At 42.9% G+C, this 144179-nt stretch overlaps 7 protein-coding genes across 9 annotated transcripts; 1 reads left to right on the plus strand and 6 right to left on the minus strand.

The window, feature by feature from the left end:
- Nucleotides 1-8535: 8535 nt before the first annotated feature.
- Nucleotides 8536-12762, minus strand: LOC133393956 (uncharacterized). The gene is made up of 2 exons (XM_061661400.1): nucleotides 8734-12762; nucleotides 8536-8669 (listed from the first exon to the last, which is right to left on the minus strand). Exon 1 carries the CDS (start codon nucleotides 12632-12634, stop codon nucleotides 11060-11062), a length of 1575 nt encoding a protein of 524 aa, XP_061517384.1. The 5' UTR covers nucleotides 12635-12762; the 3' UTR covers nucleotides 8536-8669; nucleotides 8734-11059.
- Nucleotides 12763-19696: 6934 nt separating this feature from the next.
- On the minus strand, nucleotides 19697-24061 carry LOC4577558 (oxidative stress-induced growth inhibitor 1). Its single transcript, XM_061656642.1, is given in 3 exon segments — nucleotides 19697-23365; nucleotides 23446-23848; nucleotides 23851-24061. Coding segments are annotated over 3 exon segments (1701 nt in total). The 3' UTR covers nucleotides 19697-22278.
- A 4307-nt stretch (nucleotides 24062-28368) lies between these two features.
- Nucleotides 28369-38695, minus strand: LOC133393955 (uncharacterized). Of its 2 annotated transcripts, none has more exons than XM_061661397.1 (3): nucleotides 37168-38695; nucleotides 35437-35598; nucleotides 28369-35340 (listed from the first exon to the last, which is right to left on the minus strand). In XM_061661397.1, the coding sequence occupies exon 3, from the start codon at nucleotides 35329-35331 to the stop codon at nucleotides 28819-28821; it is 6513 nt and encodes a 2170-aa protein (XP_061517381.1). In that variant the 5' UTR covers nucleotides 35332-35340; nucleotides 35437-35598; nucleotides 37168-38695; the 3' UTR covers nucleotides 28369-28818. The 2 variants fall into 2 exon arrangements, with proteins under 2 accessions (XP_061517381.1, XP_061517380.1); XM_061661396.1 differs by having other exon boundaries at nucleotides 37089-38695.
- A 127-nt stretch (nucleotides 38696-38822) lies between these two features.
- Nucleotides 38823-88957, minus strand: LOC1278306 (oxidative stress-induced growth inhibitor 2). 2 transcript variants are annotated; one of them, XM_061661398.1, is made up of 6 exons: nucleotides 88405-88957; nucleotides 51078-53304; nucleotides 46963-47168; nucleotides 46773-46856; nucleotides 42513-43165; nucleotides 38823-42432 (listed from the first exon to the last, which is right to left on the minus strand). In XM_061661398.1, exons 2-6 carry the CDS (start codon nucleotides 51148-51150, stop codon nucleotides 41340-41342), a joined length of 2109 nt encoding a protein of 702 aa, XP_061517382.1. In that variant the 5' UTR covers nucleotides 51151-53304; nucleotides 88405-88957; the 3' UTR covers nucleotides 38823-41339. The 2 variants fall into 2 exon arrangements, with proteins under 2 accessions (XP_061517382.1, XP_061517383.1); XM_061661399.1 differs by lacking the exon at nucleotides 88405-88957 and adding an exon at nucleotides 64323-64647.
- Nucleotides 88958-90096: 1139 nt separating this feature from the next.
- LOC1278304 (integrator complex subunit 7) lies at nucleotides 90097-93235 on the minus strand. The gene has a single exon (XM_317927.5). The coding sequence runs from the start codon at nucleotides 93146-93148 to the stop codon at nucleotides 90182-90184; it is 2967 nt and encodes a 988-aa protein (XP_317927.5). The 5' UTR covers nucleotides 93149-93235; the 3' UTR covers nucleotides 90097-90181.
- Nucleotides 93236-94605: 1370 nt separating this feature from the next.
- Nucleotides 94606-98413, plus strand: LOC1278303 (nischarin). Its single transcript, XM_317926.5, has 4 exons — nucleotides 94606-95690; nucleotides 95840-95964; nucleotides 96048-96450; nucleotides 97815-98413. The coding sequence occupies exons 1-4, from the start codon at nucleotides 94940-94942 to the stop codon at nucleotides 98063-98065; spliced, it is 1530 nt and encodes a 509-aa protein (XP_317926.5). The 5' UTR covers nucleotides 94606-94939; the 3' UTR covers nucleotides 98066-98413.
- Nucleotides 98414-98497: 84 nt separating this feature from the next.
- LOC133393230 (uncharacterized) lies at nucleotides 98498-100715 on the minus strand. Its single transcript, XM_061657071.1, has 3 exons — nucleotides 100450-100715; nucleotides 99383-100381; nucleotides 98498-99313 (listed from the first exon to the last, which is right to left on the minus strand). Exons 1-3 carry the CDS (start codon nucleotides 100567-100569, stop codon nucleotides 98588-98590), a joined length of 1845 nt encoding a protein of 614 aa, XP_061513055.1. The 5' UTR covers nucleotides 100570-100715; the 3' UTR covers nucleotides 98498-98587.
- Between the last annotated feature and the right edge of the window lie 43464 nt (nucleotides 100716-144179).

The following is a 144179-nucleotide window of genomic DNA, read 5'->3' on the forward strand; positions in this document are numbered from 1 at the left end:
CCAGCATGCTTGCCATGGCGTTCATTTGGGCTGTGAACTGTTCCATGTTGTTAGTTTCTTGTTCTTGCAAGACAAGACCTTCTAATGTTACACACTGGTTGGTTGGAATGTGGGACAAATCTGCACTTTCTTCACTAGATAGCTCGCATTCAGAACTGCTATCTGTGTGAGTATTGAATTTGTTCCTACTTAAGAAGTGTCTAGTTTTTTTAAGAATGTCAGACTGCTTAGAGTTTTTAGACATTTAAAAAAATCATGCCAATTTTAAACGCATTGGCTATAAGTTTATGCGATTACTGGAACGCAAAAACCGGAAAAGAAAAAAAAATCCACTGTTTCACTTTTCTACCTACCCACCAAATGGTGTTGATTCGTTGGAAAAAAAAGAATGGTGTTGCTTCACTTCCCTATTGAAGCGTTTAGGGACGTAAATAATTTCACTTTCACTGTTATTACCCGGTTTCCAATGCGTCTATCTGGTAGTGCGCTATTGGTACGCGTTGTTTCGTAAAAAAAAAATGGGAAAAATTAAAATTACTTACGATTTTTCTTGCTGTCGTATTAGGGCAAAGGCTACGAAAACGATGACGGTACTCCGTGTGCGCGGTAACGGGGGAATCCTCTACTCCTCAGCGACGGTTTCGTCTGTGGTGCTTGAAGATGCTCGATGTATTTTGGTACACTTTGCGGGATCACTTTCGTACTGATTTATTATTTCAGCACTTCCACTATTTGTCGTTACTTTGTCACTTTTCGTAACGCCTACCCGGCTGCGCCAATAATGAGTCTAAGTAGAGAGAACCTGTTTATTCTAACTCCAAATTACAACTAACTGGTAAACACGCTTCAAGCCCAGGTGGCCTGCGGGAGCCGCGTTGCGCTGACTTGCAACTGGAGACCGCTGTCGTCTGGTCCCACGGTCGATTGTCACTGGAGATCGCTGTCGTCTGGTCCCACGGTCGCTTGTCACTGGAGACCGCTGTCGTCTGGTGCATTAAGCGATGGACTGTGTGACTATAGATTTGACCGAACTAAACCTTCAAAGCATAAAACATCCTAAACAACTAGACCATATGATCAAAAATATTAATAACTATATAACTGAAGCTCATAATATTGCAGTACCAAGGATTAAGCCAAGCCTTCACAATATTCAAATCCCACAGTTTATAAAAGATTTAATTACAAGAAGAAACCTTATACGACGCAAATGGCAAAGACATAGAAAATGTAATAGTCTAAAACAAACATACACTAGCCTAAATGTAAGAATTCAATATGAACTAGATTTACTTCGTAATGATTCGTGGTCTCAGAATCTCATTAAGATTAACCAACAAACAAATAACAACGACAAAATGTGGAAATTCGTTAAAATAGTTAAAAACAAACAAAGTTCTATGCCACCATTGAAAGTAGATAACAAAATTCACATATCACCTGAAGAAAAATGTGAATTAATTAAAAAGCAATTTGAATCTGCCCACAAAATTACTAACGATTTGATCAGTCCCATGGAAAATAAAGTAAATTCAACGGTTAGAAGATTCTTAAAAACTAATCGTTCGCTCAGCCTTGACAACACCTTCCCAACCAGCAAAACCGAAGCTATTGGAAAACTTTCCTGTGTGCCAAAGCGAGAGAGCATGTCTTCTTTCTCTAGATTTTGGACGGCACAACGCCGATCGTGTGGCCTATGAACGAAAAACGGGAGAAGGGGAAACCGATATCCTTCGAGTGACACACACGCATGCATCTGCATGCGTATTCCGCTGAACCGAGACTACACATCTCTCTCGATCTCCCATGATTTTTCTGCTATCGCGCTCATCCGGGTGTTAGGCATCCTCAGTCTGTCCAGAACTTTCACTGTGGAAGGATGTGTTGGAGTGATGTGTGATTTCTTGTGCCCCGTACTTTGCTCGTTTACGTTTTGTGCCGTGTTCCTTCTTCTTCAAATATGGAATGATTTATCCTTGTAAATTTCTAAGGTAAGTTTCTTATCCTCGTGTGTGCTTCAATGGATACATTCAACTAACGCTTGTCGTCTAAAAAGTTACAGTGCACGCGCATGTTAATCGACGGTTGCCAACATCCCGCAAAACGATCGACAGAAGGAAAACGGTGTCCGGTTTTAAAATATAAAGGTAAGCGTTTCTATAATCCTATGTGCAAAATATTGTTTAGTTTGTTATAAAAAACATGGATTAATTATTGGTTAATTTTCATCAACAGATTTCATTACAGCTCTTTCGTAGAAGAGCGCACTTCAAGGACGCCTAGGATACGGCTAAACATGCGCAGCACCAGTCCGTGACGTCATTTCCAGACAGGCGCCGGCTGAACACGCGCAGCACCAGTCGAGGATATCCTAGCGCAGAGGGTAGAAGGAAGAACGAGAGGAAGGGTAATAGAAAGCAACCGCAGCATTTGGAAGGGGTGAAGCATCCTGCCGTATACAGAGTGTGAGTGTGCCAAAACGCATGTGGAAAGAGTAACACCAATAAATAGCATGCGAAAGTGTGCATAAAGCAAAAAGAAAAAGCGTCACTACTACAACCAGCAATCCGAAAATATAAGGGGAGGGATAAATACAAATGTATGCGTAAGCAGGACCAGCAATCCAAGCATTTGAATGTGTGCGTCGGTTTGTGCCGTGCTGAAAGTTTTTACTTTAGCTGCTGCTAGTGTAAAAACTTAAGGAAAGCTTAAAGTAAAAATTTTTTACTCGGGGCGCCTTCGGAAATTGTTGGCTGGGTTATTGCCTGCGCCTAAACGTATGGTCCAAAACAGCCGAAGTCATACAAAATCATGAAATTGTCTGCGCCCTTGTGTTCCGGCGTCCTCGTGAAGTTTACCGAGCCGTACCGAACAGTTGTGTTCGATAAATATGTGTGCGTATCAGGTAGCAGCATTTGTACTGCTTACCTGCCGTATGCCGCTGTGATACCGAGCGAGACGCATAGACAACGCATCAAAAGGACATGTGTAGCCGTGAGGAAATTTTTCTGTGTCTCTTTTGCCTTGTCCTTGCCTTTAGATCCTGATGAGTGAAGCATGCATACCTTTCGGGTACGTTCGGGGTATTAGCTCTGTCCCTCTCATGTTAATGGGTAAGATAGAATCGTATGCCATCGGCTCTGCATTCGGGCGTGGGCAGGCCCGTGGACGCTGTCTGTTCGCACACATTGAGTTCTCCAGCAGAGCTAATGAAAATAACAAAAAATCTTCACAACAAGAAAGCCACTGGCACTGATATGATTAATAACAAATGTCTCAAAAAGCTTCCCATAAAGGCAATTATTTATTTGAATTTTATATTTAATGGTTGTTTCAAAATTGGATATTTCCCTACCCACTGGAAACAAGCCAAAATAATAGCTATCCCTAAAGCTGGTAAAGATAAATCCCTACCGGAAAGTTACCGTCCTATTAGTTTGCTTAGTAGTATAGGTAAAATATTTGAAAAGTTAATCGCGAACAGAATTCGAGTTCACACGGAAGCTCACAACATTATCCCTGCATCTCAATTTGGTTTTCAACCGTCCCTTTCAACAACACATCAGTTAGACAGACTCACCAAATCAATAAAGTACAATAGAACTACAAAAAAAATTAACCGGAATGGTTCTTCTGGATAGTGAAAAAGCTTTTGATACCATATGGCATAAAGGTTTATTATTTAAGCTTATTTCCTATGGTTATCCAATTACACACATTAAACTTATTGAATCATTCCTATCCAACAGGAAAAACAAGGTTCACATTTCCAATACAACATCAAATAGCTTCACTCCTGTGGCAGGGGTGCCAGAAGGTAGTATTCTTTCCCCCTTACTTTTCAACATATTTATTGCAGACATTCCTAAAATGAAAAATTGCACTCAATACTTATACGCAGATGACTTTGCTGTGACGAGTACTGCCAAACATCCAAAAACTATTATAAAATCACTCAACAAATCACTAGCTTTGTATAGCAAGTACTGTCGAGATTGGAAGTTAAAAATTAATGGATCTAAAACAGAGGCCATATTCTTCACACGATATGTAAGTCATCGAAAAACTCCAAACAGCAATTTGATGATAGATGGTGTATTAGTGCCTTGGAGTAATAAAGTGAAATATTTAGGGGTAATCCTAGACAAACGTTTAACATTCAAGTACCATATCGAAAATGTAATAACGAAAGCTGAAAAAAACAATTAAAATATTATACACATTCTTTCACAGGAAATCCAAGTTAAATCTAAAAAACAAGCTATTAATTTACTATTGTTTTATTAGACCATTGTTAATCTACGCTTGTCCAGTTTGGAATAAGATTGCCAAAACACATTTAAAAAGCCTTCAAGTACTCCAAAATAAAGTACTTAAATTGATTGTTAACGTTCCACCTTGGTTTAGAACTTCAACTCTACATTCCTACACAAACACTGAATTACTAACTAGCATTATAGTAAAACATAATTCAAAATATAGAGTTAAATGCAACAACAGCACTCGCCAGGTAATACGTGAATTAAACAGAATCTAGGAAGATTTTAGGTTAGTTATATTTAGTTAGATTGTAAGATAGGATAGAATTAGATTAGAAACAAATTATTTTTGCAGGGGGTTTTTTATAAATTTTTCCCTCTAGAAAATTTAAAGGCATATAATTATCTAAAATACAAATCGGCAAAGCCAATAGAAAAATTAGTAAAACCAATGAGGAGAGTAGCATACGGACCCATTGTAAAAATGCACAATGTAATAACATTTTCATGTATAAACCAAACAATAAAGCTACTACTACTACTACTACTACTACAGTTAATACACAAAATAACTTTTTTATGATATTAAACAATGCGATTGGTTATATTGTTGTTTTTCTTAAATTATTATATCATCCAAGCAAGTTTCAAATTCGTTTTATTGACTAACAATTACTAAAATTGATTGTAAAGATTCTTCAATTAAGAGTCAGCAGCATAGTGTGCAAAAGTCATAAAAAGTTCCAAACAATTAAGCAAAATCGCAATATCTCTTCTCAATGTACCCTTCCTTCCATGTTGCAAATTTGTTTCAGGATATATCTGAAGATGGTACAAAAACCTTAACAGCTGAAAAATTATCGAGACAATCGTACAATCGTTCAGTACTATTATGAGGCCACGGACAAGTAAGGCCAGGTCAGACAAATTGATAGCGCATTTCCTTAAAAAAAAACTCCTAATCCTGAAAAAGCAATAGTGTGTAACCATTGTTCTCGTAAAATCAACAGTCAGGTTTTTATGGAATTATTCGTTTCTATTTTCTAATTTCTCCTCAAATTTGGCCATATTGATTGGTCCGACAATCCATGTTATGGTGATCAAATTTGGAAGAGTTCAACGATATGAATTGTCATATTAAAATATGTTCAGTTAATTTTTAATGAATAGGATCTTCCTATCTTTCAAAATCGGTTAAATATTTTCTCGGGCCGGACTTAGCACGATTTTCAAATTTTACGCGATCATTCATATCGATATTTCCTTTCCGTCGACCCTTCCAATTTTGACCCAAACCCTTCAACAGCTTGCCTTTCCACCAGCACTTCGTCCAGTCCACAATTTTGACTGGGGCCCCAAAGAATAGCCGCGACACGAGTTCTTAGTTTTTGCGAGATAACATAGACACAAGCCAAATTAAAAAGCGCACACATCGACATCGGAATCGATTCTTGAATGAAACCTCAACAGATAAAAAGAGCGTGCTTGGTGTCAGCCAATTTTTCTTGCTAATTTCTCCGGCTATGAACCGTTGTGTTAAGATCGGTTTCGGAGCCTTTTAATGTCGTATGTGCATGTAGTTTGCGTGAGGCATCTCTTGTAACCGATTTTCGCTTTACCCAATTCGTGCGTAGCGTTCAATGCATTTGATCCAACGCTTTGGGCCAACGATGATGAAATGATATTGTTTTGAGCTGTGGGCATGTATCGCAGCGTTCTGCGCATCCAACTAAGGTAAAAATATTGCACATGTTAAAAAGGCAAATGTTTTCTGCTTCTGATAGCAAAATGCTTCTGATAAATAAAATAAATATGCTTCTGATAGGTCTGGTAGTAATAGTAAATCTGATTGTAAACATAACCCCCGGAGGGAAAATGGGGGTATATTGGGTTGACAACACCAAATGGAAGGGGCCCCTCAATCGACGGGATCATCAACGGGGCCCCCAAATGGCTGAGGCAATGGAGATTGTTCTTCGTATTATGGCTGTATATGGCTGTATGTAGATGCAGCTGTAACGGTTTTTGGTCTTATTGTATTCGCAAAAATTCAAATAGTCGATAAAAACCATATATAAATGAACATGGTCCATAGGTTCCTTGAGTATTTTTATACCCTTCCCCCCTTCATTTTAACTGAAACCTTTCCCATTTCCCCTTCTCTTCGGTCCATAAACTTGATGTGTTCGATTAGGATCAAGAATGAAAATTTTAGGTTTTGCATTAAAATACACACACAATCCACTATACCAGGCCAGGAATGTGAATACCATTTTTCGTGTGAAACAGCTGTCTGCTTTCGGCACACAATCGCAAAGCGGTAGCAGGGGCCCCGTATACAAAAACAGGACGGTTCATCTCAGCCAAGAGCGCACACAATGACATCGATTTAACCATTTCTCGAATGAAACCTCAACCCACTGAAGCACCGTTGACCAAACGACCTTCCTAAGCTTTTAAAAGCGACGCGAGCTTGGTGTCAGTTTTTCCTGCTAATTTCTCCGGCTACGAGCCGGTGTATTGAAATTTTGTTTAGGGGGCTTTACAGGGTTTCGAATCATATAAGGGAATAGTTCAATCACTTAGGGGAATGTTGCAAATCGGTAGGGGAATATTGCATGCAAGCTGTGGATGTTTGCAATCACTTAGGGGAGTTGTGCAATCGATTAGGGGAATGTTGCAAGCGTACTGTGGAGCTGTCATCAGACTGTGGGTGCCGCTGTAAATACCTTAAAATATTTTCGTCAATCTTACTAATTTGTCATGTTTAATTATGGCTCCGCAGCAGGATTTATTTAGTTTATCATGTGTACAGCAGAATCCCACACGAAAACAACTCCAAACGATGTTTTTAAAAAAACATCATCGGTATCAATTCGTAGCTTTTTACACCGGCACCCACAGTCTGATGACAGCTCCACAGTACGCTTGCAACATTCCCCTAATCGATTGCACAACTCCCCTAAGTGATTGCAAACATTCACAGCTTGCTTGCAACATTCCCCTACCGATTTGCAACATTCCCCTAAGTGGTTGAACTATTCCCTTATATGATTCGAAACCCTGTAAATTTTTGTCTGTGTATGATGTGTGCTTGTGGCTGTTGAAACGGGTTTTCTTTGTGGTTAAACGCAGCGTTCTGTTCTGTGTTCCGTGCATTGAGATTTTAGCAGCAAGTGTCTCCGCGTTTTTTTTTTTTTTTTTGGTGAGCTCGTCCGACCATCTACACCAAGACACCAAATGCACGGGGCCCCTTATTGACGGGGGCCCTTACCGACGGGGGCCCCTTCATCGAAGAGTCCACATAATCGTTGGGGCCCCGTAAATCACCTTTGAGTTTTGGCTTCAATATAGCTGTAACGGTTTTTTGTCTTGTCTTCACGTAAAAAGTTGTATGTAAATAGTGATAAAACATCATTTTAATATTAACATGGCCCAGATCCTTTTTGGACATATGAATACCAACCCTTCCCGATTTCCCCTATTTGTCAGTTGACCACAAAAGTTAAGTAGGGCCCCGAGTGAAAATTTAAGGTTTTGGGTTAAAAGCAGGCACGCTCCACGATCTCAGGCTTGAGATGTGAATACCATTTTTCGCGTGAAAACAGCGGTCTGTTTTCGGCACACATCTGCAAAGGGGCAAAGTGGCCCCCAGACAAGCAAAGTCACGTTTCATCCAAGCCAAATTGAAAAGCGCACACATCGATATCGATGGAATCGTTTCTCGAATGAAACCTCTACCCACTGGAGCACCGTTGTTTGCTTGATGTTAGTCAATTTTTCCTGCTAATTTTACCGGCTATGAGCCGGTGTATTGATATTATGTTTCGGGGCCTTTAAATTTTTGTTTGGGTGTGTTGTATGCTTGTGTTGTGTAACGGGTTTTCGGTGGTAGTTAAGCGCAGCGTTCTGTACATTCCATTTTAGCAGCTAGTTGCTCTGCAAGGTTTTGGGTTTGGGTGTCTCGTGCACAGGCAACCCACACCAGTAAAAATTGACGGTTTCTCGCTTTGCCCAATACTTTGCGCCAACGATGATGAGGTATTGATTTGAGCTGTGCGCGCGTGTCGCAGCGTTCTTCGCTTGCGACTTTGGTGCAAGTATCGGCAGATTTCTTAGAACATTTAATGTGCTGCTTTGAGTAGTATGGGGCCCCGGTTTTCTGCAGTTCGGGGCCCTCGACAAAATATAGTGAGTGAAGCGATGGGAAAAATGAATTAATTAAAAATAAGTCTTTTTGAAATAGATGGTAAAAGTCCCATCCAGGGGGGGGGGGGGGGGGGGTAGAATCGATACGAAGTCGAACATCCACAATGACAGGCCCCCTAGATCGTCGGGGCCCCTGGCGGCCGCCCAGTCCGCCCACCTTTTAACGCGCCACTGCCTGAAGCTATGACTGTAATATCAAACCTGGAAAACAAATGGAACTGGGTAAGCAATGCGATGAAATTCTTGGCAATTTAGCAGAACTTACTCAGCATTAAACAGGCCAACAATGAAGTCGTATTCTACTAACGATGGAACGTGGTAGGATGAAAGCGCTAGTTTCGTCTTCTGCAATCTTATTTATGTTGTTTATTCCAAGCATCAGCTGACCAGCGTCGATTTTGACAGACAAATTGTAAACAAGGTTCACAAAATGGTGACCCCCTCAATCGCTCGGTCGTAACCTGTATAGAGCCTAATAACCTTGGAATCTAGAATCAAAGTGTATGTAGTTCAGGTGGTCTCATAGCATGTTTTTATAACCAAATTTGAATATCACTTTTAATATCATAATTTGAATATCATAACAGAACGAGTGAAAACTTTTGCTCCAACGAGCTTTCTGGAGGCTTGACGAATACTCAAAACACTCTCAACATCTTCATTCAGAAGCAGAAGCGATAAAAATCAGCCTTCTAAATTCATACACCTTGGGATAAGCCCACCTGTATATTATACTCACTTAGATAGCTGCTCGAAAACTGCTATACAATGCAAACAGCTGACAGGCTGAAATTTCAGTCTACGAACTTCAAACGGAAAGGGCCCCAATGATAGACAAATTCACTCGTTTGACCGAAGCAATCCCACTTCCTAACATGACTGCAGAAACTGTAACAAAAGCGTTTGTAAATCATTGGGTATCGAAATTCGGAGTGCCAGCGAAAGTTACAACAGATCAAAGCAGACAATTCGAGTCGGAGCTCTTTAAACAAATATTTGTAACACTGGGCATAGATCACTTACGAACAACACCTTATCACCCGCAAGCTAATGGTCAGATCGAACGAGTTCACCGACACTTAAAATCCGCAATAATGTGCCACAACCGAACACGATGGACTGAGGTATTACCAATCGTATTATTGGGTCTACGGTCAACAATAAAAAAATAATTGGTACAACTGTAGCAGAGCTTATGTACGGAACAACGCTTCGTTTACCCGGAGAGTTTTTTGATACTAGTAAATCTCACGTAAACGCGACTCCGGAATATGTTGACAAGATAAAAAAATAATGAGCCATGTAATAGCAACACAAACTCAGCACCACAACTAATCCCAACCATACGTTCAAACAGAGTTGCAATCGTGCACGTATGTGTGGCTTCGTATTGATGCCGTTACCCGGCGCTCTAGCAGCAATCGAACACGACATCGAACATGAAAAATGTATGGGATTTGACATGTTCGATTTGTTGGTTATCATATCGAACATGTCAAATCCCATATATTTTTCATGTTCGATGTCGTGTTCGATTGCTGCTAGAGCGCTGCCTTAGACCGACACTAACACCTCCGTACGACGGACCCTTTAGGATCATTAGTAAAAAAGAGAAAACATTCGTCATATGCGTTAGAGGTCGAAACGTCGAAGTATCGATAGATCGTGTAAAGGCAGCACACATAGACAGATATGAACAACCAATTGCGCAAGTAAATCCTCTCTCGGAAACAAACACGACAGGGCATGATAAAAAACGTACACTACACGATTCGGCCGTTCGATCACAATACCGCAGCGCTATTAATTTTAAAGGGGGAAGTGATGTAGGGAACTATGTTAGGAAACTGCTCGACAGCAAGATTAGGAAACTGCTCGATAGCAGCATTAGGAAACTGCTCGATAGCAGCATTAGAATATAATCACCCAACTCGTGGGCGTAAACAAGGCGCATAAGATACTTGTCCTTATGCACCTCGATGTGACAATAGCGAATAAACGCTCTCTTGTATCATGAACCTCAACCGAGTAAGACGCCTTCCTAAAGCTCATCCGAAGGCCCCGTGCTAGTGTTAGGGAACCGTATAATTTCTCTAAACGTTTGATAACAATAAACGTCAATACAATTGCATTTGATTCATGTTTAAATATATGGATATGATACAAGCGGATCACTAACACAAAAACGTCGATAAAGAGAATCAGCTGATGAAAACGATCGAGAACTCAATGCTCTACGACATCAAAAGAAGAGCAAGCAGCTTGACACGTTCTTATGACGCAAGCTGTTTCCATAACACGCAAGTTATAAAACCAAAAACTTGCAATATACTTATTCACGTAAATTTAGAACACTTTACCTAACTTTGTACTTTAAATTTTCATACGTGTGGATTACATTGAAAAATGTTTTTGGGCGCTGGTTCAATGTTTGTTACAAGCCGCTGGTTAAAACCCTTTGAGTTATTGTGTACCGCGCTTGCAATATCAGGTGCAAAGGCTGTCTTAAGCGTGATGCCATTCTAAAAGCTCTTGATGCGTTTGTCCTGTCAATTGCTGCAGTTAAGTTCAACGTTTCTACGCTTGCCAAATCATGTAAAAAACCCTGTATCTTTAACGGCAGCCATTCCGATGGTCATAGAACCAATATCAAATCCTCTAGTAATCAAACAATGCCGCATGAAGAAACAACCACTTTGAGCAGTCATGTGGAGCAGATTTCGACCCCCATCATCCACACCGTCCAGATCTGTTGTCTGATCGAGAAGATACATGAATGCAGGCATCGATTTCTTGTGACAAACGTTTTTACCTTTCGGAAGTAATCTCATGATCATTGCGATGAGTCTGTTGGTGATGGTCATATTGGTCTTGAGGTGAATGTATCTGAGCATGAAGACGTTTCCTTCGTGAACTGAATAAGCCAGAAGAGCTTCGAGAACGTATCCATCATGCAGGATATCTTTTGCATCATATTCAGGCAACGATAATCCAACGTTGCTAGAGGAGAGTACACAGCATACCTCAGGAGAAATATTGTCGTTCAGTGGTGGAATGATTGGATCACAACAGTCGTCAGGAATATCAGTTTCCTCGTTCATAGGAATGTTTTGTTGGATACAGAGTTGTTGAAAGATAGCTTTGAATGAGGTAAGCTTGTTGTTTTGTATGGTATATTTGAGAGCAGAAATAAGACTGGTAATGTTTTCTATAGGAGGTAGAGGAATGTCACGATCTTCGATAAAATGAACTATTATATCATGAGCTTTGTTCTGGAATGCAAGCTTGAAGCAATGATTAAAGAAGTGATCAGTGGCATGCAAAGCAAATAGATTGAATACTTCTAGCGAATTAGCAGTTATACAAAACTCAAGAACAGTTCTCGAATTCAATTCCTCGTGACGAGAAAAGATGTCAACATGCTGTTCGTTGAGTAAATAATCGACCACTCGAATGTAAAGAGGATTTGCCATTGGTTTGGAGCTTTCGTTTGACTGAAGCCATTCTCCATAACATTTTATGCTAGTCAATATTTGACGCATGTTGTTAGAAAGTATCTGTTGAAAAAGTATCTGTTTGTTGACTGTCGCTCCCGCTGATAGTAAAGTTAAGGTTTTTTTTTTGTAGCGAATGGCAAATGCGTAATCCAAGGCACTCCATCCAAACAGATCATCTGTTGTGTTAATGCACTGAATAGACATCTTATCGAGTAACAAGTTTACTATTTCCAATAATGGGTACGTAACTGCCAGGTGAAGAGGCAATCGACCAACAGCGTCTTTCACCAATGCAGCTGATGGATTATTTGTCAGTATCTTGCCAACTAGATCATCTGATTGATTTACAACAGCCATGTGAAGATCATGTTCTTTGCTTTCTCTTAGAATGATTCGATTGAACAAGTCACGCATTTGATGCAGTTGAGGATTCCAATATGACCACGAATGGAAGAAACTCTCGTTTCTCATGCGATTCTTGTTATCGTTCATCCAGCAAGCCGCAAAGTACTCAGCAAATATTCGATGAGTAAACTGAGGAATCCCATCATGAATTCGTGTAATGATTCCTGTTTTTTCAATCCCATCACGCACTTCTTTCATGGAGCTATGTAATGTTATGATTTGATTTGTTGTCAGAAGTACTTCTCTTTGCTTTTGGTCAAACATTACCAAAATAGCTAATAAAATGTGTCGTTTTTTAATTTTATCCCAAAACTTGTCGTTTGTTGCCTTCGGAAGAGGGAATTCTAATATGAATTCCGAAACTCCACTTTTATGACTGCATAAAATTTTAAGTTTTCTTGCCTTGAGATAATGCATTCTGCAGTTAGAAAATGTACTTTTTAGCTGTTCCATGTAATCGTAAGGTCTAGTTGAGATGAACAGAGCTCGAATACCATCCAAACATGCAAGTCTTCCAAAGAAATGCACTACGAACTCTTTATAGTAAGGAGCAGTCTCGTCAAGCCCATCGAATAAGATAATCAGTTGTTTTTGGTTGAACTTCTGCTGGAAAACCTTCAGCTCGATCAACTGTGCGAATGTTAATTCTAACGTTTTTGTTTTACATGTATTGACATAAAGTGTTCTGTTGACTAACGTCAATAGCTCTGCAGCATGATCAGCTTGGTTTCGGAACACATCCGTTGATTCAATCGAAAAGCTATAAACGTTAGGAACAAAATGGGTAAGATGGATCAAACGGTAAATAAATCGAACGATGGCGATATCATCAAGCAGCTTAATGTCAGATTTTTGCCATCGTTTGTAATCGGTGCAATACTGTGAAGCATTCATTTGAATAACATACAGTGAAGGGTCATCGATCGATAAAGCATGTGTAAGCCATGTGAAATATGTTGACTTTCCTGCTCCAGCTTCATCAAGTAAAAGATGTACTTTAGTGTCATCGTGCTGCTTGAAAACATCAGGAATGGTATATTGTACATCATCATTTGCGGATGAAACCGATGCGACCATTTGAGAAAACTCATCACTATTGAACCGAATATCGTCAAGATATATTGTTTGATATTCAACCTCATATTGGAAACCAAAGCTTTCCTCCTCTTCTTCTGAATCTTTTGCTTTCTCTCCATCATATGGCACAACGGTGCGCGAAATATACCTTGGCTTGATTGCTTCAAAGTTCTGTTCCTTCGATTCAATATATTTAATACGATCTAGTTCATAATAATTGCACAAGAACTTACACACGAAGCTTAAGCCATCATCATCATTTACAATTCCACTCAGCGATATCGTGGTTCCGAAAAGATCCAATGTTGTTGTGCAATATTTTGCGTACAGCTTTTGTCTTGCCTTTTCGGTTAGATCACGTACGTAAAAACATTCTTCATCCGGGCGTGCTTTAAGTACTTCTTCGATTACTATAAACTTTATCTTATATTCTTCGGCATATCTTTGAATTTCTGGCAATATCGATTTCTTCGACTGATCAATGGTCATTATAATGGTGTAAGAGATTGGATCTACTTCTGCAATGAACTCAAATAAACCACGGAGTACATCACAAATATCTTCCTCAAAATCACTCGCTGCATAGTGTATGAATAATGCTTTGCATTGAAGCAATGCAACGGTCTGGGATGCAACAAGGGAAAACACTATGATATCCAATGTGGTATAATATTGGTAACGTTCATAAGTGGACTCATCACTGAGAAACTCGTACAGTTCAGTGTGTTGAAGTCGATCTGATCGAACCACAATGTATCGATATATATATTGCCATCGACTAAGGTCACACTGTGATTCAATTTGGAATCTAGAAAAGTTATAATTCACTTTCATACTGATAAACTGTTGTTTCAAATAGTTTAAATCCATAGAAATAGGCTGGGACAAGCTCATCGAATCAAACAGTCGCATGAACATAATGTTATGCGCTGTCTTTCTATCGTCGACCCAGTGTGGCATTATTTCTAGAACACTGTTGTGTAGCTGGTCCCCGTTCAAAGATCCACAAACAAGCATAAACTCTTTGTAAAATTTCTGTATAACCCGATTCACCTGATCGTAGAAAAATGATTCGTCGTGCGTGGAAGTCGGAGGACCCTTGGTTTGAAAGAAGGACTTATCGATCATGAATTGCATCTCTTCCCAGCTAACGCAACTATTGTCACACTGCTTCGCTTTTATAAGCCTATCATATTCACTCTTAAGAACAGCTCGCAACTTCCCCAAGATTGATGATTCACATGCAGTTAGTAATCGTTGGCTTAGTTTAAACTTCCCTGTGCCTCCTTCTAGTTCCTCGACACACACAGAAATCAGATCGACGAATACGTTTAACGAAGAATAATTCGATTTAATTTCTGTGTTGTAACGAACATGTAGTACGAGCATCTGTCCTAGCTTTTCTAGACTTGCTTGCCGTAATGCATCACTCAGAGCATGAAATTGTTCCTCAGGGCTGAAGCTGTAACACGTTGCTCCTATGGCGTCGCAAAAGGAAAGTATCTCGCTGCTGTCCTGTGGCCGTAATGTTAATTTTTGTTTCAATTTGTTGTCAATCGTTGCATTAGTGCACAGCAAGTATGTATGCGAACCTGTGGTCGATCTTTCATATCCTTCCAGGTACGAAATGAAGTACTTTGAAATTGAAAATGGCCCATTGGAGTTCCATTTCGTGAGCAGCGTTCCTTCCGTAATGGCTGGTCGCTCTTTTCGCGTTGGTGTGTACGGATGGTTTGGATGTATTTTTTTCGATTTCGTTGGCTTTTCGGATGGATATTTATGTTTAGCTTGTATGTAGACAGTACCTTCCGGTATCGTTGGCGATGTGTAGCGAAACACCAGGTCGTCGAACTTTCCTGCATCTGGAACCTCCATCTTCAACTCAAATTGGGGCAACTTTCCTTGGCGGTGCAATGCGAATGCCCGGAAAAGAATGATCATCGTCAATCGAATGTGGTAAACGGCGCCTTGTAAGGGGGATCTTTTGTTATTGGTAGGGGCCATATTTCGTTGCTGAAAGCAATGTAAAATAAACATATTACGGCTGCAGCTTAAGGTTGAATGATATAAGATCTGTTAATTTCGTTTTATGTGGAAACGTATGTTTACCTTTGATAAAGATGAGTAGCTTCCTAAAACTATCAAAATGTTAGCCTCGGTAAAATTTCCGCGAGACCTTGGTCCTCAAAAAACGTGAAGAAAGCTGATTTGTTGAATTTTGTAGAACCAGTTGTATAGATATTTCCATTGGATTATTTTGTTCTTTAGCCTACGATATTTGACAATATAAAATATAATAAGTTATGTGCAAAACGGTTTTTACTTAATTAACATTCAAACACACTTCGGGTAGAAATATAATCCTAAACTTATAAAAGTTATGATTATAATTGAGATACTAATCATTATCATACATAATAAATGAATTGATCCCGTCGTAGAATCGTCAACTCGTAGAACTTAATACCGTACCCGCCATGGGTTCAAGCTTCATATGGACCGTCCCCCCGTAGGTTCCTTAAATAACTCCTAACTTGAGAGGACGACTCACCATGAGATGAATGATTGAAAGTAGTTCATAATTGTATTGCTGTACACATGCTCATCCTGTTGTTCTAGTGGTGGAGTAGTACATAATTACGAAACACGTACTTTTGTTCACAAAGTTCCGTTGCTTTCGTCTGATGTTAGCTAAACAAGCCTGGGACAGAATGAAAAGCTCTTCCCTCTATGATGCTAGTGTATTTTATTGTTGGTCTCTAAGGACAGAATCTGCTGCATTCCGAAATACAAGCAAATATTCAATTAATGAGGATCATTATTCTTCCTGGGCGTTAGGGCCATGTCTGTGCTCCATATGGGATCTCATATAATATTTTGACTCTACGTTTCCTGGGCGTTAGGGCCATGTCTGTGCTCCATATGGGAAGTCTTTTTCAAGATGAATTGTTTCTGTAAGATACAGCTCCATGAAAGAGGTCAGAGTTGTAGGTCCCTTGAGAATTCATCTTAGAAAAACATCACTGTTTACTACTGTGTTCAAAAAGTCACAGATATCTGATCTAAAATTGTGCTCGTCACAGTACTTTTCAATTTGTAATATTTTATTTGTCAATAGATGTGCTTTTGACCTCCCAGTCAAGTTTAACGTTAAAATATTCACCCCGATATTTTAGCTGCTATAATTTCTAGTTCTTTGCGATAACCACATGTGTGGCCCAAAGAACTCGCACAATTTTTGTTTGTGAAACTAATTTTCTTCTTCCGATTGTTGGGAATGGCGCAGATAGCTTTTGATGATGCAGCAATATCGAATACAATTATCAAATGTTATTCTACTTTCAATATCTCAATCTCCTCATTCCTATTCATACCAATCCTCCCTCATATGAGCGACATTTGGACAAGAAAATATTCTGAAGCGTTTCACAGGCCATTTCAATGAAAAACCATCACAAAACAACTCGTCGTTTTCCTCAACCGTTCCTCCCTTGCTGGTCATGTTCGGTAATACAAGCGTCACGGGTGTATTACCCGATCATAGCCATTTATTCAAATATGTCTGAATACAGTTCCCAGAACTGTAATTCATCTTTGAAAACTTCGCCTGCAACAGGTGTTTTTCAAATTGGATAGAGAAGTAATGTCTCAAAAGAGCTTTCGATGTGTCCTGTTGATGGTGAGTAACTACACGAGTTTAAAAAGTCACATCTAAAAGCACTTCACATCAGGGTCAACGCTCAATTTCAGCCATTTACTTACACAGTGCTGTTTGAGATGGTTCTATCGACGTTATCGAATCAAAAAACTCAGAAAAGTTCACTCACAAATAAGAACTCACTCTTCACACATCAATTCTGGCTCATTCGTCAATCATTCATATCACGCATTGTTTTTCCATGTTTACACAGAACTACAGTTTTACTCTCACACGAGAAATTGAGAAATTGATAATCATTTCAAGAATTCAGTCCTTAGTAACACTTGAATAGCAATTGCTCATTCACATTCACAAACTGGGTGCGTACACTTCAACGGTTGGTAGGAAACTTATCGCTATTTGCGCTTCTTTCGACCGTCTTTGGCTGCTTAGGTAACAAAATTTATCTAAAATTCGTAGAATATCGTTATCTGGTGTTTGCACCATAGATTACTGATAATCCCACCCGAGCGAATTTATAAAACTACATTAAAGGATAACAGCGATAACGCTCGAACCTCTGATCATGCAGTGCCGAGCACGCATAAAATAAGCTGTAGCATATCTGCTATACAGAACTTATTATAATACACACTATCAGCTATAGACACATTGTAACACACTTCGGAAAGCCAAATCACACCATTGCAACACATTCATTATAACACATCAGCAAATCAATCCACACCATAACAACACACCCAGACCATACCGTCCATAGAAAAAACCATTGCGACACATTTATCGAAAACAACCGAAACGCGCAACATAAGCAATTTAAGCGTTACTGCAGCAAAGTGGGCAAACAGAGAACGCATAGCAACTTATTGCTAAAAGCGCAGTGTAGTCAAAAATCGAAGAACGCATCCGTTCTTTAGCTAGAACAGTTCATACTTTCCAGAACCTTCGTAAAACACTAAAAGTGCAGGCATAGGCATAATGACAGACACTCCGATACGAAGTATAAATTGCACCTCATATCAATAACCTTGAATTAGGCCAAAAACACATTGCAAAACCAAATGTACGAAACTCATTGAGTATAAATAAAACCAATTCTGACCGTGGCAAGTCAGATTCATTTGGACTGCCAAGATAGGACGTTACGCTTCCTAATACTACGCCTTCCAACTTATTTCAAGAGTGTAGTTATGTCCCCCTACCCAAGGTAAGGCTTCTAAACTCCAACGTTTCCAGTAAGGTAAAGTTTCCAGTAAGGTTTCTATGATCGCCTGGACGATCAAGTGTTGAAAAGTCCGCTTCGAACAAAGTGTTATTCCATGGTACTTGAGGTACAGCTGTACGCTCATCATATGGCGACCGTAGCTATCTTCCGAACTCATTACATGGCGACCATAGCTATCGCCCAACCCATTACAAAGCTTCGTAACTAGCGTAACATAACTGGCCAAAGTTTGACTCCATTATTGATATACCATTGAAACACGTACATGCTACATATAGCTACAGTCAGTTAACTAGAACTGACTCAAAACATGATTGGATGAGATTGGATAGATATGAGATTTCATGTACAGTTAAGTTATTATGCATCCTGTCATTTAAATGATCGCAAAAAACTTTTCTTTTGACATGAGTAGATTCCTCGTTGCATGATAGGGTTTGTCAGGGGTACTCTTAATATGGTGATACTTCCCTAAGTCTTTCTTAGTCCCAACTCAAAATAGCTTCAACCAGGGCCGCAAAATATCATTAAATTAATTATAAATAATCTCGACTGAAGCAAAGTGAATGTCAGCGTCACGTGCTCAACTGTGATGATCAGAGGTGAGACTCAAACAGTTGGTGTGGCCAATCACATGCTTGGTGACATTTGTTGTAGCATCCAACTCTTGGTCCCTCACTTGGTCATGACATTTTCTCTCTATGATAATCACGACATTCTTGGACCATTCTTGGCGAGTGGTTCCAAGCAACAAAATACTCATTTTGTTGCTTGGGACCACACGAACGCACGGCTTATCTCCCATGACTGGTTGCATAAAATGTCACCAAGCGTGTGATGGTCGCAACAACTGTTTTAGTCTCACTTCTGCTCATCATAGTAGAGCTCGTGACGCTGACAGGATTTCGTTTCAGTCAGGATTTTTGATACTGATTATTACATTTGATTATGTGACGCTGTCATGGATTTTGTTTCGGTCAGAACTTTGTATCACATTGACAGTGACATTTTGCAGCACTGCGGACAACGACATCAGCAGCGAAATCTGAGTATATAATATGCGTGGAATCTTGCTTGCTCTGTGGGCTTCACTATCTATAGAAATCCACAAGACTTTGTATTTTTACGATTTTTAGGAGCTCAAATTTAATGCCATTAGCTACCCAACACATCCATAGGCTCTAGTAAAGCTCTGAATTACAAAACTGCCCAATGGTAGACCGTACGTATGGACGCAAACCACGGTACCTTACCATACGGCTACCAAATGCCAAGCCGCATTAGAGCGGAATTCACCACATGTAGCCTCCTAACTGCCCAGAAGCATCTCTCATGCCTTTGAGGAATAATATCAAAACAATGATTATTTGAGTTTCTTTTTTTCTGTATTATATTTTCAACTTTCCATAAAAGAAGAGCAAAACGTAACAGCTTACGCTAAAGACGTAATGTTTTGATTCGCAACGTTTGATTTGCGGGGTGTTTGTTTGTTTGTTTTCCAACTGTTTTCCATAGTGTCGATTGCGCGTTGGTGAGTGCATGGCAAGCAGGGAGAATGTGTTATATTTTCTCACAAGTTCTATAATCTTCTCTCTACAATAAGAGATATTAATGGCTAATAATAAAACAAAACACGCTCCATTCTCCAAACCTTTCAACCAACACATGCACACACACAAACACGATTGACGACGATGATATCGTGACAATACAATTTAAGTAACAGTTTATATGTGCAACTTGTGAAACGATAGGTGCTGTAGTAGAGAAGATCAGTAAAAGTGTGTATGTTTGGGTGCATTGTATATTTTGGCGTTTGGCTTTGAGTCTACCCTGCTTTGAATTGAATAAAAGACAATTTTAATTTCACTCCTCCAACTGTAGATGTATGGAAACGAAGCGGTTGGATAATCAATGAAAAAGAAATAGTGCAACGCTTACACGACGGTGGAAAACGATTGGAAAGTACAACATATGCCGGGTTCGTTCGAGCGCATTTCCACAGATCGCTCTCGATCGCACCCGAACGGACTCGTGGACTAGTTCTAAAACGTACAAAGATCAGTCTCTAGGTTGTCGCCTCTTGCTACTAGGTTTGTTCATATAGGTTTCCTACTCGATCTCCACTAACGGCTCTTACACCTCATTCACCTGCAATCGGGTGTGCATTAGCTAGGATGAACGTAATTACTTTAGAATTCGGTTATATTCGTAAGAAAACGGGTGTACAATAATCGCACAACGGGCAACCGCATTCAGCGGCACGGGAACGATACATGAGAGAGTTAAATTGAAGAGCGGTTGATTGGTTGGTTTGTTTGAATTTTCTTACACATTATTTCCAACATTTGCATACATCCACATCTGCACAAAATGTTACACACGTTGGTAATTACAGGTTGGGTCCGTTTCCTACACTACCGAGGTACGTCGCCTGCACGGTAGCAGGAAGTAAATGTATGTATATAGAACCGGGTATATGGTTACATCCCGCATCCTTAATATAACTGCCTGTCCTTGTGTTTCTGTCAAATCAACAGGAAAGTATGATGAGAGTCGTCTCTAGCAACTGCAATCGGATGGTTGGATGGGACTCGTACCAAGCGGCCAAGGCAGGTTTAGGTTCCACGCTGGTGTTCGGTTGCTACAAAATGGGGTTTTACAACGATGGCAGTAGGACACTACGGACGAAATAAGGAGGCACATCGCACTACACTCAACCGTGTTGAATGTAAAACAAAAGCATTTCGATCGCGTGTACCACCGATCCTGTCTCACTAGACATGGGTCGATGTGTAGTGTGTGCGAGCGTAGAATGCTTCCTGAAAAATAAATTATCTCTAACGCAAAATGCTCTACATAAGTAAAGCCGAAACTAAATCACAGATGGGCAATAAGTGTACTCCAAACCGCAGAGAAGCTTTGAAAGAGGCAAAGAAAAACTCTAGACCGAAGCTACCATAAAAGCGAAACACCGCGCAAGGCGAATATTGGTCGGCCCTTCGGTCGACTCTAACAGTTTCAGAGTATTTGAGTTTCAGAGCCCGGAAGCTTAGTGCTATCCATAGTAGAGTATTTGTGGGGCATAGATTGGGCGCTGGGAATGTTTTTGGGGCATGCAAGGCGGATTTGTTGTGCGGGGGTTTTCCCTCTTCCCGGGTGCGAAAAGCAAGTGCGTCTAGGTATGGATTGAAGGACATTGGGGGGAGAAAAAACGTTAAAAACGTTTAAAATAATATAAACAATTTATCTACGTGAAAACTAATCACTTCAACTGCCTCTTCCTCTAGTCGGGTTTGCTGCACCCGAAACAAGCAACAATCTTCCTTTGATTGATACAAACAAATTGAACTACACTTGCTGCCGTGCCGTACGACGGTGCAACAGCAGCCAACCCATCTTCAAATACTTTAACCGCTCCGTTAAACATGAGTATTAGCATTACGCGCGATTAGAACTTCGGTCGGTTAGATTTAAAAAATGTATATACACACACACGATAAGCTACTAACAGCGGCAGCTTCAATTGACGTATTCGGTGAACTGATCATCCACGCCGTCCCAATTATCAATCAACGTGTTTAACGCTCCCTCACCCATCGTAACCAGTCGGGTCGTTATTCGTCCAACGTTTTCGCTCATTCCCGTGTGGCAGAAGGTGACGCTGGTGCCGATATAATGATGATAATAACACAATTTATCGGTTAGCATTTCTTCTTCTTCGTTTTTGTGCAGGACCCGCGTTCATCTCACACGGCCACAATGGACGCATTTCGCCACGCACTGCAGACACGTTGCGGGAGCGAACACATACCCATAACGATCGAAAAACCCACTCGCGAGGGGCCCGATTCGATCAGCGGGAGTCAAACAAAAAACACACACAAACTGAATGAAACCCACGTCCAGTCGTCGGGGCCGGTTCTAGCAGCTGCCCCGCGCCCATCAATCGTTTTCCGTGTGCTTGTGCAGGGCGGCGGTAATGCAGAGCGCACCGCCGGGTATGAAGCGCACAAAGTTGTCGCCCACCAGCGGTCCCATCGCGTACAGGCCGGGATGGGCCGTGCGCAGTACCGCGTTCGTGTACTTATCCACCTCGATTGGGTTGTTTTTGCAGTCGATTGGTTTGGTCGGATCTTCGCCGAGGCCCAGCCCCGAGGCGGCGCTTAGATTGGACGCCCCCAGCTGATGCTGGCAGTGACCGCCGCCCGCACTGAGCGCCGGTGCGTTGTAGTGCTGCTGCTGCTGCTGCTGCTTGTGATGTTGGTGGCGCGGTTTATCGGTGAGGTTGATGTGTTTGCATTTGGCACACATGTGCTTCAGCCAGTACAGCTTCCGGCCGAGGCAGGAGGTCAGCAGCTGCTCGGTAAACGTCCACATCGTGAGCGGCTGAACCGGGGGCCGGCCGAAGCACCGGTCTGGAGCCACCTGGTCGTCCTCCGTTTCCGAGTCGGGGCAGGCGTTGCCGTCCCCGCCCGCCGCCGGCTTCGTCAGCGTGGCGATGAAGCGAAGGTCGGGCCGGGACCCGATCAGTATCGCACAGTACGACACGTCCAGCACGCGCCGCTCGCCCGTCTTCAGGTGCTGGACGGTGACGCGGCCGGCCCCCGCCAGATCCACTAGCGTGTGCTCGGGCAGCGGGGTGTACAGGTCGTGCTTGCGGTTCGCGTCCTTCATCATCTTGTGCACCTCGTGGTACTCCGGGTACACGTTGCCCGGCAGCATCTTGTCCAGCCCGGCCGTCCGGTTGCGGTACACGTGCACCACCGGGATGCCGGACGAGCGGCAGATCGTGACGGCGTCGGCCGCACTCAGCCCCGCCCCCACGATCAGCACCGGCTTGAGCTGGGAGCGGCCCGGCTCGTCGTACTGCTCCAGCGCCCGCTCGAGATGGGGCAGCTCGTACTTCACCCACGGCATCTCCAGCCCCTCGCCCTTCACGCCGAGCCGGTTCGCCAGATCGGAGGCACCGTTTGCCAGGACGAGGTTTTGGCACACGATCGCGAACCGTTTGTTCGTCATTCGGTTGAATCTAACGGGTGGAAAGGGAAAAAAGCGAAAGGGGCTTAGTACAGCAAGTTCACGCTCAGGCCCTTGCCCGACAGGACTCACCCCGCTACGATCCACCGGCCGTGGCGGAAACGCTCCGGCAGCACCGTCTCGCACTTCCCGTCCAGCGGCACCACCGTCGTCACGATCGTTTCGTTCATGAAGTACCGCTCCAGCCCCATCTCCGCGACGTAGCTCGCGTAGTACTGGGCGACGCGCGAAATCAGTGCGCGCGTTTCCACCTCCTTCGACACCTGCCGCTTGAGCGAAAGGTTGCGGCGCGGGGGGCAAAGCAGCTGGACGTTCACCTTGCCGGTGCACTCGTCCAGCATTGCCACCACGCTCCCACCGTCAGCGTGCTGCTGCTGCCCCGTCATGCCATTATTTCCTGCTACGCTCGTGTTGTTGTTACCGTCCGTGCCGCTGCGATGACATTTGCTACACTTGCTGCTGCTTAAGGCCACTTACTGTTGCAGCGGGCGCAAACCGACGGCACCGGTTCGGACGTTACGGGTTCGTCACCGCCAGCCGCTTCCACCGATGGATGGCGTGATTCTCAGTCCGCGAACGGTAAGCCGGGCAGTGATATCCAGTCGGCGCAGGTTCGGATCCATTGCTTGCTGAGCTGTCCGGCGAACAGTGCATCCTGACCAAGGCCTTTGGAAGAGAACAGGTCCATGCAAAGCCCGTTGCTAGGTTGTCATTTTCAGCTCGCTTTTGACAGTTTTGTAGAGAACTTGTCATCACTTAGTGCCGTTCCTGACTTAAGACGGGTTGTATTTGCACTTTTGTACAAACTCACTTTTATTTTGCCACTTTACTTATACTTAACAGTGTGGTTGGCTTCTACTGATTTGCGAACTTATTTTTGCGCGGCGGACTGGACTGCGTGATTTTAACTGATACAACAACTATCTCCGTTCTAGCTCCGCGCGAGCTTCCTTTTATACGAAATAATTACATTGCGCTTATGGGCATATTTAGCTTATCCGCTCCGTTATGCATGATTACAATTAATTATCCTGCTCTATCTCCTGCATTATGCGTACGTGACTTTTTGCGTACATTAGGTAGTATCGTCCTTCCATGTGTATTATCCTACTGCGCAATTGGATGAACTCTATTAAATTTTCCCTATTTAACTAGTTGGTTCGGATTAGAACATATTGCACTTTTATGTCAAATATTTGTGTGCATCTAATTACAGTAATTTATGTTCTGATAATGTATAACCTAAAATTTTATACTTGTAAAAACTATTTCTTTTGAGTGTGTTGGTGAATACAATCACGCCACTTATCATGCTATTTCATTCTATCATTAGCTGTTTCATTCTATCCTTAGTGCGGTTTGTGTCTAGGATGTAATGAATTTGCTGCAGATAATTATAGCGGATGTTATACTAATAATTGTGTCATTGATATTCTAATCTAATTCTAATTTGCTAAGTCTAATAGTGTCGGGTGTCGAACCTATGCTACAGTTTCATGAAAAAGTGTTTACAAAAAACGGGTAATAGACGAACGAATTTTGTATAAAGAATATTCCAAAAATTCAATTTGCTGCGGCCAAACACTCATGGAGACATATGAAGAAGTAATTTGAGTCCACTTTGTATTCAGAAACATTGATGGACTTTTTCATTGTTTGCCATTCTGTAATCACGAATCACCACCGTTTGCATCGGTCTTTCCGGAGGAACCAAAAGCTTATTAGTCTTAAAACAGATACAGTACATGTCCCACTGTGCTTTACCATGGCTTTCTGTCCCATGGGTTTGTGTCAATTTACTCTAAACGCATCGACCTGTTCTCTTTCATAGATCTTGATCCTTACGGTGGCGAAGGCTGGCAGGATACGATGGCTGGGGCATGTTATGAGGATGCCCACCAAGAAGGTGTTCGACAGCGATCCCCAGTTCGGCATAAGGCGCAGGGGAGCACAGCGAACTCGATGGCTGGACCAGGTGAAGCGAGATCTGTCGGAAATCGGGTGTCTACATGGATGAGAGGCTGCAGCTAGGGACGGACCATCCTGCAGAATGATTGTTTACCGGGCCATGTCACGTCAACGTGCTTTATCGTGAGTAGGCCAACAAGAGAGAGCGAAATGAGATACAAAGGTAGACAAATAAGGGAGATCGAAGAAACTTACCGCTTAATTTTTGTGACATTTTATTAATTAAGGAATTTGATATAGGCGTAGCAATGCAGAAAGAGCAACCAGGTTTTGATGTGGTTCCTTAATTTTATTTATTTGTTTCTATCATCGAGCCACTATTGGCCTACACAACTTATTTCTATACGTTACAATACAACTAAGTGGTAAAACAAAAGACATTGAGACAAACTCTGCCGATATAAAATTAGTACAAAATAGTGGTCTTGACCTTGAAGGATTCGACTAGGTGCACGTATGTCAACGTGTTCAAGAATGGACCGAGCATCAATAGAACCGCAAAGTAGTTTATGTAGATATACACACTGTGCCACAATTCGTCTATATTGGAGGGACTCCAGTCTGAAAAGGAGGGACCTAGTGCGGTAACTGGGATAAGTACAATCGCGGGACCAAGGCAAACCAATAGAACAATGCGCGTAAAAACCTTCTTTGAATTGTTTCTATTGTATCTATAATGTACTGCTGTGTACGAGTCCAAAAAAATTTTGAAATCTTTACCAGCCCACAAAAAGAAACCCAATAAGCTATTCGCTTTAGAAATGCATAGCTCGTAATAATCTTGAAACGTTAATCTGCTGTCACAGAGTTAGGTCTAGGAACTAGTTTGGCTGCGACTTTACAGTCGTACTGTATCGGAAATCTTTTTCTCGAAAACATAATCACTGAGCATTTGTTGACGAGGACACTCAAACGATTTAGTTTGCACCAAGAAGTGAAGCTATGCAGACAGTACTGAAGTCTCAAGCAGTCATCAGTATCAGAAACAGGCGTGAAACTCTTGGAATCGTCGGCATGAAATAATTTCTGGCAGTTTGGAAGCGCGTAGACGATGTCGTTTATAAATATCAGAAAAACCAGTGGTCCAAAAATGCTCCCTTGTGGTACTCCCGAATCATTAATGAAAGGCGCCGAAAACGAGCAGTTTATTTTAAACCTGCATTGTTCTGTTGATGAGGCAGCTCGACAACCATTGAACTAAAGCATTGTTAATTTCTCTCTAATTTTGCTGCAAGCACTTAGCATGAAGATTTCTCGGTAGTTTGTAACATCGCTTCTATCAGCCTTCTTATCAACAGGAAAAATTCCTTAAATAGTGTCTGATTTTGAATATCCTTGAATATTCAACATATCCTGTACCTTTATAAACCAGAACTAGTGTCAGGCAATTGAAATTGCAGCCATATAATATGTGTTTAAGTGGTTTTATCTTTTGTTCTATGTGTGAATAAAAATGGTCAAAGTTAAAGTTAGTGTTCCTACTCAAAATCCAACAATAATGTGTAAAATACGATGCAAAATACGAAAATTACGTACATTCTAGTAAAACACTAAAAATAGTACAGTTGTGTGTATCTAAATAGTATCTAAATATTAATATATAATGTCCGTGGCCCCATGGTCTTTCATTTGAGGGGACGGACTTCAAATCGGTCGGTAATTCTACTATGAAGGAATTTACCAAAAAAACTGATAAGTTTTGGACAATGCTAAGGAACATTCGAGTTGAATGTCTCGATAATAGATGGTTGGACCGGGATGAAATTTGATAAGTGAATCGAGATCGAGAAATCGTACATAATGCTGGTGGATCCAGCCAATTTTGTTACCAGCCGACTGTCCCGACAACTCCAGAGGGCTTGGGATTATTCCAACTAATAACAGAAACATACTCTCTCGTTTTGCCCAACAAAGCAGACACACCGAGGCTCATGCTGATTTCGTTGCATGGGACGACTAGCAAGCATGTCATGACCATCGCGATCTTCATCGCCAGACAATTGACTTACCAAAAGCTCGTTGAAAAACGGTCACCAATCCGGTCACACAAGCTGTGTGAGTATCAGCTCCAATCATCACAGTTGAGCACGCGGCGTAGACATGGATTTTGTTTCAGTCATGGGTTTTGTTGATAGTGTTAGTGATATATTTCAGCACTTGTTTGGATAGCAAGAAAAGGGGAGTCGTTTACATTTGGCTATGGAAATGTAATCTTCGTCACATCGTCGTATTTTGCGAGCATTATTTTCGTCAAGTCTCTCAAACGCACCTTATGCTCTAGATTGTGCTCTCCCCTGTTTCGATTCGGTGCTGAGGTGAAAATGTTGCTAGCGCAATGCACTAAAAATGATCCAAGTAATCATGCTTAGGGAACCATAAGTGTAAAGGTATAAACGATTCAATGTCTGGTGATACGTGTAGTAAGATAACGTCCGATAAATGAAATACACGTCAAACGAAATTATAAAAATAAAAGAAAGTGTTAAAACACGTTTAATAATGCATGAAAAATAAAAGATGCATTGCCTTGCAGGATGCATTCGAAATGAAATTTGAATGAATGGATCAATGAAACAAACCTCACGTTTCTAGGGCATACTTTTTGTGTTTATTGCAATAAAAAAAGTATTTTCAAACTTTTACTTCGATACCCTTACTCTGCGTTTTACTTCTCTCTTTGTTGAAGAATAACATTATTATTTGTTTGTTCCATGCACTACAGGTTAGGTATGGTAATTCTAAAAATCTACTTTAAACTATGCATTCTGATCTTTTTCGATCTTTTCATCGCATCAGATACAATTTTGACGGACCTCCTTGATCAATAACTCATTTTCGCCGGATAGTCACTCCTTGCTGCGGAGAAACGCTTCATAATAGGGTTGAACATATGACGGGCACGTTATTGAGTCGTTCGAATTGACGACTGTACCACGGGACCGGCCATCAACATTACAATCTGCATAAATTGTATAGCCTTGCATTTGAAAAGTTGTGCACATATGTATAAGTACGGCGCCTGTTTTACATATTCTTTAGCTATTTTTGTTAAGCTAAGGGCTTTCGTGGTCTATGTTCACTATCACGTGTAAGAACTTATTACCAATTAACTGCTGGTAGTAAGCAAAATGTCATTTTTAAGAACGGAAATACATTTGGTAACAATTATTAAACGTCCATTCGAATGCATTTGTTTCGTATTTCAATTAATGGATAAAATAAAAGCGTACTACTAACATAAAAAGGTCGATAAAGATCATCAGTTGATGATTCAGAACTCAATTCTCTACGAAACCAACAGAATTGCAAGCTGCTTGACACGTTCTTATGACGCAATAAGAAGACGAATAAGACGCAAATTATAAGACCGTTCTATTCTGCCAAACGTAACAAGAAATCAATGAATAAAATCAGATTTTCCAGTTTTCGAAAACAAAAATAACACTTCAGAATTTGCCAAACTCATTAGTAATCGCTTTACTCGTCAGATTGATTCTCAGGCAAATTATCTTTAATGGTGGTCATTCGGATGGTCAAAGACCCAATATCAAATCCTCTAGCAATCAAACATTGCCGCATGAAGAAACAGAAATTTTGAGCAGTCATGTGAAGCAGATTTCGACCCTCATCATCTACACTGTCCAGATCTGTTGTATGATCGAGAAGATACATGAATGCAGGCATCGACTTCTTGTGACAAACGTTTTTACCTTTCGGAAGTAATCTCATGATCATTGCGATGAGTCTGTTGGTGATGGTCATATTGGTCTTGAGATGAATGTATCTGAGCATAGAGACGTTTCCTTCATGAACTGAATAAGCCAGAGCAGCTTCGAGAATGTATCCATCATGCAGGATATTTTTTGCATCATATTCAGGCAACGGTAATCGAACGTTGCTAGATGAGAGTACACAACATACCTCAGGAGAAATATTGTCGTTCAGTGGTGGAATGATTGGACAATAGTCGCCAGGAATATCAGCTTTCTCGTTCATAGGAATGTTTTCTTGCATGCAAATCTGTTGAAAAACGGCTTTGAATGAGATAAGCTTGTTGTTTTGTATGGTATATTTGAGAGCAGAAATAAGTCCAGCGATGTTGTTCATTTGAGGTAGAGGAATACCACGATCTTCGATAAAATGAACTATTATTTTGTGAGCATTGTTTTCGAATGCTATCTTGAAGAAGCGAGTAAACTCTTGCTCAGAAATCCTAGAAGGATCGTTGATTTGCAATACAAATTGTTTGAATACTTTCAGGAAATCTTCAGCTATGCAAAACTCAAGCACTGTTTTAGAATCTAATTCTTCGTGACGAGAAAAGATGTCAATGTGCTGTTCGTTGAGTAAATAATCGACAACACGAATGTTAAGACGATTTGAAATAGGTTTGGAGCTTTCGGTTGATTGAAGATATTCTCCATAATACCCAATGCCAGTCAAGATATGACGCAAGTTGTTAGAAAGAATCTGTTGAAGAAGTATCTGTTCGTTGACTGTCGCTCCAGTTGATAAAACTCTTGGGACTGTATTCTCGTATCGTTCGGCGAATGCGTAATCCAAGGCACTCCATCCAAACAGATGGTCTGTTGTGTTAATGGACTTAATAGACATCGTATCGAGCAACAAGTTTACTATTTCTAAATATGGGTACGTAACTGCCAAGTGAAGCGGTAAACGAGCCACAGCATCTTTCACCAATGCAGCTGATGGATTATTTGTCAGTATCTCGTCTACTAGATCATCTGATCGATTTACAACAGCCATGTGAAGATCATTTTCTTTGCTTTGTCTAAAAATGATTCGATTGAATAAGTCACGCATTTGATACAATTCACCATTCCAATATGCCCACGAATGGAAGAAACTCTCGTTTCTCATGCGGTTCTTGTTATCGTTCATCCAGCAAGCCGCGAAGTACTCAGCAAGTATTCGATGAGTAAACTGAGGAATGTCATTTCGAACTTCTTTGATGAACATAGTCTTTTCATTGCTCTCAACTATGAGTTTCATACATTCCAATGCTTCCTGTTTTTCTAAATTATTCAACACCTTGGCTGCATTTTGTTTGTCAAGCAAAAACATCCATGCCAGCAAGCCGTATTGGTTTTTGGTTAACCGGAACGTATTGGTTGTGTCTTGAGCTCCATCAATTTGAATGGAGTAGTTCTCAGTCATCTCACATTCGTTCCTGTGTAGCATGTTATCCAACAAATCGAACCAAATCATGTTGCCATGTTTTAACAAATACTCCAAGGTTTTACCAGAGCGATTCTCTTCCTCATTCAAAACAATGTAATGAAACACATTCCAGCCATTTGATGCGTTTACATTAGCTAAGTTGCACCCATTGGAAGTCAAACAATGCATCATGAGGAAACAACCATTTTGAGCAGTCATGTGGAGCAGATTTCGACCCTCATCATCTACACTGCCCAGATCTGTTGTATGATCAAGAAGATACATGAATGCAGGCATCGATTTCTTGTGAAAAACGTTTGTACCTTTCGGAAGTAATCTCATGATCATTGCGATGAGTCTGTTGGTGATGGTCATATTGGTCTTGAGATGAATGTATCTGAGCATGGGGACGTTTCCTTCGTGAACTGAATAAGCCAGAGCAGCTTCGAGAACGTATCCATCATGCAGGATATCTTTTGCATCATATTCAGGAAACGGTATTCGAACGTTGCTAGAGGACAGTACACAACATACCTCAGGAGAAAGATCCCCGTTCAGTGGTGGAATGATTGGAGCACAATAGTCGTCAGGAATATCAGCTTCCTCGTTCATAGGAATGTTTTGATGGACACAGAGTTGCTGAAAGATGGCTTTGAATGAGATAAGCTTGTTGTTTTGTATGGTATATTTGAGAGCAGAAATAAGCCCAGCGATGTTGTTTATTTGGGTTAGAGGAATGTCGAGATCTTCGATAAAATGAACTATTATTTTGTGAGCATTGTTTTCGAATGCTAGCTTGAAGAAGTGATTAAACTCTTGCTCAGAAATCTTAGCAGGATCGTTGATTTGCAATACAAATTGTTTGAATACTTCCAGGAAATCTTCAGCTATGCAAAACTCAAGCACTGTTTTAGAATCTAATTCTTCGTGACGAGAAAAGATGTCAATGTGCTGTTCATTGGGAAAATAATCGACAACACGAATGTAAAGACGATTTGCAATTGGTTTGGAGCTTTCGTTTGACTGAAGCCATTTTCCGTAATGATGTAGCCCATACAACAATTGATACAAGTTGTTTGAATGTATCTGTTGAAGAAGTATATGTTCGTTGACTGTCGCTCCAGTTGATAATACTCTTGGAACTATATCTTTGTATCGTTCGGCGAATGCGTAATCCAAGGCACTCCATCCAAACAGACCATCTGTTGTGTTAATGGACTGAACAGACATCTTATCGAGCAACAAGTTTACTATTTCCAATGATGGGTACGTAACTGCCAAGTGAAGCGGCAATCGACCCACAGCATCTTTCACCAATGCAGCTGATGGATTATTTGTCAGTATCTCGCGAACTAGACCAAGTAATTGATTTACAACAGCCATGTGAAGATTATTTTCTTTGCTTTCTCTTAGAATGATTCGATTGAACAAGTCACGCATTTGATGCAGTTGACCATTCCAATATGACCACGAATGGAAGAAACTCTCGTTTCTCATACGATTCTTGTTATCGTTCATCCAACAAGCTGCAAAGTATTCAGCAAATATTCGATGAGTAAACTGAGGAATTTCATCATGGATTTGTGTAATGATTCCTGTTTTTTCAATGCCCTCACGTACTTCTTTTATGAAGTTATTTATTTGGATGTTTTCATTTGATGTCAACAGTACCCCTCTTTGCTTTTGGTCAAACATCACCTGCATAGCTAATAAAATGTGTCGTTTTTTAATTTGATCCCAAAACTTATCGTTTATTGCCTTTTGGTGAGGGTAGTCTAAGATGTATTCCGGTAATCCATTTTTGTGACTGCATAAAATTCTTAGTTTTTGATTGATGAAATTTTCGATAAGTGTTAAAAGATCTACATTTGCTTTATAAAACATCGCTTTTGGAATAGTACGGCGCCTTAAGTCCATGTTTTTTTGTGCTATTGGTAGATTTATAATGCATGCCATATTAAGAAATAAAGGTATACGCTTCAAATTTCCTAAATATTCTACTATCACGTAATAAAGGTAACCTAAAACCTTATCCCGCTTACTCACGTCGCATTGTTTATAACCTTCTAGTTCATGCATCAAATAATTGTGAACAAATTGCAGCTGATCGTGCTGTGATAAAAGCTTGAGATAATGCATTCTGCAGTTAGAAAATGTACTTTTTAACTGTTCCATGTAGTCGTACGGTCTAGTTGAGATGAACAGAGCTCGAATACCTTCCAATCTTGCAAGTCTTCCAAAGAATTGTACTACGAACTCTTTATAGAAAGGAGCAGTCTCGTCAAGCCCATCGAATAAGATAATCAGTTGGTTTTGGTTGAACTTCTGCTGGAAAACCTTCAGCTCGATCAACTGTGCGAATGTTAATTCTAACGTTTTTGTTTTACATGTATTTACATGTATTGGAAGTGTTCCGTTGACTATCGTCAATAGCTCTGCAGCATGATCAGCTTGGTCGCGGAACACATCCGTTGATTCAATCGAAAAGCTATAAACGTTAGGAACAAAATGGGTAAGGTGGATCAAACGGTAAAGAAATCGAACGATGGCGATATCATCAAGCAACTTAATGTCAGATTTTTGCCATCTTTTGTAATCGGTGCAATACTGTGAAGCATTCATTTGAATAACATACAGTGAAGGATCATCGATCGATAAAGCATATGTAAGCCATGTGAAATATGTTGACTTTCCTACTCCAGCTTCATCAAGTAAAAGATGTACTTTCGTTTCATCGTGCTGCTTGAAAACATCAGGAATCGCATATTGTACATCATCATTTGCGAATGAAACCGATGCGACCATTTGAGAAAACTCATCACTCTTGAACCGGATATTGTCAAGGAATATTTTTTGAAATTCGACCATATAATAGTAACCAAAGCTTTTCCCCTCTTCTTTTAAATCTTTTGCATTTTCTCCAACATATGGATCAACGGTGCGCGAAATATACCTTGGCTTGATTGCTTCAAAGTTCTGTTCCTTCGATTCAATATATTTAATGTGATCTAGTTCATAATAATTGTACAAGAACTTACACACGAAGCTTAAGCCATCATCATCATTTACAATACCATTCAGCGATATCGTGGTTCCGAAAAGATTCAATGTTGTTGTGCAATATTTTGCGTACAGCTTTTGTCTTGCCTTTTCGGTTAGATCACGTACGTAAAAACATTCTTCATCTGAGCGTGCTTTAAGTACTTCTTCGATTACTATAAACTTTATCTTATATTCTTTGGCATATCTTTGAATTTCTGGCAGTATCGATTTCTTCGACCGATCAATGGTCATTATAATGGTGTAAGAGATGGGATCTACTTCTGCAATGAACTCAAATAAACCACGGAGTACATCACGTATATCTTCCTCAAAATCACTCGCTGCATAGTGTATGAATAGTGCATTGCATTGAAGCAATGCAACGGTCTGGGATGCAACAAGGGAATACACTATGATATCCAATGTGGTATAATATTGGTAACGTTCATAAGCGGACTCATCGCTGAGAAACTCGTACAGTTCAGTGTGTTGAAGTCGATCTGATCGAACCACAATGTATCGATACATATATTGCCATCGACTAAGGTTACACTGTGATTCAATTTGGAATCTAGAAAGGTTATAATTCACTTTCATACTGATAAACTGTTGTTTCAAATAGTTCAAATCCATAGAAATAGGTTGGGACAAGCTCATCGAATCAAACAGTCGCATGAACATAATGTTATGCGCTGTCTTTCTATCGTCGACCCAGTGTGGCATTATTTCTAGAACACTGTTGTGTAGCTGGTCCCCGTTCAAGGATCCACAAACAAGCATAAACTCTTTGTAAAATTTCTGTATAACACGATTCACTTGATCGTAGAAAAATGATTCGTCGTGCGTGGAAGTCGGTGGAGCCTTTGTTTGAAAGAAGGACTTATCGATCATGAATTGCATCTCTTCCCAGTTCACGCAACTATCGTCACACTGCTTCGCTCTTATAAGCCTATCATATTCACTCTTAAGAACAGCTCGCAACTTCCCCAAGATTGATGATTCACATGCAGTTAGTAATCGTTGGCTTAGTTTAAACTTCCCTGTGCCTCCTTCTAGTTCCTCGACACACACAGAAATCAGATCGACGAATGCGTTTAACGAAGAATAATTCGATTTAATTTCTGTGTTGTAACGAACATGTAGTACGAGCATCTGTCCTAGCTTTTCTATACTTGCTTGCCGTAATGCATCAGTCAGAGCATGAAATTGTTCCTCAGAGCTGAAGCTGTAACACGTTGCTCCTATGGCGTCGCAAAAGGAAAGTATCTCGCTGCTGTCCTGTGGCCGTAATGTTAATTTTTGTTTCAATTTGTTGTCAATCGTTGCATTAGTGCACAGCAGGTATGTATGCGAACCTGTGCTCGATCTTTCATATCCTTCCAGGTACGAAATGAAGTACTTAGCGATTGAAAATGGCCCATTGGAGTTCCATTTCGTGAGCAGCGTTCCTTCCGTAATGGCTGGTCGCTCTTTTCGAGTTGGCGTGTACGGATGGTTTGGATGTATTTTTTTCGATTTCGTTGGCTTTTCGGATGGATATTTATGTTTAGCTTGTATGTAGACAGTACCTTCCGGTATCGTTGGCGATGTGTAGCGAAACACCAGGTCGTCGAACTTTCCTGCATCTGGAACCTCCATCTTCAACTCAAATTGGGGCAACTTTCCTTGGCGGTGCAATGCGAATGCCCGGAAAAGAATGATAATCGTCAATCGAATGTGGTAAACGGCGCCTTGTAAGGGGGATCTTTTGTCATTGGTAGGGGCCATATTTCGTTGCTGAAAGCAATGTAAAATAAACATATTACGGCTGCAGCTTAAGGTTGAATGATAAAAGATCTGTTAATTTCGTTTTATATGGAAACGTATCTTTACCTTTGATAAAGATGAGTAGCTTCCTAAAACTATCAAAATGATAGCCTCGGTAAAATTTCCGCGAGACCTTGGTCCTCAAAAAAACGTGATGAAAGCTGACTTGTTGAAATTTTGTAGAACCAGTTGTACAGATGTTTCCATTGGATTGTTTTGTACTTTATCCTACGATATTTGACAATATAAAATACAATAAGTTATGTGCAAAACGTTTTTTACTTGATTAACATTGACACAAATTAAGGGTTGAAATTTAATCCTAGTCCTAAAAGATACTAATTTTTATCATAAATAATAAATGAATCGATCCCGTCGTACAATCGTCAACTCGTAGAACTTAATACCGTACCCGCCATGGGTTCAAGCTTCATATGAACCGTCCCCCCGTAGGTTCCTTGAATAACTCCTAATTTAAGAGGACGACTGACCATGAGATGAATGATTGAAAGTAGTTCATAATTCTATTGCTATACACATGCTCATGCTGTTGTTCTAGTGGTGGAGTGGTACATAATTACGAAACACGTACTTTTGTTCATAAAGTTCCGTTGCTTTCGTCTGATGTTAGCTAAACAAGCCTGGGGCAGATGGTAAAGCTATCACCCTCTATGATTTTGCATATTTTATGTATGTCTCAATTACTATAAAATTATGAGAAACCAATAATACTCTCTGCAAAATTATTCTGATATTTGAATAGGTTAATCCGGACCGTAGAGCGCTTGGCCTAGGTTATGTAATACGCAGATAACCACCCAAAATAGTCGATGGGCCAATAATATCTTGTATCAAATGATTTTAGCTTCATATAAGCTAATATTGGCAAGTTACGTGGTCATTTTGCTTTAAAATGACATCCGCTTTTCAATGGACCGCGTACATTTCATGCCTTTTATCACATTTATGCATGGTGTTCCGAGATTTTAAAAGATATCTGTCCAAGGTGCCGCAAAGTCAGATAATAGGTGAAAATATGAGGTGTCCGACTTTAGGCTGTATGTGTTTTTGATCATCCAGTCAAGTTTCATCCGTTAAAATATTCATCCGTATGTTTTAGCTACTACAATTTCTAGTTCTTTGCAATAACCACATGTGTTGCCCAAAGAATTCGCACAATTTTTGTTTGTGAAACTAATTTTCTTCTTCCGTTTGTTGGGAATGGCGCAGATAGCTTTTGATGATGCAGCAATATCGAATACAATTGTCAAATGTTATTCTACTTTCAATATCTCAATCTCGTCATACCTTCTCATAATAATCATCCTTCATACGCGAAATTTGGACAAAAAATTATTGTGAAGCGTTTCGCAGGCCATTTCAATGAAAAACCATCACAAAACAACTCGTCGTTTTCCTCAACCGTTCCTCCCCTGCTGGTCATGTTAGGTAATACAAGCGTCACGGGTGTCCCGATCATAGCCATTTATTCAAATATGTTTGAGTACAGTTCCCAGAACTGCAATTCATCTTTGAAAACTTCACCTACTACAGGTGTTTTTCAAATTGGATAGAGAAGTAATGTCTCAAAAGAGCTTTCGATGTGTCCTGTTGATGGTGAGTGACTACACGAGCTTAAAAAGTCACATCTAAAAACACTTCACATCGAAAAACTCGTGGTTCAACGCTCAATTTCAATCCCACAGCCATTTACTTACACAGTGCTGTTTGGGATGGTTTTATCAACGTTATCGAATCAAAAATCTAGGAAAACTTCACTCACAAATAAGAACTCACTCTTCACACATCAATTCTGGTTCATTCGTCAATCATTCATATCACGCATTGTTTTTCCATGTTTACACAGAACTACAGTTTTACTTGCACACGAAAAATTGAGAAATTGACAATCATTTCAAGAATTCAGTCCTTAGTAACACTTGAATAGCAATTGCTCATTCACGTTCACAAACTAGGTGTGTACACTTCAACGGTTGGTATGAAACTTAACGCTTCTTTCGACCGTCTTTGGCTGATTAGGTTACAAAATGTATCTAAAATTCGTAGAATATCGTTATCTGGTGTTTGCACCATAGATTACTGATAATCCCACCCGAGCGAATTTATAAAACTAGATTAAAGGATAACAGCGATAACGCTCGAACCTCTGATCACACAGTGATGAGCACGCATAAAATAAGCTTCGTAACTAGCGTAACATAACTGGTCAAAGTTTGATTCCATTATCGTTGTACCATTGAAACACGTACATGCTACATATAGCTACAGTCAGTTAACTAGATCTGACTCAACACATAATTGGATGAGATTGGATAGTCATGAGATTTCATGTACAGTTAAGTTATTATGCATCCTGTCATTTAAATGATCGCAAAAAAACTTCCCATTGCATGCATCCCTGAGTTTATCAGGGGTACTCATGATATGGCGATACTTTCCTGACTATTTCTTAGTCGCATCTCAAAATAGCTTAAAACAGTGCCGAAAATGTCATTAAACTAATTATAAAAAATCTCGACTGAAGCAAAGTGAATGTCAGCGTCATGTTCTCAACTGTGATGATCAGAGGTGAGAATCAAACAGTTGTTGAGGCCAATCACATGCTTGATGACATTTTTTCTTTATGATAATCACGACATTCTTGGAACATTCTTGGCGAGTGCTTCCAAGCAACAAAATGAGCATGATTGCTCGCTCTGTGTGTTTTGATGATCTGTTGGGGGTAGAATGATAAAACATTTGTGCAAAAACGCATGCTCATTATGTTGCTTGGGACCACACGAACGCACGGCTTATCTTCCATGACTGGTTGCACAAAATGTCATCAAGCGTGTGATGGTCGCAACAACTGTTTTAGTCTCACTTCTGCTCATCATAGTAGAGCTCGTGACGCTGACAGGATTTCGTTTCAGTCAGGATTTTTGATACTGATTATCAAAATTGCATGAGTACATGACGCTGTCAGGGATTTTGTTTTAGTCAGAAATTTGTATGACATTGACAGTAACATTTTGCATTTTGCACTGCAGACAACGTCATCAGCAACGAAATCTGAGGATATATTATGCGGGGAATCTTGCATACTATGGGCTTCACCATCTATAGAAATCCACAAGATTTTGTATTTTTACGATTTTTAGGAGCTCAAATTTAATGCCATTAGCTACCCAACACATCCATAGGCTCTAGTAAAGCTTTGAATTACAAAACTGCCCAATGGTAGACCGTACGTATGGCAGCAAACCACGGTACCTTACCATTCGGGTACCAAATGCCAAGCCGCATTAGAGCGGAATTCACCACATGTAGCCTCCTAATTGCCCAGAAGCATCTCTCATGCCTTTGTGAAATAATATCAAAACAAACAGGGTTTCGGATATTTAAATTATATTTAAGTGGAAAACCACTATTAGCTGGAATGATTATTTGAGTTTCTTTTTTTCTGTATTATATTTTCAACTTTCCATAAAAGAAGAGCAAAACGTAACAGCTTACGGTAAAGACGTAATGTTTTGATTCGCAACGTTTGATTTGCGGGGTGTTTGTTTGTTTGTTTTCCAACTGTTTTCCATAGTGTCGATTGTGCGTTGGAGAGTGCATGGCAAGCAGGTAGAATGTGGTATAATTTCTTACAAGTTCTATAATCTTCTCTCTACAATAAGAGATATTAATGGCTAATAATAAAACAAAACACGCTCCATTCTCCAAACCTTTCAACAAACACATGCACACACACAAACACGATTGACGACGATGATATCGTGACAATACAATTTAAGTAACAGTTTATATGTGCAACTTGTGAAACGATAGGTGCTGTAGTAGAGAAGATCAGTAAAAGTGTGTATGTTTGGGTGCATTGTAAATGTCGGCGTTTGGCTTTGAGTCTACCCTGCTTTGAATTGAATAAAAGACAATTTTAATTTCACTCCTCCAACTGTAGATGTATGGAAACGAAGCGGTTGGATAATCAATGAAAAAGAAATAGTGCAACGCTTACACGACGGTGGAAAACGATTGGAAAGTACAACATATGCCGGGTTCGTTCGAGCGCATTACCACGGATCGCTCTCGATCGCACCCGAACGTACTCGTGGACTAGTTCTAAAACGTACAAAGATCAGTCTCTAGGTTGTCGCCTCTTGCTACTAGGTTTGTTCATATAGGTTTCCTACTCGATCTCCACTAACAGCTCTTACACCTCATCCACCTGCAATCGGGTGTACATTACCTAGGATGAACGTAATTACTTGAGAATTCGGTTACATTCCTAAGAAAACGGGTGTACAATAATCGCACAACGGGCAATCGCATTCAGCGCCACGGGAACGATACATGAGAGATATAAATTGAAGAGCGGTTGGTTGGTTGGTTTGAGTTTTCTTACACATTATTTCCAACATGCCGCCTACCTTTGCATATATCCACATCTGCACAAAATGTTACACACGTTGGTAATTACAGGTTGGGTCCGTTTTCTACACTACCGAGGTACGTCGCCTGCACGGTAGCAGGAAGTAAATGTATGTATATAGAACCGGGTATATGCTTACATCCAGCTTCCCTAATCTAACTGCCTGCCCTTGTGTTTCTGTCAAATCAACAGGAAAGTATGATGAGAGTCGTCTCTAGCAACTGGAATCGGATGGTTGGATGGGACTCGTACCAAGCGGCCAAGGCAGGTTTAGGTTCCGCGCTAGTGTTCGGTTGCTTTAAAATGGGGTTTTACAACGATGGCAGTAGGACACTACGGACAAAATAAGGAGGCCCACCGCACTACACTCAACCGTGTTGAATGTAAAACAAAAGCATTTCGATCGCGTGTACCACCGATCCTGTCTCACTAGACCGGGTCGATGTGTAGTGTGTGCAAGCGTGGATTGCTTCCTGAAAAATAAATTATCTCTAACGTAAAATGCTCTACATAAGTAAAGCCGAAACTAAATCACAGACGGGCAATAAGTGTACTCCAAACCGAAGTGAAGCTTTGAAAGAGGCAAAGAAAAACTCTAGACCGAAGCTACCATTAAAGCGGAACACCGCGCAAGGCGGATATTGTGTCGGCCCTTCGGTCGGCTCTAACAGTTTCGCCGTATCTCGTCGAGCCCGGCAGCTTAGTGCTATCCGTAGTAGAGTATTTGTGGGGCGTAGATTGCGCGCTGGGAATGTTTTTGGGGCATGCAAGGCGGATTTGTTGTGGGGGGTTTTTCCCTCTTCCCGGGTGCGAAAACCAAGTGCATCTAGGTATGGATTGAAGGACATTGGGGGGGAAGTCAAGTTTAAAATAATATAAACAATTTATCTACGTGAAAACTAATCTCTTCGACTGCCTCTTCCCCTAGTCGGTTTTGCTGCACCCGAAACGAGCAACAATCTTCCTTTGATTGATACAAACAAATTGAACTACACTTGCTGCCGTGCCGTACGACGGTGCAACAGAACCGCTCCGTTAAACATGAGTATTAGCATTACGTGCGATTAGAACTTCGGTCGGTTAGATTTAAAAAAATATATATACACATACGATAAGCTACTAACAGCGGCAGCTTCAATTGACGTATTCGGTGAACTGATCATCCACGCCGTCCCAATCATCAATCAACGTGTTTAACGCTTCCCTACCCATCGTAGCTACCCGGGTTGTTATTCGTCCAACGAAAACCCTCATTCCCGTGTGGCAGAAGGTGACGCTGGTGCCGATATAATGATGATAATAACACAATTTATCGGTTAGCATTTTCTTCGTTTTTGTGCAGGATCTGCCACAATGGACGCATTTCGCCACGCACTGCAGACACGTGGCGGGAGCGAACACATACCCATAACGATCGAAAAACCCACTCGCGAGGGGCCCGATTCGATCAGCGGGAGCCAAAAAAAACACACACAAATTGAATGAAACCCATGTCCAGTCGTCGGGGCCGGTTCTAGCAGATGCCCCGCGCCCATCAATCGTTTTCCGTGTGCTTGTGCAGGGCGGCGGTAATGCAGAGCGCACCGCCGGGTATGAAGCGCACAAAGTTGTCGCCCACCAGCGGTCCCATCGCGTACAGGCCGGGATGGGCCGTGCGCAGTACCGCGTTCGTGTACTTATCCACCTCGATTGGGTTGTTTTTGCAGTCGATTGGTTTGGTCGGATCTTCGCCGAGGCCCAGCCCCGAGGCGGCGCTTAGATTGGACGCCCCCAGCTGATGCTGGCAGTGACCGCCGCCCGCACTGAGCGCCGGTGCGTTGTAGTGCTGCTGCTGCTGCTGCAGCTGCTTGTGATGTTGGTGGTGGCGCAGTTTATCGGTGAGGTTGATGTGTTTGCATTTGGCACACATGTGCTTCAGCCAGTACAGCTTCCGGCCGAGGCAGGAGGTCAGCAGCTGCTCGGTAAACGTCCACATCGTGAGCGGCTGAACCGGGGGCCGGCCGAAGCACCGGTCTGGAGCCACCTGGTCGTCCTCCGTTTCCGAGTCGGGGCAGGCGTTGCCGTCCCCGCCCGCCGCCGGCTTCGTCAGCGTGGCGATGAAGCGAAGGTCGGGCCGGGACCCGATCAGTATCGCACAGTACGACACGTCCAGCACGCGCCGCTCGCCCGTCTTCAGGTGCTGGACGGTGACGCGGCCGGCCCCCGCCAGATCCACTAGCGTGTGCTCGGGCAGCGGGGTGTACAGGTCGTGCTTGCGGTTCGCGTCCTTCATCATCTTGTGCACCTCGTGGTACTCCGGGTACACGTTGCCCGGCAGCATCTTGTCCAGCCCGGCCGTCCGGTTGCGGTACACGTGCACCACCGGGATGCCGGACGAGCGGCAGATCGTGACGGCGTCGGCCGCACTCAGCCCCGCCCCCACGATCAGCACCGGCTTGAGCTGGGAGCGGCCCGGCTCGTCGTACTGCTCCAGCGCCCGCTCGAGATGGGGCAGCTCGTACTTCACCCACGGCATCTCCAGCCCCTCGCCCTTCACGCCGAGCCGGTTCGCCAGATCGGAGGCACCGTTTGCCAGGACGAGGTTTTGGCACACGATCGCGAACCGTTTGTTCGTCATTCGGTTGAATCTAACGGGTGAAAAGGGAAAGAAGCGAAAGGGGCTTAGTACAGCAAGTTCACGCTCAGGCCCTTGCCCGACAGGACTCACCCCGCTACGATCCACCGGCCGTTGCGGAAACGCTCCGGCAGCACCGTCTCGCACTTCCCGTCCAGCGGCACCACCGTCGTCACGATCGTTTCGTTCATGAAGTACCGCTCCAGCCCCATCTCCGCGACGTAGCTCGCGTAGTACTGGGCGACGCGCGAAATCAGTGCGCGCGTTTCCACCTCCTTCGACACCTGCCGCTTGAGTGAAAGGTTGCGGCGCGGGGGGCAAAGCAGCTGGACGTTCACCTTGCCGGTGCGCTCGTCCAGCATTGCCACCACGCTCCCACCGTCACCGTGCTGCTGCTGCCCCGTCATGCCATTATTTCCTGCCCCGCTCGTGTTGTTGTTACCGTCCGTGCCGCTGCGATGACATTTGCTACACTTGCTGCTGCTGCTTAAGGCCACTTTCTGTCCGGTGCGTTTGGCACGCTTCGTCTGCTCGCTGTTGCAGCGGGCGCAAACCGACGGCACCGGTTCGGACGTTACGGGTTCGTCACTGCCAGCCGCTGGCACCGGTGGATGGCGCGATTCCCAGTCCGCGAACGGTAAGCCGGGCAGTGACATCCAGGCGGCCAGCGACAGGGTGCGCAGGTTCGGATCCATCCGATGCCAGGAGCCGCCCGGCGGTCCGCGTCCCAGCACAAGATGGTCAATCTGTCAGAGGGAGAGAGGAAAAAAACAAATCGAGAGAAACACGATTAGCTTCTGTTTGTTTACAGACACACACAGGTGGGCGAAATGAAATTGGAGATAAATTAAAGGTTCACGATTCAATCGGTGTTTGCGTAATGGCTACGCAGCAGAAACACTATTTGGTGCAAACGTGTGACTGTACCCATTATTTGCTGAACACCATTTTTATGCACCGTTTGCACGAAATGAAAGATCCCCGCACGCTTGGTCCACCCCAGTGCCCGCTGGGATGAGTGGCACGTGTTACTTACTAGCGCCTAATGAACAAAAAAAAATAATAATACAATAACAGAACATCACACACACGCACAGAGAGACACAATTAATGTACTCTTAAAATTGCTTCGCGGATACAATTGTCACCAGCAGTGGCAGCAGTTGGTGGATTATTGCACGCGTGCAATCAAGCGGCACAGCACACAGGGTGGTTGTGTGCGGCTCCCGGTTCACTATCGATTCGCAGCGGCCCCCCGGCAGCGTTTGCATATCAAATCGAGCATAAACATTGTGCGGTGGCGCGTACAGCGTGATATGGGGGCACACGCTCAGCTCGGCGGCAAACTGTTACTTGCAAGCGTGGGAGGAAGCGAGACGAGCGAGATGCAGCGCCGCCAAAGCGAACGTGCCTTAACGTTTGTTTTTAATAAGGGCTGGGTAGGAAAAGCGCTACTGATGGCACCGATCTGTGCGCAGGAAATAAGGATGAGCTATTGCATGTGTGCAGTGTGGAATATTGGCAGGGTTTATTGTCAAAGTTGGTGAAATATTTTTTCCCCCAAAATTGTATTCTAAGTGCTCGCACGATTTACGTAGCTGTTGATACAATTGCCAGTATTCACGCTACGATATGTGTTTAAAGATGTTTTATTAATTAAAATCAATTGCTAATTAATTATATCTATCAAATTCCGTATAATATTGTGTTTTTTTTTTCAATGTAGGAGAAACGGTCCAGAAAGGCCATACAGGGTGAGATGTTTTTCAACAGCTGACAAATATTGTATTTGGATGACAGTAATGGTTTTGTTCTTCCACATGATTTTCAACACATGTCAAGCTGAGTTGAGTTTTTTGTGATTCGTTGAAAATCGTGTGTAAGAAATGAAATGTTTATTATGATACAGATACACTATTTGACAGCTGTTGAAAAACATCTTGGCGGTGATGAATAATGATGTGCACATTCGAAAGTGACTTGAAAAATCTTGTATTGCTTGTTTTGAATTTTTTTATTGATACAGGGAAACAAAGGAAAACTAATAAAAAAACACTGTTCTATATTTTTTACCATTTTTTATATTCTAAGACATTTGACTAATTGGCTCAAAAAAACCCTCAAAAAAATAGATCGAATTGAACGACTCAAATTAAAAATTTAACTAACTCGTTGCAAATCTTCTTCAAAGAGAGATAAAATAAAAGGGTAAAGGAAGTTGATAAAAATGTGTAGTGTGACCCGCAGTAGGTTTAAGTACGATTTGAAAGTAGCAATACGGTAAACTGCTAAGCTGACACAATTTAATTCCGGAAATCGTGCACGATCTTGTCGAACGTTTTACGGATAAAAAACTTTGCATCTTGGGGAAAATTAAGTATACCGTGCTTCAAGTGCTTCAAACACACAGAATGAATGATCGAAATGTAAAAAATATACATATGTAAACAATATACAATATGATCATCATTTCATGAAACATCACAATTGTGCTTACACTTTCTGGGGCACCCTGTACAGCAGGTGTGTCAAACTCATTTTTTTCCGGTGGACTGCAACTTAAAGTCGCATATTGATGTAAAAGGCGTTCCAGTTCAAATATGTTCTGTATTAATCATATCATCATACTCCGCGATCCGCATACTGAACCCTCAGGGGCATGGGTTTGACATACCTGCTATACAGTGACCGGCAAGATAATGTGCCGACTATTTACAATTTTAGATTTTTTTTTGTTTTTTCGATTTTCTCTTAAAAACATTTTTTCTAATTATGGATGAATGTGCAGTGCCAAAAACAATAGACAAAAATGAAAAGTTAGAGAAAAACGAAAATTATTATTATAATTATTATTATTATTATTATTATTATTATTATTATTATTATTATTATTATTATTATTATTATTATTATAATTATTATTATTATAATTATTGTTAGTATAATTATTATTATTATTATTATTATTATTATTATTATTATTATTATTATTATTATTATTATTATTATTATTATTATTATTATTATTATTATTATTATTATTATTATTATTATTATTATTATTATTATTATTATTATTATTATTATTATTATTATTATTATTATTATTATTATTATTATTATTATTATTATTATTATTATTATTATTATTATTATTATTATTATTATTATTATTATTATTATTATTATTATTATTAATAATTATTATTATTACTAACTAACATATGATTCCCAATTAAAAACAATTTGGAGCTAACATGCTCTAGAGAACTGGTCTTAAACCTAGATTTGACCAGTTTCAAAAATAAAATAAAATAACTTTTTGTATGGCTAGTTACCAGCTTTCGATAGCATAACTGATCATTTTGAACAATACAGGATTATTGACTATTTCCTATGGGAAGTGAACTTCATATGATGGAAAATGGACTCTGTGGTACCCTTTTTAGGCAGGCTCCATGGAAATTCCTATTGGATGTGTTCATTTCACTTACGAAACAATCTATAAAGTGTCCCACAGCTATGAGAACTACTGGAAAGCACTGTAACAAGAAAAAAAAACATCACATCTCTACGGCAGCAGCACAGCAAATGACTCACGAACCGCCCCAACATTATGTCGATGTTGTAAATTGCAAGTGCATTTTATTTCACGCAAAATCTTATCATCCAATCCAATCAAAAAATGATTCACCCCCACCGCCACTTGCGCTCCCACTATCGCACTTGCCCACTCTGCGCGGTGACAAACGCACACACATTCGGGAAGAAGACATTGTTTTATTGTTTAATGTGCGCGACGACGTTTTATCACCGTACACAGCAAAAGCACAACTAACCGAGCAAATATTGAAATAGTGATTACAAATTCGGTGTCAGCTAGTGGCAAAACGTCATCAGTCTTGTCAACACTCAACCGGGGGTGGAAAATCCCCCGCGTTGGTTTCGATTTCAATTACGCCACTGATAGCGAATGTAGGGGAAGGGGAGTAGCCTATTATTTTTCCGCTACTCATCAGCACAACGGAGAAGAAAAAAAAAACAACACCACAATAGGTAAATATTTATCCACCTTTGCCGCCCTCCCGGGGATGGTCGATGCGTGACGATAAGGGAGAAATAGAAGCATCATCATCAACAACGACAAGCGCGAATTTATGATAGCAATCCTCGCACCGCGCCTCCATTCCAGCCCGTATCTAACGCAAAGCAACGCGCAACAATCGCAGTCATGTGCTGTAGCGATTAGAGCGATAGAAAATCAATGCCCCCCTTTCGACAAGACCCAGACAACCAGGACACACGCAGATAAGGCGCCACTGTAACATCACCAGTGAGAATTCGACTGCTTACCTCCTTCTCCGGATGATGCCGGTACTCGACCATCGGGGGCAGATCCATGCCCAAATCGGCACACGGATGCTGCAAACTGTCCAGCTGGAAATGGGGGGAACAAAAATGGGAGAAGGACGCCAACGAGCGACGTTAGCAAATCATTATTCCACTCCAGCAAGTCCAGGCCAGACGCACGGTCGGTACTTACCAGCAGCGAGACGGGATTGGTGCTCCGTCCCTCCAGCCCGTCGGCCAGGCTGAACAGATCGTGCTCGACCAGGCTCTTCTGTGCGTCGTAGTAGTTCAGCCGTGCCCGCAGCAGCTCGTCCGGATGCTTCTGGGCCTTCTCCGGCGACCAGTAGGGCCAGTGGCCCGCCAGCATGTACGACAGTGATATACCGCTCGGCCCATTGCCTGTTTGGGAGGGACAGACAGAGAGAGAGAGAGAGAGAGAAAGAGAAAATGTAAGAAACAGGAGGAATGACTTCTGTTTTTGGTTTGTTTGCTATTGAATCGACATGAATATTCCACGGTTTTGTACCACACACTGGGCCCGTTCGGTGGCCGCTTGTTGCCAATGGGTAGCAATCCGGGCGCGAGCGCCGAACAATCAAACGCCCGCGGACAGGGTCGAAAGGTTAGGCAATGCACTTCCCACATTCGCGACCAAGTGTCCCGATAACACACTGCCTTGGCCGGAGGGTGCTTGATTAATATTAATTACTGGCCTGCCGGAGCTGACTGCGTCCGACTGCGTAACCGACCGATCGGTCGAGTTCAGCGTGCCGGTCGGTAATTTATTGTTGGCAGCGCAGGCTCGCCATCTCCGACAAGATGTCCAGCTGTCCAAAGATCACTGTCAAGGTTTTGCAAATAGTGCCGGCTGTAATCTGTACATCATCAGCTGTGCGCGAACATTCTTGGACATTGGAGACCGGAACCGGCCGCATTTCATTATGCAATTCATGACTCTCCAAAACCCAAGCTTCTGCACGATCATCTGACGTCATGAGGTCATGCACTAACAGCTCGCAACAAAAAAAAAATGGATGCTCTTTTAATCCCGCCACAAGAGAAAGCGCGTAATCTTATCAACCAAACCACTTCTAACAAGGCCCGGCATTGGGGTTTATGTGCGCTCGAACACGTCTACGCGACTATCAGATAACTGTGCGCGCGCGCGCGTTAGTCATCGCAGCAACAGAAATGTGCGCGCCCACACACACGTCAGGTTTGTGCGCACAGTTCAGCACAACGAGCCTCCCGCAAACACAGCTGATTGGTGGTTGGTGTACGGAAATAGACGCGCCGACGCGGCGATAAGACGCGGCGGTCCCCGCTGCGTTCCAATTGTGTCCGTCAGGCGCACGTTTTTGGTCGTGCGCAAGCGTTTGACAGGCGCACGCGAGCACATTTATCAGCGCGCACGGCGCACATATATATATACCGGTGCGAGCCGGACGCGTCCGTCGAGTTGTCCTCTCGTGTTTGCGCCGACCGGGGTCGTGTTCTAGCAGGTAGCTACCAGGGGGACGCGCGCTTTATTTAGATCGTAACAGAGAACGGGATGCAGATTACTTGGCCTATTCGGACGCGTCTTGATGGCGTGGATGACACGCCGCTACCACATGATAGTGATAAACAGTTTTGCATACTATCTTGCCCACCACCGGCTCACGTGCTCAAGGTTGTCGCATGACGCATCACGCACACACGCAGTATCGTGGGACATTTTAACACATCTGGAACGCAATAAGTGGGCACAGCGCAGAGGGGTGGTCCGCAGTTCCCACAATCGTTATATCGCTCCTCACCCATCCATCTCCTGTGCCGTTGTCGGCAGCAAAATAAAAAACATGCTTCTTATCAGGATCGCGAATGAGTTTGCAAAATCAGTGGAACCAGTGTGAGAATCAGAACCAAGTACAACCCGACAGCGCTGATTACGGTATCCGCCTGATGGATGATCTAATTGGGTTTTGAGGTTCGACACAAAAACAGATTCCGGCACAATCTTATCGATCTCGCACCTGGCACCGTCTGCCGACCGATGATAGATCTGGGCACGTTGCGACGCTACCCTGGAACATTCAACCTAATGCACGTGCAAACTCAGAACAAACAATACAAAAATTAGTTCCTACAACCAGTGCTGCAAAATGTCACTGTCAATGTCATAACATCCAATATATGCTTCCCGCTCCTTATTCCTTCCCGCCAAACTCGTCATGGCCAGAATGACCCTTTCTTGCGCGCTCTTTCTGCCTTCAACGATTCGTATCACCTATTCGACTTCAACGTCCCAGTTTCCCAATTCCGCTCCCGTCTTCGTGAATCCTCATCCCTTATGTTTCCCTAGATTATAAGAACACATTTGTAAAACCCTAGAGGCCAACAAATTATTAAATAAATAATAATAATAATAAATAATAATTGACATTTTTGCGACCATCGCTTGATCAGTCACTATGTCATGACTTTTTTTATTACTGTGATCAGTTCTGCAAAATGTCACTGACATAGTCATGACAAATTCTCGCTGAAACAAAATCATGTCTGCTCTACTGTGATGATCAGAGGCGAGACTCAAACAGTTGATGCGACCATCACATGCTTTGTGACATTTTGTGCGACCAATTCTTGGTCAGTCACTTGGTCGGAACATTTTGTGTCGGTGATCATCACGATAGCCATGGGAGATGATATGCGGTGCTCGCGGAGTGGTTCCAAGAAGCATAATGAACCTATTTTCTCGCGCTGTTTGACCCGACAGACCAGGCAGAGCAAGAAAGCATGCTCATTTTGTGGCTTGGTACCATACGCCAAGTTTATTCGAAGAATGACGTGATTATCGCCAACATAAAATGTCATGACCAAGTGAGTGACCACGAGTTTCGCGTTTGATTCAAGCACTCGCATGCCATGATGCATGTTCATTGAGTATCAGCAATGAGCATCAAGCCACCAAGGATATGTTCATTGTTTTCGTTGGTGAAATTCTCATGTTGCTCATAACATTTTGCAGCACTGGCTACAACACGTGAGGCGCTAAAATAGTTCCACCCTTAGAGCAAGCAGATCTCACCCGAACGAAGGCAGAAGTAATACAAATGAGTGAATTTACTAAACATAGCGCGCTGAGCGATGTCTTTACTATCAACATACAACAATGCGGTGCGATAAGGCTAGCAGATTTATGGCCACTCAAAGCAACTGCACTGTGAGTGTGGGTGTTTGTGTGTGGAATAGGTTTAGCAGCGCTCAAATCTTGATACTGACGCCAATCCCATCCATTCCATTGAACCTTCCAGGTACTTCATGAGACTGGTGGGTGAGTTATAGCAAGAAAAAGAAAAAAAACCGTTTAACTATTTTATTGCGCAATTGCCCACTACACTTTGTACTACGGGCTCCGATTAAAGATCCCGATCGTCCTCTACCGGGAGCTGATTAGAAGTTACACTGTTTGGTAAAAAAAAAACACATAGTGCCGTATCGACCCCCTAGGGACTTTGTTGGGAGATCACAACATAACACGATCGCTCCCCTTTCCTTCAAACCACCTATTGGCCTCGGATGATATTCTTTGTGGTTTAAAAGTTGTATGCTTTAAAGTCCAACAGGGTTCAGGGTTGCTTGTGGTTAAGGTTTCCCGAGAAGATTGTGCTCTTCTCTGTTCTTATCAGTCTAAAAAGTTTCCGCTTTAAACGATGTGTGGTTCCGCGTAGCGGGTAGATCAAGTGACATCCAGAGCGAAATTCCTACAACAACACGCAAAACCTTATCTTAGGTACATTGTTTTGAATTGCTTCGTAATTATTTCAAACTCCAAATTACTTTTGAAAACTGTTACTGTCCAGCAATTTACGACACTATGAATAATTGAGCCGATAGCTACTTATCTTTCAATGCATTTTTATTTCGACTCACTCCTTGCTAGGTTTTGCTTCCTGCACAGTCACCTGCATAGTCCTCACAAACACGCACACAAAGCCATTAGATGGGCGGGAAATAATTAATGAGCCAATATTGATCGAACAGGACGTGATAAACGGGCCACAACTGTCTGTTCAATAGTAACCGGGGCCATAATATGCAGTGCGATACAGACAAGCCGTTTGTCGTATTTCGTCACACTTGGTAATGGTCACGGTGGATCATCATATCGCAAGCTTCCGTACCGGTGATTTCCAACCGATCGTACACGCTCTCTCTCTCTCTCGATCGTTTCCGGCATGATCGGCGAGATAATTTGATATCCGGTCGTTTACGGTTTTACGACACTACACTCTTTTGCTCTACATACCGCCGTGCGCAACTTACCGATAATGACCACATCCTTGTAGATGGTGTCCTTGTGCAGTAGCAGATTTCCCTTGCTGTAGAGATCCTTCATTTTGTGATTTTGTGTGTATTTTACGGTCCACTAAAACGCGAACGTTACTACTGTTTATCGCTGTTACAGTCGAGCGTCACAGTTTGGTATTTTTTCTGCCGAACAATTTTTTTTAGCCAACTTTGATACAAACCGACACAACTCTCGACACACACACACGAACCGTGTTGCGGTACACACTTTCCAATTGGATTGCTTCGATCGAGCAAAGCACGTGCGTGCACGATTACTAATCACCGCGTGGTATCAAACAAAAAAAAACACGACTTCAGCCACGCGCAACCGCTCTGCTGGCAGCTACTCCTCTACGACAGATCACAACCGCCACGGCAGCCACGAACTTCACGAGCTTACACTAATTGCACTCTAATTGTGGCAGCTATTATACCAGCTAAACGGATCGCCTTAATACGGGCACCACTACTCACGGGCACAATAGCAACATACGCCGGCAGCACGCCAAACCAAACAGGCACAATCCCAACCTCGAACGCATTCGCGCTTCTCGAACAATCTTCCGCCGAAACCGCACGTTCTGCCGGTGAAACGCGGTCTCGAAAAATGGCCCGATAAGTGTAGCTCTACACCCCTTTTGATCTGCCTCTGCCTGACTGCTTCTCGCTTTCACGTACCAAAAGGCCGCCCAAGTTCACTGTTGTCCACCACGCTGGATTGCACTCCCTGTTTTTTTTTGTTGCTCCCCTAACTCTCTATCACTGCTGTTGGTAATGCGCTCCCGAACAGTGCTGTGGCCCGGTCGCGAATGACTGTGGAACCTCGTTTGTATCGCAAACTTTACCCGCAACGTTCTCGTTGCTCACTGGCGGCGAGCGAATGTTAACACACACAGTTAAGTCCCTCTCCCAGCTGACGGGTGCGTGTCTGTAGCGCGTCTATGGTGTAGTCTGTTGTTGCGGACCGACTCGCGACCAAGCTCGTACTGATGGAGCAGTGCGCGCGGTTCGGTAATTTTATTCGCGATGTGTGCAACACCCTAGCCCTCCGCTAGTCGCCGGCCGCGCTGTGTCCGATGCGTAGGGCGTTGATGCTGTGTGTGTTGTGTTAGGCAGGGGGTGTTAGTGTTGGCTTTAATGCTTCGCCTTTCCCGCGATTTCATTCACAGCCGAGCGGAACACGACGGACTCGGATGGACAGTGGTGAGCGAAACACACGAAACAATTCTCTCTATCGCGCTGCCGATGCGGACCTACCCCGGGCCGATGCACGAGACGGTGGACGGGTCTGCCCCGGGACGCAGTGACGTCGACAGTTGGCTCCCCAGCGGTTGGGTTGCACGCTCTTGCGCTCTCGCTCTCTTTACCCGCGGAGGTTCGATGCTAATGTTTAGTAGCGTCACGCTACGCGCTCCATCGAGCAAAAGCGAAGGCGTCTTGCCGAAGGGCTCTCTCACGCTCTCACCCGTACAGCACAGCGTTCTCGAACGTATCCAAATCGTTGCCAGCAGTTTGGGGTGCGATGCTCTCGGGGCCTTCTCGGTGGTTCGGTTTACGATTTAGCGCGCCAAGTTGGCCGGTGTACGTACGCGAGACAGCAGCACATGTTCATCATCATCATCATCATCAGCGCCATCATCATCATCTTGGTCATCATTCTGTCTGCACTCCAAGGGAACACCAAATACGAGGCCGCAAGAAGGAGTAATGGCTTTAACCGCAGCGATTAATTAATATCATTACATTGTGCCGACACGGCCGTCGCGCATGTGTGTGTGTGCGAACATCTTGAGACACAGACTGTGTTTGCGTTTTCATTCACGATTTACCTTTCGGTGGTTTTTGGCACACTTGACCAAAGAGTGTGTTCGGTGGTGCTCAGGGAAACTTTGCTACGGAAGCCACCACCACCCTCATCATAGCATACGCGCTGGCCGGGCTAGAGTGCAAATTGCAGTGCACCTCGTTTGATGACGTACACGATGTCCTAATTCTTTTTTTTTTTGCCTGTTGGCTGCGTCAAAACTCGATTGCAGAGCGATATGTCAGTAAGGACATTGCAGGATTGGTAGTTGCACCTGCTATGACGTCATTAGCACGCACGGTGTCCCATCTGGAACTGGGTCGAGTTCGGGTGTTCGATCGTCCGATTATGCTCTAGTTTATCACTATCGGTTGGTTTTTTTTCTGCCGCTCGGTTCTAAAACGAGAAATAAGAGCAAAGTTTTAATTAGTTGAGAGTGGCAGGAGCTGGATGTCGCTGCAGGACATTAGAAACAAAGGAAAATAAAAGATCATCAGAGTTTTGCTCATTACATCTTGCCTTTCAACACTCATTTGGTTTTGATTGATTTGTTCATTTATTGCAATATACGGCAAGCAGATACTTTAGAGATCTGTAAACTTTTTAGATATACAATTTATGATTCACAGCTTACAGCTGTAGATAAAAGAGAGGCTTATTTTTTGGAAGCAATAACATTAAAACAAACAACGACATTGAAATTTAAGGTATACAAGCGCAAAACTCTGAACAGCTCTTAGCGCAAGGGTATTTTACATCTAGGGCGGACAATTTATCATGTTACACAATGGAAGAGTGAGGTTCGTCCCAATTTCCCTTATTTACGTCCCAAAGGTATCATCCATTGGAAATTCCTGAATATCAATTTGCAGTGAAAGATAATCGAAGAATCGAGGGTAACTCTAGAGGGCTCGGGCAACATCTAACAGCAGTTCCACAATATCTACTTGCAATTGAATCGAGAATCGAGTGTAACTCAAGAATGTTAGTAACACTTCTAACAGGACTTCCACAATATCTCGTTTCAAAGGCATTCTCTTCTACGAACGATAAGAATCTCCTACCAATATTGATCAAACGTATGATAGCGGTGGTGTCCTAGCAATATTCTTAATTTGGGTTTTGTATGATATTGTATCAATTGCGAAAGATAATTATAAGCTACCATAATGTCTGCAGAATTGTAATTATTCCAAAATTGGCGATTGACAATTAAACTAGAAAAAATAGGAACAGGAAGACCTCGTTCAGATTCACAAATAAATTTGAGTTCTTGACAAACTTCAAGAGACATCCAGAACGAAAGAATTATCATAAATCCCACTTTTCAATAACAACTTCTTTAAACCGACGCTTGACAAACCTTGATACAAATTGTTCAAGTCAAGTCTTAATATTAAATTGTTTATTTACGCTCCGAAAACGTTGCCTCCTCTTACACAAGCTAATACACTTGTAAATTAGCATCTCCCAATGAAACCCCACAGGGCGAAATGCATGGTAACTGCCCTGCTACTAAACATGATTCAGTTTTGTTTTAACCCCGTGGCACGATCCAATCAATTAACACGATGTTGTGTATCGAGCTCACCATCACCTCCTTTGGCAGGGTGGAAGAGAAAAAAAAACAAAAAGAAACTCACTAAAATCATAAGATCCGCAGTCACGTCACGATGATCGTCCTCTTTTTTCTTTTGCTTTCGATGGTTGCATCGAACGATGCCAATACCAGTTCATTGCCTTCTAGTGATCGCTTGCCATGTGTACGTGTTGTGTGTGTGTGTGTTTGTGCGATGCAACGGGTTTGTGTGCGACCGTTACTACCGATGCTGTGTTACGTTTGTGCCAGTTCTAGGGCAGGGTGGGTGGGTCGTGAGAGCGCTATAAATGGATGGCAGATACCGTTTGCATTTCTAATGGGCGGCAGATGACGGCACTCGCTAAACTGCAACTCATTGCAGCTGAGATTCGCTGGCACACACACACACACGTTCTTGATCGTCTATATTATCTAAAAAGATCCCTGGTAAAAATGGCGGTTACACTACATTTTCGTATTTGTCCTCACTGTTCCGAAACTAGTCTACTCGATCGATGTTTATTGAGGGTGTAGCACAAATTAATCATTTACAGTGGACGCCAAGACAAAGCAAATATCAATCAAGTATCGACGGACGTGGACGATTAGTAATAGCCGGTGGAAGCGTCAAAACGAAAGTAAACGAGCCAGTAACGACGAAGACACCCCGGTGACGGTCAGTGAAAGTAATCGTAACATTGTACTACCGTCGACGTCGACCAATACCGATTACGGGTGGTTTAATAGTATGATGACTAAAATAAAGCATCCATTGGAACTCATCAGCACTAATGCATGATAGACATTCTTGGTGTGAGATACCAACCGGAAAGGGCCAATTTATCGACGTCCACATCTGTAGTAATACCAGTCAGCCAGTTTGATAACCTGGCATAACCTCGATGTTTAGTAATTTGGTGTGTACTTTGTTATTTTCCTGCAATTTACCCTCCACTTTGCTCTTAACATGGAACATAAAATGCCGTAAAGTATAGGACAATACAAACGCCTTCAACTATTCACCACTGTTTACTGACTTTCTTTTATGGAAGTATTCTGAGTCAAGCACACCATCTAGTGTAATTATTCCGATCCATTGAAATGTTTTTTTCATGCTTTTATTTTTGTTCCAGTGCACGGTTAGAATCCGCCAACGAAACAATCTCTAGGTCGAGGTCATTCTTCCCCGTCTCTGCCTCTGCAATCTCGTCCCAAAAATTGGTCGACCTATGAAAAGAATTCTTGCAAAAGCGTGGTCGTCGTTATGTGCCAAAAACCCGTGGTTTGGTGTTGCCAATAGCAGATTGTGGTTATCGCACTGCAAAGCGGGAGGCCCCCCCATAGAGTGGTCAAATCTTTGCGGCCAGTACCGGGCAACTGGTTTTTGCGTGTACCTTCAATTAATCTCCCAGACGCGGGCACTTCCTAATCTTTACAGTTCCAGGGGGGCGATTGTTGTAGACTTGGTTAGACGATGAAGTTGGATGTGTTTGTATGTCTTTTTTTTAATGCCCACTATCAAATCAACAGTGAGTTAGCAACAAACGAATGCACAAAGATTTGGAGTACATTTCCTATTCCCAGGTTCTTCTAGATTTTGGAGTTTTGTTTTCTTATTTTGGTTTAGTTCCAATTCCTAGCAAGCTTGTTTTATCTTATCTGAGCCGTTTCTTCATAAAATTTAGGGTGTCAAGATTAGATATTCGCTGTGTTTCTTATTAATTGGGAAGACAATGCTAGCTTTTTTTTATTGGTGAAATAAACTGGAACAGATTTAGTGATACGCAATATCCTTCTGTTATCTATAATCTGCCTTTCCATTGAAAATATTATTTTCACCAAGCCATCACTATGATTACACCACTCTTTATATCTTTCACAGATATTAATTTATTCAAGGCACTTGAAAATTTTCAAAATATAAGTGGTAGTATCGAAATATTTGTTCGGTCTCCTTATTGGGTTTAGATTGGGGTTTAATAGTAAGCGTAAACGGGGGTTCAAAACAACGAAATTATTCTCAAAATCATTAGGCGTCAACTTAAGATCTTGCGCTTTCTAATAGTTGATATTAAACGCTTTCGAGGTCTCGTAAGGTTTTACAAATGAAAATCTGCCATTGTACTATCATCAACTTGATTGTAAGCAGAACAATTCAGTAATCACTAACAATTTTCTACGGTTCTTAATGTCTTCTACACATCCCAGGTTTACCCCCTACAAAGATGATAAGCAGCATGATCATGCAATTAAAGTTGTTTACCATTCTGCTGGTTAACGGTTCACTGTTGTGTTATCAGGAATAAATTTGACGGGTAAAAAATCGCAAACGTTCTCATTGAAACGATACAAGGTCACAAAATCCCCAAATTCAGTAACTACCTCCTACATCCAGATGCGTTCCTAGAATGCTCGCAGGAAATTTTTGCCTATTTTGAAGTGATTCTTTCCATTGAAACATAGCTTTCCTGTTGGTTTAACATACAACAGCAAAAGCAATGGTACAACAATCAATAATGGTCGAATGAATGTTTAGAATTTGCAATCACGCTGCAAAATTTCTCAAACTTCAAGTTGTTCGCTGCCAAACGCACGGTGCCATGGAAAAACACAAAACAATTCCACCAGCGTATGACGAAAATTGGAGCTAATGTTTCACCGTTCAGCGAAATTCCCGGTTGATCTTGCCAAGAACAATATTGACTGCTCCCTCCCGTCATCCTTATCAGTGTAGGGCGGGCGCGCGAGGATGCTCATTTTCTGGAAAGTACCATTGCTCATCCCGCTCGGGGCACACTTGAGCGATTTCGTAACGCCAAACAGGAACAAAAATGTTTGACTATCAAAACACATCCGTGCGCTTCGTTCGTGCACTGTGTGTTGCAATACACAACACCACCACGATAATGGTGTTTCGATTTTGCACGTTGAACTCGTCTTCAAATGCTGCCGATACCGTGGGGGAGGGGGGGAGGGGCTAGACTCTCGCCTGCAAAGCGACCCAAATTGCATCCGCCGCTGCGTTCGGGGTGCATTATTCGTGCTTGACCTACACACATTAGTGGCCAATTTCGTGGCAGCCACAACTGCTACAACACAAGCCAACCACTATCGTGTTCTGAGTGCACGCAATTTTCCCCCTCTTTCCCCAGCCGTATGGGGGCGACCGCCCTCACACTTGCATCGCGCATCATTGAACATTAAAAACGTTTATTCTGCTTTTATCTGCAGGGAGAGAAACAGAAAAAAGCCTATGGGGCACACCGTACATGCCCGCGCGGTCGTACTTCTTGGCAGCATCAGCAACGGTGCAGTGCCCTGTACGACTCGGCTTTTTTTGTTTCTATTTCGCCCTTGAAATCAATTCTTCTTTGCTAGCCGCTTGCTAGTTCCCCTTCTTACTCCATCAGCTTGTTTAGCACTGCCATAAATCTTCGTTTGCAAACAGGGCAATTTATCAAACAACCGCAAGGAGAAGAGCGAAACAATCGAACGGTGCAAAAATATCCGCCCCACGTAGCGCACGGTGCAGCTCTAATGTGTTCCTCTAGTTGTTCTCCCACCCGGTCCCAGCCCATCCACGCGCACACAACCATGCGGAAACACGAAAGATTTAATAGCCGATATCGCAAACTAGCGACTGTTTATCAACGTGGCGGGCACATGGCGGGAGCGCCAGAATCAGCAAAATGACAATTGATCGCTTGGCCGCTGTGGAGAAGGTTGCAGTCCTCCCCCATCTCCACCATCCCCCTTCCGGTCCCTTTTGATGGTGCAACAGTGCAATAGTCAATGCACTAATAATGGCTAGAACGTGACTAAACACGTCCCAACCAGCTCCCCTCCATTCTTCAATGGCGTGACTAATGGGCGTCCCAGATGGAAATGCCCGTACGATTGTACGTAGCGAGCGACGGGTAGGTTAGGGGAGGAGGTGGTAGCAGAAAAAATCAGAATGTGATTAAAATTGTTTCACTAAACAAAATGACAGCTGCTTTTGCCCTTGGCCCTTAGAACGTGGCAAGGGCGAGGTATGAAGAAAACACAAACACACTCAGGCTCAGAAGGTTTTCAAGGGTGATTTGAACAATGTGCTAGATTTTTGTGTGCACTAGTTGAAGTACGGACGTCCGTTTGGGTTGTACAATAAATACTCTTTGTTTTTACTCGTCGCTTTCTTGTACACAAAACTATCAGTTCTCAGCTTCCACGTGCTTAATATGTGTGCAGTTTTTAATCAATAAATTTAAATTGTTTACCTACACAGGCCTATACAATATGAGGATAAACCTAATTTAGCTTAATACTAATAAGCTTCAGTTTAATGCTAATGTCAGATTGAATGATGATGAGTTCTTAACTTTAAGCGCAAAGTACTGAACAACTTCAGATCACGCTTAAACATCTTTTTCTAGTTTCCTAACACACCGATATCAATTCTTTAACATGGTCTTGTTATTGTATCAACAATACACTATATTCTTCTCTTGACCTTAGCAAATCTACTGAAGCTACCCGTTGCATCGTTACCTGATACTGGGACCTGATCCTACGAGGACATGCCGGCCCTATACAGGCTTTCAAAACTTTATTAATACTACGTAGCCGGTTAGTCAAGTCCTTACTACGGGGGGACGGTCCATTCCGGGCTGGAACCCATTACGGGCGTGTTATTGAGTCGTTCGAGTTGACGAATGTACCACGGGACCGCTACTCATATTTGGTGTAAAAATTCGAAACAAAAACTGTTGCAGATGTTCGCGAGATGTTGAGTGAGAGAGAAGAGTTTGGTAATAACTAACCTAACCTCCCGGATAGTTCTTTATCCAATTTTTTTTTTCGAGGTTAATCAAATGTCCTTCAAATAATAAACAGTGCTGTAGAGTCGCACAAGAGCTACCGAGCATGTAAATGCTGATGGCGGTGCTGATGACGTAGAATGCATTCTTTAACAAATAATAAGCAGCACATTCGGTATTTTAATAATGGGGAAATGTATTGATGTTATTATTAAAATGAAAAATTATTAGAGATGACGATTTTGATTGTTATTATTAATTTTTGAACACATTCGCAATTTAATCGATCAAATAACATTGTAAACACAAGAAGAAAAAGGTTGTAAGCATGTTGTCAATTAAAAATAACATGATGTGTTTTCTAACAAATTTAAAAACACATTCTTCTTCTTCTTTTTTGGCTCAACAACCGATGTCGGTCAAGGCCTGCCTGTACCCTCTTGTGGGGTTTGGCTTTCAGTGACTAATTGATTCCCCCCCATAGCAGGATAGTCAGTCCTACGTATGACGGCGCGGTCTATTTGGGGATTGAACCCATGACGGGCATGTTGTTAAGTCGTACGAGTTGACGACTGTACTACGAGACCGGCTCACTTAAAAACACATTACTAACTTTGATTGTGCCCAAGCTTGCAAATATGCCCGTCACACAAAGAAAACATAAGAAATAATCGAAAGCAATGTATTCAAGAATTCCTACAAGGAAATGAACAATGCTGCTTATTATGTCTCGAGACAACTGACCTCAAGGACGAGACCGTCTAATGTCAGCATTCACTTCTAAACCTTACTCCCCTCTCTCTCTCACTCTCTCTGTCCTTCTGTGCTCGAAATGGCAAGCAGCAAATCTAGGCGCGAGAAGCCCATAACTGTGTAGCAGTTGTGTATTTAATTAGTTTCCTCGTTTCCCGGTGTTCCGGAGCTGTTTACGATTTTAGCATACGAGCAACTGTTTTACGATTTTAATTGGAAAGCCTACTGCACCCTGGCCCACCGATCACCTTTTCGCCTCGCACATAAACACAACCACATTGGAGTCGATCTAATCGTCGGGCGGACAAAGGAGCACTCTTGCTCGCTGCTGGCACATCCATCGTTTGAAGCCGACGCCCTGTGCGCGGCCCCTTGCGATCATATCCAATACACTACACCAAACAGAAGCGCACGCTGCTGTATCCTGCCATCTTGCATCGCATCATCATCGCACGTATCAAGAGCACTTGTGCACCCGCTTTACGTCATACGCGCACTGGGCTCGACCTCAAATGTCTAGCACTTCGCTCAAGTATTTCGCACATGTTTTGCGGAGCGCCGGGTTGTTGCTAGACGTGTGGATGGGTGAAGATGATTCAACCGGCAGACGGCAAGGACACAGAAGAGCATAGACCGGGGACCATGGTTCGTTCAGCTCGCGTTTGGTTTGGATGATGATACAGGTCTGTGGATGATGACAGGCAAATAAACGCAACACTATGGGGCCCGTGTGGTGCCGGCCAATAATAGCGAACATTAGTTTGGATCTTTTATTTGGTGGTAGGGAAAGATGGTTCACACTTGCCGGTTTAGTCCGCAGAAAATGGAAGATGTCGGTAGCAACAAAACACAATGATTTAAGACAAAAACAGGTGTAGAGTGGAGATTTAATTTATATCTCTTATAAGCTTGAATATCAATTGCCTATTCCCAAAAAAAAACCTTCATCTTCAAGAATTTACATTTAGAGACCGGGAACGACTTTACTTGGTAGGCTACAACAAGGGATCTACTTCTTTGCTGGCTGCAACGGAATTATTAGTTAAGACATTTAGCTGAAATTGAACTATCCCCACGATTTACTATATCCTTCTGTACCGTCACCAATACGTCACCTAATGCTCATTGAGCGACCAAAACTATCACCATCAAATATGATGAGTCAATGCTTACGAAACGCCGTCTTTAAATTTGGATAAACAAAGTTCCGACCCAAAACACATTTACATGATTCCCACCGTAAGCTGCGAAACGGGTTCGATTTGCATGCAAATCAGCCGCACAGCGTCCAATCTCCATATTGGGGCCCGACTTTAAGCACATTGGCATCATCATCATTATCATCATCGCCATCATCGTGCATTCACCGACCACGTGCTTGCCAAATCACGTTTTTCTCCATTCTCGTCCCGTACTGCCAGGGCTCAAAGCCTGTCTGTTCCCCTCTCCGGCCCCTTTCGGGATGATAAGTTAGCGGAGAAAAAAAACCTTCCCGTTCATTCTATGCAACCGGTTTATGATGCCATGGTAAGAAGGTGGTAGAAATACAATTTTACTACATTAAAACCACACATAAAACACAAAAAATAAGACCCACGGTGTGACCCAATCGGAACCAAAGCTTCTGCAGAGGAAGCCCAAGACCGAGCGAGATTTGAAGTTAGATTATCGGATATGTCTGTGCCGGAGATAAAGCCGGGCGGAATGGATTATGTCCAAACGAGGAGATATCGGAGGATATTTCGTGAAGGGGGACAACAACAAAAAACTTTCGCCGATCGAATTATTCAAATTAAACTTACCCGGGTCGGTGAGGGCAGATTCGCCGTGAGCAGAAAGTTGGAGAAACACAAACCCTTAAAACCTGCTTTCGGATCTTCTGGTGCAAGAAGGGACCGGGAAACGGGTTTTCGCTCCATTCCAGTGTGCTTCCCCTTCCTCTTGGGGACCCCGCCCAAAGACATCCGACGGAACTCTTCAGAGATTGGGGCATAGATTCCGCCGAGTCATGGTAGCGCTAGCATGACCGCGAATACTTGTGGAGTGAAGTTTTTGCAGCAAGTGAAACAGACCTTGGTCGGCCCCGGCTTTGGCGAGGGAGCAAGTAAGTACCCAAACCTGACCGAACGTCGCCCACCCCAGGCGGGAGATCCCCATCCACGCGGTCAAAGGAATATGCCTTCTCATCGTTTTGTTGCCGCTAACCGACGATGGAATTGGTCAAGTGGTGGGGCCGCTGGGGTAGACGTGAAGGTGAACCGGTTGAAATCATGGAGGGTTTTGATGGAGGCTTTTGCCGGCTGAGAATAACCAGGTACGGAATTACCAGGTGAAGGAAAAAAAAACGCCGGGACCGGTTTTTGATGAGTGAGTGAGACTTTTATTTTTGCATATCTCCTCTCAAGGTAGTTTATGCCGGTGCACAGGCATATGATTATTATTCATCTGTACTTCTTCTTTTTATCGATCTCCAATGACCGATTTGTTCAGGAGGTGGTCCAGGTCGTGGCTGGAGTGGGGTGAACACGTTTCGAGGAAGACGTTTCTTCTTATTCCTCTTCCAGACGATCAATAATAATCGATTCAATATGGACATGATGGTTGTTATATATTACCACCGTGGGTTTGATGAATGATACCGAGCGAGGTAAGTTATGTCGGTACGTTTCCTATCGATAAGTTTTATTAGCTGACATTAGAAACGCTGGTCGAATCAATGACCTGCGATCTCTCTCTCTCAAGGTATTCTACATCTTTTCAAAGAATAACCAAGGGACAGGTCCTATAGTCATCAACTCGTGCGACTTAAAAACGTGCCCGTGTTGTGTTCAAGTCTAGAATAGACCGTCTCTCGTAGCAGGGAATAACTATCCGACTGCTTGTTCCTGAATAAGTCTCGAAAGCCTGAATAGGCCGGTATGTCCACATAGGATGTTACGCCAAGTAGAAGAAGAACTTAGGATAATAGCGCAATTGAAGCAATAATAGGAAACGAAGTATTAATTATTCTTCAAATCATTTGGCAATTTAATAAATAACAACAAGGTTATTTGTACCAATTTTCTAATGTACCTCCAATGTCTTCAAGATTATAAAGACAATATCTCTAATAATACTCATTGTCTGTCTACCAAGGTTGGGTACAATAACCCATGAGGACAAATATTGTTTGTCCTTCAACACAGTTTATCTCGCAATAGTACCATCGCCTACTTCAGATCTCATTCAAAATGACTACTCAATGACCTCTAAGAGTTGTCGCAATAATGATAACCCAAGCCAACAATAAAGAGCGATCTAATTTCCTTGTGACCGACAAAAATCACCTCTACAGAATGTTCAGAACACATCCTAAAACCTTGTCCCACCATGCGGACGAGTGTGGTGGCGCTAAAAGTGATGGTACGTGAGTCATTGCAGCTCTTCTTGCCCCTACTTGTCCACCACCATACGCGTTCAAAAATAAACTCAACATGACGAAAAAACTGAACACACAAGCGCGGAGCGTAGTCTCGTGCCGTTCACACTTGTTGAATTTCCAGAAATACTTTCGCCCCCGAGGACAACAAGCGAACCGGCTTCTACAACACCTATCAACGGCTCGGGAAAGGATGATACTGGGGGTACGTGATTGGGATTGCTGCGTGTTCCCGCTAGATGCGCATGATGAAGATATCTGTGTGCGGTTATGGTGCAGAAAAGAGAGAGAGAGAGAGAGAGAGAGAGAGAGAGAGAGAGAGAGAGAGAGAGCGCGTGCGGGGGATACTGTCACATTACTTCGAATACTAGGGAAGATGGTTCATAACGTTGACCACCCGTGTCCCGTGTCGTGTGTTGATAAACAGGTCCCCAACGCCGGTTTGTCTCGCAAGGTAAAGCGGTTTACTCTTGGGGGTCTTAAGGTAAGTCACCCTCAGCGCAAGCGAAGAACGCAGAACAGAACATCGTGTCGGACACACTAGTAGCCGACGTATGGCACGTATTCACTCTAGCGCTGCCCCTCTAGGGGAAAGTGAGAAAACATACCCGTCCGCCGGGGGGAAAAGTGCGCCGAGGGGAAAGCAAAAACTGCCGCGCCTGTTCACCGCCTTCCTTTATGGCTGTTGCTATTTAAAAATATTTTCAAAAACACTGTGCAGACCTCAGCACTCTTTGTGGACAACCTTTCGGGGCGACCTTTTCGTGGATGGAGCGTGTAGGTTGTTTCTTAAACGGTGCAGAGTCGGCTGTTTCATGGATTGTGTATGTGTGTGTTTTTTTTTTAATGCACACCAGTTACTCACATTGGGTGTCAGCTTGTATTAGAGTTTCTTCGAACTGCGAAGAATTAATGATACACACTGCATGGCACTGATCTTATATTAATACTTAATGTCTTTAACACCTCCAACTTCCTGAACGGAAGTGGTCACGACTCACGTGTTGAAATTATCGATACATTAATTGTCTGAAGCAAAACACAACACCAGCTATCACTCTTCTCTGCGTTCCACTGGCTCAAAACAAACAAAATGAAATACAATTTTCGCTTCCGAGCGCGACTACCGTTCTGCTGACACACTGCACTTACTACAGCCAAACGTCTGCCGAAGACGACGTTCGACAAATGACTACCGTAACCGGGGTTCAGCGGTACCGTTGGCCGAACACCGTCCAAGGGTGTCCAAGTTTTTCATGTTTTCCCAGGTTTTTTTTTGTTGTTGTTGCTCCTCAACCATGGGAGCGCTTACGGTGGCAGAAAAAGGCGGTCCGTTTCGTGTCATCATCGTTCACAAAAAGACATTTGTAAATTAACAGCACTCCTCTTCGTCGATGTTGTGGTCCGACCACGGACCATTCGTACCGGTTTGGATGGGGTGTGAGAATGTATTGCAGAGCAAATGTAAACAACGATGTGATCGAAAACATTGCTCAATATAAGGAAGTGAGGGGAAATTGAGATCCAAACGGAATATCTCGATATAGCTGAAGCGCCATCGTATTAGAAGCTGATAGGAAACAAACTGGTACCAATGATTCTGTGTCACTGGGACACTTAAGCAGGTCAGCAAACAGTTTTCCCGCTAAATCCCCGCCATCCATTAGCGACTAATGCGCACTCCAATATCTCTCCAAAGCGTACTTCAAACGTGACCACTAAACTCCAGAACCGCACAATGTCACGCCATACTGTGGCACAGGCAACTGCCAAACTGGAGCACCTTCTCTTGCGAAAGCGCGTACGTGGTATGAAATTTATTGCATCAACATTAGCCAACTATCGGCAAAAGCTGTGTCTGCTCTAGCAGTGTGCTGTAGCGCAGTAGCTCCGAGATTCTGCTTACGGTTCGGGATGAAGGTGCAGCAGTTAGGCAACATTGTCGATCCGCGCGCACTCCCGTAACTGGGTCAATGGGAAATTTCGTAAGGATTTCCTATCCCCGGTGCGGCAGAATGCTCTTGACCCGCGTGCGCCAATAAACCATCGATTCTGGTGCGCTACGCCACAACATGCGAAGCAAAAGGTCACCACTCCTCCAGCTGGGACCAACCAATGGGAAGCGCATGAATCTTTGCAAAGGTTACGCATGAGAGCTGTTTACCCACCGGGGGGTGGTTAACGGATCGAATTTTGACTCACTTCGTTCAACAAATTGTACCGCGTAAACACAAACAGAGAGTTAGCGGTGCGGGGGAGCTATCCAGGGAGGGTCGTACCCGGGGTAGTGATGAAAGATTGCCCCCTGTAGAACGTACACCGGCTGTTGTGTCCTTTCTGGTCGTTATGTGCGTAGCTTCTCGTTATTGATTGTAAAATTTCCACGCAACACGAAGCCAGAACGTGACTATTCCGGTGGAATGTACGGCATAAAGTTCAGGGATGGGCGAAGTATTGGTTTCGTCCACCGCTTCCTTAAACAATTTTGCTGCACAAGAGCGAACGATGCTGTACCAAAAAGTACAACAGATCTATTAGGGTATTGTTTTTCCCTGAACCTCATAAACTCATTCACACACTTCCTGGCACGGTTTGCGTTTCGCTATTGGTAAAAGATCAGACGGCAACAAACCAGTTGTGACCAGTGTTCTTCTCATACAAACCGTAAAAACAAGAAAAAAACTCGACCCTTTTCGGATAGAGATGCGGAAGATGGCACGAATGTTTACGGTACATTCGCATCGTGACCTTCAAAAAGGGAACGCTTCCGTCCCGCGTTACCACATCGCACCAGTATAATAACTGCCCGGTAGCGTTAGTGTGGCATGTTTGTGGTGTGTTATCAGTAGCGGAATATCGCCTCCCGCACTGCCTCATAGCATATAGTTTCGGCACCTAAACGCCCAACCAGACCGGAGTCAAATAAATCCACAAAAACACGGGGTGGAGGGGACACAGTCTGTGATCGATAGTTTGGGCGCGTGCTGGTAAACACGTAAAGCACCGACGACTCAACAAACCGCTCTTCCCGGTTTGGGTTGGCCTGGATGACCTTCGAGCAAACCGAACGCAACACAGTTTGTGCTGGAATATTTCGGCAAGCCGACTTCCTCCGGGAGTCATCCACCCTCCCTCACCACGGTGATGGTGGTGATTGCGTAGCGGATTTTCAGCATAAGAAATTGACAGCATTATATTAACCGTGTTCAGGAAGCGTGTGTCAAGCATTTGGTTGCTCTCCAGTAAACTCCCACCATGAGTGAAGCCCTTCCATAAGCCCGGACACGGTTAAATGGCTGCAAAGGTGTAAGCTGGTTAAGGGGAACCTAAGGTTGAGCGCATTTCGTACCGTTCGTGTTGTTCTAGCAACGCATTTAGGGCGCATTTATACCATTACGCTCCGGTTGCAAATTGCTCAGCTTGGCGTTATGTAACGCGGGGAGCACCCCACGTGTGTGGTGCTTTGTCGCAGAGATTATAGATGTTTTATGCATATATTCCCCCGAGAGCGTGTGCTACCACCGCTAAGAAGAGGCACTTCCGAACAGAGTCATTTGGCGGTTTCCCATAATCGCATTCGAACGGATGATCGGTGTTACGGTCGTCGGAGTTAGTCGTATAAGGATCATAATTCATGGTGATTTCACAAGAAAACTGAAGATTTTGAACTGAAGAAATTACTGAAGAAACTGAAGAATTTACAAGCTTGTAGAATAACACAAGGATCTCTTAAAGTAAAGAATCAGATTAGGTTTTATTTTTATTTGTTTAGATTCGAGAGCATCCAATCTAGTTTTTATAATAGTAATCTGAGAAGGCTAGATAGAATCTGCTATTGTAACTAAACTTAGAGCACGAACTAATGCGACGGTGATGAAAGGAACTGCGAGACATAATCATTTTTGCAAAAAGTATCAATGGATCACTTGTAGTGGCTTTAGTGCATATAAAATCAAATAAACTCAGTCCATAGTAAGCTACAAAAGGCTCTAAATTTTACAGTTACACATGATTAAGTCCCATCATGTCTGTATCAAACACAAAACAAAGCTACTATAAAAGAATTAAAAAATCTATAATTTCTTCAAACAATTCTGCAATCTCTAGACAAGTGATGGATAAAGTTGGCAAAAATCTAGAGTCGACTACGATCCGACTCCGATACATCCGGAATCGACTCCGAAAGGTAAGTCCGCGCTGCAATATGCGGAGTCGTTCGGAATCGTCCGGAATCGTCCAGAATCGCCCGGAGTCGCCCGAAGTCGGAGTCGTTCGGAGTCGTCAGAGTCGTTCGGAGTCATCAGAGTCGTTCAGAGTCATCCGGAGTTGTCCGGAGTCGTCCGGAGTAGAACGACTCTGAACGACTCGGAATGACTCCGAACAGCTCCGACTCCGAACGACTCCGAACGACTCCGGACGACTCCGACTCCGGACGGATCTAGTGGTTCCATTTTACCGGAGTCGGAATCGAACTAACAATAGTCGGAGTCGGATCGGAGTCGTGGGTGCGCTCCATACAGCACATCACTACTCTAGACAGAGTTGACTTCATATCATAGAGGTGAATGAGGAGTAGTACCGAGAATCAAGCTTCATGATCAGAGGCAGTAGGCAGTAAAAGTATGGCTAAAAATCAATGTCCGAAACATAATTTATCCTCAAAAACATTTTACTGTATACGTTGTATTATGTTTCCAGAACATTAAAAAAACGCAGTACTGAAGGCGTCAACATTAGAGTCAAGGAAGCAGAATAATTAATTTTAAAGATCAAAGAAATTCACTAAAGAACGATGTTGAGCTAACAACTACCAAAAACTAGTAAATGATCATACTTCAGAAAAAAAATCATAACCAGCAAAATCTTATATAACAAGCTACACAATGTGCGTTCTTCAAAATATTATTTAAATCATTTTTTTATATAGAATTGATAATGAGAACCATTACCAAAAAAGATGTATTTTAAAAATATTTGTCACAAAAACTGTAGAAATTGGTAATTAAAATACCGAATTAATAAATTAATAGTATATTCTGTCACAAACACGAAAGCTTTGATGAAATATTTAATTTCTAACGTTTTCAAATTAATACCAAAAATATTCATTTTGTTCTAGCAATGTTCTGGATTCAATATTTTTGCTTACTAAGATAGCTCTTTTCGAGTGTATACTTTAGCTTAGCCCAAACTTCTTCAATAGTGCGAGCTAAATCCAAAGACCATCAATTCCTATCCAGCAGCTTTATATTTTACACACTCAGAGAGATGCAGTCTTAGTTGAATCGGTCACTTTTACCCAACACGCAGCTTAGGTGCAGTTGAACGAACTGAACCTCGTACGTCACAAACAGTGGATGTTCTAGCCAGTGTATAAACATTGCTGGCGAAAAAAAAGTAAACAAATTCATTGACAAAATCACGACCGATGACTAATGGTACTATTTCGTAGAGTGAAAACCTTGAAACCAAACGATGTCCCGTACCATCTTCAAAGACCCATTAAATCTCATTGACGTAGAACAGGCCCACTTGTCCAATGCTGTCCAAAAACTGTGCCATAAAACACACACACAAATACACTCTTTTTTTCGAAACGTTTGATGGGCTAATTTTTCCACATGACAGTTGCAGTTGGAAGATGGCCAAACTGTCTACAGTCGTCTTCGAATCGGTATACCCCCAACTGCGCGAAGCGTATTGATAAGCTTCCGGTAGGTCTTAGCGGAATCGGCACTATGATGCTCAGCAACTTACAATCGAAGCCAATAGGGAGGAATTGCCCCGAAAAGTAAAACATCAATCGGCACAAGCCGTGGGGTTTGCAGGCAGCGTTGGTCAGCTTGCAAGTTGTCGCCGTGCCGTCGGAAAAATTTAGTCAACACCTGATTTATGGCACCGCCACGCCAAACCTGCCTCCTGCTGGGCAGAGCAAAAAGGGAACCCCTCCCAAATGGGAAAGGACACATCCGGGCCACGCTCCTTGGAGAGCCGCCAACGGTTGAGCGCGGCTGGCGCGTGTGGGCGAGTTTAGTGGCGAGCACCAAGAGCCGGGGCAGGGGGGTGGCCCAACAAACAAAGCCAGCGACTAAAGGTGTTTCGCAGCTTTGGAAGTGCGTTTCGGGCACCGAAAATAAACTACGATGTGGGGAGAATTGGATCTTCAGTCGTGACAGTAGGCAGAATGAAAGTGTCGTAGGAAAGCGAAGATGCGATTCAGTATCATCATCATCATTCGGACAGAGTGGGTCGACATGAATTAATACCCGGCCGATGTGACGTGCGAGCGAGAAACATCAGTACATAATTCATATGCCATCTTTTGAGGGATCAAACGCGCGAATTGGACGCGAGGGTTTCGAGATCAAGGACGGGAGACCTCCCTCATGACATACCCTACCTTGTCACTGGAAAATGTTCTGTGCATCTGTTTCCCATTGCCGGGTGAAGCTTATGCTAATATCGTCCAAAAATATGTTTGCTGTACCTTGTCGGTTTACCTTTTATTTTTCTTCCCCAAGTGACGATTGTTTGGCTTTTTCGCACACCCAACCTGGCAAACAAGATGAGGAAAAAACTAATGACTAAAATACGAACCAGCTGCACGTTTCATGGAGAGTGTTTATTTTTGGACAACAAAGTACAACGACGGGAAGTATATTAATAAAAAAAAGGATCGCTTTGCTCCCGGTTTGCTGCTAGCACATGTGGAATATATTAATAAAAACCGAACAAACAGGATCAGTTTCCTCCCACTTTTCCAAGGCACACACATGTGTGCTGCTTTGCATCGTCAAAACAAACCAAAAAAATAAAACTCGCGTCCCTTTGCGCTCAGGGTGTGCCGTTTATTCGCACACAAACAGGGCGCATGATTAATAACGCTTGAGTTGGGCAAAAATTAGAACAGTCGCGTGTGTGTTAGATTTTTTTTTTCTAGCCGAGGATCAAAGGTCCAGCCGAGAGAGTGTGATTTGCGTCGAATCAAAGGTGATCAGGATCGCGGAACCGCAGACAAAAAGAGCCAGAAACTCCAAACACAATCAATTACGTACCGATTGATTACGGTCGTGTAAATCATTTTAATGGAGCTCCTGTGCTAGGCGAAAGCCAAAACATGCTCCAACCATCAACACGAAGCGGTTGGTGCCGTGATTGTCAAGGTTAGGTTAGTATTTATGCTATCGCGCACGGGAAGCTATGCAGGCATAAATTACAGCACCGTGGCAGGTGTGTTGACGGTGAGAAAAATACGGTAAGGCTCTTAATGGACGACGGCACACGGCAAGTGGCTTAGCTGTCAGCGCAGGGGAATGAATCATGTTAAAATGTCTTTTGCTTTAAATTAATGGAGATTATTTTGAGTCTAGACTGAACAAGGGCTTTGCTACTAGGTCTCTAAATCCGACTCAGGTAGTCACAGATAACAATAGCGAAATACAATGTTGTCAATTAATTTTAATGAAATTATTGATATATTTCAATGTTCTATAACACTCTTTAATACGTCTCAATTTTAGTTCCTTTTAACTAAAAAATAATAATTAATAATTTACATTATATGATTTCTACAACTGAAATTCTAATTTCTGCACTGCTCATTTATTGTCGGGGATAGATCAGCGAACAGTATGGTAACAGAATCATGTACCGGATAGGCACATGCAACAGGACCAATTTCAGGACCGGTATGGGTTTAAGATAAGGTTCAGAACCAATATGGATTCGGCAAATTTCCTGAATCGGTAGGGAACCAGCAGCTAATGTAAGAGTTATGAGTTCCAAGAGTGGTATGAGTCCTGTTTTAGTTCAACTCTTGGTATGAACTCATACCAGTATTGAACCTACACAGGACTCAGTTCATGTTTATGAAAAGTTATGAATACTGTATCCGCTCTAGGACCAGTATGAGTAAAGGATTCAGTTTCAGAATCAGTATGAGTTCAGTATTCCAATTCCTGTAATGGATCAGAGTTAGTTTCTCTTTATAAGCCCCTTAGATTTAAAGGACATCAAAGAAAAGCGTTGCGTGTATCGACCAACTAACCAATTCAATTTAAAAACAAACTTTTTTAATTGCTTACAAAGCATTAAGCTACCCAACTAACAAAATCGACATGCTTTCTCATTCTACCCAATAGATCAGTAAACGTGAGAGAGCGAGAAAGCATGTCGATTTTGTCGCTTGGATAAGCTTCATAATCATTAGTAGTCTATGTAGTAGTAGTCAGAATTCCACCTCGTGCGGCTTAACAATATGCCTGCTAGTCAGAATCCCACCTCGTACGACTTAACAATATGCCTGCTACGGGAAATAAAAAAGTCTATGAAAGCCAAGTCCACTAGTGGGGCCCTTCACGATTCTAGTCAGCTTTTTGTATGAAGTTTGACAGTTGGAGGCTGAAATCATGTAAACACTCCATACAAAACCACACACAAAACTAACCTGCAATTTTCAGTCTAGATTATTTTAGCCTCAAAGCATGAACTAGATTCGAGTACCTGATCGAAAAAATGGCAAAACAAGATGGTGTTTACATTTATCCCAAGGTGCATTAAAGAGATCTGGTGAATCCAGAATCAAAGTGTATGTAGTCCAGGTGGTCTCATAGCATTTTTTCATAACCAATTTTGAGCATCACTTTTTGACAGAACGAGTGAAAACTTTTGCTCCAACGAGCTTTCTGGAGGCTTGACGAATACTCAAAACACTCTTAAAATCTTCATTCAAAAACAGAAGTGATAAAAATCAGCCTTCTACATTCATACACCTTAGGATAAGCCCACCTGTATATTATACTCACTTAGATAGCTGCACGAAAACTGCTATACAATGCAAACAGCTAACAGCCTGAAATTTCAGCCTACGATCATAAAACGGAAAGGACCCCAGTGTTAGTTTTAATGAATCTCTCGCTGTGATTCATTCATATGAATCTTCACCGATGAATCTTCGAATATCGAATCGATTCTCCAAAAATGCACGAATCTCTTACGATTCATGAACTTGGATAGGTTGTAGATGCCAAGAAGTCTCGAAAGCATGACCACGTAGGTTGTTGCGCCAAGAAGTAGTATAATAAGAAGCTCATGATCTATGATTCTTTGGAGATTTATGAATCCCTAGAGATTTGTGAATCCTTCGAGATATATGAATCTTTCGATTTTCATGATTTTTTGAGATTCATTAATTTTTGTAACCGAAATTCAGATTCATTGAATAAATTCAAAGACTCATTCTGATTCATGAATCTGAAACAAATTTACCCAACACTCTACTAGTAGTACAAGCAGGCCTTGTAAGTCAACAGTTTTTGAGACCGAGAAGAAGAAAAAGAAGTACAAAACAATGTTTCAGATGTACAAAATCGCTTCAAAATTCTTGAGCTCATTTTTTTCCATTCATATCGTTCCGTTACGTTTGAAGATGGAGGCGCCCCATTAGTCATGACAAGTTCCCGAACTTACACACAATACGATAATAGTCCTATAGTCGATCAAAAATCCTTGTTCTAGCTTCGCAAAAACGGTAACATGAAAACTAAAATCTGTTATAGAGAATACAACAATTTTAAAAACATGAAATTAGAAGAAACTTCAAAAAGATATCGAATTAGATATTAGATATTAAATATTAGATATAAAATGTTTTTTACATGATGTCAAGTATTAAGGATTTTTAAAAGGCTATCCATCCCATATTAGTAAACTTGGACTCAATAATATGCCCGTCATTGGTTCAACTACTTACATTGCTCTTCCTAAAGCTAAAATAAAAGCTTTACAACAACGGAGAAATAGATAGCGAACACCAAAATGCTACTGATATTTTCCTACCCCGACAAACAACTATTATTTGTCACCGAAAGTCAAAAACAATAGGCGTGCCCCCGTCCGCACCGCAGAATGTACGAAATGTCTGCGCGATGAAACACATTCCACAAATCATCCGCAAAATGCCACCAAAAATGTCACAACAGCTAAAATCCAAACTATTAAAATACGTTCTCCTCGTTCCGTTTGCGTGCGGCATGAAGCCCTCCGAGGGCGGGGGGAGAGAGCAGAAAGGGAAGGGAGGCACAATTCTGAGTGCACTAGAACAAATTTGCTTGCGCCTCGAGCCCGGCGGGGCACTCTCACTCCGTCAGTGTTAATCAAAGTCAAAATTGCATCCATTGCTGTCACCAGTCATTTTCTGCAAAGCGAACGCAAACGAATTGCGTCAAACGGTAAAGCTTGGGCGGCTGCTGAGCAGAATGCAGAAGGGATAGGATTAAAAAAAAACAGACACACACACACAATGCAGCCACCAGCGTAAGCGTATGTTAGCTGGCTCAACATTTCGCTACGAACCAGTGCCAGCGGCTACGGTCCACAGAACTACCACTGTTCTCATTTTTCACCATCGTCCTACTGTGCAAACGATTTCCCAGAAACCAACCGCTTCCGGGTGTAGCGCGGAGTAGTGTGTGTGTGTGTGTGCGCGGGTAGATGGTTGACACAGATGGAAGATGGCAAAGCAACTACGCACGATGGGTTGATTTATGTGCCCGTTGCAGCACACTACTGGCCGCTTGACCGTGATTTGAATAAACAATGCAGCCATCGTTTTTTTACTATTATTAGGTTCTGCCGACCGAAAACTACACTACACAACAACCCAAGTGTGCACGGCCAATGTCACAAGGCTTGGGTATAGCAAGCAAAGGGAACGAAATGGCGCAAATGGTGCTTTTTTGCAATCCATCTGCACCTTCAAAAAATGTTCTAACACACCCCGCAAAACAACAGCAAACAGATGCAATTCGACCGGTTCGGTTGACAATGATAGCACAAGAAGAATATTTAAAAACAAAAGACGGACAAATTTCAACAGCAACCGAAACTCACAGCCGAAGGGACAGGAGAACGGAGATTGCCTGCAGTTGGAAGGGATCCTCACATCTTCCTACCGATTGCGTTTGCAGTGCAACTGCAGTATGCAGCAGCCGATGGGGGGGGGGGGGGGGGAGTGAGCGAGAAAAAATAGTCTATCCCAAGCAGGTTCTCAACGATACCCCGTAGAGAGCTTATAACATGCGGGTGCAACTGTTCCTGCTGATCCACTTTTTTGGCAACCGTTCAAACGCCCCGGGGGCCAAAGTCGATGATGTGCAATAGGCCAACGAAATGTCGGCGCACAGTGAGCTCGCTCGGAGCTCCTGGATTGGTGAAGCGCAAAAATAAATAAAAGTTAAAATTTTGTGTAAATTATTCCATTAGTTCGAAACCGATGCACACTGAAGGTAAAACGTTGTAGTTCATTTTATAATCCAGAAAAAACAATATAAATATAACACAGACAGGTTGCAGCTATATAAAATTTGTTAGATTTAGGATTTAAGTAAGACTAACTTGCCAACAATACTAATTTTAGCTACGTTACGGTAGCCGTTCGGCAATTAAACTGTGAAATTTCAATGTAATGGATATAATTATTTCGAAAATCGTAAGAATCATTTAGAGCATTTGTTTTACCATCTTGGTTATCTTGGTTTCTCGTACGACGTTTGCATTGCAAGTTTACAGAATTGTGAATAATCATTTAAAAATCAAGTTCGAGATAATCTTCTTACAAAGCTAAGAAAAAACTCAACTATCTATTGATCGAATAACTGTAATAAAAAGGATTTTTTTAAGTGAATGGGAAAAAGGTCTGACAAAGCAGCTGAAAGAATCATTTCATTTTATTTCATTTTTCATTTCATTTCATTTTCAAGTATATTCAAATTGTCAGCCTGATGGTTTAACAATTCCTAAATCTAACTAATTCCTAACTTAACCTATCTTAATTTCTAATACTAAAGCGAACTTTTGAGCACATGAAAACAGATATTAGATTAAAATACAAACATAAGAACAGAAGAGTAAATAAGATTAGATATGATAGTCGGAAAAAAAGGATGAGAAAATAAAGAGGATAGGGAAGAGTATCAGGGAAAAGGATTATAAAGGATTATAAACGGGGTTGGGGAGGATCTGAGCTAGTATTAAAAGCGCGAACACACAGGAGAAGAGGCTAGTTGGAACCAAATGTGTGACGAGAAACCTTGTTTAGTGCGCTACGTGCCCTTAAATGCATGCGTCCGATGAATAGGACGCGCGCTTGGGAGCGTCTTACTTACAGGGATTCCAGACCTAGAAAATTGCAGCGAGATTCGTAGCTGGGCATAGCGGCATTGGGGCCAGCCATTCGTCGAAAAGCGTTCCTAATGAAACGCTTTTGGACCTTTTCAAATCTTAAGATCCATCCAGAACGGACTGGACCAACGACCACAGAAGCGTATGCCAATGTTGATCTAACTAAACAACAATAAAGTGACTTGAGGCAAAGTGAATCACGAAAATCTCTGTGAGTCTATATATAAGCCTCAGCGTTCTAGAAGCACTTGCGACAACCAACTCTAAATGTTCGTTAAGTGATAATTTATCATCCCAAAGGACGCCGAGATCACGTATAAGGGTGGTTCGAGACAGCACAGAATTGGAGAGCGAATATTCAAAATGAATAGGGTTGCGGTTATGACAGAAGGATTCACAATACAGAAGGACAGAAGGATCACAATAACAATAGGCAAGAAAATGGCTAACGAAGTACGAAAAGCACCTTTTTTAACGTTTGCTTTTTAAAATGGATTCTTTTCGGTTGACTGTACAAAAAAAAACTAAGCAAGATAATGTTTTTTCCATGAATATGCTTGGAAAGGTAATTATTTACTTGCACAACTAAATCTAAGACCTTACGAGCAGCCTTCCGGAAGATATCAGAAATTTTTGCCAGTGCGGACGAAGACATGCGTGCAGGCATGTTTAAAGGTTTACCTTCGATTTTTATCATTTCCTCCGAAATGTTCGTGACAAAATCAAAAGCTTTTGGATCATGTTTGTCCAGAAAATGTCGACAGCTGGGAGATGTGGGAGAGGATCGCTTACTAGGGAGTCATACTAGGGAGTGCACGCAATTTCTGCTTTCTGATATGTTTTTTAAAATGATTTCTAGGTACCATTTCACTGTTTGGCCGGTTGCATCGACCTCCCGGTCAAGCGAACGCAGGGATGTAGCGACTTCTTCACCTTCAGCTTTCTTTGGAGCCTCAAGTCGCTCAGAAACGTCGACCATTCGGAACTGGGCTGTTTTTCAATGCTCAGATTGTTGTCTAATAGTGCACGCATATTGTAGATGACGGAACAGGCTTATACGACGTTCACAAACTACCGCACCAAGTCCGTTTTAAACACTACTAGGTGTCGTTCTTTGAGCACGCCCACTTATAATCGAAGTTGCTTCACTTTTTGGAGCCATCACGCTTATAGTTCGTCAAATGGAGGTGTTAAATTTTGTCTGCTGGCTCATGAGATACTATTATTGAAAGTGTAGTTAATGTTTCGTTAGTGTGGATGAAGATAAACACATTAAAAATCGACAATTTTTGGTCATTTTTTATGAAAACCTTAGAAGTAAACGTTAGCTAGTAGCATTGCAGTATGGTGCCGTGACCAGGATATTGCTCTTTAATGTCGTAGCACGTGAAATGCTACTGTATACTAATATAAACGTTAGCTTATTTTATAATTTAGAAAGACACATGTTTACGTGGAACAAAGATTGCAAAATGTTGGCAAAATATTTCAAGCGAAAAGAATAAACATGCCGAAAGTCTTCTTTCTTTTTATGCGCAAAATAACTGAAAAAATAACCTCAAGATCAACACAATCCTATCTCTACTACGAAAAAAAAAAAGAAAAAAAAACTGGCACCGAGCCTACTAATTCAACACTTAAACCTTGATCCCATTCGTTGATAGTTGCAAGAAAATGCACCCTTTCTCACCCATTGTCCATGCGCGGCCAGCGATACCGATAGTTTCGAGCGCATTGCATCGCAAACGACGTGACGCAAAACGTGCACCACCACACCATACCATAGTGATGGCCGGATGGCGGATCAGTGATGGAGAGGAACGGGGAACAGTAGTGCAGGTCTTGGCGACGTGTCACAAGAACAATCATTGCTGCTGACTCTATTATTGAGCGTACGGCGACGTTCCCGTGCATCCCCCGTCCGTTGCGCAAGATACCGCCACCCCCCCTGATGAAATATTAACAGGTGCTAATGCTGACCTTCGGGGTGGGGCCCCGGGCTGTTGAAATTTATTATTAATTTGTGAATGCCGCAAAGCAGCGAGGCAAAATGCATTTGCGAAACGTTTGTTAGTATTTTTCTTCTCTTTTCTTTCTCTTTATTGCAGGCAAAATCCAAAAGCGAACACGTAACATTTACGAGACCGTCTTTATAGCTAATATAATGTCCAGTCGGAAATTTGAACTTGAAAAAGGTTTTCACTTTACATTCCCCCACCGGTTAGATGATTATCAGCAAGCATCACACCACCACCAACCCAACATCAAACGAAACAGAGTATTTTTTTTTTTTACAACGAAAATAAAATGGAATTTTTACTCCACCGCAACCATATCGATTCCATTTGTTAAAAATAAAAAAGATAAAAAACAATAACATAACTAAAACAAACGATTCCAGAGGGGAAAAAATGCCAATCCAACTGTTTTACGAGATTTTTACACCTTCTCCTTCCCAATTTTGGCCGGTGGCGTAAAGTACCTTGCGCCTCCATTGCGCATTCCGGTCCGGGCCGAGGGAATGTTTTTTCAATTCCGGCTTTTATTGCTGCTTCTTATTCTCCACAATCGCGCACCGTTTGTCGGGCACCATAAATCAGGTGGTTTAATAGCCGGCAGTGGGACGGACCGGCATGAAAGCATGACGACCCTGCACACTCAACGCGCATCATTTGGCAGCGTGTCTTCGCCACAGCTTCTACACCCGGCATTCTATACCCGCCCGGGGCAGCAGCTCGGTACCGGGGGGGACGGCTAAAATAAAAACACAAATTTACGACCACACGAAGCTGATCGACGAGCCGCCAATTAATCATTTTAAGTTTGCGGTTCGCCAAAAACTACACCGGCATCTTCATTCCAGCCAGCGAACAAACCCACCACGACCTACTATATTCACGCCTACCTTCCCTCAATGTGTCATCGTTGGTTCGCACCTTTCTTTTATTGGTGGTAGTAGTGCGCCACGAATGAACATTCCGATATGAATTTAATATACTCTGTTCAGTTGCGATGCCCGACCCCCGACCTGGGTGTGAAAATGCTGGAATACAGCGAAGTAATTGCGTGTGTGCCAAATCTTCTGTAGCTGGCGCACCAGCAGCGACGATGATGCAGCGAGATTAATCAAAACAGCACGCGTTCGGCACACAGTACACGTGCCCGGTTTTACACGCGCGCGCAATAACCCGCTCGACACAGTGGGTTTTAGAGGTACACATTTACATCGGCGAGAAAAAATGAAGTGCTATTACAGTGGAATGTATATTTTTTTAAATGTATCTTTCGTTATGATTAAGGGATTAATATGAGGACGATTGGTTCAAAGGCCATCTGTTTGGGTTTGGATGTTTTTAGGGAGCTTGAAGCCAAATGATTCTTTATGAAGATGTTTTGGGAACACTGAAATCATTTAAAAATCGAAAGAATAATTAGCGTATAGATTCGAATGTTTAGCAACTAAAGATTGTTTATTTACACATTACTTTGACTTGACTTTCCGAGTCAATTTCCAATGTGTACAACATGTTTCATTGATTGCGAGATGTTTTCCAACAGCTGTCAAATGTTGTAATTGCATCACAATAATGTATCAGTTCTTCTACATGATTTTCAACATTTCGCAAGCTGGATTGTGCTTGACAGTTCTTTATGATGTGTTGAAAATCATGTGTAAGAACGGAAATTTTATTTTCATGCAAATACACCATTTTGATATGTGTTGAAAAACATCTAGGAGGAGATGAATGTGGGATGCGGACATTCGAAAGTGACTTGGAAAACCCTGCAAGACCCACGTATGCTAAATTCCAACATCATCCAGGTGATTAAATGGAACAAAGGTTTATAAAATCGCCTTGAAGGAGAAATTTCTCAATTCTTTTTCTATGCGGCGCAGTGATATTACTGGTCAAAATATTATTGGATATCATCTGATCTGCAAGATGTTAATACACACCAATCTGACATTTTATTTCCAACACAATCATTTGTAAATTCTTCAGCATGATTTTCAACATGACTCAAGCTGAATTGAGTTTGACAATTCTTTGTGATTTGTTGAAAATCATGTGTAAGTATTGAATATTTATTATGAATCAAATATACCATTCGATAGCTGTTGAAAATCATCTCGAAGGTGGCGAAAACTGGATTTGCAGAGTTAATGAGTTAAAATTGTTCATTAACTGTTGTGAGATGTTTTTCAACGACTGTTAAATGTTGCATTTGGGTCAAATTACTATTTCAGTTCTTCCACATGATTTTCAACGCGTATCAAGCTGGATTGAGTTTGACAGTTCTTTGTGGTGTGCTGAAAATCATGTGTTGATACTGAAATTTCATTTTGAAACAAATAATCCATTTGACAGCTGTTGAAAAACATCTTGGATGCGGTGAATAACAATGTGCAAATTGGAATTCGACTTGTAAAACCATGTATTTATTGCCTGCACGATGCTCTTCAACAGCTATCACATATTGTATTGACTTCACAATACAATTTCAGCCTTTTCGCTTGATTTTCAACACATCAATTAAGCTCAAGGCGTGCTGAAAATCATGTGGATGAATTGATAAAAAAAATTGTGATACAAATAACACATTTGAAAGCTGTTGAAAAACATCTCACAATCAATGAAAAATGCTGTTGACATTGGAAATTGACCCGGAAACCCATTATTGCAATGGAACATGGTGTTTTGAGAATAATTAATGAAACATTTACATATTTACGTTACGCACTGTAGGAGCAAAATCCTGTTCTTAAATTATTTACACGTTTTATCGTGTAATGGTGAAGTTTAGTAGGATTTTACAATTTATCTAAGAAAATTAATAGCCTCTCACATTCGCATTCCACGCTCGTTACCTAACGCACGCCGTTTTGAACAACCAGGCAACAATTTTCATACACTCACAGCCGGGCCAGACCATGCCCTGCAGGCAGATAATTTGCTACAAAAACGGTTTCATCTAAATAAACCGACCGGCCATGATAGATTATTCAAAAACAATACCCGACGCAGCATCGCGAGCATTTCAGCGAGCGTTTCACCTGTACGCTCTAGTTGTAGCATTTAATTTCTCCGCCACCCCTTCCTCACCCTTTCGGCTGCATGATTTACCGGCTGCATTATGCAAATGACCATCAACCAGGGGCTGCACACGATCTGCCAGCCAGCGGGAGCTCCACGCTTCGCAAACCAAAACACCCCTTTAATGAACGTGCTACAGAAACACAAACTGTAGTGCTGTCCGAGCGCCTAATGCACAATCCACAACGCAGAGTGAAATATTGTACCAACACGGCAAAGGCCAGGGCATGAAGACGTTTTGTCTATTTGTCTGTGCGGCATACCTTAGGGCACAAACAAAAAATTGCGCTGCTGCAGGAGAAGGACGAGAGTAGCATTTTTTGGCTTTGGCACTGCAAGGCAAACGCGCACACAAATTATTACACTTAATATGCTCCCCACACACTACTGCCGAATGCCGAATAATCCACCCGCAAGTGGGCTTTAAATTGAAATAATTGCCCTCCCCTCTGGCACAGTGAATATTGCACATACCGACGCCTGTTTGGGAAATTGCTGTCACTCGCTGTTTGCTTCGGCGGAGTATTTAAACTACAGTTACGGCGGGAGGAAGCGGCAAACGTAGCGTTGTTAACTGAATTAAGCTTGCGCTAGAGTGGGGGGCTTAATTAAGTTTGGAAGCGCAAAAGCGATATACCTATGTGCTGCTGCCGATGCGGATGCAGGTGCACCAGGAGACACCAGGATTTGATTACAAGCCACACTTTTAATCTGATGATGGTTTGTTGCAATGTGCAGAAGGACAGGAGCAGTGCTGCAAAATGTCACTGTCGATGTCATAAAAAAAAAAATCTGACTGAGACAAAATCCATATCAGCGTCACGTACTCAATTGTGATAATCAGAGGTGATACTCAGAACGGTTGGTGTGACTAATACATGCTCATGGCATGTTTGCGACCATCGCTTGGTCAGTGACTATGTCACGACTTTTTTTTTTTGCTGTGATCAGTTTTGCAAAATGTCACTGACATAGTCATAACAAATTCCGGCTGAAACAAAACAATGTCAGCGTCACTAGCTCTACTGTGATGATCAGAGGTGAGCCTCAAACAGTTGGTGCGACTATCACATGCTTGGTGACATTGTGTGCAACCAACTCTTGGTCAATCACTTGGTCGCGACATTTTCAATCGGTGATCATCGCGATGGTCATGGGAGATAGGCGGTGCGTGCGAGTGGTTCCAAGAAACAAAATAAGCATATTTTCTCGCTCTGCTTAATCCGAACGATAAACAAAACAGATAGAGGGAGAAATAATGCTCATTTTGTTGTTAGAGCCCACGCGCCAAGTATATTCCAGGAATGTCGTCATTATCGCCGACAAAAAATATCGTGACAAAGTGAGTGACCAAGAGTAGGGTTCCAATCAAAATGTCACCAAGCATGTGATTGATCCTCCAACTGCTTGAGTTTCATCACTGATCATCTCAGTTGTGTGCGTGAGCTGATTTGAGCATTGTTTCAGTCATGAGTGTTGGTGACTGAAACAGTGGCATTTGGCAGCACTGTTCACAGCCAGAAAAAAATCATGGTTATGCTTGCGCCGGCATTCAGCTAAGCTGGTCAGTCAGAGTTTCCGTTTGACTCAAGCACTCACATGCCGTTTTGCGCATGTCATGACGCACTTTCATTGAGTATCAGCAATGATCATTATGCTACCATGGATATGTTCATTGTTTTCGTTGGTGAAAATCTCGTGATGCTCATGACATTTTGCAGCACTGGACAGGTGTGTTTGAAGCTACAAATACAATTTATAAAATGTCACCAATGAACGATGCTAAAACTGCTGTAATGAATGCATACAAATGTTCCTTTTCTTTTGGTTTGAAATCAAATTTAAATAAACCACAACCAACAAACTGTCCTTTAGGAAGTAAAAAAAAAAAAAAGAAAGCAAATTCCATTACAAGCTTCTGTTTTTCTTTCATTTACAAAACTAATACCATTATCATAAAACATGCGTTGCTGAAAGTGTTTACCCACAAAACGGGACGATGATAAGCTGATAAGCGTCACGATCCACCGTCACGCTTGTCACTCCAAACGTTGGGCCCGACGATCGCGGAAAGATCTCGAGACTCGAGTTGTTTATCACAGTTCAAGGGGAGGAACGGGCACAAACCCGTGCACAATACCGTGAGCCTGTGTCACCGTGCGGACCGCTCTGTGTCGTCCCTCGGGAGAAATGCTGTCTTCCATCTTTTTCCTCTTCCGACAAACGAATGCCAACCTTAAAGAGGCACGGTTATTTACTAGCGGCAAAAAAAAGTAAAAATCGAGTGAAAATATATCACACGAAAGAAGGGAAAAAACCCCCTCTGTTGCTGAGTAAAAACACGGGGAAAAGAAAATCAGCCAATGTGAGAGAGATGGCGTAGTATTTTTAGACGAAAACGGAAAAGCAAAACCTTCACATTTAGCAACAGTGACACAGGCACGCACACACACACAGACACACGAAATGCTGCCCCTCGGGTGTGGTGGAGATAAGAAGCAGGCAAGAAAGAGCAAAGAAAACTGCAAAGTGTCCCAATCTGTGGAGCAAGGATAAAACATAATAAGGCATAACGAGCCGTTTTTTGTGCTTCTGACGAACAACCTTTTCTGCAAGTTTTATGATACTTCCGCGCCTTCCCTACGCAACCGGTGGGTGCTGGAGGCGATTTATGAAAACAAGAAATAGATAAGCTTGTTCTTATCACAGTGCAAAAAGCCAAGCAGGCAGGCAGCAGTTTACAAACTCTCAATCACGTGCGCCTGCCATTTCGTTGCCAAAAGGCGTATAATTGCCATTAATTGTCCAGCTCACTCTCTTTCCCTCGGTCTTTTTGAGCTTGTGTATGTTTGAGTTAGATAAAATAATCAGTTAACGAGCGTGAAAGACAAATATTTACGTAGCTTTGACATTTTTCCACACCGACCGGCGGTACACAACAACCCTTTTCGATTCACCCTCGCGCGAAGCGGGAGGGATTAAATTGAATATACGCGGCTTGTGGTAGCGCGCGCCCGCGCTTGGAATGTCTCGTGTCGCGTGTTTTCAGTAACGCAGGGCAGGGCGCGCGTTGAAGGAAAGAATCATCTTCCCACCTCGGAAGACACTCACGCCCGCCCGAGGGTGAAACGGTTCCGCACGAGACGAGTATTATTATCACCCGATGATCGCCACACCGGCGCAATGGAACGGAGAAAGGAGGAAATTTACGGCCAATAGAGAGAACAAAATAAGGTAAAAAGCGAGCCGAGGAGCTGACGAGCCTTCTTCAATCTGCTGCAGATGATGGGGATGATGGCGATGATTGTCGCCGATTGTGCAATACGTGTGATGTGCCGTGACGGAAGCGCACGGCTTTACCCATGTTTGCAGTTGTAAGGGATGAGATGATTGCGTACGCTTAAGCTTAAGCTGATTTTTATTGCACGCCAAACTGAATGAAGGGTAAATCTAGCAGCAAAACTAGGTTAAAGCTTTGTAAAGTTCTTGAATTGAGGACTCCAAATGATCGAGTGAGCGGAATTATTGAACGACAACTACAAGATAAACGTTGCACCAATGTTTAAAAATAGCTTTAAAATACAAAAATAATTATTTAAAGCAGATCATTTCATTGAAAATGCATAGAAGACAATAATATCTTTACTTAATATTTTTTTTAATTTGCTTCTGTTTAGTTTTTCTTTTACGTGATACAATTATTCTGAGCCGACATGCTGACCATGTGCCATTCGATACGAATGTAAAAATCGGCCTTTACCCTTGCGTATAAGGATAAGGGTCCGTCCATAAGTTACGTTACGGTTGCGTGTACTTTTAGGCCGCTTCCAGACAAAAAAAGTAAAACACCACCGTAACGATGAATTTTGTCAACCGAACAATAACGCTTGTTATTGTAAACAATAAGAACGGAGGTTTGTATCCCTCAACTTTGTTGGTAGTTTGCACTGCCGATACTAACAGTTATTTCGTTAAGATTTCACTCGCTGACGGGTGGTCGAACGAAATCGGTTTACCAAAAACAGAAGCGTTACAATGCGTTATTTTTCATGTGCCATTTTTTTATTACTGTAGTTTTTTTCGGAGTGTCTGGAAACGACCTCTAGCAATAAGATTTATGCGTTATAGGCCGCTGCAAGACACACCGGAAAACCACCGTAACGATAAATTTTGACAACCGAAAAGTAACACTTGTTACTGTAAACAAACGAAAGGTGAGTTTTGATTTCCTCAATTTTAACGAGAATAACGAGGAATATTAAAGTTTAATTTGTTTTAAATTGATATTTGGCTCTGCAGAAGCATGCTAACAGCATTTTTTGTTAGGATTTGGCTCGCCAACGAAATCGGTGTACCAAAAAAGGAGCGTTACAATGCGTTACTTTTCATCTGTCAATTTCGTAGCGGTGGTTTTTAGGTGTGTCTGACAGCGGTCATAGAGTGAAGAAGATACTCTCTATTATATTACTAATTATAAAAATAATTAAAATATGATTTATTCTAAGCAAACTGAATAACTTTAATAATTCATACTTTTCATTCATACGTTTCAAATGCTATGTTCATAAGTTTATCCTTAAGCTTGAAGTATTTTCATTTTATTATTTGACAACTTATGCGGAATGACAGTATGTTCGATAAATAACAGGTACAAAAACAAATCTAACAGCTAATAATATATAGACCAGCAATGAAATTTGTCGTGCTCCAAAGGTATGAGACCTTTAAAAAGCAATGTAAAAAACTTTACGAAAAGAACCAGAACAACTTCTCGGATCATTTAGTTAATTCAAAGTAAATAACGACCTTCGGTCCTCATCTAATCAACATTCATCTGTTCTTTATAAATCATAATGCACTAAGTTTTTTTTATAAAAAAACGTTAGATTTCGAACGACGAGTCGAAATAAGGAACGTTCTTGTAAGCCAGGTCGTTTATTTCCTCTAATACAAATACGAACGTCAACCGTATGACCAGCAAGTTCACAAAAAAAAGTCTATTTCAAACCAAAATTATGTGTTTTCGAACCATTACGTTAGTTATATATTGTGTTAAATTATTTCAAAGTACTTTTATATGGCGTGTATACATACAAGCCTTCGTGACCTTTTTCAAAAGAGGAGGGAAAATTTCAAACATGACATGGTACGTTACGTGTTTTATGGACAACGATCAGCCCCATTAACATGCGGTTTTACATTGGAAATGAGCCTTAAAAAACTCAATATTTTTTAAACTTTTGAAGGTTAAGCAAATGTGAACATTTCAAAATACATCGCAAAGGACTGTGGCTACGTCCTAAATCACAACCAGAGAGCACCACAGGACGTTAGTTAAAAGCGATTCTGAACCTTCCACTAACGAGCACAAAATGATTACGAGCCGTTGTAAATTAAGTGACCCATTTTATCTTACCAAAATAGGAAAAGCCACAGGAAACAAGTTCTTCAGAAGCAAATTCAACAATCCAATAATCTTGTAGTTTCGCTTGAATCACAATTACTAGGCGTTCTCTTTCTATGTGCTATTTTTTATGATTACATCCCAACAAGCACATCTAGATTAAACCCCAATCTTGAACAACGCCATGACAACGTTCACCCACCCTCGCCCGAAACATTTTAATATTCATCACTAAGAATTTGGACAATCCCATCCAGCAGCAACATCATCATCATCCGCATCGTCACAGGCAAAGTGGAACAGGCCGATCAGCTCCAAACCCGGCCGCTCCAGTAGGTCAAAGGTTGGATGGGAAATAGCACAGCAAGTCCAGTAGTAGGAGCAAAACATTGCCTTCGCCTGAACATAACCAAAGTCGAGAGATGCATTATTCAGCTGGCCAGAAATAAAAGAAAAAAACCCAGCTTCCCCTAAAAGAAATAATAGAAAATAAACTGAAAAAACAAATCCTATCGCAAAGGAATTGGCAAATGTCAACCTCGGACGCCCGAGCCTGGTGGGAAAAGTTTTGTGCCGTGGAAAGCTCTCCTGTTCCCCATCACCATTACCCCGGATACTTGAGCGCTCGTCCACTTTCGTTTCAATTGCAGCCGAGGGAGTTTTATTGATTTTCATACGAACCCTGCGGACCAGCTTGTGGGTGAGGCTCCCCACGGTATAGGTAGCCGCAAGGACTATCGACGTCCACTGTTATGCGCTGGTCATTGATTTAAATGGATAAGCCAGACGATAGGCAACGGTGCGCTTATCAACCGGGGACAAAGCATGGAAAGCATGTCGGCAAAGCGCTTGTCGTTATTCGTCGTTGCCCGATGGGTGGCTCTTGTAATCGATAAAAGTGCGTCCTTGTGGCTTACCTACTATCCCGACCAAGCATTCCAGATTAACCAGCCAGCCGGTGTGCGAAGGACGATTTCATCAGGGTCATTCTTCTTTTCCACGCAAGTCCCACCAGCAACAGGTTGCCACGGAGGGAGGAAGAGTGAACTGTGCAATGCTTGCTTCGATTGTGCTGTCCAAAAAACTTCCAGTCCAAACCTCAGACAATTCGCATCAAATATTCACGCCCGTTAAGTGAAATCAACTTTTAATTAAAAGCAACACCTCCCGGCATGGGACACGCAACGCAATAAGACGAGCTGCCGTGTTTTTTTTTTCGGGGCAAACGGGAACCCGACGCCTATCTGGTAAGGTATTTAACTCCCTCGGGGCGGGGAGGAGGTAACATGAACCTAGAAATACGTAAGGTAAACATCAAATCCCCGCGTGGGGACAGAGGGAGAAAAAAAACGCAAAGGGTCATCCCTTACAACCAACTCCCCTTCATTTCCCCACACATACACACACGACGTAAAGCTTTCCAAGGATTGAGTGTGTGCGTGTGTGTGTGTGTGTGTGTGGCGGGAGGGTTATTTCGCACTTTTGCGCAACATTCCCGGTGGTCTCGGCTCGGTGGGTAAAGGGAGAAGCACGTGAATTCGGGCATGGCATGGGTTGGGTTGGCAAACATTGCGCGAGAGCTTCAAAGGAAAGCTCGGAAAATCGGCCCGGGATGTGGGCGTACGCGTGCCGCCACCAGGGACCGGAGCGGTTCACGGCCCATTACGGGCAGGTGTGTGTGTGTGTGGGTGGGTGGGTTGGACCGCGTTGGGGCGGTGGTTCTGAATCGTACAACCGGGCGCAACTGCGCATGGCCAGCCGGTATAGCGTGTTTTGTTTCGGCACTGTTTGTAAGCCGTGGTTTCTTCCGCTCGTTTAGGAAGATTTGGTGTGCTGCCTTGGGTGTAAAAGCAGGGGTAATGGGCCAGCCAGAGGAGGACGCTGGCGGTCGTTATGGTCCAAAAATCTAGAAAGGTCGCACGGCCGGTATTGTGTAATTGGTCGCACAGCTACTTCGCCAAATACTTTTTCCGCACTCACTGGCAAGCAAGTCTAATGAGATTATTATTTCAATCCGTCGATGGGTGACGGTGTGCCCAGGGACGATGCCGGAAGTGTTGTTTTATTTAGGTTTTTTTTTCGAGCATAGTGTAATGGGGTATGCTAAAAATAAACTAACGTTGTCTACTTGTAAGCGTAACATGGCGAGCGTATTGCAGCATGGGAAATAATTTTAATCCATTATATGACATTAACTGGAAATAGATGATAGAAAGATGGAGGAAAACCGAAGCAGGAAGAATGTGTTATGTTCCGGAAAATCTTACCATTTACGTAGCGTTATCGTAGAATCGAGAAGCAATTGTTTGCTTCCCTCACGTCGTCAATGTTTCGACTCGGGGTACCGGATAGACGCTCGCTTCTAGCAGTTTTCCCAGCTCTGCCGCTGCATTTTCATGATCCCTAATGAGGCAAATTGTACGGGCAAGCTTTTCAAACACCGACGACCCACTGGGCACACTTTAGTGACGCTTCTTTCCATACACAGTTTGTCCGAAACATGCGGCAGCCGGATGCAGTAGCCGGATGCCTTCGATTCCGATCAGACCGCGTTGCATCGCGTATGCACCGACGATGGACACTTTGCATCGCTGTGTTACACCGATCATTATGAATTACACACTCATTCTACTGTTCCCCTGCAACTCCTTACGCTTAATTGTTCAACTGTACGCTTCAGTTCAGTCAAGTACAAAACTTCACACACGAAAAAGCACAAAATTCACAACACATTTAGCGAGCATGCGATGGGAAATCGCAGTGGCACGCACACAAATCGGGCTCGGTGTTGTTTTTCCCAAAAAAGAAAAGAAAACCACAACAATGCACCGTCAAAGTTTGAACGTCAACTGCCAACGTAGGGGGAATGGTGGAATTTTGAATATTTTGCCGTAATTCTGGGAAAAAAGGTAACCTAAAGCGAAAAAACTATGTTATTTAAATTAATATATTACGATTTATCAAAGGGAATAAGTATAGAAGTTATTTTATTGTTTAGAGGGAATTACTGTTGTTTTGTCATCCACGCGATCCCCGAATAACGCGGTAATTTTGGATATCCTGTCAAAGCGCGCCAACATGTCACCGGGAGGTTGTTTGTAAACAAAACTGAATTAGAGCAAAAAAAAAGAAAAAAAAATCTTATGCGAACGAAGCAATTGGTCGTTCATTTTTTCTTCTAGGACATCAAGTGAGTAATTTATTGTGAGTCTTCGGAACATATTTTACCGAAAATAAAATAATGAAATTCACGTCTCATGTGTTTACAGCAATCAGGTGCTAAAACAAGCTCGATCCGTTGCTACGAACGTATCCTGGAGCCGCTTTAGACGTCGTTTTAGTAGGAAATCCCTCTAACAAGGATGCTGTTGGAAGTGGCCATATTCAATTCGGTCGGAAAATAGAGAGCGGCAGCAACGTTAATTCGACGACACACGTCTTGAGCTAACTTCCTGCTGGACGTTTCGTCCAATGGTACAAGTGTGGCTGTTTTGGCCATGTGGTACTCAATAATAACACGTGTGGTTTGCTCGGTTGATAACTATCAAGTGCTCTCTTTATTCTGTGCTCATCGCACTCTCGGATGCTGTGTTCGATGACACAGCACCAATACTTATCTAACGATCGCTATCGTTAGAAGCTCACTACCACAGGCCACATCCAGCTACACTGTAAGCCGTGGTATAAACAGTACATTGCTGATCCTTGCTGCAAGGACACGCACAATATCCGGAAGATTGACAATAACCGATCTTACGGCGAGACACGCAAAGCTCTATTTAATTCCGAGATTTGTAAGGCTCAAGGCCTCGCACCAGCGTATTACGTAAACACTCGAGAAATTTGCTGAAATGAAGAAATGGTTGAAATAACCTGAATTGTCCGATCAATGTAGAGTGGAATTATTGTGTTTGGAAATAAAGAAAAGTTCAATATACAAAACTAGACCTGAAGCGTTGTTCCAATTCGAAAATGTTTCATAATACACTTTATTGTTAGAAAAAAATCGTACAAAATATAAAGCCCTTCCAATTACTTTGCACTTTAAAACCTCCTCACGGTCGACTGCATTCCAAGCGACTGTTTGTGATTATCCTCCGGTATGCGCACGAGCAGCGTACTCTTCGGCCCAGTCTGCCACATCACCCCATTGTCGTCGATGATGCACGTCTCCAGATTCAGCTGCCACTGGCCACCCAAGCTGACCGGCCCACCGTTGAACGTGTGCGCCGTGTTGTTCAGCGCAATCAGGAAGCTGCCGCTCAGAAAATCCCGGTGCGGTTTCACCACCTGCGTCAGCGTGAGACTGTCCGACAGCAGCTTCACATCGTTCGGCCGGGACGTCATCAGGGTGGAGTTTAGCGTCAGCTGGATGCTGTTGATCGCCCGGAACAGCGACGGCGTACGGCCGTAATGCTGGATGACACCTTCCACCTTCACCACCAGATGGCTGTTCGGCTGCACGAACACCGGTTCACCGGTGGCGCGGGGTTGCGGTGTGAGCGCTAGCTTCACGGACGTGTTCTGCAGCACCTGGAAGAAGAAGCGCGGCGTACAGTGGGACGAACGGACCACCGTTTCGATCTGCTTCATCATCATGTCCGTGTGCTCGTGAGTGAGCGTTTTGGTGCCGCCGGGAACCTCGGCCGGTATCAGCTGCAGATGTTTCAGCACCGTCCGGCATACGGAAAGCAGGTAGCGCGTCTCGGGATGGCTCGATTGCGGTGCCACCTTCGGCGTTTCCGACGGGTTGATGAACGAAATCGTCTCGATGGAAAGCTGCAGCGTGGCACAGAGGTGCTGTACCGCTTCCAGGTGCTCCAGCGTGCCGGGATCGGCATCGAACGAGCTTTTGTACAGCCGGCCGTACGCATCTTCGCAGTTTTTCAGCAGCTTCACGTGCTTGCGCAGCTGGTTCGTGATGTGGCCGTACTTTTGCAGCGGATCGCGGCAGTTTTGCGCCAGCGTTTGGGAAATTTCCGACGGCGGCGTGATGCAGAGCGTGTTCCGCGTGATCACCACACTGTGCAGCACCTCGAGAAACGTGCACCGCAGGCGGATCAGCTCCGACTGGAACGCCAGCGGGTGCTGGGGCGACGAGCTGGCCTTCAGCGTGGACAGCGCGATGCAGTACAGATTGATTGCCTTCTCGAGCCGATCGATGAGCGAGAGGGAACCGGTCGCACCCGGCAGCGCCGCACCCGGTTCCCGCTTGACGTGCCTCTGGGCAAGCGCTTCATACTCCTGGCCGTGGTTAAGGATGCACTCCGCCTTCGAGATCTGGCCCAGTGCCACCAGATAGAAGTGCAAGTTTTCCAGCGAAATGTTCCGCGACAGCTTCTCGTAGATGAGCGCGGCAAGAAAGTGCTGCCCGTAGCGGGAGGCCGAGCGGGCGATCCGGTACTGCGTCCACGGGTTCGTCGTCTGCAGCAGCTGCACAAAGATGCCGATCACGTTGTCCGGCATGAAGGATCCCAGCATGGCCTGCATGCAAATCGCGGCGAGCAGCTCCACAATGTTCGTCCTCTCCTTGTCCAGCGTCTCCGACCCGCCGCTCGAGCGGGCCAGCGCTTCCAGCTTGCGCAGCAAATGCTGCATCACGCCACTGAAGGGGCTCGTGCCGGGTAGTTGTGTTTCATAAAACTCGCACGACACGATCACATTCGAGCAGATCGCACCGAGCGCCTCGCAGATCAGCTTCGAGTGGCCGGCGGTAGACGTGGAGTGCTCCTCGCTCAGCAGCTCCGCAATCATTTCCGCGAAGCTTTCCCCAAACTCACGGCTCGTCTTGGACAGCTGCACGCCACACTTCAGATACAGGCGGAAGTCCTTCAGCGAGGCCCTGTTCTGCAGCGATGCCTGAATGAGAAACTCCAGATGCATGTCCAGATACTCGAGCACGTGCACCGGCGGAGGGATGTTTTCCGTGTGGCAGTACGTGATCAGGCTGGTGAGGATCGTCATCGCGCGGCCACCGCTGTCGTTCTCCATTAGCAGACAGTTCTTGCACACGTCCAGTATCTGCTGCTGCTCCTCGTTCAGCATCGTGTGGCAGGTGTGGGGACACTTGGTGAGCGTCAGTATAACGTCCAGCGCCATGTTCTGGTTGCTGCACTGCACGGTAAGCTGCAGCAACCGGCTGATTGCCGTCTTGGGCCACAGATACGCGCCCTTCTCCGCCAGCTTCTTCAGCGACAGCAGCACCGTACACTGTACCCGCTTGCGCGGGTCCTGCAGGTACACCAGCAGCAAATCGACCTGATCCGGTATGTCCACCAGCGTGGCACAGGACAGCTGCGACAGGGAGCGTATGATTTCCACCACAAACTGCTCGGACGGATACTTCGGCAGCAGATCACGGCAGAGCGCGCGCACCAGTGCGGCCGTACTGGCGTCGTGGTGCATGTGCCGCAGCACCGGTATCAGGTGCAGCTTCATGTTGACCGGCGTCTGCAGGCTCTCGATCATCGACGCCACCTTCGAGCACATGCCGACGGCGAACGTTTTCGACTGGGCCGCGAACTGTACGCTGGCGAAGATGGCCGCCTCCACCTCGACCGTATCGTGACTGTCCAGCGCCATGCGAATCGCATGGTGGACGTGCTGCTTCTCCGGAATGACGAACGCCACTGCGCCGAGCGTGCGGAGCGTGAGGGCCCGCGCCACCGGATCGTTCGAGTGGATCACCATAAAGATGCGCTTCAGAAACTCGTCGATGTTGATGATCTTTTCCAGGTGCTTTTCGCTCTGCTGGCAAACGCGCAGTATCCACAGCCGGGACAGGTTCGAGCCGATGCGAAAGAACTCGGCCAGCTTCAGGAAGGACGAGTTGATCAGGATGGGGAAGGGATAGCGTTCGAACAGCTTGGGGAAGCGGATGATTGCCTCGCACTGGTCGCCGATCTTGCTCGACCGCAGGCCCTTGTCCAGCTCGATGAGGACCGAGTTCGAGTCGCCATCGGTTTCGTTGAGGAAGTTTTCGTTGAAATTGTTCACTCGCACGCTGATCATTGTGAGTTTTGCTGTTTTCTTTTCTCGCACGCACGCAGTTGCCGTCCGGCGTTGGGGCGGTGTTTGGTGATTTTGTAAACAAATGGTGAAAGTGTCATCGTGTGCGGGACCGTTCCCAAGTAGCAGTTTGAAAAGCATGCGGAAATTCAAATGTGACCGTTATTTGGTTTGTTTCATTTCAAAAGCTAATTTGTATGAAAAGTCACAAGGGATGCTGGCAACACAAAAAATCAAAATGATTAAAATGACCAAAAAACAGTGGATTACGTTTGCAACCACCGCTGTTATCCAAATTTGAAATGGCGTTTACATTCATTGCAGTTTAAAATTTTGTAATTTGATTGATTGATTTAGGTCTCTGGACATGTTGCGGAAAAATTGGTTCAATGGAAATATTTATGGATTTTTCAATTTATTCCAGACATTGTACACCTATTTTCTCGCAAAAATGAAAACTAAGTTAAAATGATTTTGTTTCCGTTTTGCTATGGTTGAAAACTGTTCCTGCAACAAATAAACGTGAAACAAATCGATTTGTTTATCTTACAACAAAAATGTTCCCGCAACATGATTATGACAGTACGACCATACGATTTGACCACAAATATTTCCGCAACATGTTTTCGTCTGTAGTGTTGTATGGTTTTGCATTAAAGTTATGCATTGCTAGAACTAGAATGGCGATACGATTGCTTAAATACTAAACTCTAACTTGATCTATAAGAATTGAATGAAGAAGTGAGATTTGAATAATGGTCGATAGTGTTGATAGCCACGCATCTAACCACTCGACCATTTTAATCGATTTTTGCTCGAAATGTTTGAAGGGCATAAAAGCCATGATTAAATGAAGTTAGACGAAACACAAACCAGTAAACCAGTGAAGCTGTGGAGCTTTCGTTTTTTCATATGGATATTTGATTTTTTGCGATCGTTTAAGCATAATCTAAGGCGCTTGGACCGGGTTTAGCTACAGTCTGCTCCCGAGATACGCGATGTATGGGTTCCCAAGGCAATCGCGTAGATAGAATATCCGTGTAATTTGAAAATCGCATTTTTTAGCCAAAATTCATTCAATTAAAGGAAATTTTGGTTGAGTTTAGCACTTATTCAGAAAATCAACTTTTTCTGGTTTTTAAGCAATTTTAAATTATGAGCATAATAGCGTTTTGTTAATGATTCCTGGAGATAATAGTACCAATTGACCATAAACTTTGATATTTGTAAAACTGCATAAACCGACAAATAACATATTTTGGGTATAAAAGTTTCCCACGAATTTTATATGAATTTGAAGTTAAATTAAGTGTTATTTGTTAAAAAAATAAACTTTTTAAACTTTTTTTTAAATTAACCATTAAATTGATCCATCAAACCATACACTTACACATCCAGCAAGCACTGTAGCAGCTCATGATAGCACCGCCCATGAAAAGGCCTTTTGAATTTGCTACTTGGGCGCTGGGCCGGAGCTGTCACTGGTGGCAGAAAATTTCTCCCGAATGAGTAATAAATGTTTTTATTTTGTTTGTGCACCGCGCGCTGTATGTTTTTTCCCCTGTTTGTTCGATGATAAAGTGGCTTTTATTCGCTTCAATTGATAAATGAGTCGCGCAGATACGGCTATGAAAACGTGACCGTGCTCCCGCCCAAGAAACGCCTCGCCCAGAGTGCGCCTAACACGTGCTGGTGCATCGCAGTCCGCAGTCCGAGGGGTGTGGGCCACCCGTTGATAAGAGCGTTGATGGTGAACTAATCCGGGAGCTAGAGCGACAGAAACGACCAGGCACCATGTCTAACTATCAGCTGCACGCCAACGAAACCACCATCTCGATCCCGCGCATCATCACGGTGGACAGTGTGAACTACTACGAGATACTGGTGAAATGTGGCCAGGTCATGTGGACGGTCAACCATCGGTATCGCGACTTTGCCGAGCTGCACGACCAGCTCGTGTCGGAACGGGGCGTCTCGAAGGACAAGCTGCCGCCGAAGAAGGTGCTCGGCAACAAGAGCCCCACCTTCCTGAAGAAACGCCAGGAAGCGCTCGAGCAGTACCTGAGGGAGATGCTGATCTTTCTGAAGGTAACGATGCCGCGGGAGTTTGTCGAGTTTCTCGACTTCCACCGGTACGATATCATCTTTCTGGTGCAGCACCTGGCCAGCTCGCTGTTTCTGCGCGGGGACGCCTTTCTGGCCAAGTCGAAAAAGTACGGCTTCTCGGTGCTGGAGCTGCACGCGATCAGCGAGCGGATGCAGATCCCTTGCCCGCCGACCGAGGCGGCCTGCAGCAACTACAACTTCTCCCACATACTGGACTTTTGCGCCCAGCTCGAGACGATCATCGTGCTGCCGACCAAGAACAGTCTGCCCACGATCCTGTACGACGACGATACGGATAAGTACATCCCGCACGCGCTCCACAAACCGATCGGTAGTAGCAATCTCATCCCGGTGCAGCTGCGGTACGAGCTGAGCGTGTTCAAAGTGTTGCGTAATCTCATCATTTACGGCGTGCCGACGGAAAACATTCAAAATGTAGGTCAGTACCGTTTTCGCGCTGATAGGAGAGGGGGGGGGGGGGGAGGGTTGATGGTGTTATGTTTTGTATGGGTGGTGGTATGGATGGGTGGTGGTGGTGGAGATTGTACTTACCCTTGCTTCACTTGTTTCGGTGCCACGTGTTTTTAGGTGCCTTGCGTGAAACGCTCTCAAGGATAGAGGTGTACAAGAGCGAAACGAAGCAAATCTGCCAAATTGCGCTGTGTGATAATGTCCACAAGGATGCGGCCGAGGACGAGCTGGACAAGTCGAAGGCAAGTTGAAGTAAAAAAAAAGAAAAAGGCATTTTTAAAATTATAATTTTAATTAATTTACCTCACTTTTCCCTTCTTTGCAGCAGTGGAAAAACCTTCGCCACGCGGTGTTTAAGGAAAACCAGCTGACGGTGATCGATCGAACGATCCGGCTGTTTCCCACCGTCAAGGATCTGGTGCTGGACAAGAACAAGCTGGAAAGCATCGCCCATCTTAGCCACCTGAACAACCTGCAGATACTCAGCCTGCGCTGCAACCGGATAGCGCAGTGCGCGAACTGGCACGTCCAGCTCGGCAATCTGGTCACGCTGAACCTGTCCCAGAACCGGATACGCCTGCTCGAAGGGCTGGGCAAGCTGTACTCGCTGGTGAACTTGGATTTGAGCTGCAATTTAATTGACGATATTAATGAAATTGATTACATCGGTAATTTACCGCTGCTGGAGAATCTGCGCCTCATGGGGAATCCGGTCGCCGGTGGTGTCGGTAAGTTGTGGTCGGTATGCGGTGCCGCAAAATGTCATTGTGATTGTCATAAAAAAAATCTGACTTGAAACAAAAATGTCCTTGTCACGTACTCAATACGCGTCATCCATCAAAAACGTAACGCAAAAAATGCAAATTTTCGACGCCCTTCCCCCGTAGTGTAACAAACTGTAACGATGGAAAAAACCCTCCCTTCCACAAATTACGTAACAGATAGACCCCACCCTCCTCAAATAGCTTAATTTATTGAACAAAATCAGATTTTTGGTGAGATACTTTATGCTGGTATATTTTATTACATTTTATTTTGCGTGACGTAACAAAAGTTAACTCCCCCTCTCCCCTATCTAACAAATCGTAACGTTTGACAATCCCCCCCCCCCCCCCCCCAACAACCCCTATCATCGTGACATCATTCATGGATGACGCCATATTGATGGTCATAGGTGATACTCAAAACTATTGGTATGACTAATTAATGCTTCGTGACGTTTTTGCGACCAAAGCTTGGTCATGAGTCACTATGTCATGGCTTTTTTTTACTGTGATCAGTTCTGCAAAATGTCACCGGCATAGTCATGACAAATTCCAGCCGAAACAAAATCCATGTCAGCGTCAAGAGCAGTACTGTGATGATCAGAGGTGAGACTCAAACAGTTGCTGCGACCATCACATGCTTGGTGACATTTTGTACGACCAACTCTTGGTCAGTCATTTGATCGCGACATTTTGTGTCAGTGATCATCACGATTGTCATGGAAGATATGCGGTGCTTGCGAGAGGTCCCAACAAACAAAATGAGCGTGATTTTTCGCTCTGTGTCCCGAAAGACAATTAAAGCAGAGAGTGTGAGAAAGAATGCTCATTTTGTTGCTTGGGACGTCACGCCAAGTATATTCCATCCAAGAAGTGATAATCACCAACAGAAAATGTCATGACCAAGTGAATGACCAAGTGTTGGGTGCTAAACAAAATGTCATTAAGTATGTGATTGGTCAACCAACTGTTTGAGTTTCACTTCTGATTATCTCAGTGCTTTATGTGAGCTGATTTGAGCTTCGTTTCAGTCATGAGTATTATCAGCACTGTCCACAGTCAGAAAAAAACATGATTATGCTTGCGCCAACATTAAGCTCAGCATGTCAGTTAGAGTTTCGCATTTGACTCAATCACTCGCATATCGCGTTCAGCATGTCATGGCGCACTTTCATTGAGTATCAGCAATGAGCATTATGCTACCATGGATATGTTTATTGTTTTCGTTGGTGAAAATCTCGCGATGCTCATGACATTTTGCACCACTGCAGCACATGTTGTTTCATTCATTTTCGAACACTAATGACCCTTACCTTCACCACTTTTAGACTACCGTGCCCGGGTGCTTTCGCGATTCGGCGAACGGTTGCAGGAGATCTATCTGGACAATGAGAAGGGCAACCAGACGGAGTACGATATGGCGCTGGTGCTATCTGCGCTGCGCATATCGGCCCAGAAATCGCACCGCAAGCTGCACAGCCTGCTCGAACCGGGCGGTAGTACGTCCGCCGAAGAGCAGCAGGAGAAGCAGAAGAACGATACCGAACGTGCCGGACCGAGTGGTGGAGCGGGCAGTTGAAACGATGCTACATTCCAAGCAGGCCGAGCGGACCATCGTCAGCCTGCGAGAAACGATGAAGGGTGTTTGCATGGAGCGGGTTTTTATTGAACGTAACTAGTACAGCAAAGCTGGACGAGGCCAAGCATACCAGGGAGAGAGCGTGTGGGGAGAATGGAAGAGATATTTTAACACCCAACACAGTTGACCGGAACGGATAGAAACGTTCGGGAAAATTATTATTATTATTATTACTATTATTTTATACTGAAATCTTTATAAGCCAAAACCGCCCCCTTCGTGACGTGCTCTTGGTAGGGCGAAAAGGGTCTGATGCAATATATATATATATATGTATCTGTAACAGAAGCTCTCCACGTACCTACTGGGCGCTTTTTCATCATGTTCCGGATCGTGATATATCACTGAAAATTGGCAACTGCAGAAAGCTTATTTAAAAATAATTCATTCTCAATTATTAAACATCCGAGGGACCTGATAGGATCGTGATAACAAAGGTAACAAAGCTCCGGTAAGGTCCGTTCAACCACACATCGATTCATTCCAGATCTTCTTACGCCATTTCTTTTCTTTCTTCCCCTCCGTCTGCCCGTAGGGTATTTGCTTCATGTGGCCCTGCTCGAACAGCTGCATTCGCCACCGTACCTCGTCCTCCATCTTGAGCACCGTGCTGACCGGTTCGGCGTCACAGTGACGCAACGTCACGGAGCAGCGCGGCAGGTAGCGTTTTAATCGGCGCTGCAAGAAAGCGACCGGCTGCACACCGTCCGGCAGCCGCCGGTACGCAATCATCGTGCCTTCTAGCATAAGCACTTTCAGCCCGGGGAACAGTTTCGGCAGCAGGGCAAAGTTACCCCGCAACAGATAGCACCGGCGCAGTATTAGCTGCTCCACGTTTGGCATCGGTTGGCAGTGGTCCCAGGGGCGGGTGTTCGTTTTCATCCCGTTGATGGTTAACGTGCGCAGGCACGGCAGCAGTGTGAGGGAACGGAAGTGTTCGCGTATCGCTTCCGCAACGGGCGCCCCGGTACGCAGCACTATCTCCAACTCCTCCAGCATGGTCAGGTGGCGGCAGAGGCGCGACAGCTGCGAATCCATGCTGTACTGTAGCCGGCGCACGTGCGCAAAGCCACCATCGAGCCGGAAGCAGGTGCCGCTGTTGATGAGCTCGAGCTGCTGGAGCTTCGGCAGGTCGACGTGCCGTAGCCGACTTCCTTCCTCAAGGATGCACTCATCGAGGCGCAGGAACTGTGGGCGCAAAAAAGGTAAATCATTATTTATACAATTAAATTCCTTTTCTTTAACGAAAACACTCGCCTCCAGATTCTTCAGCTCGAGGATGAGCACAAACAGGGCGCGCGGAAAGATGACATCGCTTAGCGTGAGCCGTGTCAGCGTGCCGGCATTGTGGAGACACACCGCACGAAAGATCCGGTACGCAACCGTGGACGAATCGATGGTAAGGTCCTCGAGCAGCGGGGCACTTTGCGCGAACCGGTCCGCGGCCAGATCGTCCCCGCGCGTGTTTGGTTCGGGCGAGAGGGGACCCTTGTCGAACCGCTTCATCAACAGCTTCCTTAGGCGCGGGAACGGCCGGGTAAGTGTTTGCTCCATCGCGCGCTCGAAGTAAAACCACACGGTCAGCTCGACCAGCTGCTCGCTGTACTCCATCAAATAGTGCAGGTCGAAATCGTTCGCAACGTCCACCGTGTAGCGCTCGAGCGCCGGCAGCTTTAGCTCGTACCCGTTCGTATTGGCGAACAGCTGCCAGGTGAGGCTCGGGAGCGTACCGTGCTCGATTACCCAGTACGGTGCCTTTTCCGGCAGCTCGTCTCCCGCCACCTCGGCCAAGACGGTAAGCGTTAGGTGCTGCAGGTTTTGCATGTTCTTTAACCGATCGCCTAGAAAGCGGCGCATCCGATCGAACGATGCTTTGATGTGGAGGCTCTTCAGTGGCAGCTCGCCGGAGAACAGTAGCTGCTCGGGTGTGAGTAAACCGGCAGCGCTCGCCGGCGTCGGTCTGGTCGATGGGCCCGGCTCATCGTTGGCAGCGGTTGCCTTCCGTACCATTTCGAGCACCTTTGCCTGATTGGCAGGGACCGGGTCGGAGCCACAGTCGTCGAACACGCAGTGGAACGCACTGGCCATGTACTGTAGGTGATGGCTCGCGATCGGTAGCCCGAAGCAGTGGCTAAAGTTGAAGCTCATGCGCTCCTGGAACGGTTCGGAGCGCAAAATCGCATACCAGCGTTTGCAGACCAGCGCACACGGGAGCTGGTCTTCCAGGTAGAGGTGTTGAAAGATTTTACAAAGTATCTAAAATGGGCGGAAAATATTAACCGGTCGGCGACTAGAGGCACCTTTTGCACCATGCCTTTGTTTACCTCGTATGGCAAACGGTTTATGTGATCGATTTCGCACTCTGTCTGGTTGAGCGTATCCGAATCATCTTTTCTACGCTTTTTGCTTGATGGTTCACTACAATCAGCTGTATTTTGTTCCATTTTGTGAGATTGTGTTCGACGCTATTGCTTCTGCCGGTTCGATGCTAACCAAAACAACACACACAGTAAACAAAAGACTATGGTTCGTGGACGGTTAAGCAGCTTGACAGTTGTGGAAAGAACAGGGTTGGGATAAAATAGGACAAAAAAATAATTATTTCGCACGTTACATGATTGGTTATGGGATCTGTGTTAATAACTTATTTCTATTTAAATTATGTGTATATTTACAATATTTCAGACAGTTTACACGACATTCAGGGGAAAATTTATGGTACTAGCTCGCCCACTGTCCTGTTACATCGAAGCGTTACGAAGCGTTACATAGACAGTTGTGCGTGTGGCGGGAAAACAGGGTTTGGTTTGAATTTTATCCACGTTTTCATTATTAAAGTTTACATTTTTGTTCGAAGCTTTATTCCAACTATTTTCAATTTAAAACGGAAAAAGAGTTTATTTTTCCAAAGTATGGGAATGTTTAGTTGACAATAGTTACAGTAAAGCTTAAAAATAAAACCTTACTTTGAAGAAGAGACTTTGGTTTTCTTGTAGGGACAGGGACAAAATGGGCATGCGGGGCAAAATTGACACCTTTTAGTTTAGCATTAATACACAGGCAAGAAACACATCTTTCCTTAAAACCTTGGAATGTTGTAACAACGCTAAACAGCAAGGACCTAAGGAAAATATGTATTATGATTTCTTCTTCTTCTTCTTCTTCTTCTTCTTCTTCTTCTTCTTCTTCTTCTTCTTCTTCTTCTATGGCACAACAACCATTGTCGGTCAAGGCCTGCCTGTACCACTAGTGGGCTCGGCTTTCAGTGACTTATTGATTACCATAGCATAGCACTAATAATTTGAATGAATCTTTGAAATGAATCCTAATCCCCATTGGGCAGCAGATTCAAGAATCTCAAATATTAATGAATCTTGAAATGACTGGTTTCTCAAAAGATTCTCATATCTCAAAAGATTTACTAACTTCAAAAGATTCTTATATCTCGAAACATTAACGAATCTTTAGGGATTCATGAAGTTTAAGGTCTATACATTTCCAATGATTCATAGAGCTTAAGCTTCTTATTATTCTTCTTTTTGGCGTAAGAACCTTACTGGAAATGACAGCCTATAAAGGCTTTTGAGACTTCTTCGCAATTGCCACACAACTGGATATTGTCTGCCCTTGCTATGGAGAGACGGTCCATGCAATGCTTGAACCCTCGACGGGCATGTTAATAAGACTTCTTCTTCTTCTTCTTTGGTACAACAACCGCTGTCGGTCAAGGCCTGCCTGTACCCACTTGTGAAGTGAGCTTAGCTTTCAGTACCTTATTGTTACCATAGCAGAATAGTCAGTCCTACGTATGGGGGCACGGTCTATTCGGGACTTGAACCCATGACGGGCATGTTGTTGCGTTGTATGAGTTGACGACCCTACCACCAGACCGGCCCAAGATCTTAAGACTGATCTTCGATAAGACTGATAAGACTATCTTGGAAATAATATGTGTTCAATGATTCACGACTCTCTGAAGATTTATGACTTTTTATGGATTCATGAATCTTCCGAGATTAGTGAGTCTTTGGAGATTTGATTCGAGATTCGAATCACTAATCGCTGAAAATTCATATGAATGAATCTCAACGAAAGATTCATGAAACCAAACGCTAGTACTTATTGACTTAGTCGTCAACTCGCACGGCTTAACAACGTGTCCGTCGTGGATTTAAGCCTCGTTCGGATTGTCTCCAGTAACGACGGACTGACTAATCTCTCTAACTCTCACGCTGAATATCACTCGTAGGTTTGTATAGGTTGTCATGACCTCGGGTTACGCCAAAAAGGAGAAGAAGAAGAAGCTTATAGACATATTTAGTTCTCGTACGTATCGTATATTTACGCAATGTTCAAATTTTATACGCATCGTATGATCGCTCCTTCCTATCCTCGGCCTGTTCTAGGTGACGATCAATCTCACAGTCTGTGGCGTAATACATCTAGGATTTTGTCCGTTTTGTGGCCCTTTATGATCACTTGATTAGTGGCTGTATCCGCTGTATTTCCGAGAAAAGGGCAAAATAATAGTATCTTTGTAACAAAATTCACCCGTCTCACCGTGCATGTAACAGATGCTCTGGAAACTTTATCCCGGCTGCAGACGTGTCATACCCACGGGCCTAGCTTAGAGGAACCTCGGAAAGCCACCCAAGGGACAACAATTTCATTAGCTTCCCGTTGACAGTTTATGATTGACATCGGCAAGCGACGGGATATTCTCTCCGCCGTGCGCGATCAGTGGGGCGTGTGGGGCGGACGGTAACAATTAATCTTCACCCGCCCGGATCTTGCGTGCCCCTATCGGGATTCGTAATCGTCTTTACAACGAGACCACCCTCTAAGCACGGCCATAAATCTTGCACTACTATCCCGTTTCACCGCGGACCTCCTCAGCTCGCTGGGGCGATCGTCGCGTCCGATATCCCGGTACCATGGCACGTTGGAGGAGAATTAGACCGATGGCGCATGGATGTGAGGGTCGCGGATGGCAGCGAACGCAAGATGAAAGGGAGAGGAATCAAGAGACAGTCGTAAGGGAAGGATTGTGACCAGGCGAACGATAAGAGGAGGGTGGTGTTAAGGGTTTCTACCTCTTGTGCTAACACCACCCGCCGCTAGAGTGCCTGAAGAAGATGTCAGTGGGTAGATGGGACCGTCAGATATGGGGAGAAGGGTACGGGGACACATCGCGGGGGCCCGTGTGACGGCACGGTATCCAAACACTAACGTTTTATGACACTCGGCCTTTGGACCTCATTTCATCTATTGCATCTATCGCCGTACGCGCCGGGTAATTTCCTAGATCGGCTGGTTGGGGAATTTCTGGCGTTCTGGGGTGTTCTGGTGCAGACATGCGGTAATTAGGATTCTTGTGCGATCTTTGCCCCTTCGCTCGTCGGCACTGTTGAACCGACGAATGTCGCAAATCAGAGCCAAAGGGTGAAATATATGGCTCTGTAACGCTAACGATCCAAGTGCTAGGGAGTGTTCTACTATTATTTTGTGTTTTGTTTAGGAAATTTTTAAAAATACCTTGATATACCATATTGAATTTTACCTTATTAGACTCTTTACAATCTTCTATATTCCCATTTTTTAAGATCATCGTGAAAAATCAGATCACAGTTTCAGGGAGCTAGTTGAACTTCGATTCGAGTTTATGATTATTTTTTAATGTTTTGTTTAATTTTCTCCATGCGTGTTTTGAATTCAATTTCGAGCCGCGCATTGAATATCATAAGATGTTGAATAAAGTTTTGGGTTCTATTGCAGTATGGAGCTTACTCCTCATACGTAGGATTGATTGCCTATTCTGCTATGGGTAGTCAATAAGTCATTGAGAGCCAAGTCCGTTAGTAGTAGTACAGGTATGTAGGCATTGCGCCAAACAAGAAGATTGAGTATCGTAAAACGAACAACCTTTTATTCTCCTACAACAGCTCTGAGACGAACATTTCAAGATAAAGTTTATCAAGTTGTTGACAACTGTACTACTTATTAATCATTTTCATGAAGGTGAATTTTATTAAATGTTTCAGAACATATCACATCAGGATCAGGTCGAAGTAAGGCAGTCAAACTCCCAGTCAAAAAAAAAAAAAACAAAAAAGATCGCTTAGTCGCAAGTGCGATACTTTTCTTTTTCTAAAGGGGCTATCTATATATTACGTATCAAAAATGTTTGTCTTCCTATAATATCATTCTCTGCAGAAGTGTTACGTAATTTATGGATGAGTAGAACGCACCGCATAGGCCGGTCTCGTGATACAGTCGTCAACTACGACTTAACTACATGCCCGTCATGGGTTGTAGCCACCCGAATGGACTGTGCCACCATACGTAGGACTAACTATCCTGCTATGGGGGGTAATCCATAAGTCACTGAAAGCCAAGCCCACAAGTGGTACAGGCAGGCCTTGACCGACAACGGTTGTTGAGCCAAAAAGAAGAAGAAGAAGAGCGCACTGTGTAAGTCTTTCCCCGAGTTACGCGAATAATGCGTTCCGGAGACATTCGCTTAAGTGGAATATCACGTTTTACAGCCAAAATATGCTTAAACAATAATGAGTTGTTATAGTATTAATTTATTTATGTAATTTATTACTTACTTAATGCAATATCCGTGTAGAAAATGAGGTTATTTCTGTCTGTTTGGGGATATATTTTTTTTTGAAAATTTGCCAATTATTTTTCATTTGGCAACTGATGGAGATAATTGTACTGATTTGACATATGAACTGTCAAAAATGAAATTTTGCGTAACTCGAGGAAAGACTTTACATTGTTTAAACTCTTAAAAAATGTCAGTATCTCTCATGACATTTGTTAATTTACTGCTAGCAGATAGAATCCTCCAACTTCAAAAAAATTGAAGCTAAAGATTTTTAGAGCAGATTGCACCCTTCCTTACTAGGCGCGTGACAGTGCTTCCCCGCTCGATCCGCGGTGATGCTTCATTTGTCTGCAAGCACAAAACCACCACCACCACCAACAACACCACAACCACTTAAAATCCCTCGGTGGAAGCATCCAGTTCCCTAAACCGTACCGTGCTTACCGTACGCACAGGTGACATTAGTCGCCGCCATGCACCGTTCCCCGCCAAGACCAACTGCAAAACCAACCCTTACCCATCCACGCCTGCGCTGGCACGGTAGAGTTGAGTGGAAATGTGCAACAGTGAGTTGCACACTTCACGCATCGATGCCAAAACCCAAAAAGTTGAACACACATACACACCGCACTCCCTTGTCTGCGGGAAGGGTTGGGAGGGGGTTGCCCGTCCTGGCAGCTAGAAGCAAAGAAGAGGGTTGGGTTCAGTAGATCAGTTTTCTGATTGTGCCGAAGCTGTCCATCCATCCATCGTTCACCCGTCGTGCCAGGCGGAACCATCGTCGTCGTCGTCGTCGTCTTCGGTTGCGCGAACGCGCCTCATCTCGCCGATGATGACACGACACGATGGCAGTAGAAGGTGGACGATCGGGGTGTGGAAAGGCCCTGAGGGGAAGGGCCCCCGGGAAGCATCGCCGGGTAAGTGTTGCGATCAAAATGTGCGTTTTTCGTCTTGTGTGGTCCCCGGAGCGACCGCGCTGGGTGGTCCGACGAAGCGGATCGGTTCGGCTTGGCTGTTTCTGCTTGGGCCGTTGTTCGGTCTCTTCTCTCCAGGCCCCGGCGGCCACACTGCTGCTTCGGCTGCTCCGGCACGCTGTCAGTGCTGTGCATTGTGTGTGGTCCTTTTTTTTTGCTCTTTTTCTCTCTCTATCTCTCGCTCAGTTATTCTCCGTTTCCTTTCGGTGATGCCCTGCTGATTCCGAGGGCTCGCGGCTCTCCTTCGCTCCTCGCACTCTCCGTTGGACCAACTACCAACGATTGCTCTCTTTTTACGGGAATTGGGATTTTTTTTCGTCCATTCGGGTGAGGGGATGGTGAGAGGATGGGCATCAAGGGACGACCTAGGACACGGGCGGAAAATGAAGATATTCCAATGCCATCGTACGTTTTCGGCAAGTCAGCTTCAGCAGTTTTGTGCAGGACGCAAGAACGTATTAGCCCAAACGAAGGAACTGGTACTGAGGTCTATTTTGATGCTTTAGGTACTGGGCCCGGGTTTAGGTTCGTTGACATTCGTTGCTCTACTGCAAGAGCGTGGCGTTACGTGAGGTATGCGACAAACGAGGCTTTAGCTATAACTCTCTGCAAATGGGAAACATTTAATTAATAGTCTGAAGTCTGTTCAACTGGGAAATCTGCTCTCTACACTGTTGCGTATACGGGGTATACGTTTTTCAAGTCTATAAAATCAACTCCAACCAAACATAATCTCCACGGTTGACCACACATGATCTTGCACAGTTGTATTGGCGAGCACCTAACCTCGAGCTCGAATCGTTTTCAACGCTAATGTGTAAAAGCTACGACACTGGTTACGATCCTGTTGATGGTTGATAATTATAAGATTAGCCACACACACACACACCACACATCGGTATAATCATGACCGTGGATCGTTATCGCCGATCGAAGGACATCAAACTCCAAACTGTTCTCCCCGCTCCCCTGCTAACGCCCGACAAACAGCCACGTTTTGCAGTGCGACGACAGGTGGTTTGGCGTGGCGTCTGAAGAAGCGTCTGAGAAACCTGTTGACTGAAGACGTCGACGACGACGACGACGACGACGACGACGAGGGCAACTAGCACCTAGCTAGGGACTCGTACCGTACCGGGGTATGGGCAAACCGGCAAACCGGTTGCATCTATTCCCGCTGCAAGGCACAAATCAGCTAATTAGACGTCTCTGGAGATGGTTTATTGAAAATTATCGCACTGTGCGCGTGGTAATGCTCGCGCGCGCCCGCCCGCCCGCTTCGGTAATGGAAATGGCAAACGATCGGGATAATGGTGCGTTTGTTGTTGTCGTTTTTTTTAAAGAAATGCTATTACATTTCTTTATTTCTTGGAAATAATGAACGCCATTTGTTTGGTTAGTTTATGACTTGCGTACTGCTGTGTGCGTATTGGCGGAAAGTTGCTGCTTCTTGAAGGAAAATAGATAAAATGGATTTATAATGACAAAATAGACAATAACATTTTCATGTTTGTACTAAAATAGTAAAAAAAAAAATCACGGTGAATAATCTAGAAAAATTGAATTAAATTATTTTTTTTCGATTATTAGCTTTTGCAGTTGACAAAAGCTGAAATGGAATGAAAAGTAGGGGAAGGTAGGTAAAGACGGACACTGCGGGTAAGATGGACACTTCTCATAAATGCGTGAAAAAGTTAATTTTCGAGTAATTCAACAATGTAGAATCCAAACTGAAGGTAAAACAACACATTTCAGAACATTTTTGGCATAACATATATAAAATTGGTTAAATCCACGAACAAAACAAATTTTCAATCATGTGCACCCTTGTGGATCTAATTTGACTACTGCCGATCTTAAGCTCTACAACTTGTATTGTTTATATTTCTGGAAGTTTTATTTCATGAATGGGTTGTCGTGATCATTAATGAAAAAACTGGCGAAAGAACGAGAGTAAAAGCAATACAAAATATTGTTTTTTGGTGGTTTAAACATTCTGACACCAAAGCGGGAAAGACGGACACTTTGTTGTAGGGAAAGATGGACACCGAATTTATTGATTTTTTTTACTTCTTATATCAATTGGTGATGAATATATTTCTTCAAATACCTTAAATAAGGGTATTCCGATGCTATAAATCAATCAGTAACTGGAGAAAGTATTGAAATAAGCGAGAAATGAAACACCGGTCAAAATAGTAGCCACTCGTTATGCTATTAGTCGCTCGACGCTGATGAGGCGCTTCACGAAATCCAATATCTTCTCACGACTTGGACAACTTAAAGCAATAAAAAGATGAGGCATTTATACGACATTGTTCAGGAATAGATGAGAAATTCTATGGGATTACAAAAATCAAATGTTGAATTTTGACATGGTGGAAAATGGATTAAAATTTTAACAAGTCCCTCATAAATACTGGGGTCGTGGACTTTTCGCGGAGTAACTTCCTAAAAGGAAGTTCTAGACTGTTGTGCTGTAAGCTGGAGCAACGTCAGCTGTAAGTGCGCAATATTTCAATAATGCTTTAGATGCTGCATTCTACGATATATTACAAGCGCCGTTTACAAATCCTAAATGCATGGCTGAATGAATCGCCGTTGCAATAGGCCAAGAATTGGTTTATAAACGTACCAGGACGTGGAAAGCGATAGAATTTGTTAAAATATTGTAAAACTCTTCACTTTCTAACCTTTTCTACAGGTGTCCATCTTTCCCATATCAGGTGTCCGTCTTACCCGAACATTTCAAAACTGCACGAAAAAAAAACATGTTTTTCATTCATGAAAAAAACGCAAAAATCGATGGAAACTTAAAAATTTCAACACATTTTCTGATAAAACATGAGTGTAAGATAATGTATGCACTTTTTCATGATCGTTGCACTTATATATCCCTAGATTTTTACCATTTCCCTTAACGTGTCCGTCTTTACCTACCTTCCCCTATGTTAAAGAAATGTTAAAACATTTAGGATTTTTATAGTAACTTTATTTAATGTTTAAATCTACTGTGAATTCTCGTGAAAGAAGTAAATATAATCAAAATTTTTGGACTTTACGTTTAAAGCTATTGAGCAAAACCATAGTAGATAGTAACAAAGAATAAATATGACAAATAAAACAACAAATAGTGATCATCGATTGAAAAATATATTCTTGTGTATTACGATATGAATGCGAGAAATACGAATACAATAATTTAGGCAAAACCAAATAATTGAAAAGATAATAAGGGAAAAAATGGAGCTAGCAAGGGGATAAAAGCTGGTTAAACGTTTAAAGGATTAGCATAAAATCTTGGAAGAAAAGGAATAAGCCTTTAGTGTTTCATAGCAAGGAAATTAAAATGAAGGAAAAACTATTAAGATTGCAAACCACCAAAGAAAAGAACTTCTCGGGTAGAAAGTAGTAAAATTTGAAAAATAAGTAAAAAAACGATCAACGCATCAATGCCCAAAATAGATGACAAAAAAGGTAATGAAATTAAATACAATAAATTCAATGGACAGTATCTTGAACCTTTGTTGCTGGCCAAAAATAACAAATTTCAGGATTTTGATCACAAAAACGAGTCAATAAACTGAAAATTGAGTAATAAAATTCATAATTTATAGTGATTTCTTATCAATGGCTAGGATTGTAAGATTTAAAAAATCCTTTATTTTATCTACACAAAGATAAGATAGCCTAGAATTCACTGAATTCTCTTCCATAGATATTCCGATTAAATGAAAAAAAAGGTTTAAAAATTCAGGAGAAACAAACAAAAAAAGACGTCCACATTAATAGGTAGTCCTGTGGCTTCCGTGTTACCTCGCGACATTCCGTACCCATTGCTAGCCGCACCGCGGGCACTATCGGGTCAATTTATCAACCACTTCATTAGAGCCCACCGAAGCAGCAGTAGCAGCAACGGCAGCAGGACACGGGACTGCAAAGCATTGCATCTTATTCTTCAAATTTCTAAAACCCCCATTGCCTTGCCCTTTTCATCAGCCGCGCTGTGGCCCCCGTACGCCTACATTTTTTGTTGCGGTCGTTGCTATCTTTCCCTTTTCCCATGTGTGTGTGTGTTTTTTTTGGTTTTGTACTCCTGTCTCTTGCTGCTCTTGTCCTCTTCGCTTGAGACACACATTTTGATCTAGCTACTAGTACCGGAGCAGCAGCGAATCGTAGAAGGGGCTGCGTTTTTTTTTTCTTCTGTTTCTGTTGTACCATTCCCCCTTTACTTTATTAAGGCCACACCGCACACGAACACGCGCTACCGTATGATTAGCTGCGGCCCGTTGTGTGCGGCCGGCCTTCCTGTGCGGCCTGTGCGCTGCGCTGCTCTGGCAGCGTGTGTGGTCCAATAATTTTCGGCAACCCCATTTCGGGTTGACGCGGGCACGAGCGAGACAGTTCAACCGGTGATCGGATCGGGGAAGGACAAGCCGCTAAACCCTAGCAGCGAACCCAGCCCGGGAGGCTTTTTGTGCGATCATATCGAAAGAGGGGATTTTGGTGGTTTCGTTTAAGACATTAATCTGTTTGCGGAGGGAGGACTCCTAGTTTGGTGTTCTGTGTGGGTGGCTAGACACGAACCGGCCGGCGAGGATGGGAAACCCGTGGTTCGAATTGTGTGGTTTAATTTAATTGTATTTTAAATCGTTTTTGTTCTCTACCCGGGGTAGCATTCTTTGAATTGGGTATTAGATAATCCTACGCCTACAGTGGGAGAGATCCGTTGCGTAGCGTTAGTCATTGCGTATTGCAGTAGCTACACGGTTCGATGGTTTATACCACCAGGAATGAAATGTTAAATTTAAAATGAGATGTCATTTTTCAAACATCTTGGTGGAAGGTTTTGTGTTCGGATGAGATTGTAAACAATGTAGTAGTGGAGTGGTGGTAATTAAGATGGGTGAATACGTTTACTACAGAAAGCGATACCAATAAATTTCCTGTTATAAAGCTGTTTTTTGCAGCTACGAAAAAGGTCAAAAATTTATCACATGCTTGACAAGACTTTTTTGAATAAAAAACAGTTTTGAAAATCATACTTTTGAATTTTCATTGAATGAATACTACCCTTTTCTTTACTAGCTTTTGCAGTTTTTAATCAAGTTGATACATTATTGTTGACACTGAGACATTCAGTAATAAATTTGTATGATGTTGTTCTTTCTTTTATCATAGTAGTAGCAGCAGCAGTATAAATATGTAATATTAATATGGTATTAAAATTTATTGGCATTGAAATGAGCTTTTAAAATATTAAATAGTAACTTTAGGATCATCCAAAAATCACGACACGCCAAAAATCGGGCTTTTTCTGTCTGTAGCCAATGGGCTCACATTTTCAGCCTGTCAGTGGAACAATGGTCAGCATCCGAGTAGTATGCATTTTACAATTAAGTTCCGCCATATTAGATTGCACCATTTTTGTTAAAAATATATGCATTTTAAAATTGTTTAGTCTTTTTTTTAATGCGCTTTAATAGATTTATGAAATTTTAAAATGTAAATGTTATGAAAGTTTATAACCTTTCACAACAAAATATGTATGCGTCAGTTTTTTCAAACTGAAATAATAATAATTTTGTTGTGCATGAGGTTTTATATTAAATGATTAAATTATTTCAGCCACCAACTTTAAAAATCCGTATAAAAAGGCCTGCTAGTATTGTAAACACCCTGCCCCTCCACATTCGTTTTACTTCGATAATATTGTATAATGAAAATTGATTTTAACCTTTGCTCTTCGTAAACACTTCTATAGTGGTCAAATCATTCTATGGTTTTTGTTTTTAACGAATATCGATTTTTTCCCTTTTTTAATAGTAATAATCAGGGCTGCAAAATGTCACTGTAAATGTCATAAGAAATCTGTCTGCAACAAATTCCATGTCAGCGTCACGTACTCAATTATGATAATCAATGGTGATACAGAGTGTTTTGAGGTTAGTTGGTGAGGAATAAGAGGTTTTTTGGCAAGGTTAGCTAGGTCGGTTGGTGAGGTTTGCGAGGTCGGCGTGGTTAGCAAACCGGCCCATCGTATGAAAGAGAGCAGATCATCGAGCGTTGCAGACCGTATCGGAAACATCGCTGACAGAAACATGTTCATTTTGAAATTGGATGAACGCAACGCACATCACTAATTGAAAGGTATCGTTCCTATTCCTACGCGTGTTACGTAATTCATGGATGGCCCCTTGTCAGTGTAATCCGGATAGAGGATATTTTTGATTTTTTTTTGGTAGAGCGAATCCGTGTATCTGAGGTCGTTAGTATACTTGTTCGAGCTCCTATGATCCAAAGCAATCGCAAACGCAGAGGTCATCACGTACATCTCGTCACATATTATGGAGAAAGTACACAAATTCTAGAAATCAATTAATTTAAGTTATAAAACCACGTCAAAAGTGGGCTTATTAATCTAGCAATTTAAACGACGTCAAATTGTATCTTCACACTCCCAATGAGTACTTCTTCACCCTGTCTATTTGATAGTGCAACTCATTTGCGCAATTATTACGCAAACATTGTATCCGTGTGAGATAAACAAAGTATGTTGATGGGTCGCAACCAAACCAGGCGCTCCAAAAGCGGCAAAATAATCAATTCAACTCACATAATCATAGCCCAGAACGAAACCGCGCGAAACCGGGCGCACTACAACCCTTCAAACTCCTCTCCACTACCACCCGCAATACCCCCCCCCCCCCCTGTACCACGAGACTTTCATTCATTCATCATTTTTCCTCATCGCCGGAGGTCGCTCACTTCGTTCTCCCGAGCGTGTTTCGTTTGCTTTTATCTTAAGATTTTCCCCCTGCGCGTCAAGAGCGAACGCAAGCCCTGGGCCGGCTCTCAATCCGTTTTTCCTTTCCGGTGCTTGGGCCCCATTCTTAACCCTTTGGTCACTTTTCGTTGCTTTGCCTCGTGTGTGTGTCTGTGTGTGGCAGTACGCCCACCACACACCACTCCACTGCCAGGTCAGCCGTCGCCAAGAATAATAATATTAATATCTAAACCGTTTCAAACATGACAAATTTAATTTCAATTTCAAACCCATCCGAACGTCGTTGGTGGTCTCGCGCTTTCGATTCCTGCACGACTCCTTTTTTTTTGTTTCTTCTGCTTTCCACCTACTTCCACGGCGTTGCTGCCGTGTCGTTCCACCACCAGTTCGTGCCTAATGAACGTCGCTTGTAATGCATGCGCCCTTCTGATGTTTTGGACCACGGCTGGTAGACACATATACCCCTTTTGCGCAGTCGTCTCTTGTGGTTATTTTTATGTTTTTCGGTGCCTTTTCCGGAACTAAAGCGAATTCTGGGTGTCCACAGATCGAAGCGAAGCCCCCGGTAAGAGTGCAAAGCAGAAAATGTGTATAGAAAAAAGCTTTTGACTTCGACATTTCCGTTTTCCGACCATCGCACGAGTCGAAGTCGGAATGAGTTGCGGTGTCGAAAACTCGCTTCTTGATCTCCCACCCAAAGCAACGGGCGATTCGGTGAGTGCTCCGTATTTCTTTGTGGACAGCTTGGCCACTTTATTGGCGGGCGGTAAGGGACAGTTCTTTCACTGCGCCCCGAGTGCCCCGATTGCGACACAAACCGTTTCCCGCGCTCTCGTCCGGTTGGCGTTCTTCCATTCCCATGCGTTTGTGGGCCGGTTTTGGGCCGGCTGTCCGACCATTCTGCCGGCCGGGCGGACATAAATTTGTACCAACTGTCGGCCAGCTACGTTTTCCGCTGCGGAGAAAATGGTTGCGCGGGCTGAGTGCGTGAAGGAGGTTGACACACAGGCGGGCGCGCGTCCGCGATCGCTCACACCATATGCTAATCTTGCTTGTGTCCCATTGGATTAAGAAAATCCCACTTCAACCCGCTGATGGGGCACATGGCGGGGGATTGGGTTGGGTTTAATGGAAAGTAACAGGAAATGTTACTTCCGCTTTTGGATGGGGCGGTCCGGTTGGGATTAACAGCTTTCGTTCACCCTTTTGGATGAGAGTTTAAACGGTTTTTGTGATTTCGTATGTTTGAAGCTGCTTTCCGTTCGATATTTTATTGCCATTTGATTCGATACTTTATGTGGGCATGTAAGCTTTCGTGTCACTTACAATCTTGCTTGGGTTTCTTTGGTCCGCTTGGTAAATACGCATTACATTGTATTTCACTGTTCTTTGATTCGAGATTTTTATTTCACTTTTTTTCACTTGTGACCCTTTTATGTCTTTGAATGTTTATTTATGTACATGTTTGAATACTTTCTTTTATTTAATGTATGTTTTGTATACGTTTATTTGAAAATTATCTTTAACTCTTTTATTAACCCTTTTCATTACGTTTTGATTGAGATATTCGGCGGTTTCATGTTTCTTTTTTTATTTATTTGTTACGTCTAAGAGCCAATAACTTTTTACTCTTCAAGAATTCATGATAAGTTTACAAATAATTTTAGCAGATGTAAGACAACTTTGATTTAACATTACAAAACACTACGAAAGCCATTATTTTGTTTGTGAAAACATTTATTTAATTTAATAAAATCCCAAAACATTGTTTACACCTGAAAATAATACATGCCAACATCAACTTTTTCACTTCATTAAAACTTCCAAAATTATCATAACAATTGTGATGTTTCAAATCCTTCAATAATTGTATAATACATAGTTTTGTTCCAGAAATTAGGTTAAATTTTTAAAAAATTAATTGACTTAAAATTAAACAAATACAACGACTGTTTTTGGTGCTTGAAACGCATCACAAGCAGAATATTTATTTTTGAAATGCAGCATTTTATCCCTTTTTATTATGAGCAATTTGTACTCTTTTAAATTTCGTCTTTTTTCTTTGTTATTATTTTTTAAACGTTTGTTTTCTGATTGCATAATGCTTGGAAAAGAACAAAGTTTTTTTTTGTGTTTTTAATGCAAAAAAAGATATGTTTTTAATTGTTTTAATAACCGAAGGTAATAATTGCAAAGTTTATGTTTTAGCTGATTCAATAGATAATTCAATATCTAATGGACGAAGAAAACGTCAAAAACAAATATCAAGCAAACTATGTTTACACATGTGCTTGAAAGCAATCGGTTAAACTGTAAACCAACAACAAATTAAAGTCAAATCAGCAAACCTTCAGATCCCAAAAAGAAGGTAAACAACAGATTAAATCCATCCACGCGAAATGAAATAGATCAACAGAGCTTCCCGATCACGTACGCGGCCGGCCCAAGTCTACGCCGGTGGTCAAACGAACCGAGCGACCACCACCACCGCCGAACACAAAATGGGAGAATGGAAGGGAGGAAGCCACCACCCATTCCAGCGCGAATCCGTGATCGATTCGGGAGTTTCCAGCAGGGTGGGGCCGGCTTTTCATAATCGCAAATAATTGCCCGACAAAACCCTGCGGCCGAAAACCAATCCCACTCGACCGCGGTCGAGTTCGTAGCGCCATCGGGCGGCCGGTCGCCCGGCTGCGAGAGCGAGTGAACGTGTCTTGGGAGCGGCGGTGGTGGTGGGTATCGAACGCGCTTGGGTGGCCCAAGAAAGCAGCACCCGGTGCACGGTGGTGAGGATCGTGCGCGGCGCGGTTCATTGGGAGCGCGGAAGGTGGAGTCGAAGTTTCCCGTAACAAATGAAGGGTAATTAGCCAAATGCGCGGAAGAACGGACAGGGCACAACAGAAAGAAAAACAACGGCGCACACAGGCCCCGGCGCCCGGGCTACCGTGGGCTACTCGCGATCTTTACGCGCGATTCCTATACAGCAGCCGGGCGGCTATCGGGACCGGGACCGACGGGTAAAAGTGCAAAAGAAAGGCAAACGACGCGACTCACGTCACGTGCATCCTTTGCGAACGTTGTAGAACGGTAACGATTGTGATTCATTTTCGAGTCCCGGGAGCGGTTGGTTGGTTGTCGTCGGTGGCAATATTGTGGCCGTCGATCGCTTGCACTTTAATCGTGTTTGCTGTTTAAGGGCAGTGAGCCACCATAAATCGTTTGATAAAGTGTGGCGTTTATTGAAAGAGGGCAGCGGACGCGCTGTATTGTTCGAGGGCGTGTGTATTGATCGTTAATAGAAAATTAATAATGATAATTTATAATCACAATCGGGGAAGTGATGAATAGATACGATTAGGTTCAGAAAATAGCGCAGAAGTTGTTTCAAGATAAAATATGGCCAAGAACTAGTTAAAACATCATATTTATTATCTATATTACTGTTTTTATTTTTTGAGACCAGCAGCATGGCTGGAACATGTATAAACATATTGTAACAATTCGCTCGATAACTTTCTTTTCCTCTCCTTTTTGTTTAACCTTGAAGTACTCCATTCTCTTTCTTTATTTAATTACATACATGATATTTTTAATCTTTTGATAAAAGCAGTATACAAAAAATAGCCAACAATAGATGCTCAACGGAAAAAGGAAACGATTCTGTTGTGTGACTTTTGTGCTTCTAAAACAGATCTTTTGGGAAATGTGAAGTCAAAAATTGGAGTATTGCAGTCCGATATGGGCGCATGAAATATGTCTCAAACATACACTTTTGCACTCCTGAATAGATGCTATATTTGACTCGAATGTATTCTGGTATTGAGGAAAACGTGCAATACACCTAGCAGCAGTAAAATTTGATCCCACTGATCACGGTAAACTATGAGCAGCATAAAAGATGGACATTGAAGAGTCTATTCAAGACATAAGGTATAATATGGGAATTGGTATTCCAAATTCTATTTCAATAACGATAGGAATCTGAACGTTACAATTCAATTGCTTGATTTTAATGAAGATTACCGTTTATCAAACAAACAAAAATCAGTTATTCAGTTTTCTATGGCGGCTATGCTGGAGTTTTGCAACCTTATAATAATCCCGTCGTGGGTTTTTGTACGCTGTGGCCTGAGTTTACACATGCAGGACTACAATTATCTTGATAAGGGAACTCCAATTTTTCACTGGCTATATCTTTAGAGACATGCCATCTCTTCATTGACTTCAAAGCCGCATATGATAGCATAGCCAGGGTAAAACTGTATGACGCTATGAGCTCTTTTGGAATCCCGGCTAAACTGATAAGGCTAGTTAGAATGACTATGACCAACGTTACATGCCAGGTGAGGGTGGATGGAAAACTCTCAGGACCTTTTGCTACCACCAAAGGTCTGCGCCAGGGGGACGGGCTTGCCTGTCTCCTATTTAACCTGGCACTAGAGAGAGTCATCCGCGACTCGAGGGTGGAGACTACGGGAACCATCTTCTATAAGTCAACCCAGATCCTGGCATACGCTGATGATATAGACATCATTGGTCTGCGGCTCTCCTATGTAGCAGAAGCCTACCAAGGGATTGAGCAGGCGGCAGAGAGCCTCGGATTGCAGATAAACGAGGCAAAGACCAAACTGATGGTGGCAACATCAGCGGACCTACCAATAAATAATCCGAATCTACGTAGGCGTGATGTACAGATAGGTGAACGCACTTTTGAAGTCGTCCCAGAATTCACCTATCTTGGATCAAAGTTCAGCAACGACAACAGTATGGAAGCTGAGTTGCTCGCAAGGATGCTGGCTGCCAACCGGTCATTCTACAGCCTTAAAAATCAATTCACCTCAAAGAACCTGTCGCGACGGATGAAGCTGGGACTATATAGTACCTATATAGTACCGGTACTCACATACGCCTCTGAGACATGGACACTGTCCAAATCTGACGAAACCCTCTTAGCCGCGTTCGAGAGGAAGATGCTCAGAAGGATACTTAGCCCCGTATGTATGGAAGGACAATGGAGGAGCCGCTATAATGACGAGCTATACGAGATGTACGGCGACCTCACTGTCGTGTAGCGTATCAAGTTCGCCAGGCTCCGGTGGGCTGGCCATGTTGTACGCATGGAAACGGACGACCCAGCCCGTAAAGTCTTTTTAGGCCGTCCACAAGGGCAGAGGAGGCGTGGTAGGTCCAGATTGAGATGGCGTGGAGGCGTCCGCCATTAAGGCTGGGATAACGGACTGGCAGACGAAGGCGCGAGACCGCAAAGCGGTTGTAGCGCCGGATAAGTAAGTAAGTAAGTAAGTATATCTTTGGAGGCCGCCGGTCTTAAGGCGGTCTCGTGGTACAGCCGTCAACTTGTACGACTTAACAACATGCCCGTCTTGGGTTCAAGCCCCGAATGGACTGTGCCACCATACATAGGACTGACTATCCTGCTATGGGGGGAAATCAATAACTCACTGAAAGCCAAGCCCACCAGTGGTACATGCAAGATCTTGACCGACAGCGGTTGTTGAGCCAAAGAAGCAGAAGAAGATATTTTTAGAGGTCTAAGGCAGGCCCTGACCATCTAAGGTTGATGCATATAATACGAAGAAGAAGCATAATCCGTATTGTTGAAATCTTGTTAATTTATTTCACTGAATTCATTTGAATTACATATAAATAACTTCCTTTCATTTTATTTGCTTTGAATAATATTTTTTAGGAAATAATCAAAGAAAAAATATGATCCATCCTTATATAGTACATGTTATTCTCAACACACGTGTCTGTTATTAATGCGTTGAATGTATCCAACTTATCTGTAAATGCAGCGTGTCTATCCCGGAATTCAAAATTCCCAACTTACAAGCAACAAACCTTACGCCCTTCTTTTATTTAAGCTTATCCAGCAATGATTGGATAAAATCTTGGAAAATTAAAGTTCTGGGTATTTTATATGTATCGTATTGATACTACTACTATACTACTTGTATAAAATTAGAACTTATGATTCCTATCTTCTCTCTAAAAATGAATGGCATTTTCCAATTCTTAAAGACATCTTATAAACTTTCATTTTAATTATTAAGGCACAATTTTTGAAGAAGATTATCCTTTCTCAGAACAAAAATACTACTGCTTTTCGAAATCATTCTCCCGAATTTAGGTAAAATCATTATAATAATGTTATAAACCGATAATAGGTGAACATTAGCAAGATAGACAATTTATGAGCCCGCAGCAGAAAAGCTTCCCATCGGATGATTTATAGCACTTCACCTGCCGCCTCTTCGCACCGCAAATCCCCTGCGTGTAAAAAAAGATAAAAACCCACCTAAATAAATGAGACTTTAGCATTAATGGTAAACATGAATGCGAATTTAATACTGTCTACACCCTGTGTCCCCCCGTGGGTCCAACTCCGGTTATCGGACGCAATTTTACGATGTTTAAAATTAGCAATTTCCTTTTCTCCATAATTTTCATCCATTCCGCGGCCTCGGCCTCGGATCAAATAGTGCCGCAAGGAGTAGTAGTGGGTTGCCGGAGAGGCAGGGTGTGGTTTTATTTATCGGTGATTGACAGTTATCGTCGTTTGCTGATGAGTTTTGACTGCCAATTCGTGGTCGCCAATCGGTGGTGGTGATCTCACTGTGCCGCGCGGGAAAAGGAAGCGCTCGGCGTGTTTCGGTTTTGATCACGCATATACACCGAAGGATATGTGGGGCCTGGGTTGGCATGGGCATTGGAATCGGTCGCGGTTCCCGAACGAACCTTTCATTCCGAGAAATGTGCTCTTATGTTAATCGACCGTGTTCGGTTGTGGTAGAGACATAAAAAAATGCTTCAACCGGTGGACGATTGATGGCTATATTTATTGAGTGTTGAGCGCGTACAGTGATGGTGTAGGGATTAGACTGCCTTTTTATTATTATTATTATTATTGCGTGGGAGGAGGTTGAAGTTGAGCGGCTTAACGACTTGAGGCAGTTCATTTGAAATTTTGTTGAGCATGGAAAAAATGCGGGAAGTTTTGCCGGACATACCTTTGGTTATTTTACGGAACAGGAAATAGAGACTGTAAAATGTTTAACCCAATTCCAAAACATTTGTTAAACGTATGGCTAATACCATAAAAAAAAACATACGATCAACATGTGGCAGCCAGTTGCGCAGTGAGCTATGAGAGTTATAGCTTAAATGAGCGGAACGCCAGACCACACACATGCTACGTGGCACAGTTTCGCAAGCAACCCTGAAAAGTCCTTGGAAGGTCCTTGTGCGAATGCTCCAGTAATGTCAAAACCGCAATAAACACTGCACCCTACCGGGTGTCTGCAGTTTTTTTCTCTCTGTCCTCTACTTAATCCTCCCGAGGTACGTCAAGGGCACGATTGTTGAGCAAAACAAAACAAGAACTACCAACTTCCAAGCTGCTGCAAGCCTCTTATCCTTATCCCGGTTCTGCGTTCATGCCGAGCAACGTCAACATGTGCACACGGTACGCAGATTTCCAGAGACTCCTTCGAAAGCGCAATTTTTCTACACAGTCCTTCTTGCAGCCGAACACAAAGGGGACACAATCGTTATCCCTGTGGGCTGCCCGCAGGGAAAACACGGCTAGACACGCACAAAAGCGAGAAGCGAGTAAATATTTGTGTTTGTGCCAAAACAACAAAGCCCGCTCGGCAACAAAAACCCTGCTGAGGAGCTGAGGTACCAGTCGTTTTTTCTTCGGCGAAAAGAGGACTTCTTCGCAGTAGGATGCTCTGGACGAGTCATAAAACGAGGGAAGAAGAATGTGTACATCTACGTGTGAGTGTCGAAGCGAACGAGAATTGAAGCCGTACGAGCGCAGCATAGAATGTGTTGGCTTTTGGCACCTTTTTTACCTTTTTGGCTTGGCAAGGAGGACGAAGCTGTTTGCGCTGCCACTGTCCTTTGAACGATCATATCCAGCAAAGGAGATGCTCGTACGGAACGAGAAGGATAAGTCGCTTTTCAAAGGCAATATTTGTGTGTAATACTCCACACGGCGGGTTCGGTGTAAGATCGTACGATCGGTGCGCGTATATTTGTCAAAACGTGACAGTTTTTCATAACAGACATCGACATGATACAATTGATGAAGAGTGATGAGATATCAGGTTTTTTGGTTTAGAATTTTGGGTTTTGAGTTTTGTTCATTATTTACTTTAAAGCTCAACTCAATGAAAAGGAGCAAACATTTGAGCATGGGAAAAGATCAAATTCTTTCATTCAGTTTGTGATCGATACCGGAGGTTGGAAATATTCAATTCAATGTTTTGGATACTTAGGTATTATTATGTACTGATTAATTGACAGATGTTTCCCAAACATTGTTCTCTCTTATTGCTTCATGAGAATACGCCGCTTGAAGTGTTTGAATGTTTTGAAATTTAACAAATCGTTCGTTTTATGCGGCTTCTTGTGAGACTCATATTGTAATAGTATCTGCCATTTCTGGCAGATGGCTTTTTTATGAAATGTGCAAGCATTATTTCTCGCTTCAGTTAGATGATTCAGACTAGAAGAGTGTCTTCAGAGTCGGTAATTTGTAACACTTGCGTTTAATATTCTTCAGTAAAACTGAAATCTACAAATTCTGCACGGCATCTTAGATCCTGATCTCATTCAAGAGTCGTGGCAGTTAGCGTCTAACTGACACTATTGACTCCATATTGCAGGATTCAAATCGATGAATGAACGATAGTTTGCATATCTAACTACTTTGGTGGTCTAGAAGCTGTCATTCTTAAACAAGTAGTTCCTTTTTTCATTCGAGTTTCTTAAACTTATTTAAAAGCTATTGAACCCAAATATTTTATCTCAGGCTTACGTGAAAAGGAGAATTTCTTTGATCTCTCTCTCTCTTTCGTAACCCCAAACGTGTGCCTTCGGGAGCATTCGGCGTGATCAGTGTTGGACGTTGTTTACCCTAAACTCTTGCGGTTTAGTCCTGTGTTAGGAATTACAAAACCTTGCATGTTGTTAATTGTTTATATATGTCTTTGTTGCTGTGGTCAAAATGTTTTTGTTCTATTTTGAGCTGCGTATGGTTTTCTATTTGTTCCAAAGAGTACAATATTTGTAATAATTCCATGTAGAGCCGATGCAGATATAAACTCATAGACAAGAACTGACATACTGAAGCGATACAGTACAGGACTGAGGCTAGAACTAAATACTAGTTTCAAAAACCTGTGTTCATATTGGGCCATTTGCGAGGACCTAAAAAGATACCAGACGAGAGATTAGGACCGTAGTGTATTCTTGTTATTAAGAGCAACATGACAGGCTTAGGACATGATACTAGAAGGATACTCTCCGGAATTTAGACTACGAATGTTTTTCTATTTGGCGTAACGTCCTACGCGGACATGCCGGCCTATACAGGCTTTCGAGACTTAATTCATTACCACGCAGCCGGATAGTTAATCTTTGCTACGGGGGGACGGTCCATTCTAGGGTTGAACCCATGACGGGGATATTATTGCATTGTTTGAGTTGACGACTGCCCCAATACGAATGATACAGGGATATAAAAATCAATCAAAACCGTAAACATAGATGTCAAGTAGAACATTCTATGCTTACTTTCATTTATTGGAGTTCAAGAAAATGAACTCCAAAAGGAAATTTTCAAGTTAAAAACTAGTAAACCTATCAGTGAGATTGCAAGGATATAATATGCCTGTTTATGTAAGCAGTTTTTCGAAAACAATCCACAAAACTACTACGTCATCAGTACATTTCCCCCGAAAAACCCTCAACCAAGCGATCGTTATCCACACGAAGAAACATCAACGTTTGGTGTACGAGTGTGTTTCCAACTGCCTCCACTTTTACCCCGCTCCTCACCTGGGCGTCCAAAATGTGACAAATGGTATGTCATTAGACGTTGTCGCATCCAATCGGCTACTGGAACTGAACGGTCGTCCCGTCGACCACCAGCCAGCCTACCTTTACCCATCCGACAGTGAATGAGCCCCCGTTGATCGATCGGCAACGGACGCCACTTACGGAGGAAATGTATTTTGCATACGGGTTGATTCTCTTCGTTGCCAACGAATACCGGGGGCTGATCAATTATTCGACGTAGGTGGCATATGGGCAAATGTCTGTATAGACTGACCACGGCAACAGCAACAACCGCAAGCAAAAAGCGCGCGCTCCACGGTACACCATTTAGAGAATATTGATTGCTCAACGGGCCGAGCAGGGCGTTGGATGGATGGGTGAAGCTGGCAATTAAGGAAGCGGGAAGAATATAAAGTGCAGTGGGTGAGATTTCATCGGAAAGCAGCAATAATAATCCACCCATAAATTGCACAATTTTTTACCGCTCTTGCATGTTGTCTGTTGCCCGACAGCGGATGTCTGTATTTCGGTTCGGGAAGGTAGACGTTTTTGGAGATTTTTTCATGTTCGCATTGAGCGCTTCTTGGGCCGCTGTTGCCGTGGCAGTCGATGCGCGAAGAGTTGCTAATTTATGAAACCAATAAATCGGACTTTTTTGGAGCTATATGTGTGGTTCCCCCCGTTTTTTTGTGGTTTTGGTTATTTTCCTCTTTAGCTGGAATGTCTCAGTGTGGCGGCAGTGCACGGGAAGGCCAGGACGGTAGCGGCAGAACTGGCGTCTAATAAACCTGTATTGCTAATCTAATGCTAATTAATTAGCCGATTTACCCTAATCCTTCCCAAGCAAAAGCATCGAACGCGCTCGGTTCGGTTCCGCTTGGATATGACCAACGCACACAAACAGCACACTGCGCTTAAAACGTTCGCTGAATGCGTACGAATACCCAAAATCGATGTTGATAATAACTAAAACCACTTTTTTTTTGCCGGCGATCCTTAGCTGCTTTTGTCGAAGGGGGGGGGGGGGGGGAAGGTTTAGGGGGGAACAAAGTGCCGCCCGGGCGGTGCAAAGACGGTGGAACGAATCGTCGATCGTCGACCGATCGTACCGAAATGGTAAATAATCGCTAAAGACCACACAGCACAGCAAATTGCCTAAATATTATGGATGAGTTCATCTGCCGCCGCTTAATCCGTCTACGAATTTCTGTACCGTCTGTCTGTAGAGGCACGGTTGAGGAGGGTGAGTTGGGGGCTGGAAGAGAAGTTTTTGTTTTCGTTTGTTGCGTGGATGGTGGATGTACCAGTGTGCCAAAGGAGTTTCGCCATTTCCATTTAGATGGCAAAAGGTGAAAGGATAAGGACGAGTTTGCAGTAGTGTTTGAAGCGAAGCAAGCAGAGACTCTCGCAATGGTAAAGATTGAAGACGCCTGATCTTCAAGGCATTCCCTTACTTATTGGAAAGGATATTGGCGTCTGTTTGTAAAACAGGATGAAATCAGCTCATGCTGGAATAATTTGGACAAAAAAACGAATAATTTATTTAATACATGGAAGAACTCTATAAATAATCGGCAATTTTTGATTAAAATAAAAAAAATTTAATAATTGATAAAGTTAAATAAAAAAATATAAAAAGATAGCCTTAAAGCTAAATAAACTATCAAGAAAAGCATAACGAAACAGTAACTGAAAACTCCACAAAAGCAAATGAGAGAAAACTAAAAAAAATAATAAAGTAGCAAACAGATAAAACTGGATAAATGCAGCAGCAGGTGTCATCTTCGTTCTTATTTATGCTGATGCTATTTACAAAAACACCGAAATATGTTTAGTTTTCTTAGGATCAAATCTGAAGTTATATAAAAACCTGAAAAAAATAAAAACAATTAATAATGAAAATAAACATGTTAAAGAATATAAAACACTTGGAAAGTAATAAATTAAACTATAAAACGAGCACATTCAGAAAGCCTAATACATTAAGTAAAAAAAAGAGAATAAATCACGAATAGAAAACAAGAAAAATAAAGCTGCACACAACACCATAAAAGTGCAAAATAACACATAATAAAAGCGGTAGTTTACAAAAAATGAGCAAATGAAATAGAAAGCTATAATACTGAATAATATAAAAAAGAGTACAAGTTTATGTTTTGTGTCCCTAATTCATGTAAAAATCGTAGTGAAATTAAAAAAAATGAAACAAATTATATCTTTTAAATTCAAATTCATTTCAAATTCAAATGAAAAAAAAAAAATACCAAAAAGCGACAAAAAGCTCTTCTCCGTTTTGTCATAAATCTGTTCGCTTAACGTGCACACCTTGTCACACACCGGCCATGCGCGGCAGTCCCACCAGTCGAAGAAGCTACGGGTCCAAATTTATACGCACTTCGTTGTGGAGCAGCTTCTCCTATATGGCCCAATAAAAATGTTTTCACCAGCACTGTGCAATAAAAACAATCCCCACCCCGCTTTTAAGACCGGACTGAATTAAGCATGTCGCGCTTGTCGTCCCTCTATCGACGGGCTTTATCAGCCCGGGCGCATGATAAACAATTGCCACAGTGCGCGTATCCAGCTGAAACGTTTCTTGGTTGGATGTGTAGGTGCGGGGCAGCCTTTTCTAGCGTGATCTGCACGTGTCTGCCAAAGGTTTTTAATGATTTTCCCCCCGTTTCGACATGGCAGCTTATCGGTAGTGCTGCTGCCGATGCTGCTGCCACAGCGACAGCGAGACGGACCAAAAATAAAAACCAAAACAAAGCAGGCAGCTTCCCTCCGGACACGTTGAGTCAATCGGTGTGAGATGCATGGCAACCGCCGATTGCTCCGTTCCCGGGATCCCGGGGCCTTCTCTCCTCCTTTCCCACTCTCTCACACGATGTGGCCTTCGAATATGTACGTATGGTTGTTTTTTTTGTTCGTTGCTGTCGCTGTTGTTATTTACTTCGCATCCATCGGAGACCACCCAGGATGATTTTTTGACTTTTATTATAAAAGCGCACGGCATTATGCTGCATATTATTATCCCAGGGCAATGCTGGGTGTGTTTGTGTGCCTGTGCAGTGAGGACGTTTCCGTCCCATCGCCCGTGGCCAGCCGCTTGCCGTCATCTGTTGTCAAGTTTGCTGTGCCTGCTCCTGCTGGCAGACCCGGGAATGGTTGTAAGCAAGCGACTGTTTCACTGTGCGACCATAACTAATCACTTTAATTTCAAAACGAGAGCTTAACATTTAAAAAGAATATTTTAAAGAAAAAGTCAATTCAACAAAAGCTAAACAGTAGCTTTCAAATGCCGATTTAGCTTCATTTTAACATAACAATTAATTCGTCTCTACACGTTTATGATGGTTTAAAAGGATAATTGTGAAACAAATTACGCAGCTTTTTCGCTTTCATTGCACGGGCAATAAATATTACAATTAAAGAACGAACCAAATACAATCCACCAGCTCCCAGGATACAATGTTTCACTGCTGCAAGAGCTAAAACGCGGCGGAACCGTGGCGTCTCAGCAATTAGTTGTGCAAGCTGTAACGGACCGAGCCGAGCCCAACCCTTTCTGCGTGCCCGGCAGCGGAACCGATGTGCAGAGCGTTGAACACAGAATTCAAAGTGCACACGGTAGGCACTCCAGCAGCACAAAAGCACACCCATAAGCAAAGACAATCCAAAAATCCTTCAAAATTGAAAAAAGGAAAATAAAGCAAAAAAAACGGTACAAAATGTTTAAGAATAAAATCTCCCAGCCAGGTCAGCAAATTAAGAATGGTTCGTGTGCGCGGGGAGGAGAAACATAACACAACCCGAGCAGGAAAGACATACTGGCCCAAATCGTGAGCTTTTGAAGCAGGGCCAAGAGAGCCAAGAAGCTTTGTTTCCTTCCCCGTGCCTGTGCCTGTCCATTAGCGGGATGTGGAGTTTTCGCGAGCTCTCGTGCTTTCGGGATTTTTCTCGATCGTCTGTACTCTCGCAGTTTGGTTTGGTGTGTGTGTGTTGTTTGGTTGTTGTTCTTGTTGCTTAATTTGCTTTCCTTCTGACAAGAGATCAGGCTCCAGCCACATTCACCCGCCGGCCATGAAACGAATAATTTGTTACAGTTTTTTTTTTGTTTGTTATGTTTGCTCTTTCTTCTACTCCTTCCAAGTCCTTACAGCCACCACCAGTGCGTCCTTCGGAGATGGTGCGGAGTGCTGATCGCTAGCACAGGTGGTGGCCGGGGCTGGCGCTCATTTGGTGTTTTGTACTTTATTGAAAAGAACTGCACTCGGCTCCGCGAACGCACGAACGATGCAGGGGTGCAATGGGGAGCAGTCCCTGTAAGAACGGGACTATGGGTAATGGGATGAAAATATGTACGCACTGTTCGCGAGACATGATCAAATCAACGAAATTGACATAATTGCGGCAATAATTGTACAATGTTTGTTTGATTTCGTTCTTTTGTTTTCCTTCGTGGTGGTGGTGGTGGTCGATTATTTTGGCGACTACAAGATTGTTATCGTTGTTTACCCATTTCGTTCGGGTGGTGTGTGTGTATGTGTATGCGAGATAAGAAGGAGCAGGACAAAAAATGTTGATTTCAATCATAAAGCTATTATCAAGAGGAAATGTAGCTTTTTTGGGGAAGGAATTACGAATGATTTAAATTTATTTTTGGTGAATTGTGAAGTATAAATAGCGTACATCATTCGAACAAGAGAGTGATCTGATCGTATTTTGCGAATTAATTAATTATTCTAGACAATTATTCTGACATAATGTTGTTGTTCTATTTTTATTACACTTTTTTATTGAAGTTATGGAATGTGACATGTATAGTAGGATGAATCTAATTAACGAAATATAATACGAAATCAGCAAAATAACAAAAAAAAATTAAAAAAAGTCTTAATGCACTAAAATAATAAAAAAAGTAATTTTATTTACAACCTCATTTAAAAAAATGCCGCACAAAAAAGTGACATGTAATGTTTATTACTACATCGCCTACCATTTGAATTTTTGGACGATTTTTAAATGCATTAGTTAGTACAAAAAACCTATTTTTCGAAGTTTATAATATAAAGTATGGTACGACTCTTATTTGTTTTTGTAATAAGCCTTGTAATAACCGTTCTAAATTTTGAACGAATTTTGCAATAGAATTTTGCACAATTTTTAGATTAACTGGTTTTATCTATCTCCTCCGAATTTTCCGAAAATCACAAAAATAATTAATTAATAAAAAATAAAAAATACTAATAATTATTAAGGCAAGAATATTTGAAAACATCATTAGTAATGGAATAAATAAAATAATAAAAAAAAAGATTTATTAATTAAATAAATAAATAGTCGCGTTTTCTTGTTTGCTCTTCATTTTGCAACATCCTAAGAGTTGGTTAATTTTATGTCTACTTTATTATTAATTATCGCTACTCTGCCCGTTTGCATATTATTATTATTATTTATTATTTATTCCGAAAGTTATCCAGCTGGCATAGGCTTACATAACATACTTATTTCTATAGTTAATGCTAAAGAACAGTGCTAAAAAAACGCATCGAAAAACATAAGAAGTTTAACTGGCAATCAACCAAATAAAAATAAAAAACAACATAAACTGTGGAAGCGTCATATTAAGCTATGTAAAAAGGTCCGTAAATTGTTTAAGTTTGAGTTCAAGTCGACATTGTTTCCTAGCGAGTTATAGGCACTTATCATTTTTAATAAAGGTATAATAAGGAATATTGATTGAATCATTTTAACAATTATAAAAATAGTTATAATTAACAACCGTTTAATTTAAAGTTTGTTGATATTATTTGATTGCCTGTTTTATGCAAAACAGAAGGAATGCTAAATGTCATATTTAATTAGAATTTTCTTACAGTTTCCTTCTCCCGTCAACGCGCGTTTCGATTTAAATGCCAACGGCGAACTGTACGAGCATCTTCCACATTTCCGCCACAAACGCATTTCGCATGATGCTGGTGCTGGATGGCAAAAAAAAAAGACTTCGTACCAAGTCCGGTACGGCCAAAATTCTCCGAAGTGGCGTGTCGTAATTTTTCACCTTAAAAGCAATTTCCGCAAATTAATTACCCTGCACCGAATTCACGCTGAAACGGTCCCAACCCGGTTGTCGGCTGCTCAATACGGCGATTGACGTATGCGAGCTAATTAAAACCAGTACCAGGCTGTCCTTTTTTCGGCAGAACGATGTGTTTTTTCCCCCTGTTTTATTTCATTCAGCATTGGCAGTGCGAAATCGTGAAATGCACCGTGCTGAAATTTTACCACTTCACACCACCGCCAAATGTGGCGAAGAGAAGGTTAAACGGTGTCAAAACGTTCCACTATGGCAGACGGTGCATGATTGATTTTGGATGCAGTGGGGATTTTTTTGTTGATTTAGTGGTATTTTAACTATTAAAAGGCGGGTGCCATAATTTATAGTTTTATAACTTCCTCAAAATGCTTGTTTAAATGTCTTTAAATGCTTTTATATAAACTAATTCAGATTGACATGATATGTATTTAACGCTAACAGTCTTAAGTGCTGTATATGATCGATTTTTTATTCAAAGTACGTGGATCGTTGGTCTCGTACGGATACTTTCAGTTCTCCGAAAAAGGGTAAACCTCCCAGCTCGGCTCGACTTGTCCGCCACAATCCTCCAGGGAGAAACCAGGCCAATTTGGAGGAAATAATAAAAGAAAAATAAACAAACAAAAGTAAATACAAAACCAACAGTTGACGAAAGCGATCTGAAACGTACGTGCTGCCATTCGCTTGAACGGTGATTTATGCAAATTTGACTTGCGCTGCAGTTTGCGCCCCTGTTTTCAGTTCAATTTTTACCTTTCTTCTGCTACCCGAGCCGAACGCGCCCAGCCTGGGGTGGACTTTCCGGTGGCACAAATTGGCAATTGACCATCATATCAGGGCAACCGGATCACACACACAACGGAATATGCCGAAGGTTTGGCAAAAGCTGCCCACGACTTTCCGCATGGGGAGGGAAGAGTGTTTGGGGTTTCAAGCGCTGTTTCCAATTTGCCAATTCTGACGACAGACGGGAAAGGTTAAACATTGCTAGAAGCGGTTTGTCAAGACGAGCGCATTTTTTTAAGGAGTGGGCAAATGTTAATCTTTCAGACATTTAGACGTTGAAATGAGTTTGTATTTGTGCAATATGAATAGTTAGGCTCATATTTCTAAACCAATGCTTAAACAATAAGTACGTTTGAAATACATAAAATGTTATTCTCATCAAAGCCGGGTTCGTCGCTTAAGTCTTTTGTAGCTTTGTATGGGGTTTCTAGCTTTACCAGCATTGAAGTCTTCTGTAAATTTAGCTTTGAAATTTATTTCAATTCGTTCAAATTCAAGTCGATTCGTATAAATAGCAGCTGTCTAATGCTGATACTGCTATTAGTATTTATATATTCTTTTTTTAAATTAAACATTAAGTAACGTGACGCACGTTTACTCGATTTATTACAAAACAATACGAGCCGGGTGGTGAAACTTGTCTGTCCGTAAATTGAGCTCGAGTACATTTCCTGCGATTGTAATTGATTATTGTTTCCTGTTTGCCGTTAACAACATCACTGGTAACGTGCTATATTCAACTCCAGCCACAGCAGTGGGTCATCACCCAAGAAGTCATGAATTCCATTTTTGGTACGCTGCAATACGCTGTCGTGCTCTCGGTACACCGAATTGGACAACTGTCTCGTTCACGGTGGATAGAAATGAAAGAAAGAATGTGTATTCCTTTTATTTCTTGCTTTTAAAAAGCATTCCCAACTTAAAATTGGACAAGCGTAACGCATCGCAAACGATCAAAGACACGTTGCTTTGAAGTAGATCATTTCACGCACTGTCAGAGCCCACCTGATGTGACATCTTTGTTGCAAATGGTCGTCATCGCTTTGTAAAACTGTGTCTAGAATTTTCTGCATTTCTTTTCAAAAACAGAGAACGAATGTGCCAACCGCACCAACTAATAGAGCCATTGTGCAGCATCCCGAAAAAAAGGAACACCACAATGAACCATTTTTCCCAAGCCGATAATCGATGGGAAGGTTCGGGTCTTTCACTCCAACAACCTAATTACCCGTCACCGAGCGATCCGGTGAAGATGTGCGTAAAAAGTTACCAATGTTGTGATAGGATTTCTCTACACCACCCTCCCTGTGCGTTACTCTCCCTTTTTGGCTTTACGCAAACTTTCTTCCCTTTTTGCGGCATAGTGTCCTTTTTTCTTCGGCAGACGAAAAGATACATTTCAATCAGCTCTGCTCAAATGGACGGTATTCGATCGGGCTTTGATCCTGTTCCGACAAAAGATGGAACACACACACACACACACGCACGGGCTCTTTTGAGACGATCGGAAACCAATGTCTTTTACTTAGGTCGTCAGTAAAGTCAGCTCGAACCCTCGGTCGTAAATCAGTCGGAAGCGGTTGGAGTCGTACCTGGTGATAATTATTGTTCTCGATTGATGTTCGGTAATTTATTCCAGTGATTGTTTCTGACAACTCTATTTAAGTGTGCCGTTGTGGGCTGTGTATTTGCGGCAACCTTTTAGTTGCGATGAGCGGAAGATGAAGATTCTTTTTGCAACCTTCCACGAACGTTATTTGGGGCGTTTCCACTGCCAAATTAATGCATAGTAAGTATTGTTATTATTGCAAGAAATAAAGAAGCAGACAATCTGCTACAATAGTTTAAACACATGTTAGTTGTCTGAGTCATGGGGCGGTCCCGTGGTACAGTCATTAACTTGTACGACTTAATACCATGCCCGTTGTAAGCTAGGATGCTTCCAACCGCACCTAGAAAGTATACTCATGGTTCAATGTTGTGTGTAATTTATCTTTGTACTTCAATAGATTTGGTTCTTGGCCCTAATTTCGATATATCTCGAATTGGAATTCCTATCCCGCTATCGGGATCTGTCGTATTTGTAAAATCCAATTCTTTGAATAAGTTCACGGCCTTCATCCAGAGTATTCATCCAAGTAATAGTTTCTGTGATTGTGTTCACTTTAGTCTTTCCTTTGAACAAATCTAGAGATCTGAAGTCTCCAACCAGGTAATTCTGCACTTATTTCCCCTTAGGATTATCCGCGATCCAGTCTTCATTAGGATTCAGGCCACTTTCATATGATCCATATGATTTAACTATTCCATATAATTCAGCGACTTTCTATCGATTGCAGTTTCACTTCATTTCAGTTTGGTTTCCTGTGCGAATTGCTGACTACAATGATGGCTATATTGCAAGTCTTGTAGGTATCTTTTCAAATACCACGGTAATTGTTGTCCACCTAACAGCTTCATGATCGACCAAGAAAGATAATCGAATCAAATTGGAATCATATCAGTTTGAACGGATTTTTAAAGCTTTCTTGCTGTCATTGGACATTCATTGGATGTTTCTGCTTGAAACATTCATGATAGTTTTTAGTTCTATTTAAAAAAAACTTGACATTTTGATCTTAAAAAAGAAGCTGCTGATGTTTTTTGCATTAGCTTTTTCTCAAACGTTTTCTCAAACGTTTAAGCAAGCAATTCAATCAAACATCCCTATGCAAAATTAGCGAAAGCTTGTTCCAGCGGTTGCATATTTTGTGAAAAAAAGGAAGCACTTAATGATGACGACTTTCGAAAGTTATCATTCATAAAACCCCACCGGTACGGCACTGGCCCGCGTCTAAACGGATGCAGCAAAAGACGAATCATTTAACGGCTTTCTAATGATTGGTGAAAATGATGGAGCGCACAGTGGTGGACGGTCCATCCATTACGCTACATCCTGTGCGAAACGGCCACAGCCGGGTGGGTTCATCACTAATTTGACCGTAAGTTTTGGCCAAACACTGCAAATCGACCCAGTGCGGCGACACACTTTCCATTCGGGATTAGGTTTGGGCTTTTATTGTCCATCCACAGCGGGCCAGGCTCGAGACGCACAAAACCACACGGCGAGTTGTAATAAAATATAATTCAACGACATTCGGATTGTCATTTACAACATCATCTTCGGTTTAACGGTCGATGGGAGGGGGGAAGCGAGGGAGGAAATTGAGAAATCAGAGAACACCATCTCCATCCATCCGCTCGATTAGCTGTAAATCTGTTCGTTGTTTTGTCGTAAAGGTAAAGAAGACATAAAACACGACCATGTTGAATGTCGTCGTCGTCCTCTTGGTCGTTGTCCAGGTTCGGGTATCTTAATCGGTGTCGATATCGCGGGACCACCCTCCATTTTTAAAGAGATAGGGTGGCCTCTCCTCCGTAGCCCTTTTTCGAGCGAACCGAGTGGTCATTAGTCCTAGAGCGTAATAAAAGGAGAGAAATTAAAACGCCACGTGAAGAACGCACACGAACGAACGGGGCTGGGTAAGATTACGTTACGTGTTCGATCCAGACCGTCCTCGCCGCTCCGAGCTTCGTGCACTCGCGGCCCGATCTAGCCGGCCCGCGGGATGGTTGATGGACACGTAAAACGACGGCGACCGACGGTTACATTTCAAACCGCGTGGACCACCCGGACGGAATCATTATGTGCTGGATGTTGGGGATGTGCGGTTGGGCGGGACCGTGGGACCACGGGGATAGAAGATCCCGCCCGGTACAAAACAGACGAAGAGACGCATTCATTAGTCGATACGCACATTAACGATCAAGCGATTCGTGCCACCGGATGGAGAATCGAACGTTTCTTTCCCTATCTGTGTGTGTGTGTTTTTTTTTTAATCGATGAAATCAAGTAAATGTGTTTAACTTGTTTTGCCTTTACGACGTATCAATCAGGCAGCACAGCTTTGGGGCTCAACTTTAACCCATTCGATGCGATGAAATTGTCTGTGAAGATGTTTTCGGATGTTACGAACGGAGATCATTTTGAATTAAAAATAAATCTTTTTTATTACTAAATTAGTTCGTTCTACAGAACTACAGCGAAAGATATCTGGCAGGCAGATAGGTTGTTCAAAACGATAAGAAAACTCTTCCAACTCGTGAAATACATCTGATACAGTCTCTAGTATCAACAAAAAGTCCAACACTACGTCATATGTAGCTTGAAGCTCATGTGATTACGACCATTCACAATGGTATTCAATGTCGACAATTGACAAAAAGAGGATTTTACGGATAGGAAGTTTTCGACGATGAGCTGATTAGAGAAACCCTGCTGAATGTAGTTTTAGTTATTTGGATTTTGAAAGTACTTTGAAACACGTGTGAAGTTATTCGACAATTGACTAAGGTCTTCATTCAGTCAAGTTCAAAACTCATCCTAAAAACGCTCAACGACGAATATTTGTCCTCCTGTGTAATGTGTTGATGTCTTTGCGATAATGCTCCTCAGAGAGCATCTTCAAACTAATTTACGGTGTCAGCGAGTATCCTGCTGTTAGTTAAGCTTCAATTTGCGTCCTTAAAACCAAAAGCAAGGTAAAATGTCAGTTTTAGTCTAGTATTTAGGTAGGCTGATGGCCAAGGCTGATCCCTATCTCCAGCGTTTATCAATAATATTTTCCAGTCTTCCAGGTATCTATGAGGTAGATGGTTGCAATCACGGATGGTTCTCGTTTGTGTCACTTCTCAATAGATTGGAAAAATCTTATGCACAGAACATTGCTCGTAAATATGATGTACAATATCTTCATTTAGAATGTTTATTAAGTCTATTAATTGGACATAGCTGTTGTCTTTATAAAATTAATGCTTATAAGTTGATACATGAATACAAAATCCATACAAACTGTACATCTGGCTGAAGAGGTTATCAATACATGTACTGCATCACATCAAATATTGTATAAAAATTATAGACGTGTCAGTTTCAAACAGACATCTTACATGCCATTGTTATTTTATTTCATGGGATTTGTTCTTTTTTACAAGCTTGATCGATTGCTGTGACCGAGAACTCTTCTAATTTGCAATGATCATCAGCGTGGCCCATCAGTCTAATCGACGACTAAGTCTTTGAATGTGAAACAGAAGAAATTGTATCATATGTACTCAATGTAATGAGCATTTCCGTTTTAACAGTACTTCAAAATGAAAAAAAGACGTCAAAGTATTGCGTCCGAAGTTCCTAAGGATTTGAAGTGGTAAATACTCAACTTCACAATATTCTATTATATTATCGGTCACACTGAACACGTTACAGTCTCAGCTGTTAGTGCTCAAATGAAGCTCTTGACTGAATGTCCGACCGATTTATTTAATGTTGCTAAATTTCCATCTTTCATCAGATACTACAGCAATTGCAAAACCTTTCTTTGGGTCTTTTTTTTCCAATCCCTTGCCACCATCGTATCGTCCTTTGTGTTGGCACAGCCTCCTCGCCGGTGGGAACACACAGAACCCGCTTAGTCACCATCCGTCATCATCATTCCGGATGGCCAGTACTTCATTCGACCGAATCATTCCTTCCAAGATCCTTCCAGCAGCTATCGCATCACTGCATCATTGCGCTCACTCATGCAAAACACGATCATTGGCGATGCCGAGTCAGTGGAAGGAAAACGGCTACAAAAGCACACACACAGAAAAAAAATGCCAAAGGAAATCGCCAGCATACCATGGCGACCATCAAATGTAAAACCCAGCACGTCCCTTTTGCGATGGTTTTACGGGCAGAGCGAAAAGCTGATTGCAATCTTCATCACTTCCCGCCTGACCAGCGGTCCCTTTTTCTCGATCAACTCCATGTGTGTTTTTCTTCGTCTCGTTCCTTCGAGACGCACCAGATTCTGACCATCTCTTAGCAGATTACTTTTCACACTTCTGGCCGCATATGGAACGCATCGAATGCTGCAGTGAGGTCGAAACGATTGACGAGTGGTGCATTTTCGAATGGGTGTCCGTCGATAACGCGCCGTTCGTGGGCTGTTCCGAGTGTGTGTGTGTGTGTGTGTGTGTGTGTGTGTGTGTGTGTGTGTGTGTGTGTGTGTGTGTGTGTGTGTGTGTGTGTGTGTTTGTGTTTGGCACACAACAAATAAAACCACCCAAAAGCCAGCACCGAAAACGCTGTGTGAAAATATGTTTTTATGCATGTTTTTGAGTTTTGTTGGGGTTTATCTTTTGCTTCACTAGGTGCTGTTTGGTGCTGGTATGATGATGCATGATGATTCGCTCTAATCCTTCGATCGCGTTCGCCGCCCGACGTTGGTGGTCTGATGGTCTGCTACATTCGGTACGGTTTGGACATGACAGCGATGTGTTGTTTATTTTATTTCCTTTTATTTTAATCAGTGATGGTGATCGGTTTTTTTTGACGTTGTTCGGCAGAGAATAAATTTATACGATGGAGTCTTAAGATTCAAAGAAATGCAATTTTTCGTTTTTTTTTGTTGTTGTTTTTAAATTGACAAATAATATGCGAAATTAATCACTGGTTGTTTTGAATGATTGCTAGCAATTGCTTTATTATTTTAATGATTTATCATTAGACAGTTTGAATGGAATCGGTTAAAAATGACTCAGCATTTGAAGGGTATTATAATCGAAACAAAACAAAAAAACACTTCCTCAAGCCACCTTCGCCACGAAAATTAAATAATTAACCTAACATGTTGGTGTTAAAACTTTACCATTCTCTTCACCAGCAGCATTCTCTCAACACCGGTAGCTGAAGCTAATGGGCAATACAGTAAGACGGTGGAAAAAAGAGTGGAAAAAACAACAGCCAAGTAACGTTTACCCAAAGTGGTGGTTTGATTGTTCAGCTCAAGCCCACACCCCACCGACCCGTGGAACACTGATGGACTTTTATTATCGTGCCTGATTACATGCTTCTCGGCGGTGGCGGAACGCTGTGTTTCACACTTTTAAGTTCTACCCAAGCAGCGCAAGACCGGCGCGATCTCACCTCTGTGGAAAAAAAACAACTCCCCAGCCCCACTCCAAAACCACCCGGGAGGAGGCCTTTTCGTCCAAAAATGGAAAATGATTGGCAATCGCAATTGAGCGGCACAGCTTCTGACTGTGCCGGGCCGGAGCGGGCAAGATGGCGTTCACCTGACACACGCAAGGGTCGGCAGGAAGGCTGAGGTGTGTGTGTATTTGGGGGATAAAAACATACATTCAACACACCGCAACACCGTGACCCGGGGGGGGGGGGGGGGCCCAGCTACACGCAGCCAAAGATGGTGATCAGGGCGATGATGATGATGCTGATGTGCCGCGATTGTCGCGGTTTGATGGATGGACTTCGAAGGCTGCGGACGCACGAGAGTACGCCCGTGTCCACGCGTTCCAGTCGTAACCACGGTTGTGCCACGGTAACACGGCCATTTTGTAATGATAACGCTTTGATCTTTGCCGCCGCGGACACCCGCGGGACGCCGGCCTGGGTGGGTTTTCGTTCGTTTCTTTTTTTCTTTTTGTTTTGGACTCAGCTAGAGGCGCTTGGCGATGGCGTAAAAGCGCCACACGCATTGGCACGCCAATGACGCCCGGTTTGTGGCCGGAAACCGGAAGGGTTTTGTGTGGAAGGAGAAGGTTGTGTTTCATGCGGATAGTTCGATGGTGGGGGAGGGGGGGGGGGGCGCATGACAGGAATGGATCGATCCATTCGTTTTGGGCCGGCGAATAACAAAGTCGAAGGGCGATCATTTTAATCGCTTTCAGCACAATCGCAAACCATTGATGGTGTGTGGCATGTTTCAATTTGAAAGTGCGATGTTTGGCGGCATAATTATGGCCGGGATGGATGTGTGGATGGAACGCTGATGATTTATGAAGCGGGGAATTATTTAATTGGTGCAAAAAATTGGGCAATACGATCGCAAGATTCATCCGATGTTTGTGGGATATTTGGGATGTTTGGGGTAATCATTAGGAGGAGGGAGAATGCTCACTCTTTTCAGTTTGAATCAGAGTGGCTATAGGGATTTGAAAATTAAACTCATCTTTTTAAGATTCGTAAAAAAATTGGTTCAACTTATGCTGTCTACCACTCATCTCCAACTCAACTCACTAACTCTCTGGGCCGACTAGTGACCGAACTTCTTTTTTTCTCTGTGAATAAAGCTCTGAATCAGTTTCAATAAAATCCTTAATATTGAGTCATAAAAAAACCATTCGAAAAAGTCATTCATATGAAAATTGATTCAAAATCTTGAATTTTCTCCTATTTTCTCTTTCGAATCTCTTTCGAATCTCTTATGTGACATGAATCTTGGGAGATGTATGAATCTCCAAAACAGAAAGACTCAAGAAAAAAATCCTCGTGGCCCTCGTGGTACAGGAAAATAATTCTATTTTAACTACATCAAAGATTGCTGACATCATTCTAACGTAATTCGAGCATCCGAGTTCAAATTATTTGTAGTCCACTCTTCATGATTTTTAACGTTTAACACATTAAGCGTTGATAGATAAATTACCGACAAATAAGATTTTTATAAAGTCATATCCAGAGTTATAACTCTCTAAAGATCTTTAGCGTTTTCCTTGAATATCTTGAGAGCCATGAATATTGGAGGGTTCACAATACACATAAGCTGAGATTCAGAAATATTGATTAACCTTGATTTATTTTGAAGATCAATTCAGATTCTAGAATCTAGATGTGTCTCTAGTAAATAAATGGTCAAGTGATTCACATAAACTCTTCGTGAATCGATACATTCACTTCCAGAGTTCAACTCACTGTTTTATTCTAACTCAGTGTGCACATCTCCAGTTAGCAGTTCGGCAAATTTGGCTAAACATGGAGTAGATAATTTTTTTTCATGTGAGTTATGTGCTAAAGTAGACAGTTTAATGTTCTGTAAGGCCCATACAGTAATATATCTCTAAAAGAATATAAATCATACACATCGACTACGCTTTTTAACATATGAAAATTTGGTCCTTCGAACCGGATGCAAGGTGTTGCTTTGTGAGTCTGCTTCTTTTCTCCACTAATTCTTCAAACTGTATCTTCTAACTGGTAAACACTGGCGAATGCATTTCAAAGAAACGCGATTTAATTGGCCAACCAGTAATGAAACACGACTCGGCGTGAGACATCGATATGTGCTGGGGCCTAATAAAATGGTCATCACAATCGACGCTTAAGTGCATCAGACCACCGACTTTTTCGACCGACTGTCTCTCCAGCCGACTCCAACGCTCCATACTCATGCTTTTGGAAGAACTCCGTAAAAAGAAAAAGTGAAACAAGAGTGAGGTAAAATAAAATAATACGCCATAAAAAGGTCCACTATCGTGATACATGGGTTTGGTGGTGGTATCGACATAAAATGCGCATGTTTTTTTTAAAAGGTCGAACCCATAAGGCTGGTGAGCTGCGAAACGCATCGCCACACCGATGAGAGATTACGCAAACGAACGCGCTGCTGATGGAACACTTTTGATGGAATGCGAACGGCTGGATATTTATGACCAATTTCCAAGCGAGTGGATGATTTGCATATCGAGCTAAGAGCATTCGTCTGGATTATGCTAAGATTACGGGCGTACATGAGCAGGCGGTAGAGTGTGGCGAAGAAGCGAGATGGGAACGGAATTACAATATTAGTCCAAATGGGAAACAGTATATCTATAGCCAGAAGTATGTTCCCACATCATCTCTACCGGCACACACACACTTCATAAAGTTCCTGCTCCGTTTGCACGACGCAAACAGTAGACGACAGGCAAACAGGAGAAAGAAAGATAATAAAATAAACGTTCAAACAAACTTTTTCCTCCAGCCACTTGTCGGGTAATTCGTTGCTGCCACGAGTTTGTTTGGCAAAGTGGTGGCAAATATTTGCACGAGAAAAGTAAGTGCGCTGAAGTGTTGAACGGCTAGGCCGATTGAAAGACAGTCCTGACAGGCTGAAACGCATAACAGATTGACGTTTCGGTGGCTTATGAACGCTACAATGTCACACGAAGCCGTGGCGGCTCGGGGAAGGTTTGAGTAGCTAAAACTAGGCACCAAGCGGTGTAAAGAGATCTTTCCGCAGCCGAGTAGTCGAGTTGCTTAACGCATTTCATGAAAACCAAAACATACCGCGAGCGAAGATCAATCACTTCGGAGAGGAGAAGTCTCTCCCACCACACACCAACCTACCCGGATGACCTTCCCGGAGTGAAATCCCGCGCGGATCGCTTTCCTGAAGGGCGACCTTCGACGTCCACCGTCGTCTATTTATTTGCCTCAGCCAGTCAGCCAGGGTAGGCCAACCTCATCTGCATGCCATCATAATTTCCTGCCCTGTTTGATTCTGCCGGGGCGCTGTTTGCTCGGGCAAGAAGCAACCCTGCGCTGCTCTCCCTCACGTCTAGACGCGGCTGGTGCGTCTCCCCAACACGCCTAATGGATGTGCGCATGTCGACCTACCGCAGTGCTGCTTGCGCGCATACGGACAACGATGATGATGGCGCATTGGGTGCGGTTTGTGCGATCTGTTCGCATGCATTACTTTATCATCCTGCGCCCTCCTCAGGATGTCTTCAATTTACCCTTTTACCCGAGGGTTGAAGGCTCCCCCCGGCGAATGGTGAATTATAACCTACATATGTGAGTGCGGTACGAACCGTACCGTGAGAGAGGACCTTTCCGTCTAGAGGATCTCATCCAGCGGGCATTGGAAGAACTCCTACCGATCCCAGTGGCAAACAGGGGAATGACAGCTCGATCGATCTTTGCCGGAGAGCCGAGCTCTTCGTCGGAAGTCAAATGGGGCTGGGCGAAAATTCGGGGGATGGGACGACCGAACTCATGGGTTTAGATTGTCTCTAACTCCCCCCGAAGCGCTCCCAGAAGTGAGACGAACTTCCGAGATCAGCGCAAGCCTGCGCCGGTCTTTATTAGCCGCTGTCAGCACTTTGGCAAAACGGCCGGACTGTAGTCTTCCGTCGACCGGTTCGTGCCACCGGCCAGTCCGTGGGCAAATTGTGCATATTAATTAACGTAAACTAATTAATTGCGTATCTAAACGATAAATAAAGGGATTATTATTGTCTGGGTTCCCCGGTGGGCCTGGTGGGTAGACCTTCTGAGTCTTTTCTCCTTCGGGATCACTCCAAGTCATCGGCCTTGTCGTGCACTCTCTCGCTCTTTCGCTCCGTTTCAGTAGTTGGAGAAGCTTGCAAAAGGTCGAGATAGTAGGATAAAGTGGACAAGTCGGTGTGTGCGTGTGTATGCTTGTGTGGGGTCCCCATCCTCCCCAGGTGGTTGCGCTCCTCCACTGGTCTGTGTGTACTGGACCGGCCCCAGGCTACCGAAAGGTCCCGAAATCCAAACAAAAAGTAAGCGCTTACATAAACATCCGCTGAAACTGGACTGGCTGATGAAGTACGGGCGTCACCGCCCGATGCATGCAACATAAGGAAGGGAGTTTTTTTTTAATGAAGCAAAGCTAAAAGGAAAACACTTGAAACAAAAACAATCATAATATCGCAAGTTAATCCCGGCGCGCGGTAGCAAGCGTCGCGGCGTAAATCCGGTAGGCATTCGGCCCTGTCAGCGCTCGCTTTAAGCTTCCCGTCCTGTGGCTTCGAAGGCTTCGCGCGGGGATTGTCAACGAGTCAAACACGGTCATGGTGTGGCGTAGGAAGCGCAAACATACGTCGGTATCGGTATGCGACGCAGGACGCGGTAGGGCGATGCGACATCCTTTCCTTCTTCGCGCTTGTACGCTCGTTTGCTGCTTTCCGGTTCGATTGCGATGCCAGTCGTAAGTAAGCGATGCGCCGGCGTAAAACAGACCCAACAGGCAAGCGCAAGCCGACAGTACCGAGATGACAAGTTTATTATGCTTCGTGTGGCTACGGTGTCAGGACGCCGCTGTGCAGGGCGGGACGGTGCCGGGAGGAATCGTGGTGATGGTTTGCGTTTTTATTACCCTCGCTCACGAGCCTTTTTAGCGGGTGCAATTTATGGTAATGGGGTTTTGAGGGGATTAAGCTTTCGGTATGGCTCGGGTTTGGCGAGTGTGTATGCTAACAAACTATTAGAACATAATTTACATTTTATGTTTTATACTCAAATTACTTTCATCGTCTGGTTTGGGGTTAGTGCAAGAAGAATAGATGATCATTTAACAGTAAAGAAATGTTGGCACTGATCCTCATGCACAAAAAAAAAGTTCTTTCTAGTATCGATAATGATACTAGACATTTGATGTATAACTTTAAACGATGTATGCAATTAATCAATTGTTTTCATCGTTCCAGAAACATGTACAAGTCTTCAATCAATCAGAGGACCTCAACTCTTGATCCGCCACTGAGATCATCTGAAGAGCATTGTTTGCATGGCACAGAAATTAGTTATTAAATTAGGGTATACACATCTTTTAGAGCTCTTTGAGTTGTATCTGGAGATGCATCTGGAGATTTGGTAAGGTTCCAATTGATGAACAAGCTTTAATAGCCAATGAAGACAAGCATCATGATAGACAATATGACAAGCGATCATATAGAGAAAAAGATGATGATACTAGTACTTAGTGGCGGATCCACGTTCTCTAGATTTTCATGACGAGAACACTTCAATGTATTTCTACTACACATAATCAACTAATCGAATACATCTATTGCCAATTGGTGGAACCTTAAGTCAATACCTGCCCGTGACTAGTTGGTTTATGTCTAACACAATCGTCAATTCAATGAGTGAGGTGTATGCAATGGCAAAAACAGCTGCAGAACCACCGAAGTCCTGAGAATACGTCGTTCAACAATCCTTAAAGCAAAGTTTTCCTCAGATCAGCTGGCCGATATCAATATAGGCATTAGAGCACTAAGATATCAAGGATTATTAAGTATTGACTTTAGGAGCTGATAGTATAGCTCTATTAAACCTCTGTTATCCATGTCTCTAAGTTTCAACCTATCCAATGTGTATTTCGATTTCTTTAGCTCCATTTATTCGTCTAAAAATCACCTACTAGTTTTCCTTTTAATCATCTTGACGTCAGATCTTGATAAGAAAGTTAGTAAAAATTCATAATAGTATATGATAGATTTTATGTGGATTTCTGAAACCAAACCTAATCTAGCGATAATTGTGATCTTTACTATATTATTCTTATAATTTACTCTTACTTAGAATGCTTTGGTATGTCATCCAACCGAACCTAAACTTATGTGAAGATCATTAACGTCTTTTCTGATTGCGGTTCATTTCCAATCTTGTTAAGAGATATTGTAGTATTTTATGCCTTTTGTCAAATTTGCACTGTGCCAAACGGTTGAAGCTTTAAGTAACATTTTAGCTACAATGTCTGTATCGTAAAGGAAGCTGCTCAATTTGTAATAAAAGTGCCTTTTGTAACCAAGCAAAGACGCTCGAAATACGAATTCCAAAACAAATACCAGCAACTCCTTTCACATATTAACCTGTGCTCCTAATAAGCGTTTGATTTACTGATATCCATAGTTTTATAAGTTAAACCATTAAGGTTGCCCAGCAAGACCACCGTGCGCATGCGGCACCGACCCAGTGGTGTTAGAAAACTCAGGTGTTTCAATATCCGTCACGTCCGACACTAATCTTATCTCGCCCGATAGTGCACTGATTGGGTCGTAAATTTTCGCTTCACTCTCGCCGCAAATCAATAACCGTCAGATTATCGTTAGTGAGTGCAATTTTCGCTTTCGTTCGCCGTTCAACCCACCGCTCTCTGCTTGTGTGGTTTTTATATTGCACTTGCATGTGGCACCGGGTCTGGGTGAAGGCGAAAGAGAAAAAACGGTACTGCATCTCAACACCGCAACTACGCAAATTAGTATTCCTGCTGATGTCAGATGCAAGTTTATAGATCGTGCTCTTAGCTGGTGTGTGCCTTATTTGCCACACACACACACACACACGCACGCAACTACAACACCCTGCTCACCTGCAGACCAGACCGAAATGTAGCGCGGGAATGAATTTATTGTGCCCGCCAACGAACGAACCAGTAGCCAGAGAACGAACCAGAAGGGTACTTTAGGTGCGGCCCTTCACCGGTGGCCGCAGGTGCAATAAAATAAACACTCGTAAAACGAACATCCTTCCAGGGTGGGGGTTGTGCGGAACAGGGGAAGCGAACCGAAAACAAAAACAACAACAACACTCCACTGGAAATAGCTTGGAGCTGCTGGTGTTTGCTTAGGGTTTTGCCTGGTTGGTGATGGTGGGTTTTTTTTCTTCTGTTCGGTCTTCTTTCGTCTACTGCTACCGGAGTTTGCCGTTGCAGCGGGCAATCAGCTGCACTGGGAGGTTGGTCATGTGTTGTTATTTTTTTATATCTCCTGTTGCCCCTGACTCGTTTTTTTTTATCCGTTGTTGCCGTTCGTGCATGTGGGCTCCGGACTCCCTGCGTAATGAATGTGCTAATGTCCTGCAAACCAACCCACTCGACCGGTTTTCGTTTGCCGTCCACCAAAAAAAAAACAACATTAGCTACCGGTCTTACCTGGTCGAAAGTTTCAGGGTTTCGTGTGTGGTGTGTTTATTAAGGTTTACATTCAACCCTTGAATGGGGATTGCTGCTTTTAGTTGAATACATTTGGCTAGGGCTAGAAAGAGAACGGAATTCTTATAGTGCAACTGTATCATAACAGTAACTTAAAAAGTGTTTCAATTTCATTTTTTGACTATTTGTCAAACATAACAAAAATTGTGTAATAGCTTTCAAAGTATCACACCTTTGTTATGTTGGACTTAGGACCTATATTGGACCACAATATCCATAGACCTAGGTGATCCTGTATCCCTTTATTGCTATTTCCAATAACTTATGTTAAATTTCTAAAACAAATAATATTTAAATTCCGCAAAGCACTTCAGTGCAGAT

The sequence above is a fragment of the Anopheles gambiae genome, chromosome 3, assembly GCF_943734735.2.
Source record: "Anopheles gambiae chromosome 3, idAnoGambNW_F1_1, whole genome shotgun sequence".
Classification (NCBI taxonomy): Eukaryota; Metazoa; Arthropoda; class Insecta; order Diptera; family Culicidae; genus Anopheles; species Anopheles gambiae.

Coding starts and splice junctions, on each gene's coding strand:
- LOC133393956 (XM_061661400.1), bottom strand. CDS start 12,634: ATGTTTGACCAAAAGCAAAGAGAAGTACTTCTGACAACAAATCAAATC.
- LOC133393955 (XM_061661397.1), bottom strand. CDS start 35,331: ATGGCCCCTACCAATGACAAAAGATCCCCCTTACAAGGCGCCGTTTAC.
- LOC1278306 (XM_061661398.1), bottom strand. CDS start 51,150: ATGAAGGATCTCTACAGCAAGGGAAATCTGCTACTGCACAAGGACACC. Junction 47,169..51,077: donor CAAGGATGTGGTCATTATCG/GTAAGTTGCGCA, acceptor CCTCCCAAACAG/GCAATGGGCCGAGCGGTATA. Junction 43,166..46,772: donor GGCATCATCCGGAGAAGGAG/GTAAGCAGTCGA, acceptor TCCCTCTGACAG/ATTGACCATCTTGTGCTGGG.
- LOC1278304 (XM_317927.5), bottom strand. CDS start 93,148: ATGATCAGCGTGCGAGTGAACAATTTCAACGAAAACTTCCTCAACGAA.
- LOC1278303 (XM_317926.5), top strand. CDS start 94,940: ATGTCTAACTATCAGCTGCACGCCAACGAAACCACCATCTCGATCCCG. Junction 95,965..96,047: donor ACGAGCTGGACAAGTCGAAG/GCAAGTTGAAGT, acceptor CCTTCTTTGCAG/CAGTGGAAAAACCTTCGCCA. Junction 96,451..97,814: donor TCCGGTCGCCGGTGGTGTCG/GTAAGTTGTGGT, acceptor CACCACTTTTAG/ACTACCGTGCCCGGGTGCTT.
- LOC133393230 (XM_061657071.1), bottom strand. CDS start 100,569: ATGGAACAAAATACAGCTGATTGTAGTGAACCATCAAGCAAAAAGCGT. Junction 100,382..100,449: donor TAAACCGTTTGCCATACGAG/GTAAACAAAGGC, acceptor CGCCCATTTTAG/ATACTTTGTAAAATCTTTCA. Junction 99,314..99,382: donor TCGAGCTGAAGAATCTGGAG/GCGAGTGTTTTC, acceptor TTGCGCCCACAG/TTCCTGCGCCTCGATGAGTG.